The following is a 144,179-nucleotide window of genomic DNA, read 5'->3' as shown; positions in this document are numbered from 1 at the left end:
GTCTCTAAATTCATACATCAATAAAAGAGAGAAAGAGCAGATCAATATGGGCATGCAAGTACAGAAACTAGAAAAAAATAAATTAAAAGTCCTCAATAAACAACAAAATGGAAATCCTGAAAGTCAAAGGAGAGATTAATACAAATGCAAGTAAAAAATTAACTAATAAATGAAAATAGGAGCTGGGTTTATGGGAAAAAATAATAAAATGGATAAACTATTTGGCTAATTATATTGAAAAAATAAAGAAGAGAACCAAATTACTTGTGTCAAAAATGAAAAAGGTCAATGCACCACCAACAAAAATAAAATTAAAGCAATTATTGGGGGTTATTTTGTCCAACTGTATGCCAATAAGTCTGACTATCTAAGTGAAATTGATGAATATTTTTAAAAAATAGAAATTGCCTAGATTAACAAAGGAGGAAATAGACTACTTAAATAACCTGATTTTAGAAAAATAAATTGAATAAGCCATCAATGAGCTCCCCCCAAAAAAACACCCCCAGGACCAGATGGATTTAAAAGTGAATTCTACCAAACATTTAAAAAAAACCAATCAATCCCAATTCTATATAAAATATTTGAAAAAATAAAGAAATAGTTCTATGAAATTCCACTTATAACACAAATATAGTTTTGATACCTAAATGAGAAAGGACAAAAACAGAAAAAGAAAACTATAGACCAATTTCCTTAGTGAGTATTGAAGTAAAATTTTAAATAAAATAATAGCAAGTGGATTACAGCAGTATGCTACAAAGTATACTGCTTTATATAGTATAAACTATATATATAGTATAAAAGTAAAACTGCACAAACTATGAGCAGGTTTGATTTATGCCAGGAATGCAGTGTTGGTTCAATATTAAAAATACTATCAGCATAATTGACCATATCAATAACAATAACAACAAAAATATATTGTTATCTCAATAGATTCAGAAAAAGTTTTTGACAAAACACAACAGCCAGTCCTTTTAAAAACATGAAATAGCATAGGAATCATTGAAGCCTTTCTTAAAATAAGTAGTATCTATCTAAAACCATCAGCAAAAATGATCTGTAATGGAGATAAACTTGAAGCCTTTCCAATAAGATTAGGAGTGAGGCAAAACATCTGTTATCATCAATATTATTCATTATTGTACTAGAAATGCTAACTATAGCAATAAGGTAAAAAAGAAATTAAAACAATAAAAAGGGCTATGAGGAATAAAACTATCACACTTTGCAAAAGATATGATGCTGTACTTATAGAATCAACTAAAAAACTAGTTGAAAGAATTAACTTTGATAAATTTGCAGGACATAAAATAAATCCACATAAATCATAAGCATTTCTATATACTACCAACAAAACCTGGTAGTGAGAGATAGAAAGAGCAATTCAACTTAAAACAACTGCAGACAATATGAAACATATGTGAATCTACCTGCCAAGACAAACCCAGGGATTATATGAACACAATTACAAAACACTTTTCATACACATAAAGCAGAATTGGAGAACAATTGGAGAAATATTAATTGCTCAAGGATAAGTTGAGCTAATATAATAAAAATGACAATTCTACCTAAGTTAATTTACTTATTCAGTGCCATACTAGACTGTTTTGATGATTACAACTTTAGACTATAGATTGACATCTGGAACCACTAGGCTGCTTTCCTTAATATTTTTTTCATTGATTCTCTTGATATCTTTACTTTTTATTCTTTCAGATAAATTTTGTCATTATATTTTCTAGCTCTATAAAATAATTCTTTATTACTTTGATTGATATGGTACAATTAATGCCAATACTATATAAAAATATTTGAAAAAAAACCCTAGGGAAGGAGAACCACCAAATTCATCTTATGACACAAATACAGTTTTGATACCTAAATCGGGGAGAGTAAAAACAGAGAAAGAAAACTATGGACCAATTTTCTTAGTGAATATCAATACAAAAATATTAAATAAAATGCTAGCAAGGAGATTACAATAGTGTCTTAAAAAGATCAGCCACTATGACCAGATGGAATTTATAAGAGAAATGCATAGGTCCAATATTAGGAAAGCTATCAGCATAATTAACTGTATCAACATAATAATAATAACAAAAATCATGTGATTATCTCAATAAACACAGAAAAAGCCTTTGAAAAAATACAATAGTATTCCTAGCAAAAACATTAGAAAGCCTAGGAATTAATAGAGTCTTTCTTAAAATGATAAGCAGAATTTATCTAAAATCAAGAGCCAGTAATAATAAGCATAAACTTGAAGTCTTCTCAGTAAGGTTAGAGTTGAAGCAAGGGTATCCATAATCAAAGAAGTCAGCCACTGTTCTAGGTTTCAAACTGTATTATAAAGTGGCAAACATCAAACCAATCTGCCACTGTCTAAGAAATGGAGTGGTGGATCAGTGGTATAGGTTAGGTACACAATACACAGTAGTAAATGATCATAGTCATTGGTAAAATCAAAGAACCAAACTTTGGGGGTAAAAGTCAACATTTGACAAAAATTGCTGGGAAAACTGGAAAGCTGTTTGGCAGAAACTAGGCAGAGACCAAAATCTTGCACAATATAACAAGATAAGATCAAAATGGATAAATTATTTAGACATAAAATGTTATATCATAAGTAAATTAGGGAAGCATGGAAAATTGTATCTATGGATAAGGGAAGAGTTAGTAACCAACAACACGGAGAGAAGATCATGGGAAAGAAAATAGATCATTTTAATTACCCAAAATTAAAAAGCTTTTTTTTTTGTTTTGTTTTGGTTTTTTTTTGTGGTTTACTTTTTTTTTCAGCCAAAGACAAGGTTTATTACAATATCCGTCATGTTGAGGAGACTCTTAAGGAGTCTGAATGTTAGTGAGCTATTGGCTAGATCATAAGAATATGAGCAGTGGCTAGATTTTAAGAATCTAAGCACCTTAATGGAGACAAGATGAACTTTATATACAGAAAGACTGTGGGAGGGATCTAGGAGTGGCCAAGTATTTTGGGATGACTGGAGGAGGGGTCTAAGGAAGATCTGAATGGAAGTGGCCAGAAAGCTGGGGTGAACAGAACTCCTGGGACCTGGACCACTTGGCCAAGGCAGAATGGAGCTTACTAGGATTAATGGTGAGAAACGGCCAGGGGCGTTAGGGAGTTAAGACAATGGAGGGCTAGGCTTTAAGGGTAAGAGAGAATTGGGAGATTGGGTGTAGCCACAATTAAAGGCCAGTTGATGGGATTATAGCCTCAGGGGAATGCCAGAGATTTGGCCATGTGGGAAAATTCAGGATTTTTCCTTTTTGGGCTCTAGATCCCATCCTCATCATTCTCCCCTCAAACAAATGGGACTCAAATTCTTTTGGGATAAGGGGCAAAGATCTCAGCTTCTGAAATTGCTTCCTGCTGCCAATGGGCTTATACCTGTCCCTGCCTCAAGGGGATCCCAAAGAGGAGGTTGACTGGAACCATCACAGGCTGCCTCTAGGGAATGCTAGGGGGACATTGGCTGGTACCCACTGTTTGCTAAAAACTGAAGGTGAATGGCCTGTAGTCTGAAAGACAAATCTGACAGAAAAAACTGCAGAGCCCAAATATAGTGAGAAGTAAAAGTGTTAAGAGTGTAAGAGCCCCATTAAAATCATTTACATTTGACCTGCAGGATTATTTGATCTTGTTACTTTCTCTGAAGTTTAACACTTTTGCAAGTAAAAGTTTTCCACCCCTGCAGTATCATATCCACCTCATTGCCAGACTCAGGAATAACCAGGTGGATAACATTCCCTTTCAAAGGAAAATAATGCGGAAACTGAGCCAGGAGGATCCCATCTTAGACTGAGGCCAAAATTGTCTTCTCAGCTTTTCCCAATTCTGACTTCCCACCAGTATCATATTCTCTCTGAGTAGCTTGTGGCATTTCTCAGATGGTGGATAATTGATTATTGACAGGTTATTATGATCTATCAGACAACTCAAAATAAAATCCTATGAGCTTTTACCTCACACAGCAAGTTTCAGTAATCACAGCTTAGGAAAACTTTTCCAGAGTTTACATCTCAAACTTAAATTTGTCCTGTGTAAAAAGTCAATCATTAAAGATTTCTCTATACTTGCAAATTTTCAGCAAGACAAAACCCAAACAAGTTTTTTGACAAGTTTACACATTAAAACAATAACCAACAATAGCCAAATTATTTTAGTGGTAACCAAATTTTGAAATTGCTTGACATAACTGATACAAAAAGTTCACCAATTTGAAACTTGAAAAAAACCCATTATCAATCAGTGACTTCAGTTTTGTTAAATGCATTTCCAAATTACTTTACACAGAGAATCAACATCTCATCATTAACAGTTAAAACTACAAATTTAAAAGAGCATGCATACCCAAGTTCAGAGGCTAGCTTCTTTACCTTGAGCAGGATGTGCTGAACCTGTATGATGTTTCCGGGCAAAGGCTGCCCCAGGTGCCAAGGCCAAGGCCAAGGCCATTGCCAGTGGGACTCACACTGTAGCTGCTGCCCCTCCCCCTCCTTCCTTTCCCAGGTTGGGGAGGGTGAAATCAAAGGTGAGGGGTAAAGGGTGAAACTCTCTTCTCTTATGAGAGGATTTAACAGATACCCTGATGACTCAAGGGAAAGGAGTGGGAGAAAGGAGTGACCAGAGTGGTAAGGAGGTGTTTCAAAACTCCTTAATGATCAATCAACCTCCAGAATCTGCCAAGGTATTTTTAGCTGTTCTAACTTTTCCCTGTAACCTCCATGAAGGAGAATTCAGGGGTGTAGAGAGAAGGGAGTAAGTAAGCCTCAGGGAACCAAAAAGCAACTGCAGTTTACCCCAATTCCCTAGCACCAAGGGAATTGACAAAATTGGGCATACACTTCAGGATATGGTGTCCATCCTTGTCTTCTATGCTGCAAAAGTTGGACCCAGGTCCATGGCCTCGAACCAACCCAGTGTTCCTAAAGCCTGAGAGTGTCAGACCAAGTGCAAGACAGCCTCATAACTGTCTGCCCAAAAAGCACCTTTAAGCTTTGGTGCTTGGAGAGCAACCCCAACTCCAGAGCAAGAAAGAGGGGAGAGGGAGGCTTGCATACCTTCCAGTCCTGGCTAGAGAAGAACTTGGAGTTAGGCAGTTTCCCCATACAGGCCACCAAAATGTTGAGGTTTAGGGGTTCAGGGTGCTGGGACCCCAAAACCACAACAGTCAGGTCTTGCCCAAAAGAATTCGACCCAAGACTTCTTTCAGCCAAAGACAAAGTTTATTAGTACGTCCATCATATTGGGCAGATTCTTAAGGAGTCTGAATGTTTGTGAGCTATTGGCTAGAATGTAAGAATCTAAGCCTTAAAAAGCTTTTGCACAAACAAAACTAATGTAGCCAAAATTAGAAAGGAAAACAGGAAACTTGGAAAGTTTTGTACACTAAGTTTCTCTGATAAAGGGCTCATTTCTTTTTTTTAATTAATTTATTTTGATTTATCAACAATCACGTCCATAAGCTTTTGAGTTTCAAATTTTTCTCCCCCTCCCTCTCCACCACCCTTCCCAACACTGAGCAGTCTGATATAGGTTATACATATACATTCCTATTAAACGTATTTTCACATTAGTGATGTTGTAAGTAAGAATTAGAACCAATAGAAGGAACCACCAGAAAGAGGAAACAAAACATAACAGAAGGAAAAAAATAGCAAATAGTATGCTTCGATCTGCATTCAAACTCCATAGTCCTTTCTTTGAATGTGGATAGCATTTTCCATCATGAAGCATTTGGAGATATCTTAGATCCTTGTATTGCTGAGAAGGGTTAAGTCTATCAATATTAGTACCTAACTGGTTATGTTATTCCTTTCTTAAGCCAAATCTGATGAGAGTAAGGTTCAAACAATGCTCATCTCCCTCCCTTCTTTCCCTCTGCTCTAATAGGTTTTTGTGCCTTTTCCTCTAAAGTAATTTACCCTTGTCTGCCTCCTCCTTTCCTTTTCTCTCAGTACATTTTCATAGCTAGATCAGATTAATTCACTTACTTGGATCCATTTAACCCACTTGATTAGATTTTTATTTATCATTACATCAAAGTCAACTTATACCCACCCCCTTTATGTATACCCCTTTAACATGATGTAATAACAATACAGTTCTCAAAGGTTACAAGTGTCATCTTCCCTTGTAGGGATATAAACAGTTTGCCCTCATTAATAACATGTTGTTTCTTTCTGTCCCGTTTACTTTTTTTATGTCTCTCTTGAGTCTTGTATTTGAAAATCAAATTTTCTGTTGAGCTCCGGTCTTTTTATCAGAAAGGTTTGGAAGTCCCCTATTTCACTGAATATCCATCTCCTCCTCTGAAAGATCATACTCATTTTTGCTGGGTAGTTGATCCTTGGTTGTAATCCAAGCTTCTTTGCCTTATGAAATATCACATTCTATGCCCTACAGTCTTTTAATGTAGAAGCTGCAAGGTCCTGTGTAATCCTCACTGTGGTTCCATGATATTTAAATTGTTTCTTTCTGTCTGCTTGCAATATTTTCTCTTTAACCTGGTAATTTTGGAATTTGGCTACTCTATTCCTTGGCATTTTCAATTTGAGATCTCTTTCAGGAGGTGATTGGTGCTTTCTTTCTATGACTATTTTACCCTCTGGTTCTAGGACCTCAGGGCAGTTTTCCTTGATGATTTCCTGAAAGATATTGCCTAGGCTCTTTTTTTCATCATGATTTTCAAGTAGAGCAATAATTTTTACACTGTCTCTCCTGGATCTATTTTCCAGGTCAGTTGTTTTACCAATGAGGTCTTTTATGTTTTCATCTATTTTTTCATTTTTTTTTTGTTTCTGTTTGACTGATTCTTGCTCTCTCCTAGAGTCATTAGCTTCCATTTGCCCAATTCTAATTTTTAACAAATTGTTTTCTTCTATTAGATTTTGGCCAACTGTATTTTTGTAGGGACTTGTTTTCTTCAGTGTACTTTTTTTTGTTTCCAGTTGGCCAATTGTATTTTTTAAGGACTTGTTTTCTACAGTTAATTTTTGTCCTTCCTTTTCCAAGCTATTGACTCTCTCTTGCATACCTCTCATTTCCTTTCCCATTTTTTTCTTCTACCTCTCTCATTTGACTTTTAAAATCCTTCTTCAGCTCTTCTAAGAAGGCTTTTTGGTCCTCAGACCAGTTTATATTCCCTTTTGAGGTTCCAGGTGCAGGTTTGTTGACAATGTTGTCCTCTTCAGAATTTCTGCCTTGATCTTCACTGTTCTCATAGTATGAATCTATTGTATATTTCTTTTTGCTCATGTTTGCTTATTTCCTGGCCTTTGAAGAGATTGAGCTTTCCTGCTGGGTAGCAGAGGGCACTGACTCAAGCTTCTTGTGTTGGGCTAGGGGCTGGTCACTGGCTTTATATGCTGGGGCCTCCAATGTCAGCATTTGGAGGCTGTAGGGTTCTGTCAGCTTACCTGGTGTTTGGCTGGAATCAGTAACGCTGAAACTCTAGGGGTAGGATCGAGTAGTGTTGCCCCTGGAGATTTCCTGCTCACCTGGACCTTTCCTTCTTTTCACTTTCTTTAGCTCCTTTCAGATGAATGTTGCAGGGTGTTTATCTACGTGGGGCCCCTTGGAGTGCTTCACAAAATTTTGCTGAGGCACTGGGAGACCTGGTTGCTATAGAATGCTGGGGCACCTGGTGGTTTTCCAAGCTGGTTTCCACCAGTTCCCCCACCTCACTGAGGCACTTGGGGGTCCAGGTGTTGGTGGTTGCCTGCTCCACCATCTGGGTTTCAGGATCTCCTCCTGGTATGCTGAGGTACGGCTCTCTGCTAGCTTGCTGGAATGCTTCCCATTCTGTACTGCTCCCCTTCCTCCAGGGCAAGAGGGGCCTTTCCCGTTAATCCCTCAAGCTACCTGAGCTACTAGACTGTTGCACCCCGTCTTTCTTCTGGTTCAGCTGTTCCAGGGTTTTTCCTGGGGTGATATTTTCTGGGCTTTCAGAGGTTAATAAAGGAGGGTAAGAGCTACTTACTTCTTACCCCACCACCTTGGCTCCCAGAAGTGGAAGTCAATACCTGGGCATATTGGTGGGCTGCTCATTTCTTAAATATATAAGGAAATGAGCCAATTTCATAAAAATAAGAGCCTTTCCCCAATTGATAAATTGTCAAATGATAGGAACAGGCATTTTTCAGAAGAAAAAATCAAAACCATCAATAGTCGCATAAAAAAATGCCTTAAATCACTACAGATTAAAAATGCAAATTAAAGCAACTCTGAGATACCACCTCACACCTATCAGATTGACTAATATGACAGGGAAAAATGTCAAATTCTGGAGGTGATATGGAAAAATTGGGACACTAATGCATTGTTGGTGTAGTTGTGAACTAGTCTAACCATTCTGTACAATAATTTGGAACTACATTAAAAAGATATAAAACTATGCATACTGTATGACCAAACACTACTACTACTAAGTCTATATCCCAAAGAGGACAAAGAAAAGGGAAAAGGGCCTATTTGTACAAAAATATTTACAGCAGTTCTTTTCGTGTTGGCAAAGAATTGGAAATTTAGAGAAGGCCAACAACTGGGGAATAGCTGAACAACTTGTGATATATAATTATAATGGCATACTATTGTACTATAAGAAATGATGATCATGATGGTTTTAGAAAAACCTGGAAAGATGTATATGAACTCATGCAAAGTGAAGTAAAGAGATCCAGGAGAACACTGTACATAGTATCAGCAATATTGTAAGGATTATCAGTTATGACAGACTTAGCTACTCTGATCGAGACGATAATCCAGGATAATTCCCAAAGGACCCAGGATGGAAAATGCTATCCATCTCCAGAGATAGAACTGATGAACTATGAATGTAGGGGTTTTTAACTTTCTTTATTTTTAGTGTCCTATTTTGTTTGTTTTCTTCTGCAATATGACTAATATGGAAATTTTAAAAAGAAGAACATTCTAAGAAACTTAAGTGTGGATAAAAGCAATGTAATATGTTCAATAAAACTCTTGAAAGTTCATAACTTTTTGTGAGGTTGGCAGAGAGAGACTGAGTAATAATAATAATGATAATGATTTTTTAAAATAATAATACACACTGACATTATTCATTCAGTATTATATCATAGTGAACTTTAGCAACTTGTGTTGACCAAACACATTTGAAAGTTTCTTAAGTATCATTCTAAGCTATTTTACTGGGGAGAAAAACACCAGTTTAGCAATTATTGAGATCTTTATCAAATGACAGTGGAGGTTCACAATTTATTGCCTTTTCCATGTAAGACTTCTATTCTTATTGGAGTTTGATAACCGATAATATTAGCAGGTAGATGTGGTAAATGTGACATTGCTATGGGAAATAAACAAAACATCCTAAATGAAAAACAAAACAAAAAAAACACTGAGAAGGCATAAACTAGCTCTCCTTGATGTGGATATCAGAAAATTCATTCTATCCACATAGCCCAGCTGAAAACCAAACTTTTGTGCTCATAATATATTTCAATCAATTCTGGTTTATATACAGTACTTGAGGAGTAGAGACATATTCATTCCTAAATAATTTAGAGGTGGTTTCAATCAAGTCAACTTATAATATTCATAACTTTTGAAGATTCTCAGAGGACTCATGCTGTGCCCTTGAGTATGTTGTATGACACAAATGGAATAAAATAGTGCCTACCTGTAGCCTTAATTCAATCCATTAGCTATAGAAAATAGGACAGGCAATGTACTATCAAAAGCTTCAGATAGCTGCTTTAGAATTTTTATGAATTGTTCTAGGAAACCACAGCTATATACATGATTCTAGGTTCTTGGAAGGAATCTAATAATTTGAATAATAATTTTTTTCTAAATATAGAAGTCTAGATTATTTATTATGTAGAAACAATGGCTCACACGTCTACTTTTCTCACAACTAAAGACATAAAATATTTTATTACCTGTAATAATTTTATAGCTGAAGAAATTGAGAAATTTAAATGACTTGCCCCAGGCTACATCCTCAGTTGAATGACAAAGCCAAGACTTGAACCCAGTTATTCTATGAGTTTAGAGTTCTGAAGACAAAGTCCACTCTACCACCTCCTCCTTCGCCCACTCGCTCAGCTGAGTATCTTGCCTCTTCCTCTACAGAGAAAGTTGAAACCATTAATAACTGTTCCTTCTTCCCTTCTACATCTCAATCTCTGACCTCATCTTTTATTCTCTCCTCCTTCATTCATATGTCAGATGAAGAGGTGGTTCTTTTCCTTGCATGTAGTTTGTATTTAATATAGCACTTTAAATATATTGTCTGATTTTATCTTCATAACAACCTTGATTGCTAAGTGCTATCATTGCCATTTAACAGATAACTAAACTGAGACAGAGTTTAAGTCACTTGAGCAGGGTCCCATTGCTAGTAATTATTGGAGGTAGCATTCAAACTGAAGTCTTTCTGATAAGAAGCCCAGGACTCTATCCACTATACCAAACTTTCTCTATATAGCTAATGTTTATATAGAGATTTAAAGTTTACAAGATGCTTTATTATCTCATCTCCTGCTATTTTCTCCAACAGTTTCCCACTGTAATTATTCTTTCCCTCCCATCTCTGTCTCTCTGTCTCTCTGTCTGTCTCTCTATCTCTCTGTTTGTCTGTGTGTGTGTGTGTGTGTGTCCTTTTTTGTGTGTCTGTGTGTCTGTGTGTCTATGTAAAGACTTCAGGGGTTAGCATCTGATCTCAACCTTGAAGAGAAATAAGGATTCCCAAACATTTTGGAAAATCTAATGGGCAATGCTGAGAAAACCACTGTTACTACTATTGCTACTACTACTGTTGCTGCTGCTACTGTTGCCACTGCTATTACTGCTACTACTCTTACTACATTGCTACTAATGCTGCTTCTACTATAGCTATTACTACTATTACTGCTGCTATTGTTGGGCTTCTGCTGCTACTATTGCTATTACTACTGTCACTGTTACTATTACTACTACTACCACCACCTTACTACCTACCACCACCAACCACTACTGCTATTGTTGCTGCTGCTTCTACTGCTACTAGTATTTAATTCAACCTGTGTCTTTGTGTTTTTATTCTCAAAATAAATCAAGTATATGGAGGTAGTAGAATATACTGGAAAATAGTACATTTGACTTCAGAGTACTCCTAAGCTTGACCATGCCTTCTCCAGCTTAGCCTGAGTCTTATAGGTCTAGTATTAGAAAGTCAGAGTGCCAGAGGAAAAATAAAGAAGAAAAGGGAGGTTTCTTTTAGATTCTAGCCACTCAATTCTTTGGCAGTCTTTCTTTTAATGTCAGTGATTCATTTCATCTTAATTTCCCCTGGTGCCTGTCTATGTGAAATGTCTAGATGGGGAGGGTGAGGAGCAAAAGAGAACATATGAACTTTGAAAAACTCTACTAGAATCTGATAGCTTGATGTCAGAAACAAACTAAACTCTATAACTCAACATAACCTTTACTTAGTGGTGGGAGCGGTGGGATAGGAAGGAAGGTACTAAAGAAAGGTATGGCAATTTTAACTTGGAAGTTTACTGCTGCTATACAGCATCAAGCCCTTTCCATGGTCCATTGGCATTCCATATCCTAAATTACCCAACAATTTCAGGGCTTTCCTTGATATTTTTTCAAACAAGTTCCTTTCTCTGATGAATGGGAATGCCTCAATAATAATTAAGACTTTGTGGCCAATAATTTGCCTTTCCACTGAAATCTAAGATCCCAATTTTCCTCCCTTTTGATGCACCACTCCAAGTGCAGATCAGATGAAGGCATTCCAAGCATTTGACAGCTGTCTATGTTTCTGTGCCATTTTTTTTTTAAAAAAAAAACACAGTATCCTGAGAAATAGCATAGCATTTGACACAATAAAAGCATTTTCAAAGGGCCTGTTCAGGTCCATGGTCCTGTTGATTTGAATTCTAAGAACCAATTATGTATATCTTTGTACTAGTGCCCAGCTACACAAATACTGCCCTCAGTTCCAATCTTCTAGCAATGAACAATTACTGGCATTGCCAATTCTTCACTAAAACCTCTGAGTTGACTATCTGATTAATACATTATTATGGCCAAATCACAAAGCCTTATTTTTTTCCCTTATGAATGCAATTAAGAAGGAAATAAGGTCTAGGCCATGTCTGTTTGACAGCTATAGGAGAAAAGCCTACTTCTTTCTCCCCTTATTTCTACGATGCTAGTGATTTACTTGCCTAGAATATTTCTCCTGTTCATGGTTAGACTCTTGTTTCCATTAATATATTTCATAAAGTTAACCTTAAATGGCTCTCACGTATGTAAGAAAATGTCAAATGCAGCTTTTTGGAATTAAGTAAAATTTAACTAGTATTTACTGATCTTAGCCTTATTTATCAAAATCTAATGATAATCCTGTTTTAATTCCAGCAATAATTTACTTGGGCAACAGCAAAGGCACCTGAGCCACCCAAACCATTTCACAAAGCTGAAACATATTGTTCACTATCAAACTAACATGTCAGCAAAGATTGTGAGTATATCTCATGATTTTAAAGCTATATTTGGTCAGTCAGAGGTTTAATATCAGAGCTGTTAGTCATCTTCATTATGGAAGGGATATTTGTAAATGATGCTTGCTTTATCCCTGCTCTACTAAACCATGCAGACTTCTACATTGCCAGTTTAAGACTGGTATTCATTTAACTCTGTAGCGGATCATGGACATCTGCAAAAAGGCAATCCAAATGGATGCTGGCAATGACACTTGGAAATATTGTGTTGCCTTGGGGAACACTTGCAGTTTAATTTAGTCTGATGAGTAAATGCACAAGAGTTTGAGTCTCTGTTATTTGGCTATTTATGCACATAGACATATAAGCACACAAGTAACCCAATACATACATACATACGAATATATTCATATACATACATACATACATATTTGATTGTACATGATTTTATCAATGTACTCTGACCATGGACCCAGATTACAAATTTTTCATGTCTTAACACAGCAAGTAGGCTTAGATTCTTATAATATAGCCAAGGCTTAGATTCTTAAAATCTAGCCATGGCTTAGATTCTTAAAATCTAGCCAATAGCTTACTAATGTTCAGACTCCTTAAGAGTCTGCCCAATATGATGGATGTTCTAATAAACCATGTCTTTGTCTGAAAGAAGGTTTGAGTCAAATTCTTTTGGGCAGGACCCATGTGTTGTGATATTGGGATATTGGGATATTGTTGTTCAGAACCCCTGAACCCCTAAACCTCAACATTTTGGTGGCCCGCACAGGGAAACTGTCTAACCCCAAGTTCTTTTCTAGCCAAGACTGGAAGGTATGTAAGCCTTCCCCCCCCCCCCCCCACCCCCCTGCCCTTTCTTGCTCTGCAGTTGGGGTTGCTCTCCAAGCACCAAGGCTTGGAGGCGCTTTTCAGGCAGACAGTTACGAGGCTGTCTAACGCTAGGCTTGACACTCTCAGGCTCTCGGTCCACTGGGTCAGTTTGAGGCCATGGACCTGGGAACACCTTCCACAGCATAGAGAACAAGGACAGATGCCCTATCCAGAAGTGTATGCCAAACTCTGTCAGTTCTCTCAGTGTTAGAGAATTGGGGAAAACTGCAGTTGCTTTTTGGCTCCCTAAGGCTTACTTAGTCCCTTCTCTCTACACCCCTGAATTCTCCTTCATGGAGGTTACAGGGGAAAGTTAGAACAGCTAAAAATATCTTGGCAGATTCTAGAGGCTTTGTGATTGATCATTAAGAAGTTTTGAAACACCTCCTTACAACCCTGGTCATTCTTTTCTCCCTCTCTTCGCTTGAGTCAAGAGGGTACCTGTTAACCTTTCTCACAGGAGAAAAGAGTTTCACCCTTTACCCCTCATCTTTGATTTTACCCTGCCCCACCTGGGAAAGGAAGAAGGAAGGAGGGGCAGCAGCTACAGTGTGAGTCCCACTGGCTATGGCCTTGGGCCCTAGGGCAACCTTTACCTGAAAGTATCATCCAGGTTCAGCACATCTTGCTCAAGATAAAGAAGCTAGCCTCTGAACTTGGGTATGCACACTCTTTTAAATTTGTAGTTTTAACTGTTAATGATGAGATGTTGATTCTCTGTGTAAAGTAATTTGGAAATGGATTTAACAAATTTGAAGTCACCTGATTGGTAATGGGTTTGTTTCAAGTTTCAAACTGGTGAACTTTCTGTATCGGTTATGTCAAGCAACTTTTCATAATTTGGTTACCGCTAAAATAATTTGGCTATTGTTGGTTATTGTTTTAATGTGTAAACTAGTCAAAAAGCTTGTTTGGATTATGGCTTGCTGAGAATTTGCAAGTATATAGAAATCTCTAATGATTGGCTTTTTATCCCAGGATGCATTTAAGTTTGAGAAGTAAATTCTGGAAAAGTTTTTCCTAAACTGTGATTAACAAAACTTGCTGTTTGAAGTAAAAGCTCATAAGATTTTATTTTGAGTTGTCTGATGGATCATAATAATCCATTGATAATCAATAATCCACCATCTGAGAAATGCCACAAGCTATTCTGAGAGAATGTGATACTGGTGGCAAGTCAGCATTGGGAAAAAGCTGAGAGGACAATTTTAGCCTCAGTCTAAGATAGGATCCTCCTGGCTCAGTTTACCCATTATCTTCCTTTGAAAAGGAATGTTACCCACCTGGCTATTCCTAAGTCTGGCTATGAGGTGGATTTGATACTGCATGGTTGGAAAACTGAGTTATCTGAATCCAAACAGAGTTAAAGATGTTTTATCCTGTCATTTGGGCCCTGCAGTCTTTTCTGTCAGATTTATGCCTTCCAGACTACAGGTCATTCACCTACAGTTGATAGCAAACAGTGGGTACCAGCCAATGTACCCACATTGTTCCCTGAGTGGAGCCTGTGCTTAGTTCCAGTCAACCTCCTCTTTGGGACCCCCCTGAAGCAGAGACAGTTCTATGCCCCTTGCCAGCAGGAAGCAGTTTCAGAAGCCAAGACCTTCGCCCCTTGCCCTAAAAGAGTTTTGGGTTTCATTTGTTTGAGGGAGGAATGATAAGGATGGGATCTAGACCCCAACAAGGAAAAACTGGACTTTCCCACTTGGCCAGATCTCTGGCATTTGCCTAAGGCTATAATCCCATCAACTGGCCTTCTGTTATCGCCTATACCCAGCCTCCCAATTCTCTGTTTAATCAATCCTAGACCTCCCTATGGCCCCAGGCCACTTCCCACCCTTAATCCTATCTGGGCTCCATTCTCCCTGGGCCACTTGGTCCAGGTCTCTGGAATTCTATTACCTCATAGACTACTGGGCCTCTCCTAGATCCCTCCCATAGTCTTTCTGTGTATAAGATCCATCTTGTCTCCATTAAGGTGCTTAGATTCTTATAATCTAGCCAAAGGCTTAGATTCTTAAAATCTAGTCAATAGTTTACTAATATTCAGACTCCTTAAGAGTCTGCCCCATATGATAGATGTTCTAATAAACTTGTCTTTGGCTGGAAAAAAAAAGAGAGAGAGCAAGTATGGTATCATATCAATCAATCAACAAGTATTTGTTAAGTTCCTACTATGTGCCAGACACTGTGATAGAGTTTAGGTAAACATATATGAGAAATGGTATAATCCTTTCTCTCAAGGAAATAACATTCAGTTATGGGAGACAACATGAACATATGTATAAGAGTATGTGGAATAAATATATATGGGAAAAATATAAAAACAAATACAACAAATTCAGGGAAAGGGGACACTGGCAATTGGGGGAAATGGAAAATACTTGCTGTGGAAGGTGATGCTTGAGCTGCATCTTGACAGAAGAAAGGGATTTGAAGAGGCAGAAATATGGAGAGAGTGTATTTCAGGGATGAGGGATGGCCAACATAAGGGCACAGCGATGGAAGATGGATCATGATTTATGGGAAACTTAGTTTAGCTGGAATGTAGAGTACATGAAGGTGAGTAATGTTTAATAAGTCTGGGAAGATAGATATGAATTCTCCTCTTCCCTCATTCTTTGGCCCAGATTCTGCTTGTTCTTTACACATGGTATGCCATCTCCTCTCTTATGAAATTAGCATAATTTGTCTTCAGCCTCCCTGCTCCTTTCTGTATACCCCTTTCAACCCATTTCTGCACAAACATACAGTAGTAAATTTATATACACATATATTTACACATACACATACCTACATACTCGCACATACATATACATGTATGAGGTGCACCCCACTACCCACCATCATATCAGTCCCCTGATCTGTATTCTCACTCACAGATTGGGTGTCCAGAAGGGACTGGCCTTGGCTGACTCACATTCTGATGAGAGAGACAACATGCAAACAACTCTATACATACAAGATGCACACAGTATAAATGAGAGATGATATCAAAGAGAAGGGTTTGTTTTGGGGAGAAAGAAGAAGGGAAAGCTAGGAAAGGCCTCTTGTAGAAGGTGGGATTTGAGCTGACTCAAAGAAAGATAAGGAAAATAGGAATGTTCACATAAGGAAGAAGAGAATTCTAGGCATGAGTGAAAAGTGAAAAGGCCCAGAGTTGGGACATAGAGGGTCATATGCAAGGGAACAGCAAGGTAGCCAATGTCATTAGATAGTAGATCACAAGGAGGGAAGTAAATGTAAGAAGACTAGAAAGGTACTGTTCTGGTTTGGATCTGATTCAGGTCAGTTCCCTGGTAGTTTAAGTTTGATACTGGAACAAAATGTGATATTTGTAATTTACTCAACATTTGTAAAAGGAGATTTACTTAGCTATAGCAGGAGAAGGATATTTAACAAGTATATGCACTGAAGACACTCCGGTTTGATTAAGCTGAGCAAGACTCCTTTGCCTAAGTTATCCATCATTGTTGACCAACCAAGAACAAACAAGCATCTTGAAGTCCTTGTAGCTTTGCTGTATACTGACAACCAGGAAGTGATGGGAATCCATAGACATCATTAAAGGAGGAAAAAAGAAACAGAAGAAGAAATATAGAAATAAATAAAACAAATCCAACCAAATACAACAGCTCATTGATTGTGACTATATGTAAGTGTACAAAGATCAGAAATATCATCCCCTTTTTCTAGTGAGTGGAAAATCTCATTCAATCCCTCAAAATTCATTCCTCCAGGCTACTTTGAAGGTAAATTTAGTTCTTAGGAAATACCTTAATAGAACTTGGAGGAGATCTATATTACAACACTGACACATCCAGAAATAACAGAGGTGATGGGCCTAAAAAGTAGTTTATTACAATTATCTTCAAGGTCCAGGTTTTAAGAATTAAGAGCACAGTAACATTATTCTCTCCTTACTTTGCCCTAGGTTACTTAGTAAGGTCAGTCTCCTGGTAGTTTAGGTTCAATAATGGAACAAAATGAGACACTCATCTATCATTAAACAATGAATTAAAAAATTACTTATCAATTGTTAGAGAAGAATATCCAACAAGGATATGAATTGAGGACATCCCTAGTTGATTCAGCAAATAGAAGCTTCTTTAACTTATTTGCTTAGCATCAGAGAGTGCCTTGAATTTCTCCTGGCTGTTTTGTATTCAGGTGAACAGAAGTTATGTCAGCAGACTAAACCTTTGGTCATCTGAATCCAATCACATCTCAGGGAAGTTTTCAATTTCTTTTAAGGAGGAACTGGTTTAATTTGTATGGCAGAAGGGGGTAGGATATTGCTTCTATCATAAGTATGAAGGTGTTAAGTTTTGAAGGTAAATCATCTGTGAGAGTCATGATGACATGTAATTTTAGTTTCTTGTAGAGTATTTGGAGCATGTGTAGACAATTTATAACTGGTTCTGACATGCTACCAAATAGTGAATGATAAACTCTTGATTGGCTATGTAACTGAAACTGGGGGTGCCTTTAAAAAACGTTAGCCTACCAAAGCCTGAAACTTTTTCTTCAGCAGCTCTTTTTGGTGAATATCTGCTCCTAATTTGAATGCTTTCCTGTCAATGTGTAATGAAGGATAAGGCTGTCAGAGGAAAGTCAATCTCTGAGTTTCCTGGTATCCCACTGTTCCAGTATCCAATGTTCTATCATCTAACTTTCATGAAAAGCTCAACATAGATGCCCCAAAAATCAAGGAAATGTGAATGGAAACTTGGCTATGTAGAAAACATAACACATATAGTATAGAGTGGGCACTCATTCCCACTCTTTCCAGAGTGTGAGGTAAGGTAGGGGAGAATGTGTCCCTAATATATTATGGAAAATATTTGTACTTTTATCCTTACTATATCTTCAAAGTACACGTTCTTTTCTATAAACTAATTGATGTTAAATAGTCAAATAGAATGATGATACAATCAGTAACTGTCAGTTAACAATGATAGGACTCAAGCTAGTAACATTAGAAAAGGGCCACCTAAAACTTAGGGACAGATATAGCTGGTTTCCCTCAGGAATATTCAGCCAAAGAATACTTATTTCATTAATGGTACTTCCTATCCGAGAGAGCCTGGAGAACAATATTAGAGGTTTTCTACATCTATGCTACACACCAATTACACCTACATGTGTATGTTTATATGACCTGACATTATGTACTTCTTGAAAAGCTAGTAGAAAGTTTGCTGCAGTTTAAATATAACATTCATAAAACCATTAATAATATTAACAGCTGCCATTTATTTAAGCTTACAAAGTATAAGGATTTACATTTTATAAAGCTGTAAAAGATAAAGACTTACAGTTATCTAATTTGATCTTCACAACAATCCAGTGAGACTTTGTTCATAGGTATCAGTATCACCCTTAGCAGCATGTGAAATTTCTGTGAAGCAATATTAACTTTTCTTTTTTAATATTATACAATAAAAGGTAAAATAACTGTGGAATAGTAGATAAAAAGCAAACTTGAGGGTCAGAAAGATCTGACTTCAAATCCTGTTTTTTTTAAGTGTTCAAGGCAAGTGCTGATCTGACTTGGTACAGGTAGTTTTCTTGAGTTACCTATACCAGAGAAATCACAAGTCATGTCTAGAAAAACTTGCTGAAAACATCAACACCTATTACATAACCTTCATTTAAGTAGCCTCTGCACACCTAACAAGGTTAATTCCACTCTTTGACTAATCATCCTTATTTCTGTCAAGGGCACCACAGTCTTTCTAGTCACCCAGGTTTGTAACCTCAGTATTATCTTTGAAGCTTCACCATCCCTCATCCCACATATCCTATCAATTGTCAATTCTTGCTCTTCCTATTTTTGCAATATCTTGATCATCTTACCTCTTATCTCTTTTAACATAGCCACTATCTTAGTTTGGGCCTTCTTCACCTCTTGCCTGGTCTATTGCAATAATCTGTTCATTGGTATCCCTACATTCAGTCTATCCCAACTCCAACTTCTCAACATGGCCACCAAAGTGATTTTCCTTAAGTGCATATCTGAACGTGTTACTCCCCTACTCATAAACTCCAATGCTTCTTTATTACCTCCAGGATGCAATATAAATTCTGTTTGGTTTTTAAAACCTTTACAACCTAACTTTACTCTATCTTTCCAGTCTTATTAGGCAATACTCCACTTCCTACATTCTACAGTCCAAATAAATTGTCTTCCCTCCCCCTCCCCATTCCTCACATAGCACACTCCCTCTTCCATTTTCATGCTTTTGCACTGTTTATCTCCTTTCCTGGGAATGTACCCCCTGCTTGCTTCATAGAAGATCTCACTTTGTTTAGGACTCAGCTGAAGTACCAGCAAGCATTCAATAGAAAACCTTCGATGATTGTCCCAATTTCTAGACCTCTCCCTCCCCAACTGCCTTTTATTAATTTTTAATTTTTGTAAGTATATTTTTAGAAACACTTTTGGAAATTAATACTTGATTCATGTCCATTTTTTTCATTCAATATTATGTTTATTTTTGCAGGGTATGAAATTTTCAGCTGGACCCAGTTCTTTTGCTCTTTTATATATAGTGTTCCAAGACCTGCTACCTTTTAGTATCACCACTGCTAGATCTTATGTAATTCTAATTGTGTTACTGCCATATGTAAATTTTTTTTTTCTTGTTGTTCATTGTATTTTGTCCTTGATCTGGGGGTTTCAGAATTTCACTATAATATTCCTGTGAGTTTTCCTTGTAGGAGCTCTTTCAGATGGTGATCAGTGGCTTTTTTTTCTATTTCTACTTTCCCTTCTTGTTCTAATACTTCAGGACAATTTTCTTTATTATTTCTTGAACTATTATATAGAGATTCTTTTTTAATCAGAACTTTCAGGTAGTCAAATTATTCTTATATGTTCTCTGTTGTCTAGATCTGTTGTTTTTCTTATGAGATGTTTCACATCCTCTCCTATTTTTTCTTCTTTATATATATATATATATGTTTATATATATATACATATATATATATATATATGTTTATTTCTTCATGTCTTATAACTTTTCTGGTTTCCCCTTGGCCAATTCTGATTTTCAAGGAGTTGTTTTCATCCTTACAATTCTAGATCTCCTTTTCTAATTGGTTGACTTTCTTTTCATAATCTTCCTGTTTTTCTTGTATTGTTCATATTTTTTCTTTTTAGTTTTTCCTCAATCTCTCTCATTTGATTTTTAAAGTCTTTTTTAAGTTCTTCAATAAATTATTTTTGGGCAGGTGACTATTTGACTTTACTCTTTGGGGTGGAAGAGGGTTTCTTTGCTTCATTATCCTCCTCTGAAGACAAACCCTGATCTTCTCCTTGCCATAGTAGCTCTCTATGGTCAGATTCTTTCTCCTTTACCTGTGCATTTTTTTGTAATAACTTAGTTTTTATAATCACCTCTCATCCTGGGATATGGGGGGTGGTGCCTCTGGCCTTTGATCCTCTTCAGTTGTCCCTTCTAACCTTGAACTCAAACCAAGACCTCCAGGTTCCTGTAAGTGCCCAAGCCAGCAGCATCCCACCCCATTGCTTCTGCATTCACTGGGCATCTGCTGGCTTCTTCTTGCCCCCAGCAGATCTCCTTAGCATAGCTGGGTCTGGCATTCCTTATCAGCAGAACTCCCCTAGATCTTCCCCAGATCCAACACCCAATCCCCTCATTGTCCCAGGGTAAAATTTCCTGTGGCTGGAGCTGAGGCAGTCTCCCAAACTAGTTAACCCCAGGGCTTGCCACTTGTTTTTTAAGCAACTTGCTGCTTATTGTTAAAGAGGACCTTAGCCTGGAGATGTTTACTCTTCACAGGGAGGAAATCTTATCCTGAGATTTTTCTCCAGATCTTCTCTAATTGTCCCAAGAAGACCCCTGTTCTGCTCCTACTTATTTATTTTCAGGGTTCTATGTTCACCCAGAGGCACTATTTTGTCTCTTTTGTGGTGGACAATCTTGAGAGCTTGAAATTTTCTGACCTACTCTGCCATCTTCCCAGAATCCTCTCCTCATCTGCTCTGTTTGTTGCATTTAACATCAGTAGTATCTAGGATGACATGTCTCTTAACCTTAAAATTGCTCTTCTCCATGATGAATGACAAAAAAGAGTTAAAAGGCGTAGTCAGACAGGTAAAAGAAGAATCAAGAGAAGGCAGTGTCATGAAAGGCCAAGGAGAGAATATCCTTTAGAAGTGGTCATGTCAAATTCTGCAAAGAGGTCAAGAAGAAGATTTATCAAAAAGACAAAATCCATAGGACTTCAAAATTAAAAGACCTTGGTAACTTTGGAGTGATCAGTTTCATTTTACTGATGACTTTTGGAATTCAGATTGCAAAGAATTGAAAAGTGAGAGAGGAGAATGTAGAGGCAACAAATTTGTAATCAGCTTATTTTTTCTAGAAGTATGGATATGAAATATAGGAGAGATAGAGGATGATAATTTTAGGGGATGCTAAGATCTGTTGAGTATTTTTCCCAGGATGGGGATGCCTTGAGCATGTTTGTAAGCAGTATGGAAGGAGCTAATAAATAGAAGATTAGAGAGAGTACAGTGATGATTGTAGAGTCAATCTGTTGGAGAACACAAGAGAGGATGGGGTAAAGGATTTATGAAAAGACTGTTGCAACAGTCTAGGAGAGATATGACAAGAGCCTGAACTAGAATGGTAGCTATCAGAATGGAGAAAAGATAGATTCAAAACATGTTATGGAAGTCAACTCAATAAGACTTGGCTAACAATTGGATGTGACAAATGAGGGAAAATGAAGACTCGAGGATGACCTTGAGGTTGTGAACCTGGGTGACTGGATGGTAGCTATTGCAAGGTCATAAAAGAAATTTAGGTTACAGAGGGAGACATAACAACTTTAAAATGTACTATAAACTTTAATATTCAATATACATGTAGAAGGAAATTGTCCCTCCCTTTTGGCAAGACAATATAGTAGAAAAAAAAATAAAGAAAAAAAAACATTGGTATTGGAACAGGGTGAGACATGAGGTTTAATCAAGAGTACAATGTTTGCTGCTGTGTGATTATGGATAAGTATCTAAATTTTTCTGTGCCTCAGTTTCCTCATTTATCACGATAGGGTTATAGAAGCTGATTTTTAACATTTCTTTCAGATGTCTTTCAGAATAACATCTCTTTCTGAATGTTATTCTAATGTTATTCTCATCTCTAAATTCTTCTTGCAAATCTACTATATATATATACAAGTTTGAAAATAAATACATTTTTGAATATGGATATCACTTCTCTACTTAAATGTATGAACATTATTTACACCAATAGAAACATGACAGGCATTGTATATCAGGTTTGCAAATGTTACCAAGATTTACACAAATATATTACAAAACTTTCCTGAATGTATAATGCATAATATACATGACTACATTTGACTAAGTGATTTATGGTCAAAGTATATGAGATGTCTATGATCTGACAGAAGTAGTACAACAAAATATCCAATTTAAAGTAATGTTTTACGAGGCATAGTAATACCACCAAGTGTGCATGAATTATGATTCTTTTTATACCAATTATTAGAGAACCCATAATATTTATTGGAATGAACATTTATTGAAAGAATTGTCTTTCTCAAATCAAACTACTAGCTCATTTTAAAAAAATCCTTTTATCCTTACCTGTTTATAAATACATTTTTGTTAATGTGAAGAAATTGTAACTTGGGCAATAAATTTTGTTGCCTCTACCATAAAAGCAGCCTAGCCCAGCAGCAAAAGACTCATACTTAGAACTAAAGGATCTGGTTTTAAGTTCCCACTTTTACATTTACAACCTTGGAGTAGATGAGCCACTTTTTTTTTCTAAGTCCTAGTTTCTTTACCTCTGAAATGGGATCATGGACAACTGTAGAAATGAGGTTCAATATTATCATTTTGTCTTATCTCACTAACAGCATTATAATGAGATTCAAATCAAAATGAGATAATGTGTAGTAAAACAGCACATAGTATAATGTACAATACAAAGGAAATACATTTAAAAAATTCATTTGAAAATCTAAATCTGTATCAACCTAATTCTAAGACTTACTTTTATTTTCAGAATACTATTTTTCCAACAAATTTGAAAGAAACCTATCCAGAAGATATAAATATGTATACATGTATGTATTTATATATGCATATATTTATATATCCAAACAAAATTTCAAACAAATATTAAGCTTACTTTTAAAAATATAGTTAATATTTATTGAAAATACACTAAGTGTAAACCACCATACTAAGTACTATTGGAAATAAAAATACATTGGAAGTACTTTTTTTTCTGTCCTTTAGGAGTTCACTTGAAGAGTGTATTTATTACCTAGCTGAGAAAATGTGACAATTGTTAACACATGAAATGAATTAAAGGAGCCTAAAGGAAGAAAAAAATGGAATGTACAGGCTGTTTAAAAGATGGCCTTAGCCATGATCCTTGAGGCAGAGTAAATAGGTGGAACCAAAGTGACACTTTACTATGATAATCAAGAGGGGTAATCTAAAAGGTCTATAACTCCATTTGAAATTTGAGTGGTATGGAAACCATCAGATAACTATACAAGGGATTTGCAGATTCTATGCTATGTTAGTCTAATCACGAGAGACAATTATTAAATAAATTTTGAAAAATTCAAGGCAATCTCTGTGCTTGAAGAGAAAGTGAAAGGACTTGAGGAAGAAATACCTACATTCTGACTTATAAGAGGTGATAAAGTCATCATAGGAGCTATCTTCTATAAGGAATTCTATAAAGGAATCCAATTAAAAATAATTTGAGGGGATAGAAGAGAATCAAATTGGTGTTAAGAGGTTGATTAACAAAAAATAATAACAATAGGTATCATTTATATATCATTCAAGTTTTACAAAGTTCTTTACACATGTTAACTCATTTGATTCATAAAACAATCCTTTGACATAGTTAATTGAAGCTGGGAGAGGTTAAGTAACTTGGTAGACTCTTCTCTTGGTTTTCATGATGTTCTCTCCTGGTTCTCATCCCACCTGTCTGAATACTCTTGCTCATTCTCTTTGGTTGTGCCTGCTAACCTTGGATGTCCACCAAGTCTCTATCCTGAGCCCTCTTCTCTTCTCACTCTATGCTATCTGACTTGGACATCAATTCCCATGGAATCAATTATCATCCCATGAAGATGATTCTCAGATATATTTACCATCTCTAACCTCTCTCCTGACCTCAGTGTCACATCTCTAACTATCTACTAGATAGCTCAAAATGGATATCCTATAGATATATTAAACTTAACAAAACTGAACTCAATATCATTCTTACCAAACTTGCTTCTCCTCCTAACTTTCCTATTGCTGTCCATCATACCACCATCATTCTAGTCACTCTGGCTCCCAAAGTAGGTCTCTTTTTCAAATTCTCACCCTCATACCCCACATATGCAATCAGCTGCCTAATTCTGCCAATTTTACCTTTGAAACATCTCTCATTTATTCTATACCCACTTTTCTTCTCTGACATTACCAGCTCCCTGTTGCAGATTCAGAATAGATATGGGAGTGTGTGTGTGTAGAATAAAGAATAATAGAGTCAGGAGAAACCTAGATCCAAATACCACCGCTAATAGTTAGGTGACTATGAATGTTTCCTAAAGTCTCAGCTTCAAATTTCTCATCAATAAAATGAAGCTAAAAGTACCTATGGTATTTACCTTAAAGCACTGTTACCATCACCATATAAATATTAGCCATTAAAATTTGGATGAAAAATAATCAAGAGGAAAACAAATATTCCAATGAGATTATATTACAAACCACCTGATAAGAAGGAAAAGTTGAATAAAAAAAAATTCAGGAAACAAATCATAGACTTTGCACCAAAGCTTGAGTGTTTCACTTTTCTAGTTATCTGCCAAAGAGTTTTAGCTATCAAAAGCTAACATGTCTCTGGCTTGCTTTAATTAACAAATCATCTTTCAAAAGGTGGAGGAACCAATGAGACAGGCCTCACTTCTGCATTTTATCCTCAACAACAAAGAGCAGCTGGTTTGCTAAGGTGGAAATTATGGGAATTTTTGAAGGAAATGAGCACACCATCTTATAATTTATGATGCAGAAAGTGAGTAGTAAAGGTTACATAGACTGACATTCACTGTTATTTAAGAAGACCAAATTTCAAAGACTTCAAATAAATGATAGTTAGGATCAAATACCCTAAAACTTTACAGAATAAAGTAAGCCCAGGAAGGATGAGAAGTTTCTTATTTTGAAAACACAAGAAAGTAAGTTTTGCAAATGTATAGATAAATCACCAACCAACAAACTTTTCAGGAATGTATAAAAGATGGCAAAAGGGGCATGTAACAAAGATGAGTGGGGAAAATATGCCTCTAATATTACTCTTCTTTTTTTATTTTGCAGCTATTTTCTATGTCAGCTAGCTGGTAGACATAGGAGTTTTTCTCTTACCCACTTCCTTTTCAGTTAAAGGAGCAATAAAACTCACAAAGCAATAAGACTGATGAGGCTAAAGACTGAAGCTAAGGACAAAAAGGAAATATTTTTATTTATACTAGAAAAAATGAAAAGACATAAGAATGAATAAGACTGCAACTTAGGGTGGGTGGGATATGATTATATGACACAGAGAAGAAGGAACTATTTGTTTCTTAACTTACTTTTACTTTTTCTTGCAAGAAGAATATTTTAGTGAGTTAACTGGAAAGGACAGAAAAAAATTGTCTAGTAGGGAGTTGAAATCTTTATTGGGTTTCAATAGGAAGAGAGATAAAAAAAAGAGAACTAAGGTACTCCTGACAAGTTCAAACCCACAGATCCAGATAAAATATATACCTGAAAATTTAAAGATGTGATTGCTGAGTCACTAACAGCAATCTTCAAAAGATAATGGAGAATCAGAAATGTGTCACATGATTGGAGAAAGACAAATATTCTCATAATATTCAAAAGAAAGAAATATTGTGGCAACTACAAAGAAAATATACCAGTGAGCTTGGAAACTATGAAGTATATATACAAATGACTTCAAATTCTAGCAAAATTTCATAATGTACTATTGAAAGCATAATTAGTAAATACCTAGAAAAGGAAATGGTGATAACAAAGAACTATCATGACTTCGCCAAGAAAATTGTCATACTCACTTAATTTCCTTTATTAAGAGAGTAAAAGCAGGGGTATAGCAAGGTAATTCTAGAGATATACTTTACCTAGATATAAGCAAACCATTTCACAAAGTTTCCCATGTTGTCTTTTTGGACAAAATAAAGAGGTATGGATGAGATGATAGTAATGCTAAGTGGATTTGGAATTGGCTAAAAATGAAATTGACCAAAAGTTAAGTAATAGGTCAATAGCAATACAGAGAGAGGGCTCTACTTGATATTCCCAAAGACTTGTCAATTGCTCTTCTGCCTTTTAACATTTGTATCAATGCCTCATATGAAAGTACACTAAATTTTCAAAGAGCACAAAAATAGGACAAATTGCTCACATGACATATGTGAGCATGATATAGCAGGGTCTAGGTTGAAAAATATCTTGATAAGTTAGAATATTTGGCCAAATATAAAAAGTACAATATGGGACAGAGATGTGTAAATGGTAGCTCATCTGAAAAAAGGTCTGCAATATTTAATGGAATACAAGGATATATTTCCAATGTATTCTGTCCTGGGTAGATCACACAAGGAGCACTGGGTTCAGTATGTCAGAAAACAAGCTGAAATATGACCAGGAGAATAAGGAAACTGAACATTTTCTAACTGAAGGAAAGTTTGAAGGAAGTGAGTATGTTTAACCTGACCATGAAAAGACAGCATTGTGATGGAGTGATGGAGTGATGGAGGATCAGTGGCAGGAATGAGTGTTGTTCAAGAGTTCAAAGGACTATAATTTGGCAGTGGTATTAGACTAAGTGTATTTGTCTCCAAAAAGTATAACTATCAAGAATGAGAGGGGCAGCTAGGTGGCACAGTGGATAGAGCACCAGCCCTGGAGTCAGGAGAACCTGAGTTCAAATCCACTTACTAGCTGTGTGACCCTGAGCAAGTCACTTAACCCCATTGCCTAGCAAAAAAAAAAAAAAAAACAAAAACAAAAACCAAAAAAAAAAAAGCATGAGTACTAATTGCAATGAGGAAAATTTCATCTTAACTTAAACAGAAACTCCTATAGAAACATACTTAAACCTTTCCCTTCTCCCTTGCAAATATGAAAGTACTTTTCTTCAATATCCTTGATTGAGGTGTTTTTTACTAACCTTAATGAGAGACTTTGGTAGTTTTTCTTTAACTATAAGTGCCAAAATGATGTCCTATACTGAAAAGTTTTTATATCATTTTTGTCAAAGATCTATTCAACCTTTAATGCACTCTAGGATCCTCTGTGTGGATCAGCACAGGAAGCCCTCCTCCCGGAAATGATTAGGATACTCTTCAGACTAAAAGGAGGAAGAAGTCATGGAATACTTCACAGAATCTCTTGAACTCACCTTTTGCCAGGTGCAAAGGAAAATCCTTAGAGTGCTAAAAATAGGAACTGAATAATTTTAGGAAAGAAGTTCTCTAGAATATTTAAGTTATTATTATTCTGACATTGTCACTTAAATTCTGAACTCTTTCTCAATCTTTACTAACAAGATACAAAGGATAAGGTATTGTACCTGGAGTTAGGAAGATCTGAGTTCAAATCTGACCTTAGAAACTTGCCAGCTATTGTGACTCTGGGCAAGTCACTTAACCTTTCTCTGCCTCACATTCCTCATTTTTAAAATGTGGATAATAATAACAAATACCATCCCCAGGATTGTTATGGGTATAAAGTGAGATAATATTTCTAAAGAACTTTGCAAACTTCAAAGAGCTAGTCATATTACTGTTTGAGAATATTATATAGTATAAGTAAAAAATGTCTTTTGTTAGAAAGATTTTCAAAAGCGTGGTGTAACATTGTCCAATTTTTTTGCCTCTCTCTAAGTAGAAATATTTATAATTAGTTTAACCTGAATTAATTTTTTTTCTGGAAGGTTTGCACCTAAAATATTAAGAAGAAATTTTTCTTCCACGCTTTCTAACAGTTAGATGATATCAACAAGAGATTGGATGATTTGACAGGAAATGTGTAACCTCTAACCAAAGACAGAATAAAACAAAGGTTCAATGAATGAACACTTGTCAGAAATATTGAAAAGTATTCTTGTTCAGGTAAGGGTTGAAATGATTGACTTCTGTTGTACCTTCACTCTCTGAGATCCCATGTTGCTATATTCATGTGCTTTTAGCTTCTAACTTCTGGACACAAGTTAAGACTCCTCTTTACTCTTTTTCTTTTATGTTTTCTCCTTAAAGCATTTCATCCATTTTGTTCAAGGAATTCTTTGTTTTACCTGACAATTTTGAAAGGAGATAGGGGTTCCTCCAGGCCTCTTATTTTCTCCTCTGACAAATAGGACAACCTGCATTTTATGCATACTTAGCTGTTATTTGATATAGGTGAATCTTAAATCGTCAGTTTCTTACTTCTTACAGCTAAAAGACAGAGGAAACTACCCCTTTATCATGACTGTTTGCTGCACTACTGTAGATCTTGAGGAACGTTTTATTTCAGAGGGGCTTTCCTCACCTCTTCTCAGACATAGAAGCAAAGGCCCAGAAAAGCTTTTGCCACATAGACATATGAAAGCAAGAGTATATCTAGTCAGAAGAAAATATCATTACCCCTGGGTTTAGTTTTATTCTAGGACTTTATTCTTCCCACCCATTTAAATGAGAAAGTGGAAAAATTCAGGGGGTGAACAAAGTAGAGACTTAAAACCTTAAAAGCTCTTTGCATTTTGTTAGGATGGCAGTGGCTGTTGACCAAATGAAGACCAGGCATTAGAAATCCAACAGAAAGACAAAAGAAAATTTTATAATAAAATTTCTTACAGAGCCATGGCATTGGCAAACAGGAAATACAGTTTAAAAATAGAAATAAGCTCTAAGGCAGTAATTTGCTAGGTGCGACTCTCCTTCATGTTGCAAGGAGCTTGGCACCTAGGGGAAAGAATCTCCTTCTGGAGATGATAGTCTATTCCATTCAAGTCTAAAAGAACAAACAGATCATTAATATTTATGAGGAAAAATATATCTGGAAAAACATTTCATCCCTAAGCCCCACCCCGCAAGGGAAAATTTTTTCCCGCTGCTCTAATGGGATATGTTAAACTTTCTGCTGTTTTCTCTAAAAGGTCTATAGTAAAGGAAGCTTTGGGAGTTAAAATGAAATATGGTAGATCCTATTGTTCTGATCAAAAAGTGATAGTACCCTATCTCCCTGTCACATAGATATATGAAAGCTAGGAATGTAGCTGCTCAGATGAAAATGTTATTACACTGGGCTTAGTTTTGGACTAAATTTTGTACTCCAATGAAAGGCAGATGCTGGAAATAAAGAGCAGTTCCACAGTCCAGAAAAGTGGAGATACTACAAAATGCTATTTAAAATTATAAGATATGATGGAAAACATAAAATATCAGCAGCAAACCAGTGGATTCACTCGGCAGTAGCAATAAGAAACCATGGAACCAGTGAGCAATGCTCAGCAATAGCTGTTTGAGAATGAGGAAGGCTATACATCTGAAAGGTCATGTATGTAATAAGAGACAGTATGCTTCATACTGAGAGGGTCTGAGGGGAGGACCACTATGGACAGGTCTGGTAGAAATTATAAGATTACATGCCTGTATGACATATGGGTATTGTAGTATCATAAACTAAGTTGCTCCTTCCTATGTGTCCCTTCTTGGATCACAGCCTTGTGGCAGAGAGGATTGCATGGTTCAATGAAACTAGGAGCTGTGCCATGCAGGGTTACCAAAGATGGACAGGTCATATTAAAGAGTTCCATCAAAAAGTGATCCACTGGAAAAGGAAATGGCAGATCACTCTAGTATCTTTGCCAAGAAAATATCATGGACAGTATTAAAATGATAAAAGATATGATACCAGAAGATAAGCCCCTCAGGTCTGAAGGGGTGTCCAACATGCTACTGGGGAAGAGCAGGGAATAACTACAAGTAGCTCCAGTACTAATAAGGCAACTGGACCAAAGCTGAAAGGAAGCTCAGTTGTGGATGTGTTTTGTGATTAAAAAAAAAAAAGTCTAGTGCTATAAAGACCAATATTTCATAGGGACCTGGAATGTAAGATTTATAAAACCAAGGTAAGCTGGATGTGGTCAAACAGGAGATGGAAAGATTAAATATCAACATCCTGGGTGTCAGTGAACTTAAATAGATGGGAATAAATGAATTTGATGCAAGTGATTACTACATATACTTTTGTGGGCAAGAATCCCTTAGAAGAAATGGAGTAGCCCTTAAAGTCAATAAAAAGATGAAAAAGACAAAACGGGTATAATCTCAAAAATGACAAAATGATACCTGTTTAAATCCAAGGCAAATAGTTCAACATCACAGTAATACAAGTGTATTGCCAAAGAGGCCAAAGTGGATCAATTCTATGAAGATTTACAACATTCTAGAAATAATACCCAAAATTTTTTTTAAAAGATGTCACATTCATCATAAGTCATTGGAATAATAAAGACAGAGAGTTAAACTACAAGACCCACAAGATCCTTTTGAGCTTTGATATTTTGTGGCTCTATATCTTTATATTTGCTTTTTTATATTTTATCTTTTTATTTATTATATATGTATTTATATTTATTATATATTATTTATTTTTATATTTTATGCTTAATTGTAAATAAAAATGTCTGTTACATATTAAAGGGATTTAAAGCATCAGCAAATACATGGTGAAAGAATTTAGCAATTAGAATATTTATCAATTCTCATTTTTAAGCTTTTATTTAGTATTTTTATTTTCCCCAGTTATATGTAAAAACAAGTTTCAACATTCATTTTAAAATTTTGAGTTCTAAATTCTTTCCCTTCCTCTTTTCCTACCCCACCACCCCACTGAGAAGACAAGCAATTACATATAGGTTATACATGTGTATTCATGCAAAACATATTCATAAATCATGTTGTGAAAGAAAACATAGACAAGAAAAAACAGCTCAAGAAAAATAAAATTAAAAATGTATTCTTCAATCTGTATTGAGACCACCATCATTTCTTTCTCTGGGATGAATAGTATTTTTCATCATAAGCCATTCAGAGTTATCTTGGATCACTGTATTGCAGAGAATAGCTAAATCATTCACAGCTGCTCTTCTTACAACATTGCTATTACTTTGTACACAGTACATTTCACTTTGCATCAGCTCATACAAGTCTTTGCAGGTTTTTCTGAGAGCATCCTACTCATCATTTCCTATAGCACAATAGTATTCCCTCATAATCACATCCCACAACTTGTTCAGCCATTCTCCAATTGATGGGCATTCCCTCAACTTCTAATTCTTTACCCCCAGAAAATAGCTGCTATAAATACATTTGTACAAATAGATCTTTTTCCTTTTTGTTTTTTATTTCTTTTGGGATTCAGACTCAGTAGTGTTATTGCTAGGTCAAGGGGTATGCATGGTAATATAGCCCTTTAGGCATAGTTCCAAATTGCTCTACAGAATGGTTGAATCAATTCACAATTCTACCAACAGTACATTAAAGTCTCATTTTCCCCACCCAGTTTATTCTATTCTCTTTCTCACTCTGTCGCTTCTCAAAAAGTGATTTGCTTCTGACTACCTCCTCCCCCAATCTGTCCTCCCTTCTATCACCCCTCCTTCTCTTATTCCCTTTCCATCCTACTTTCCTGTAGGGTAAGTAAGATAGATTTCTTTTTTTTTAAGGCAATTGGGGTTAAGTGACTTGCCCAGGGTCACACAGCTACTAAGTGTCAAGTGTTCGGTCTGAGGCTGGATTTGAACTCAGGTACTCCTGACTTCGGAGCCGGTGCTCTATCTACTGCACCACCTAGCTGCCCCATAATATGGATTTCTATACTCAATTAGATGTTATGTTATTCCCTCTTTGAGCCACTTCTGATGACAGTAAGGTTCATTCACTCCTCCTAACCTCCACCCTCTTCCCCTTCACTGCAAAACCTTTCTTTTACATCTTTTATGTGAGATAATTTACCCCATTCTACCTCTCCCTGTCTCTTTCTCCCAGTACATTCCTCTCTCACCCCTTAATTTTATTTTTTAGATATCGTTCCTTCATATTCAACTCACAACTGTGTCCTCTATCTATATATGCTCCTTCTAACTACCCCAATAATGAGAAAGGTCTTATGAGTTACAAATATCATCTTCCCATATAGGAATGTAAACAGTTTAAACTTATACAGTCCCTTATGATTTTCCTTTCCTGATTATCTTTTTATATTTCTCTTGAGTCTTGTATTTGAAAGTCAAATTTTCTATTCAACTCAGTTCTATTCAGTTCTGGTCTTTTCGATAAGAATTCTTGAAAGTCCTCTATCTCATTGTATGTCCATTTTTCCCCTGAAGGATTATTCTCAGTTTTGTTGGGTAGGTGATTTTTGGTTGTAATTCTACCTCCTGTAACCTCCAGAATATCATATTCAAGCTATTCAATCCTTTAATGTAAAAGCTGCTAAATCTTGTGTTATCCTGACTGTGGCTCCACCATAATTGATTTTTTTTTCTAGCTGCTTCAAATATTTTCTCCTTGACCTGAGAACTCTGGAATTTGACCATACTATTCCTGGCAGTTTTCGTTCTGGGATCTCTTTCAGGAAGTGATTGCTGTATTCTTTCAAATTCTACTTTACCTTCTGGTTCTAGAATATCAGGGCAGTTTTCCTTGATAATTTCTTGAAAGATAATGTTTAGGCTCTTTTTCTGATCGTGGCTTTCAGGCAGTCCAATAATTTTTAAATTGTCTCTCCTGGATCTATTTTCCAGGTCAGTTGTTTTTCCAATGAGCTATTTCACATTGCCTTCTATTTTTTTGTTCTTATGGTCTTATTTTATCATTTCTTGATTAGCTTCCATCTGCTCCATTCTAATTTTCAAGAAATTATTTTTTCAGTGAATTTTTGGACCTCATTTTCCATTTGGTCAGTTCTGCTTGTTAAGGCATTCTTTTCCTCATTGGTTTTTTGGACCTCTTTTACCATTTGGCCTAGTCTGTTTTTAAGGTGTTATTTTCTTCAGTATTTTTTGATATCTTCTTTACCAAGCTGTTGACTCATTTTTCATGTTTTTCTTACATCACTCTTTCTCTTCCCATTTTTTCTTCTACCTCTCTTACTTGATTTTAAAATTCTTTCTGAGCTCTTCCATGGCCTCAAACCAATTCATATTTTTCTTGGAGGCTTTGGATGTAGGAGCTTCGACTTTGTTGTCTTCTTCTGAGTATATGTTTTGATCTTCCTTGTCACCATAGTAACTTTCAATAGTCAGGTTTTTTTTTTTCATTGGTTGCTCATTTTCCCAAGTTTGTAGCTGACTATTAAGTTTTTGATAAAGTAGGGCTCTGCTTCCAGGATGGAGAGCATACTGTCCCAAGTTTCAGGTGGTTTGTGCAGCTATCTTCAGAAATACTTTTAGAGATTTGTAAATTTTCAATCCTTCCAAGGTGGTATGATCTAAGGAGAAGTGTTTATTATTCTCTTGGCCTGTGCTCTCTTGGCCAGCACTCTTTTCTGCCCTGGAACTGCGAGGAGGGTCCCCCCTCTGCTGTGGGTGCAAGCTCTGCTATGCTAGTGCTCCTCCTCAACCTGGGACTGCCACCGAGGACCCAGATCTAAGTACAGGCAAAGCAACAGAGTACTGTCTCAAGTGCTCCCAAAAAGACCCCTGTAATGTCCTTCTGACCAATTGTTCAACCCCCTTACCATCTTTGGACTGAGAGCTCTGGAAGTAACCTCTGCACCTGCCCCTGCCACTGCCACTGATGATTCTGTCACTCCCAATGCCTGTTCCTGGTTTGCTGGGATGTGCTGGCATGGCCTGTGCTGAACTGTGATTCTCCCTCAGCCTGGTGCAACAGACCATTTCTGCCGACCTTCCAAGTTTTCTTGGACTGGAAATTTGTTTTGCTCTCTTTTTTGTGGGTTCTGCTGCCTGAGAATTTGTTTAGAGTCATTTTTAAAGGAATTTGGAGGGCTTTGGGAGAGAGTTCAGAGGAGTCCATGCCTTTACTCTGCCATCTTGATTCTGCCTGCAGAATGTTTCAGTTCTCATTTCTTAACTACCTCCAGGGTTCCCTGGCTTTGTTCAAGTCCCAAATAAAACTCCGCCTTCTACAAGAAATCTTTTTTATACCTTCTTAATGCTGCTACCTTACTTCTTGAATTATCTCCAATTTATCCCATATATATTTTATTGATATTTAGTTGTTTTGTGTGATCTTCCCCATTGAACTAAGAGTTCCTTGGAAGTAGAAACTGTTTTTGCCTTTCCTTGTATTTCTAGTGTTTTTCAGTGTCTAGCACAAAGCAGGCACATAAATGCTTGTTGACTTGACTTGAAATAACGTTGTCAAAATGCCAACTCTAAAGGTAAATCAAATTTATTTAATTAGAGATAAATGACCTTACGGAGACAGAAAAATCATAGTCTTTCCTTCACATTGAACCATGTTTTCTTTTACAAGATATTAGGAGACACTGTTTTCTAGAGCTAAGGCCCAGCAAGCAGGCATAACAGTCCTTTGCACTCACCCTCTTAATGATCTCACCCTCTGAATAATCTCAGCCACAGCAAAATCCCAAAATTGTTTCCACCTGCAACTTGGACAAGCACCTGTAGTACCCATGATCCAGTTATGACATCCTGCTCTGAATCAAACTTGTCACATTGTTATAAATGTTGAGATTTTCCCACACTGCCTTGGGTCCTTTCATTATATCCTTACTTGCAAGTTGTTTTCCTCACTTTGAAATCAATTAAACTTCTGTTTGTGTCCTGACTTTTCTGTCTCCAGCCTGCTTTGTTCAACTCCCCCCACCCACAGGTTAGAGGCTGGTTCTGGTCCTGTAGACATCTTAGAACATGAGGAACAAGTATCTGGCCTGGTTCCTCCTACCAATCTATCTTTCACACTGCTCCCTGAATTACCTTTCCTATGTAGAATTCTGTTTGGCTTATTCATTTCTCTGCACAAAAAATTTAAGTGACTCTCTACTGTTCCTAAAGTAAGGTTTCATTTCCATTATTTGAGATTCAAAACCATATGCAAATCATTATGTAAAGGTGGAGGTCAATTGAAGTAAATCAATCAAATCACCCCACCTCACCTAAAGGGATAAGATGCAATACTCTAATATATTTATCAGGTAAGAATTCTTCATATTGTTCACTAAGGAAGTGGATGGAAGTCCTGTGACCTTTCTAAGTTTAACAGGAAGGTTATTTGGATTGAGGGCAGCTGGGTGGCACAGTGGATAGAGTGCTGGACCTGAATCAGGAAGACTCATATTCATGAATTCAAATCTGGCCTCAGACACTTACTAGCTGTGTGACCCTGGGCAAGTCACTTGACCCTGTTTACCCCAGTTTACTCATCTGTAAAATGAGCTGGAGAAGGAAATGGCAAACCACTTTGGTATCTTTGCCAAGAAAACCCCAAGTGAGATACAGGACTAAAACACAACTGAACAATAAATTTGGATTGGCTAAGGGATTTGGTTATGCTCTCTGGGGCTAATACAAAACCATCATGATAGTTTCAATTGGGAATTTGATAGCAAAGAGGAGAGAGAACCTCCCCTGATAAAGAATTGGTTCAGGGAGGGAAGGGGAGTGTCTCTCCCTCCCAGCTTAATTGTTGAAGGACTTTGTAATCTTCAATGAGTCAAGGGACTTTGTCCCTGAAAGGATTAACAACTAATTTTGCATTGGAAGCTGAATACAGACAGAACACAGATTCAAGATTTTATGAGAAACCCAGCAGAAAAGTAGGCCTAAGAGGAACATCTTGAAGACAGTAGTGAAAGGACTTCCAGGAGCTATAAGTTACCTTTTCATCAAATATGTTCTCCAAACTCAAGCCCACTCTCTCCTGGAATATGTAACATACTAATGGGAGATTAGGAGATCTAACATACTGTGTTATATACATGTATTAACTGTTTTAACCATTGTAATTACCCCCTTTCTAAAAAGCAAGTATGACAATAATTAGTATAAGCTGATAATCAGAGCAGGAAGCAAATTATTGACAGCTTATGAGCTTCACACCATTAGAAAAGACACCTGGATTCTCTCAGAGTTAATGCTATAACCTAGGGACTTAACATCAGTTTGAGTGAGTTTTAGGATAGTCTCCAGAGGCTGTGCTGTAAGTACCACCCTACTTTTTCTAGATTTATCTCATGTACAATCAATGCTCCAACTAAGTTATATTCACTTCACTCAGAATATACCATATGTTCTTCTTTTGCCTTGAAAATGTTTTTCCCTATATCTGAAATGCATTCCCTTTCTTTTTCTGCTCTTAGATCCATCCCTAGCCACTTTTTAAAGCCAAACTAAAATATGACTTTATTCATGAAGCTTTACATTATTTGAAAGTGACCTTCTCCCTTTGACTACATATTGTGCTTTGGTAGCAATTCAATTCAATTACCATGAAACATTACATATTTATCTATGTTTGTGTGTCTTCACAAATAAATAGTGATCTGTATGCAGTAGGTGATTGCTACTACATTTGTTGAATGAGTGAAAGAAAGAATGGTCAGTGTCAACTCATTTCTAACTGTGTCTTTCATGCCTCAACCTAGTCCTCTACTCCAATCAAGAGAATATACACATCTCTCTCCTTCCTTAATTTGCTCATGTCTTGTTAATGTCAGTCCCCACTTGTGAATCTTCCTCCTCCCAACAATCAATGCATTATTTTCATTCTTTAGGGCCTCTCTCAAAGCCTTACAACTCATACTTTATATTATTTCTTGGATGGAGCCAAAGTGACATTACTTCACTACTCAGTTCTCACCTAGTATATTAATTTTATGTTATTGGTGTGTTCTTTTAAAGAATCAAACCACTTTATCTTTGTGTCTTGTCATTTTCTAGCAGTAAACTCCTTTGTATCATCCACAGTTCAGTATCCTGACTCAGAGACACAGTCAATACTTTTTATATGGCTTATGAGAGCATATTTTAGGGAGCTGCTGGAAGTGCCAGAATATGTCTGCTATTGCTCAACATAGTGATACTCAGTTAGACTCATTCTTTCTGAACTTTTTCCTAGTAATTTCCTTTCCTCTTCTGACTCAGCAGAGAATAGGTTCCCTGTCTTCTCCCTTTCCTGTGTTCCCAAATTGATACTTATTTCTGTTCCCAAACTCCTAGATGTATGCATATATTTTATATTTCCAGACCGTATGAAGATACTTTAACATATAGTGATATACATATATTGAACCAGTGTTGTCATTTTTATATAAGAAGGGCATATAGTATATTCATCCATTAAAAATCATGAGCTCTTTCTGGACAAGAGCCATGTTTTGTACCTATGTATCCCATAATGACAAGAATTAGTGATAGGAAGTTGTTAATTGATTGGATGACAAATGTTTTGGTTAAATTAACTTATAAATGGGGTGAAAAGTAACTAATACTTTAAACACAATTTTAAAATCTAAAAGAACTAAGCAATTGCCCACATAGAGAGCCTGATAGGCACAATTTCAGAGCATCTGACTCAAGGAAGGAAAACAAGTTCCATAGGGTGTTGACAGTAATTGACATTATACAGGTTCAATATAAAATTGCAAAAGGAATCTAAAAGAGTTCAAACTGAATGTAAGTCAAGCATATAATGCTATTGTCCAACAAAAGGTGCTATGTTATGGGATTCATAAACAGGAGTATAACAAGAAGGAACCATAAAATAAGTCTTTTTTTAACAAGTTTAAAAGACAAACGTCTCTAGTAAAAATGCATTAAATTAAGTTTTCAGCACTTGGAGAAAGACCAAAATCATTAAATAGTTGGGAAATAGAGCAATGTAACCCAACAGTGATCTCATTTATCAAATATCTTGGTGTAGTTTTAAGAGCAAAAAACCTAAGCAGCCATATTTCTCTAAACGTAATTCATAGAATATTCCTAGAGATCCTGTAGCCATTTGGTATTAATGATGAAGGAGATGGGTCAGAGCTTGCTTGTTCTCTTTCTACCTTCCATCTTTCTCATTCAGTTTTGTCAATTCCTCTTTTTGGTACCACCCTCTAAGTGGGGACTTAATCAAAAAGCTCTTTTTTTCTGGTCCTAGCCTTTCTCTGCAACTTTTTCATTGATAAGTTCACCTACCTTGTTGACTTCAGTATCACTCCTATGCAATTTAAATCAACAAAGTAAAAACTGATTTTTTTTAACACTTTAAGGTTTACAAAATGCTATATACATATCATAGCATTTTGTTTTCCCAACAACCCTGTGACATAAGTAGTTCAGATTTTTTATCACCATTTTATAAATGAGGAAACCAAGGCTCAGAGAAATGAAATGACTTACCTGTTTGAAGTCACATAACTAACAGGGGTCATGAGTTCAGTCAGTACTCTTATCCTTTGACTCCATTGTTTCTCAATATTCCTTAAATGCCTACTGTGTCCTACACAATGTAGACCCAAGGATAAAACAAGAAAAACCCTTTCCCTCAATGTCTTTATATTCTAAAGGAAGTATAAGGCAAATGTTCAAAGAACTATTAAAAAAATACAAAGATATATAGAAAAGGTTTAGAAAGATATGAAATCTGAGAAGGAAGGAATCTTTTTGTACTTGATCACATGTGAAGGAGGTAGCACACAAAATGAGTCTGGAAGGAAAAAAAAACAGCAGGCAGATATACGGCAGGTTAATCATGTCAGCTTTGGCATAGAGTTATACTTTTCATTTGGGGGGGAGGCAGGGATTTATCAAATATTCACTATGTCCATGTCTCTACACTCAAGCATTGAGAATACAAATTAAATTAATTGATTGATTGATTAAGTCAGAATCAGCACTTAAAGAGCTTATATTCTAGTATGAAAAGACAACATATAACAAGGACCTGAAAGGGGGTGAGGGTGAGGAATGGATGCCAGCATGTACAAAGAAAAAACAAACACAATAGGATTAAGAAACAACTAGTACTCCAGTTTGGTTAGTATATAAAATACAAAAAGGAGTGTGGCATGTGATAAGTGAAATGAGATTAGAAAGATAGGTCAGAAACAAACTGTGAGGGCCCTTGAATTCCAGGCTAAGGAAATGTCATTTTCTTTGGTAAGCAGTAGCAAATTATAGTTTTTGAGCAAAGAAGTGCACATTCAGTCACAATAATTTTAGAAGTATAATTTACATGTTCTTATGAGTGGAATCTGGAAAAGTTATATGTTTCAATCATAACAAACCTTCTACCACATGTTTTGGTTTGTTTGGAAAATAAATAGCATAAGGGCTGCACACTTTAAAAAAAACTAACATTTGTGTAGTCCTTCACAGTTTTACAAATCATTTTGAAATATGTTGTTTCACTTGATCTTCACAATAGCTTTGTAAATTAGGCAGCAAAGTTATCATTATACCCATCTAATAGATGAAGAAATTGAGAGTTTACTTTTAGTAATGGGAGATATTGGGAAAGAGGTTTGGCAAAGTATTCCATAGCACATTTCATGGAAAGAAGGAGAAATGTGACCTGGACATTACATTTGAGTGGATTATTAACTGAAAAACTTATTGGACTAGTGAATCTTAACCTTTGGAGACCTATTCCAATTGTGATAGTGAAATTTGATACAGTACTCTATTTCATTAAGACTTAGTCAATTTATTCTTCTCCCTAATTATTTGAGCTTAACCTCTTTAGGTCTACAAATTTAGTTCCCTTTTTCACTCTTGTAAGTCACCCACCATCCACTTTTTTTGTTGTTCAGTCCTTCAGTTGTGTCCAATTCTTCATGATCCCATGGATCATAGCACTCCAGGCCTTTATGTCCTCCACTATCTCTCAAAGTCTGTCCAAGTGTGGGTTCAATTTTTTCCATGATACTATCTGTCCACCTCATCCTCTGCCATCAAACCATACTTATGTTATACCTAGATACCCTGTGTTACCTAACCTTGCCAATATTTTCTCTTATATTCCTTGTGAGCCTATCTGTTTTACGGTGATAGATTAGTGCTCAACTTTCTTAAGCAATCTTATCCACTTAGTACCTGTTTACCTTTACCTGTAAGAAGACACATTGGACATGGACTCATCTGCCTCAAGAATATGTTGAAAGCCTCATTCTATTCCTTCAGATCCTACAGCAGGACTTGGCTTCAATTTTTTTTAACCTTTTTTTGGAGGCAATCAGGGTTAAGTGACTTGCCCGGGATTACACACCTATTAAATGTCTGAGGCTAGATTTGAACTCAGGTCCTCCTGACTCTAGGGCTGTTGCTCTATCCACCGTACCACCTACCTGCCCCTTTAATCATTTTAAAGGCTCTACTCTGGTTCATTATGTGGATAGTCTACTAGCTGCACCCAGTATAAAGACATGTCAAGAGGACACCCATCACTTTCTTCTCCAGCTTCACCATAGAAGCCACAAAGTCTCTACATCAAACGTACAGTGGTGCTTCCATTGGGTGGAGTATCTCAGTTTTGTTTTGTCTACAGGAATTTGCTCTGTTTCCTCTAAATATACTCAGGCTTTCTAGCACTTGTCTGTGTCTAAGAACAAGAAGCAGTTTTATACTATTTTAGGAGCAGCTGGGTATGATATCACTTTCTTTAACAAAAGATTGTTCTAGGACCTTTACAGTTTGAGCCTCAACATCTTACTGCCCTTGGGGACCTCAAGAAAACCTGGTTATCAGCCTCTGCAGTGGAACTCCCAGATTATAGTAAGCTCTTCACTCTTTTTGTACATAAATGAAGGAAGTGGCTTTTGGGGTCCTAAACCAGATACTAGGGCATGCTTTGCATCTGGTTGACTATTATTCAGTTCAGTTGGATTCTGTGGATTCTTAACAGTGCAGTGTTTTCATGATGTTGAAGCTCCCATACTTTGCCATCGAGCTCAGGCTTTTTCTGATCAAAGAGTTGCTAGGTATGAAATGACTTTGCTGGGTAAAAAGAATGTCACTCTCAAGTGATGTACCTTCCTTAATCCTGCTACATTCCTCCCTAATCTACTAATTTCTGGGGAGATATTATATGACTCTACAGTGGATATGGCTGGAAAACCCTGAGACGATCTCTCAAACATCCCTTTGAAAAATGCTGACTTTATTCTCTCATAGGTTCCCAAAATGGGTGCTACCTGGTAGTAGCCTTGGGTGCAACTGGGTACATTAAATAAAAATAGGAAGGCAGTGGAAGCATATGGGAACGTCTTTCCTTAAGATAGAAGATAGAAAATTTTTGAAATACCATTCATATATGTTTAATCTGCTCTATAACAGAATTAAAGTCATAAGGACTACATTATTTTCCAAATAAACACACAAAATGCAAGTTTTAACTGATCAGTGGTCAGGTTCACTGACAGTTCTTAGCAAGCAGTTGAGTGTGTCATTCATTGTCAAGAAGACCAGTATGCTGGAATAAGAGCTCACTATTTGACAAAAACTTCAGGGAAAATTGGAAAAGAGTATGGCAGAAACGAGACATAGACCAAAATCTCACACCATATACCAAAATAAAGTCAAAATGTGTTCATGATTTAGGTATAAAGGCTGGTACTATAAGCAAACTGGGAGAGCAAGAAACAGTTTACCTATCAGATTTAGGAGAACACAAGAATTCATGACCAAACAGGAGATAGAGAACATTACAAAATGCAAAATGGATAATTTTGATTACATTAAATTGAAAAGGTTTTGCTCAAACAAAGCCAATGCAACCAAGATTAGGAGGGAAATAGAAAACTGGGAAAGAATTTTTACAACTAGTGTCTCTGATAAGGGCCTCATTTCTAAAATATATAGAGAATTAAGTCAAATTTATAAGAATACAAGTCAATCCCCAATTGATAAATGGTCAAAGGATATGAACAGGTAGTTCTCAGATGAAGAAATTAAAGCCATCTATAGTCTCATGAAAAAATGCTTTAAATCACTATTGATTAGAGAAATGCAAATCAAAACAACTCTGAGGTACCACATCACACCTATCAGATTGACCAACATGACAAAACAGGAAAATGATAAATGTTGGAGAAGATGTGGGAAAATTGGAACACTAATGAATTGTTGGTGGAGTTGTGAAATGATCCAACCATTTTGGAGAGCACTTTGAAACTATGCCCAAAGGGCTATAAAAATGTGCATACCCTTTGACCCAGCAATAGCACTTCTAGGGCTGTATCCCAAAGGGATCATACAAATGGGAAAAGGACCCACATGTACAAAAATTGAGGGAATTCCCATCAATTGGGGAATGGCTGAACAAATTGTGGTATATGAATGTAATGGAATATTACTGTGCTATAAGAAATGATGAGCAGGCAAACTTCAGAAAAACCTGGAAAGACTTGTATGGACTTATGTTGAGTGAAGTGGGCAGAACCAGGAGAATGTTGTACACAGTAACAGCCACATTGTGTGATGACTAACATTGATAGACTTAGCCCTTCTCAGCAATGCAAGGATCTAAGACATCTCCAAAGGTCTTCTGATGGAAAATACTATCCACATCCAAAGAAAGAGCTATGGGGTTTGAATACAGAGCAAAGCATACTATTTGCTATTTTTCTTCTCTTCTGTTTTGTTTTCTCTTTCTTATGGTTCCTCCTTTGGTTCTAATTCTTCCTTACAATATCACTAAAGTGAAAATATGTTTAATATGAATGTATATGTATAGCCTATATCAGATTGCACACTGTCTTGGGGAGGGAGGTGGAGAGGAAGGGGACAAAAATTTAAAACTCAAAAGTTTATGGAAGTTATTGTTGATAAATCAAAATAAATTAATAAAAAAATTTTAAAAAGAAGTCTAGCATGCATCAGCAGGAATATTTGCCTGTAATGACTTGTTTACAATATGGTACTATATGGTTACATGATGTAATATTGCATCATCAAAATTTCAATGCAGGGAAAAAACCCACAAATTTACAATAAATTGTTTAATTTAAGATGTGGCATTTAAAAATATTTTTTGCAATGATGATTTTTTTTTAAAAGTTAAAGGTAGATTTAGAAAAGAAAGTAGATTTCCAGTGGGGTGCTTCATAAGAGGGCCCACTTTGGAACACAGAAAATTATTGATAAAATAAAGCATGCATGAGTCTCTCTAGGAATCACCCTAGTAGCAGCATATATTTGTGCTGCCTGCCCCATCTGCCAGGCATTTAACCAACATACCTTCTCAGCTATTGTCGTTGGTGATACCTTTTACTTATACCCCATTTGAGCATCTACAAGCTGATTTCATATGTATGCCCAAATCTGGCCATTATAAAGTTTGTCTTATTGTTATCTAATTCACTCATTGGGTAGAAGCATTACCTAGTGCTAAAGCTATAGCTACTTTTGTTGCTAAAATGTTTCTTAAAGAGATTGTTCTTCTTTTTTGTACACCCCACCATACTGATTCAGATAGAGGGTCACACTTCACTGATTCAATATTATTTTAAGGTTCATTTCTTTCTAGGAGTCACCCCTTCTTTTCATACCTAGTGCCACCCTCAGAGGTCAGGTCAGGTTGAGCACATGAACAAAGAACTTTGAACTCTTATTGGCAAATTATGTTCTGAAACCCACTTGAAATGGCCAGATGTGATTCCCCTTGCTTTATTCCATCTGTGAAATAGACCAAGGGTGGAATTACATATTTCTCCTTTTTCCCTAGTACATACATGACTATTGAAAGGAGATACATCGCTTGCTTCCTATATTAAAAAAAAAAACAAAAAAACTACACCACAGACTAAAAGAGCTTCACAAGGTGGCAGCTACAGCATAGATAGGGCCTTTGGACTTTTCACTGCACAACTTCCATCCTGATGACAAAGGCTGCATCAAGAATTTTCAGTGAACTAGAAGAACTCAACCTCTCTGGGAAGGTCCATTTCAAGTGCTACTGACCACCCTACAGAAATCAAGGTCAGACAACAGACTTCTGGATTCACTACTCCCATGTAAAATCAGCATCACATTTTGATACATAGCATGCCTTTAATTTCTTCAATTCTTCCAATATCACCTATGGCTTTCTCTAACCATGGTAACTCCTCACAAAGTGAAAACCCAAGAATACTTTATGGAGCATAGAGAACACCTAAGGAACTACGGGTTGTTTTTGTCTTGCTGTTTGTAATAGGTCTATAATCTTTTTTTTTTTTATATTGTGTGAAAAAGAAGAGCAGTACCAGGCTTCAGACCAGTCTTTTACCTTACCCTTTTTTCTTATTCTGGCATTGGTGCCTGTTACTTGCTCTGCTTCCAATGTTCCTTTCTATAGGTATAGATGCACACTGAAAAATGGGGGACACCTTATTTGCAAGAGATACGATACTGATGAACAATTTCCTTCCGACTTTTTTACTCCCTTTCCTATTCTTCCTTCTATCTAGACTTGCCCAAGTCCTTCTATGAAGACTACCCCTGTCATCTCAGCTCCATACCCCCTCCTCAATACACTAAAAAACTAGTCTAATAGCTAGACTCCTCCAATTTTTTGTGAGAAAATTATATGATCCAATCCCCACAAAGAACATGACAACTCTAATTCCTGTGACCCCAACTCCTATAACATTAAGGTATGGGAGATGACCTTCCTTGTTTTCTAAGGTTGGGTAGAACAGGAACAAGCATTTCTGGTCTCTTTTATCTGTTTTTGCCATTTATAACATCTCCTGGTCTGTCATTCTTGTAAAAATTTGATATACCTTCTTTCTTCCCTATGGATCCCAACATTGTTGTTAGCCATTATCACATTTGTTATATTTTTGGGGTACTATTGCTATTGTAAGTTTGGAATTAGACAACTGATAAATTGGAAAAAACATTTCTGACCCTACTAAGAGTTGCCAGTTTCAAAAGTGGATTCCTCTTAATCTCCCTCCTTATCACTGAAAGGGCGTCCTTGAGAAGGAAGTAGAAGAATGTCTCTCTTAAACTGATGAGTTAAACTTTGAGAATCCTAGACTATCTTCTGACTCTGATTATTCAACATTTGTTATATTAGATGAGGACTCAAATAATTCAGACTTTGCCTTTGTAAAGACAAAATTCCCTTCTCATCTGATGAACCAATGAAAACTCAAAATCTTATTAGTAAAATAAATTTTTATTTTATTCTAAATGGACTGAGGCTGCAATTTTACTACATTGTATTGCTCCTAGCACTATTGCCCATAGCCCTCTCCTCTCCAGTCCACTCTTCTCAATGTAATTTGTTAATGAACAATTTCAGTTGTTTTTCTGTCATGTCTGACTCTTTGTAAATTCATTTGGAGTTTTCTTGGCCAGGATACCAGAGTGGTTTGCCATTTTCTCCTCCAGCTTATTTTATAAATGAGGAACTGAGGCAAACAAGGTTAAATAATTTGCCCAGCGTCACACAGCTAGGAAGTGTCTGAGGTCAGATTTAAACTCACAAAGATCAGTCTTCCTGACTTCATGTCCAGCACTCTATCCAAAAATACTATCATTAAATATCATGATCAAATAGGGCATAATCATCACCATACCATAGTTATTGGGCCCCTTGGGTGTTGGTTCTGTTATCAGCTACATCAGAGCTCTCCTGACTGTTAATTTATTAGCAAAGATAGCAACTGCCAATAAATGGTGTCGAAGGCTCTTCAGTAACCAAGGTCCCCCGCCCAACAGTCAAAGTGGTTCTTTTGTAGCTATAAAAGAGGAACTTTAAAAAGGCAAAGAAAGTGACACAATTTGTAGCAATATGGATATTATCAAGTTACAATTGCCTAGAATCAGAAAAAGGGGATTTTGTGCGGCCCAAGGCAACAGCAACAACTTGGATTTTTTGGAATATCTGACATCAACTCTTCTTGGAATACATTTGACCTTTATCTTAAGTAATCTCCTAAAGGTAGGTGGCAGGTGACTTACAAATATGCAATAGGAAATACTAACTATTCTAGTTAAATAAGCTTTCTTAGCTTTAGGCCTTATAATATTTTTTGGGTTCTGTATTAACTATTATATTAACTGTTGTACTACTTGCAGTACCAAGATTTTCTCAAAATTAATTAATCACGAATGTCTTTGTAAATATAGATTTAACTCAACCTTTTTGATTCTGTAATTTTTACTTTACCTTTAAAAGATTTTGATGGGATGATACAAAGAATGGTACAAGGTTCATTAGATATTGATGAATTTTCCTATACTTTCATTTATATCTTGGATGATTATTTATATAAGTGATCTATTGAAGAGGCATGCCTCCTCAAAAGGTCAAATAAGGGAACTGTTATATTTAAATTTTAGATATTACTCTAATTAAGGCTTAACCAACTTACTACCCTCATTATGTGAGTTTAAACTCCCTAGGTCTACAAATTTAGTTCCATATTGTACTCTTGTAAGTCACCCACCACCCACTTTTAGGAGATTACTTAAGATAAAGGTCAAATGTATTCCATGAAGAGTTGACATCAGATATTCCAAGAAATCCAAGTTGTTGGCTTTTGCCATGGGCTGCACAAAATACCCCTTCTCTGATTCTAGTCAATTTTAACTCGATAATGGCCACATTGCTACAAATTGTGTCACTTTCTTTGCCATTTTAAAGTTCCTCTTTTATGACTACAAAAAAAAAACACTTTGAATATTGGGCAGGGGTCTTTGATTACTGAAGAGGCTTAGACCCCATTTATGGGCAATTACTATATTTGGTAATATATTAATCATGCTCACAACTTTATTGTCTCATTTTCTTTTATTCAAAAATTTCAATTACAAGACAATTAAATACTTTTTAAAGATTCCTTATTCCCCCAATACATAATAACAAAATAATTATTATTAATTCAGTAATACTTTTAAATAAATTTGAATTTTATTAATCACAACAATCTGTACATTTGAAAAAGTTACATATGCATGAGATGTATTATTTATTTGGTATTCTAAAGATATATTTGCTTATTTATTATTCTGTCATTTAATAAGATTGCTGGTATACATAAATAGGTTTGTGAAACTCAAACAAAATTTCTATGTCCCTCCCCCCACTAGGAGTTATTGGTATACATGTTGAGAACCAGTATACTAAATTAAATTAAGAATGTTGATTAGTAGATACATGGCAGGTTAGAAAGAGGTTTCTATTACCACTGACTAAATCTAGTACCATTCTAATCATTTCTAGTACGATCTGCCTCTTTGGAAGCTCTCAGTTATGGCACAATAAATAAAGAGCTGGGCTTAGAGTTAGGTAGACACGAGTTCAAATACAACCTCAGATACTTCCTAGCTGTGTGACTCTGGGAAAGTCATTTAACCTCTATGCCTCAGCTTCCTCAACTGTAAAATGAGATACTAATAGCATCTACCTCTGAAAGTTACCAGGATCAAATGAGATAATATTTGAAAAAGCACTTAGCATAATGTCTAGCACATAGTAGATGCTATGTAAATTCTTATTCCCTTCTTTTCCCCTAGTTTAGTATTCTCCCCATTCTCCTGACTTGCATATATTTGAGAAAATCTAAGAGTCAAAACACAAGTAAGCATTTCAGTATAAATTAACCAAAGGAGAACAGAAGGAACATTGTTACTAGAATGTACTACAAACCCCTTAGAGAAAAAGAAGAAATAGGTGAGGTATTTGAAAAACATCTTAAGCAAGGGCTATGATAAATTTGTTAAAGGTAACTTGAACTATCTAGACATCTACTAAAGTTCTCTTTCTATCAGAAGCAGCAGCTAACAAATTCTTGGTTTGCCATTTTAATTTTATTCTTCAAAGGGTAATGCAAGTGATGGGAAGAATTGTTCTATTGAACTTAATTCTGACTGAGCAGGAAGAACTGCCTGGCAAAGGAGAAGTGATAGGAACCTTTGAGCCAAAGTGATTACTATATTATAAAATTGTTAAGAGAGAAAAGGAAATCCAAGTCTAGTTTGAAATGCATCCTATATTTTGGGAGGATTGATTTCTAAGTGTACAAAGAGAGGATAGGCAGACCTATCACATGTCAATGATTAAACAAACCACTGGATGAGGGAAAAATGATCTCTGCCTAGCATAGAAAAATCCAAATCTGACATGAAAGAAGAGAAAGCCAGGTTAGGGTTTTCCTAGAGTATCTGTGGAATGTTGAAATCCAAAAGATTCATTTTTTTTGCTAGCCTCCAAAGCACCTCATCTTTCTGCTGGCTCTATTATTCCAGGATTTTTCCTGGGGCAATATTCTCTGGGGTTTTCAAGGGCAATAAGGGAAGGTGAGAGCAACTTACTGTTTATTCCACCATCTTGGCTCCCAGAAACTTAAATAGGTGACTTCCAAACATTCAGTCTGTGGGCTGATAGCTCCAGAAGCAGCCTCTGCCACTGCTACTGTCTATTCAGTCACTCCCAAGGCCTGCTCCTGGTTTGCTGGGGCCAGGGCTGTATTGGCACAACCTGCACTAGACTATGCTTCTCTCTCACTCAGGTCCAACAGACCCCTCCTGCTGACCTTTTAAGTTGTCTTTGGCATCTGCAGGCTGAGAAGTCTGGAAACTGCCAGTGATTCAGTCCTCTAAGGCCTGCTCCATCTTTGCTGGGGCTAGGTTTGTGCTGGCATGGCCTGCACTGGACCATGCTCCTCTCTCAGCTTGGGGCAACAGACCTTTTCTGTCCACCTTCCAGGTTGTCTTGGCCTGGAAATCTGCCTCACTGTCTCTTTGTGGGTTCTGCTACTCTAGGATTTGTCAGAGTCACTTTTTAAAGGTATTTGAAAAGGTTTGGGGGAGAGGTCAGGTGAGTTCCTGCTTTTACTCTGCCATCTTGGCTCTACCCCCGCCCCCAAAAATTCATTTAAATAGGAAGACCAATAATACAGGCATTGATTTAGGGTCAGATAATCTGCCCCCAAAATGTCTTTTAAGGTCCTGAAGTCATAGTCTGGTGGGATTTATGATGGTGAAATGCCTCTAATAATTCTAAAGGATATACTTTGGGTGATTGTCCCCATGTATATATCTACCCATGGGCCATCAACCTACCATTCTGTTGGATACTAAAAGTATCATTCTGTGAGTTGAGTATATCCTGAAAAAAATGTTCTTCCTGTACCTCTACATTTATCAGTGGTATCAGTTTGGGGTTGATTTGAAACTGTTATAAAAATAGCTAGAAGAACATAAGGTAGATAGAAAATGAAGACAGTAACTCCAGCCAGAGGAGGAGCACAGTCTAATTGGGAAAGATAGGACCAGAAATCCTAAATGTTCAGTTACAAGACCAATGTCAAGACTCAGAACTCCTTATCAGAAATCAAGGACCACTCTCCTTAAAAAAAAAAAAGGAAAAGAAAAGAAAAGAAAAAAAAATCACTATACTCCACCATCCCCTGGCAATCACACTATATCTCTCTTTCCTTTCTCAAACTCCTACACAAAATTGTCTAGATCTGTTGGCTCTGTTTCTTCTCTTCTCACTCGACTCTTCACAATCTGGCTATAGACATTGTTCCTGACCTGAAGCAAGTACCTGAACAAGATATTCTCTATAATCCTATAATCTTCTGACAAGTTGACATCTACCTTTTTTCTTGAAGTAAGGGATAACCCACTACTTGTCATGGTAACCCATTACACTTCAACATAGTTTGAATTCTTAAGATAATTTTTTCCCTAATTTTGGGTCTAAAAACAAAAGACTTTCCAGCAAAATCTAACTACTGCATTGACTGGGCCTCAAGACCTAATTCTAGAGATGAAGAAACTAGAATTTTTGACAAGTGCCTGTGTCATACTCTTCTGACTCTTAACCTTTGCATTTTGATCCTCTTGACCTTGGCTTGTTTTCTCTTCTTTGATTCTTTTTTTTCATTGTTTTCTTCCTAGACAATACATGTGATCAGTAATTATTATATTAGACTGCCACATTTACTTACTCTCAACCTTCACCTAAATTTGGCTTGGAGAAAATCCAAATCAAACCTATAATCACACTATAAGTATTGTAGACTTGTGAAAAGATAAGGAAGAAGAAATTATATTTTAATATGGTAATTTTGTATAATTAGTTTTCACTGCATAACTTTTTTTTTTGAAAATACCTCATTTTGGCCACTTTTGGCTGTAATCAGCAAATATCTGTGAAATGACCTTGAGAAAGAATTTTAAATTCTTAGTGATAGCTAACAATGCTTATTTCAGTCTTCAGCAGGCCACTGGGCTTTTCTGATCAGGTGTTCACAGAAACTGGTAACTATTTGAGGGAAAAAGTTTTCTTTTTACCTTGCCTCCAATCACCCTAGCAGCCTTTCCTCATATAGAAGTAGGACAAGGCATTGTCTAGGTAAGAATATAAGTCAGACTTTACAGCTCTCACAGCATGGTGTCAACTCTTCCCCCCATAATCTAGTTTCTAAAGCACATGGATCTATCCTTCATCAAGAACACATCAGCCCTGCTGACATACATCAGAATGAAGAATTCACTAAAATGCAGTACTTGGAAAAAACTTACTTGAAACATCTGATACCATACTAGAGAGACAGCCTAATGGACATATCAGTTGTCCATTTCTCTTGGATATAGAAATGCCTTTACTGAGACAATTTGATGTTATGACCTCAACTTTTATAGGGGTCAGTGTAAAAACACACACATGAAGAGCATTTCTGTGTCATATACAATATCATATTTGAAGGCACTGACCTTTTTTTCTTTTCTCTTTCTTGTTGTCTCTCTTTTCTTCCCTTACTCTCTTCTTTCTCTCTTTTTCTCTTTCTCATTTCTTTCTTTTACTTTCTTTACTTTCTTTCTCCCTTCTCTCAGCCCTCTACCTCATCATGCTATCTCTCATTGATCATTGATCACATCACTATCAGTAAGCATCACTTATACTTGCATAATATGCTAGATTTTGCTAAGCAATTCCCTCACAAAATGCCTCTGAGAAAGGTAGTAAAAGTGTTTATTCCTATTAGACAAAATGTGAAAACAAAGGCTCTGTGACAGTTTTTTTTAAATTTTTTATGCCATGGACTCATTTGACAATCTTTTTAATTTTATGGGCCCCTTCTTCAAATAATAGCTCTAAAGGCATGAATTAAAATGCCTAGAATTACAAAGGAAGTCAATTATGTAATAACTAATATAACTATGTCTCCACTGTCCGAGGGACAGTTATGTAACTTTTCATTCCCCAGTTAGTGTTTTCTTGTACTCAAAGTGGTTGGGAGGATCCTTGGTTCTCTGTCAATTGCTAGGACTCCCCAAAATTATGCTTTCCCAATTTTAAGAGTATAGGTCTTCCCCCTACTCCATATACTCCAATGACTCCCCATCAGTAACTGGTTCAAAAACAAAATCCTCTGTTCAGTAATTCTTTCCCTATTCATCTCTGCCTACCAGCTTTCAGGTTTTCCTTTCAATATCAAGTAAAATCCAAGCCTTTCCCAAGCCCTCTTAATTTTAGTGACTTCCTTCTTTTAATTATTTCCTATTTGTACTGTAAATAGCTTATTTTCACATATTTTGTTTTTTTTTTTTTGTCTCCCTCATTAGATTGTGAGCTCCTTGAAGGCAAGGGCTGTCTTTTGCCTCTTTGCGTATGTCCTGCACTTAGACATAGTAGTAAGCTCTTCATAGATGTTTATTGCTGACTGAATGACTGGTGAAAAAACATACAGACATTTCCCCCAACAATTCAGGGGCATAATCCCCCACAAAACATCTACGTCTTTGGGGAAATAAGGGAATTTATGCTCACACATCTTATTTTAACTCAGTTCCTGCATAATTTCAGTCACACTACATTCAATTAAATTCAAAGATTCCCCTCCCTATTTGGTATCCCAGGATTTTTGGCTTCTTAAGGCTTCCTTGCTGAACTGTCTTCAATAGTCAGCTTGAATTCTGGACTCTAAGAACTCTGTTGTTTGAGCTTCTAGGTCTGGATCTTTACTCCCTATACCTAGAACTGAAAAAAGTAAATGAAACAGACCAAAACCTTAAGCCAATTTTTCTGGGTCACATGAGCTACTAAGAGGAAAAGGCCTTTCCCCCTCAGGCCATTCCCCATTTAATTCATAGAATCAATTATTTGGAATGAATGAGTCCTTCATCCCTGAAAACAGAAAAGTGAATGAGACTGTGCTAGTCAGGAAGATTTAAAGATTCTACAAGTTCATGAAACACTGCAATGGAAGAATTTTGCTCCCAACTACATGGTAGGCCAACAGAAATATCCACAACTGTGCGAATTCCTGTCTCCCAGAAGCAGGTTTGCACGTGGGTGATGTCATTTGGATAGTCTGGGCATACATCAAATCCAATTTCACTAGGATTTGTACCATACGTTGTTATACTTATTACATTTAAACTTTGTTATATTACAAATTAAAGTTTTTGAAACACTTTATAAATGTTATCTCATTTGATTCTCACAACACTGTGAGGTAGGTGATAGTATTATCCCAATTTTACAAATGGAAAACTGAGATTAAGAGAGTTTAAGTGACTGGCCCAGAGTCACACAACTACGTGAGTTCCTGGGACTGCAATTGATTTTTTTTTGTTTTGTTTTTGAATTTGTTTTTAGGCAATTGGGGTTAAGTGACTTGCCCAGGGTCACACAGCTAGTAAGTGTCAAATGTTTGGTCTGAGGCTGAATTTGAACTCAGGTCCTCTTGACTTTGGGGCTGGTACTCTATCCACTGCACTATCTAGCTGCCCTCTGGGACTGCATTTGAAATCAAATGTTCCTGACTACAAGTTCAGCACTCCATCTGCTGAACAACCTAGTTGCCTATATTGAAATAAAGATATGTATATATATATATACACACATATATATAAAGATATATATATTTATATATTATATTTATATTATATATATATATATATATATATTGTCTATCCAAATTCAAGGATCCCCATAACAGACCCCTTGGGTATCTATGGATCCCAGGGTAAGAATCCATGTTCTGAAAGGTCAAGTGGTTTCTTATGATTACACAGCTACTAATTGTCTAAGGCAGAATTCAAACCCAGATCTCCCAACTTAGTATCTAGTTCTCTTCTGTCATATAGGGACCCACAAGATAAATTCTTCCTAAAAGGCCATGCCAGGGGGGAAAAAGGTTTGTTCTCCATGTGAATTTGTATGAAGCAGTGTATATAACCCAATGTGTCCTCTCCCTTCCCCCCATAGCTACCAGGGATCTCAGAACTAAATTCTATGCTCAACTGTAATAACTAACTCATCCCTACATAAGGGCCTTTTGTAAGGAAAAATCGAAAAACAAAACAAAACTTTGACAGCAAAGCTATTCTTTTCCATGCTCCTTTTAATGGATTATTTTGTTTCTAATTTTAGTTGTCCTGTGTCATAGTTTAACTTTATAACTCACCTCAAATCCTTTCTGCAAGTTGGCAAGACAGAAAGTTTAAATAACATTAAATGAATCATCGGTGTTTTAATGACAGTTTGACTCAGAAGCTCTCCTTAGCACTATGACTTTCATGAACTAATGCCAACTCTGCCTCCCATCATCTGGTAACTAATACACATGAATCTATCTATTCAGAACCCAAGTGAAGACAACAGTACCCTGAGGCCAAATGCCTGTATAACCCAACTGGCTTTGGACAGGAAAAATAATTTTTGATTGTGTAAGATGCCTTCAATACTCTTTGCAAGAAAATTGATCACAAATCCAATATAAATTGCTCATACATAATATTTGTTGTTTTCTCTTTATATTCTGGACAAACATAAAATGCATACCTTACTTTTTATGATTTTACACAATTTTATTAGAATAGTCTCTGGTTTATGATTAGCACTATAAGCATTTAATTATTACTTCTTCTTTAAATAGTAATTTTAAAGACTTACCACATTTCTCTTTGCAGTTTCCTTAATTAAGGGTTGTTTGTTAAGGTCTTTTTCCCCCCAAGGAAATATATATCCAATTTTAATTGGACAGTAAGATTCATTAGATACACAATACACAGTAAGTAAATGATCATAGTAATCTAGTGTTTGAAAAACACAAAGATTCAAGCTTTTGGAACAAGAACTTGCTTTTTGACAAAAACAGCCAGGATAACTGGAAATCAGTTTGGCAGAAACTACATGTAGACCAATATCTCACATGGTATATCAAGATAAGATCAAAATGGTTACATGATTTAGACCTAAAATGTGATATCATGAGCAAATTAGGAAAGCAAGAAATAGTTTACCTGTCAAATCTATTGGATAAGGAAAGGATTTATGACCAAAAAAATGATATAGAGAACATCATGGAATGTAAAATGGATAATTTTAATTACATAAATCTTTTTAAAGTTTTTACACAAACAAAACCAAAAGATTAGAAAAAGGGGGGATTTATAGTATATTTCTAATAAAGGCCTTATTTCTCAAATATATAAAGAACTGAGTCAAATTTGTAAGAATATTAATCATTCCCCAATTGATAAATAATCAAAAAATAAACAGGCAATTTTCAGAAGAATAAATCAAAGCTATATACAGTCATATGAAAAAATGCTCTAAATCACTATCGTTTAGAGAAATGCAAATTAAATTAACTCTTAGGTACCACCTCACACCCATTGGATTGGTATATAACAGAAAAGGAAAATGTTAGGGGGGAGGTGGAAATATTGGGACATGAATGTACTATTGGTAGAGCTGTGAACTAATCTAACCATTCAGGAGAACTATTTGGAACTGCGCCAAAAGGGTTATAAAACTTTGCATACCCTTCACCCAGCAATACCACTACTAGATTTGTAAACCAAAGAAGTTTTTTTTTTAAATTAAAAGGATTTCTATATACAAAATCATTTATAGAAGCTCTTTATGTGGTGGTGAAGAATTGGAAACTGAGGGAATGTCCATCAATTGGGCAATAGCTGAACAAGTTGTGGTAGATGAATGCAATGGAACATTATTGTGCTATAATAAATGACAAGCATGCAGATTTAAGAAAAACCTGGAAAAACTTACATGAACTGTTGCAAAGTGAAGTGAACAGAATCAGGAGAAGATTATATATAGTAACAGCAATATTGTATGATGATCAACTGTGAATGACAGCTATTCTCAGCAATACAATGATCCAAGACATTCCCAAAGAACTTAGGATAGAAAAAAGTGATATCCACCTCTAGAGAAAGAGCTGATGGAATCTGAATGCAGATTAAAGCATACTTTTAAAAAATTGTCTTTGTTTTGGTCTGAAATGTTTTTAACAACATAGCTAATATGGAAATATGTTTTGCATGACTGAAGTTATATAATCTATATAAAATTGCTTGTCTTCTCAAGGAGAGGGGAGGAGAGGGAGGGAGAGAATGCAGAACTCATTTTTTGGGGGATGTTTGGCAATGGGGGTTAAGTGACTTGCCCAGAGTCACACAGCTAGTGTTACATGTAGCCAGATTTAAACTCACATCCTCCTGACTCCAGGGCTGGTGCTCTATCCACTGCACCACCTAGCTACCCCCCAGGGCTCATTTTTTAAAAACATGAATGTTTAAATTGTTTTTGTACATATTTGGAAAAAGTAAAATACTAAAAATGGAAAGATTCAATATCATCATGTAAAAATCTTCTCTGACAACTCTCACTGATCTCAACTAAACTCAAAGAACTAACATTAAGCACCCACAATATGGTCTTGATCTGTGATTTGTTGATGAGGGAAATTCTCTCTCCCATGCAGAGTAGCAGCTGTTCTATAAAATACAGTCTCAGAAAGTTGCCTAGAGCAGTGAGAGGATCAGGATCATGACCACTGTTCCACAGTCAGTGTGACTTAAAGACAAGTCTCAAGTCTTCCTAGCCCTGACTTCTGTGAAAACAAAGGTGAATTGTGACTACATTATTGAGCCTAAAATGTCTGAGCACAATTCACCACTGCTTCTTTTGGCAGAATCTGACTTTCTAATTCCATTCCTTCTTTTTCTGTATTTTACATCACTTTGTCCTAATTGGGAAGTGGGGAAGAGAGTAGGGGAATAGAAATCATTCACACTAGAAGAACTTTCTTAGTAAAGAAGTCTTGATCTTAAAATCAAAGGAGGAAGGGAGTAATTAGTAAGAGGACTGGAATAATTAGAATGGGGAGAAGTTGCACAAGTTTTAAAAACCAGGCAGAGGAGATTATATTTGACTCTAATAGTAATAGGGAATCACAGAAACTTTGAGTGGAAAGATGAAATGGTCAAACCTACACTTTAGGAAAATCATTTTGGTACCTAAATAAAGAATGGATTGAAGTACAAAAATACTTGACACAGGAAAATCTTTTTATGAGGCCATTATGATAGTGCAGAAAAAAGGGGACTACATGAATGGAGTGAAGGGTCATGTCTGAAAGATACATTGGAAAAAGAAATGACAACATTTGTTCAAGGACAGAATATTAGGGAAACAATGAAGTTTAATACATATGGGAAAACTAAGAAGAAGTGAGCATGGGGAGAGAGAGGCACAGATAGAGATAGACAGACAGAAATAGACAATGACAAAGAATGAGATAGACAGAGACAGAGGGAGACTGAGATAGAGAGACATACCAAGACAGAAATAACCACAGCAAGAGGAAAATACCCTGGAGAACCCAGTACTAAGGAACCATAGGAAGAGTGTTTCTGGATAGAAGGGGACAGTGTTCTATATATGCAAAGAGACAAAGGAAAATGAGTCTAGGTCAGAAACATGTCTATTGCAAAAACTGAGGTAGACCTAGAGTATAACGCTGGTATATGAAAAACCCATTATGCAGAAGGTTGAGTGTCAGCTTTGCTCTGTAAGGCAAGAGGACTAGAGCACCAGAAAGAAGTGCTAATGATTTATAACATGTAGTATTTAACACTTGCTGGGAGGTGATAACAGATACTTACTCTTTCCTGCCAACAAACCATTAATGTAACCAGAGTGAATTCTATAATTAATAGGATGAAGCTCAGTGGAATCATTTAGCATGAATTCACCATGATGCAGTGAAAAACACATTGCAGAGTGAGGCAGGAGGCCTGAATTCTAGTCTCTGTTCTCTCAAAAAGTAAATATGTGATCTGATTCAAATCACTAAACCTCTATGGTCCTGTGTTCCAATGTATATAAAATTAGAGAACTGACTCAAGTGTTCTCTAAGGACATTTCTAACCACTGTGCCCATCCTCTCATATTGACAAATTCAGTAGAATGAATATCATGAATAGTAGCAGACACACTCACAACACATAAACACAAAGCATACACATATTTAAGGTCTTAGAGAGTCACCAGAGTTTGAGTAGGTACATGGAATGGTTTTACCCAAGCTTTATAAAAATCACTTGGGTACATAAGTAAAGATTGGAGTGGGGAGAGCCTTGAGTCAGGGAAGTCATAGAAAGTTACATAATCTAAGCTTCCTCAGAGTATTGGAGGCAAAATCATACCTTTTAAATTTTAAAGTCTATGTAGATTTGATAGAAGGTGACTGCATTAGTGGATGCATCCTGTTTTTAAGCAAAAGATCAGTTTCTAAGTCATGGGATCCTAGCCTTTTTGCAACAGCCATCAGTCTCATGAAACATCATGGCCCCTTTTTTCGTTTGACTGATTCTTGATGTCTCATAGAGTTAGCTTCCACTTGCCCAATTCTAATTTTTAAGGAATTGTTTTCTTCATTTAGCTTTTGTACCTCGATTTCCATTTGGCCAATTCTACTTTTTAAGGACTTGTTTTCTTCAGTGTACTTTTTTCCACTTTGTCAATTTCATTTTTAAAGCAATTGTTCAATTTTTCTTCTACCTCTCTTATTTGACTTTTAAAATCCTTCTTGAGCTCTTTCAAGGAGGCTTTTTGGGCTTGAGACCAGTTCGTATTCCCCTTTGAGGTTTCAGATGTGGGTATATTGACATTGTCCTCTCCTGAATTTGTGTTTTGATTTTCTCTGTCACCAAGATACCTCTCTTTGGTCATCATTTTTCTTTGTTGTTTCTTGCTCATGTTGTTTTCCTTTTTTCTGGCTTTTAAAGTTGATCTCTGCTTCTGGGGCACAGGGGGCACTGTCCCAGGCTTCTTGTACTGGGGACTAGGGACCTGGTTACTGGTTTTGTGTGCCGGGGCCTCAGGTATTGGCACCTGGAGGCTGTAGGTGTCTGGTAGCTGACCTGTTGCTGAACTGGAGCTGGTGGTGGTGGCTGTTGTGTTCCTGGTATTGATGCCACCAGGGGCTTAGGATTGCCTGAGGCTCAGGGTTCAGAATTTCCTACTGGTTTGCTGAGTTGGGGCTTGCTGCTGGCTTTCTGGGATGCCTCCTGTCCTATACTGGTCCCCTTCAGCCACAGCAAGAGGGAACTTTCCCATTAATCCCCCTAGCCTCCCAAGCTAAAAGACTGCTGTACCTCATCTTTCTGCTGGCTCCACTATTTCAGGACTTTTCTGGGGCAAAATTCTCTGGGTTTTTGAGGTCAATAAGGGAGGGTAAAAGCAACTGACTGCTTACTCCACCATCTTGGCTCCCAGAAGTTGAAATAGGTGACTTTCAAACATTCAATCTGTGAGCTGATAGTTCCAGAAGCAGCCAATGCCAATACCACTGCCAATTTAGTCACTCCCAAGGCCTGCCCCTGATTTGCTGGGGCTGGGCTCTATTGGCTTCTCTCTCTCCCAGTTCTGACAGACCTCTCCCATTGACCTTCTAAGTTGTCTCTGGCATCTGTGGGCTGAGAAATTTGGAAACCATCACCCCATGGACCCTTTTTTGAACCCTGCTGTTTTGACCAGTGCTTAGGTATATATATGTGTAGGGATGGGGAATGAGATCATTATTACGACATCAGTCAAATTACTATAGATGTCAACTAAAGAGATAAAAAAAGGAGGTGCGGGAAACTACTTGTACAAAAATATTTATAGCAGCTTTTTTTGTAGTGACAAAGAATTGGAAATTGAGGGGCTGCCCATCAATAGGGGAATGGATGAACAAGTTGTGGTATGTGAATGTAATGGAATATTATTGTACAGGCAGATTTAAGAAAATCCTGGCAAGATACACATGAAATGATGCAAAGTGAAGTGAGCAGAACCAGGAGAACATTGTACACAGTAATAGCAACATGGTATGATGGTCAACTATGAATGACTTAGCTCTTCTCAGCAATACAATGAATGATCCAAGACAGTCCCAAAGAACTTATGATGAAAAATGCTATCCACATCCAGAGAAATAACTATTGGAGGCTGAATGCAAATGAAAGCTTACTATTTTCACTTTATATTTTTTTTCTATTTTTTCCCTTTGGTCTATGTTTTCTTTCACAAGATGATTAATACAGAAATGTTTTACATGATTAAGTATATAGGCTATATCAAATTGCTTACCAACTTAGGGAGGGAGGAGGTACAAGAGGAAGAGAAAATTTGGAACTCAGAATTTTAAAAAACATCAAAAATTGTCTTTACATGTAATTGGAAAAATAAAACACTATTAAAAACAAAACAAAACAAAATCTCTGCCCCAGTCTATGCTAAGGGGAGGGAAACAATGCTACTAGATTTTTTAATAAATTATTTTTAGCTTTCAACAATCACTTCCATAAGCTTTTTATTTTTAAATTTTCTCCCCCTCCCTCCCCACCTCCTTCCCCAAGACGGCGTGCAATCTGATATAGGCTCTACATACACATTCATATTAAACATATTTTAATATTATTCATGTTCTAAAGAAGAATTAAGACCAATAGGAGGAACCACAAAAAAAAGAAACAAAACAAAACAGAAGAAAAAAAAGCAAATAATTTGCTTTGATCTGCATTCAAACTCCATCAGATTTTTCTTTTTATCCTGGACCTGTGATTCCTTTTATATATGGAGTTCCCTAATGAGGAAATTCCATTCAGCACAAATTAGTAAATTTTTCAACTTACAGTCTTAGAGACTTGTGCAGGGCACTGAGAATTTAAGTGACTTGCTCAGTATTGCACAGACAGTATTGTCAGAAATAAAATTTGAACACAGTTACTACTGAATCCAAGACTAGCTTTCTTTCCTTTATGCTGTGCTCCCTCTTTCTACCACATGATTCTTCCTAGGACACTATTCTCATTAAGTTAATCACATGGTTTGGAAATATTTAGTAGTTCTCTTTTTCCTATTGGATAATACTTTAACTCCTTATTCTGTTCCTTTTTTTTTTTTGGTGAGGCAATTGAGGTTAAGAGACTTGCCCAGGGTCACACAGCTAGTAAGTGTCAAGTGTCTGAGACTGGATTTGAACTCAAGTCCTCCTGACTCCAAGGCTGAAGCTTTATCCACTGCACCACCTAGCTGCCCCTTAACTCCTTATTCTGGCCCTCAAAGCTTTCTACCAAATAATCTTATTAGGTCTATCCAACCTGATCTTTTAATACTCCCCACTAGAACATACATCTCTTCCAACCAGTCTAGTCTTCTTATTCTCCACTGTATTTGCTCATACTCACCTTCAGTATTCATTCATTTTGTTCCCAAAATTTTATAAGATGATAGAATGTAGTGCTAGAAGGGGCCTTAAAGATCATTTGGTACAACTCTGACACTATGACAATTTTACATATGAAGAAACTGAGACCCAGAAGGATGAATTGATAAATCTGCAGAGATAATATGAGAAAGGGGTGGAAAGACTTGAATCCAGTCTTGTGACTCCAAATCCAGTACTTTTTCCACTACCGCATACAACATTGCTTCAAAATGTAAGTGGAACAGCTTTGTTTAGGTAGTGAGCGTTAGATGTTCTCAAAGCAGTATGTTCCCCAAATCAGACTCCTTCTACTGTATTTTGCTGTTACAGAGAGCAGCTGGTCACCATGTGTTGTCACTTAATTTTGGCCATCATTTGCCCACCAAAGAGGAATCTAGCTGTCCATGAATAGCCTCTTACCCCCTCCTCATGATCTTTTATACTCAGAACACCAGGCATAACTGAGCTAATCCCTAGGTTCAATGATTATCTAATATGACATAGAATATGAACCAATATTACTACACATATGAAATCCTCATCTCTACTTGTTACAGCATTTCATTCCTCTCCAACACAATCTCCCAGTTCATAGGATTTGATGATTCACTTTAAAAGAACATGGAATTGTTTAAAAACAAGCAGCTTAGAAACCCAAACAAAGACTCACATATTAGAAAGCTTCAGGTTCATTGAAGTTAGGATCTGAAAAGGTAAGGGTAAATGTAAATAAAGTTCTTATTTGTACTGATACAATCAGCTTTACAAGATAAGAATGGAGGATCAATGACTAGACAACAGATTGTGCTACCAAAAAGAAAGAAAAAAAAAAGACAAGGGTATTAAAGTGCATCAACTGCAGGCCCTACTGTCCTAGACTATCTTGTAAGACAAGGTAGTTTAATGATAGAAGTGGTAATCCTACAGTATTCTTCCCTGGTCAGCAAATCTCTAAAGTATGCTGTAAAGTTTTGGGTGTCATAATTCAGGAATAACATTGACAAGCTTAAGCATGATGAAGATGTAGAGTTGAAGAAATTGGAGATGTTTAGCCTAGAGGAGATAGTTGAGTGGCATAATAGCTATCTTCAAGGATTTAAAAGGATGTACTGTTAAAGAGGAATTTAGGCTCATTTAATTGACTCAATGGCAGAACTATGAGCTATTAATAAAAGTGATAGAGAATTATATTTATTCTTAACAGAAGAGAAAACATCCAAAAAAGGAAGCTATATAATGAGGAAGCTGTTGGCTCAGTGCATAGAGTGCTGGGCCTAAAGTCAAGACTATCTGAGTTCAAATTAGACTTCAGATAATTACTATCTGCACTACTCTGGACAAATCACTTAACTTCTGCTTGTCTCAGTTTCCTGAACTATGAAATAGTACCTACCACACCGGATTGTTGTGAAGACTCAATGAAATTATATTTGTCAAAAGCACTTAGCACAGTGTCTGGTACATAGTAGATGCTATATAAATGCTTATTCATCTCCTCTCATAATAATTATAGCTATCCATTGGACTGGTAACATGAAATGGTTGGAATAGAAGACTTTTTATGACCCTTCTATCTCTAAATGTATGATCCTGTCATCCATTGAAGAAAATTTCTGGCCAATATAACTTTTCAAGCACATTCTGGATGACCATTTGTCGGCAATGTTGTGGAAATGATTCTTTTTCAGGAATTAATAGCTGAACTGAATGAGTTCTGAGGTCCTTTCCTACTCTGAGGTTTGGTAAAATTGTTCCTCTCAAGATGCCTTCAGACCTGTAATAAGTTGCCCTTGTCAATCTTACTAGCAGAATGAATAAAGAGAGACTGACTCTGTGCTCCTGAATCTTTTGAAATCTAACATCAGCTCAAGGGATTCCCGTAGACAGAAACTTCCACTCAAATATCTCCTAGGCAGCTAGAGATATATTCATTATGGAGTATCCCTGGGAATAGCTTTTGAAAAGATAGAGTAATTGGCTCAATATATTTGGTAATTCCTTTTGGCTTCTGTATAGGCTTCAGTAATGGGTGAAAAGGTGCCTCAGAGACCCCTTAGCATGTTTAGACAGATCCTGATTTGAGCATGAGTTTGTTTTCAATTTGACACACAATTGCAACATGTCCTATGGAATGCCGCTGTGTCAGGAGAGATGAGATGTCTAGACTGACATTTTGCCTCTAGTATATTGTACCTAAGGAGGTGTCCTTCTAGTTCTGACTCCCTGCATTGATCAAACCCCAAAGAACCATTATAATGATCCTTAATAGAACTATAATGCTATAGGGCTTCAGGATAAATGTGAGGGTCATGCCTCTCTGTGGCTCAACATCAGCTGAAAAAATGAAAATTCAAATTATCAGTTTCCAAGTATCTGAATATTTGAAATCATTTAGTTCAGAAGTCAACATTCATGCAGTATGAGTGTCAATATACAACATTCTTTAAGGGGAGTTCCTCAGTGATGTGGCTGTTGCCAAATTCTTCCCAACCAGACACATTTCTTCCATCTCTTTTTTTTTTACTTCTACTGATTTCTTTTTCCTTTCTACCTTCCCTTACATTTTTCTGCTTTTCTCATTCCTTCTACTTTTCCAAGACTTGGGGTCTGCCAGTGGTACCCAGGGAGACTTTTCATCTCTGCTAATGGCCCTTGGAGTTAATTAGGCTCCTGCCTCTAGTGTATAACTAATCATAAATGTTTGTGACTTAAATTTGACTGCATGTGTTTTTCACTTTTTCACTTCTCATTGGTATGCTTTTACGTAATTTTAGGTACAATCACTTCTCATTGGTATGCTTTTACATAATTTTAGGTACAATCTCAAACTTCTCTTTCAAAGTATCCTACCTTTGTATGACCAAGGACAAGTAACTTAACCTCTCTGACACTCAGTTTCCTCATCAATAAAATGAGGAAATTGAATTAGGTATGTTGACAGAAAATATTTAGTAATTACTTAATATATTCTAGGCACTGAACCAAGTGAAGATAATAGAAGAAAAAAAGAGCCAGTTCTTGCCCTGTAGGAGTTTATATTCCAAAGGAAAAAAACAATACATAATTAGGAGCTCGAAAGTGTGGGTTGGGAAGCAGGGGAAATGTACCTGCACAGGTGCAAGATAGAAAAACAGTTATGAAAGTCAGTCGAGTCAGGTTAGAAGTGAGGATGGCTAGTTTGGGTGCTTCCTCAGATGGAAACCTTGGAAGTCCTGGGGGGTAAGCAGAGGACTATATTCACCAGAGCGGGAGGAGTCATAGGAGTTAAGTCATTGCCAGTGTGAGAAGGCTTCTGAGACAGAAATAGAAAAATAGTCTGGGGAGATAGAGGTTATAATCCTATGATATGCTTTCTTTGAACAAAAGGAATCATTGAGCAACAAAGAAGGCAGTTGTACCATATTTGTGTGAATTAAACTGCTTCTACTTAAGTGCATGTTTGAGCTGGCAGTTCTTTCTTCAAGAGTACTGAAATATGGTAGCACATTCCTCATGGAATAGCAAGTCAATGAGACTGAAATGTTATTCAGATATGAAACAAAGGGAATTAGGCATGAACCATGATCCAAGAGAGCAATGTTATTTTTCTGGCATGAAATCCTCTGGAAACCTCATTACAAAAGACTGAGTATGAGATGACTTTGTCAGAGGGTTAAATTTGACAAATGTTTTTGATAAATTAGTCAAAATTTTGACTTTATAGACAATAACAGTATTAAGTAACCCTGTTAGGATTCCTGAAGCTTATTTTCTACTTTAACTTATTTTTATTTTAAAAGATGACTTATCAGCATAATTGCAACTGTGGCATGCCCAATAAAATCCCTGTTGCAGAAGAATACAAAATGTCAAGATACTATTCATTCAAGAGGAAAGGAAAGAAAGTGAAGTTTTTATGTATTGCTAGAAATGAATATGGTAGAGCTCAAAAGATAGATTCTATAAAAATAACAATAAATAACATAATGAGAGGTATCAGTATTTGTTCCACTAGTTATGAGAGAAAAACATACAATATACTATTTTTTTCATTTTCAATGTTTATTCTTAAACTTACATTTGTCACTGCAGATACCATCAAAAGAAAAATTCCCTCCATGGAATTTTACAATTAATTCTAATACCCTTGAACTAAACACATAAATTCTTCCATTCCTGTATATGCAAATGTGCATGGTGTACTTCTTTGAAGCTGCTATTATTAAAGGCAGATAGGATCTCTGCTGTGCTCAGAATTAAAATTGGGTTTTTTAGAGGGCTCTTTGTTGCTGTTGTTGTTGTTTTAATAAAAGATGTTGTATGTTATTTTCTAGATGACTTGTTCCATTAAACATATCTATTTGGACAAGGCATACAGGAATACTTTTACTTTGATTCCATAATTTATAGTTCTAGAATCAGGATCTGAGTATAAGCAAAAGTCTTAAAAGAAGTAAGGTCAATATATGCAATCCAAAGGGCAAAGTCATTATTAAGCCACCACACAATCCATCTCAAAAAAAAAGAGCACTCCTCAGAAAATATAGGTCAGATTTGTGATAGAATGAATTATCTTAAATAATTCATTCAATAAATAATTCATTCAAATAAATTTTGATAAAGGGCCTTCAGTATTTTAAGCATCTGAAGTCTTGTTTGAAAGAAAAGAAATATTGCTTTAAATCATGTAAATTGGAAAATCTTTCCCAAATCTAGAAGGTTGAAAGTTAAGTAGCTTTCCATATCAACATTTCCATTTGAAGAAAATGAAATTGTTTCATGAATAGACACTGAAACCTCCTGGGTGGGAAAGGTGAATGTATCCAACAGGACTTACAGAGTATAAATTTGAATTTGAACTTAATTTATTCTGTACTATTTTGCAATGTAGTGGAATCCAAGGGATTGGTCATTTAGAATAACTATTGAGCAGTTTTCCTCCAACTGGCAACAATTATCAAATGCCAAATTATCAAATATTACAAGAGACTTAAAATGAAGTTATGTAACTCATTGAGTTACAAAACTACTGGTGGAGCAGAGAATAGAGTGCCGGGTCTGGAGTCACAACAACTTATTGTCAAGCGATGAGTTCATCTGGCCTCAGACACTTACTAGCTAGCTGTGTGACCCTGGGCAAGTCACTTAACTCCGCTTACCTCAGTTCTTTATCCATTAAATGAGTTAGAGTAGGAAATGGCAAACCATTTCAGTATCTTTACCAAGAAAACCTCAAATGGGGTTGTGAAAAGTCAGATACAATTAAATGACTAAACAATAAATGTAACATACAAAACCTCAGTCACTTAACCTGCCCTTGCAGTATACCCTGAACTGATTTTAATTAGGCTCCATGGTATTTTTTTAAACTTTCAGGTATTATCACTTTTGTCAAGAAATTTCAAGAACTCATGACTTAGGTCATTCCAGAAGCCTGGAAATGGACAAATATGATTTAAAAAAAAAACTTAGAAATATCCAGAATGGTAAACTTGGCATCCCTACCCTTGCAAACATTTAAAATAAATTATTAGACAGGTGGCTTCTGATGACTCATAAAAGAAATTCATGATAGCCAGCAGTTATATAGGTTGGGTGATAGGCTTGTTTTTTTTTTGTTTTATGTTGTTTTCCTATTTTAACAAGTGTTCCTGTCATCCTTGAGAAGGGGCTTTTTGGTGATTATATTGATATCTTTTGATAAGTAATTTTTGCCTTCAGTAATTTGGAGTATGTTTTGTCCATTGTAAATCTTAAGTAAGATGACACTTAAGTCCACTGTGAGTCTCAACAATGATGACACTTATGTGAACTATACTATCTCCAGAGTGTTGGATCTTGAGTGCTTCCTTGTCAGGGTCCTGTGTATAGTATTTACATAAAATAGTTAATTTTTTATAACTTTGAAATTTTTCTTTGACAAGTTTCTGTAATATAGTCACATTCATATACATTTTTCCAAAGTTTCTATGATGCTTGCAATCTCACAAATGCTGTGTCTTGATCTAGCCTCCATAAATGTAACTTAATTCTCCATGTTTTCCAGTTCTTTGGATATTACAGTGATATTTTCTATCTGTATTCCTTTTCGCTTATATTTGTTGGTTGTAATTCTGTTTTCTAGTGTGACAAATTTGCTGTTGGCTGAGTCTCTTGATTTCACTCATCAAATCCTTCATTGTTTATTTTTAGTCTTTCTTTTTAAGCATCTTTTAATTTTAGCTTAAGGTTCTCTTGTGATCCCTCCCCCCCCCCCATACACTTCTTTATTTGGTCTTGTGAATGCTCTAATTTTAATTCTTGCTTAATTTCTCTGAATGTATCATTGATTTCTATGAGGATATTTAACAGGATGTATTGATTTTTTTCTTTTTCTTGATTGAGTTATTTCTGGCATTTCAGCTAATTGTTACAGAGTAACATAAATATTGTCAGATGGAAAAATGTAGCAATCCTGAGGGTACAGCAGAAAATCACCTTATTTCATTACATTAATAAAGCTCTTTGATGTTATCAAGAACTTTATTGGTGAGAACTTTCTTTTCAGTTCTTCAGTAGCTGTGGTTGGTAAGGAGGCAGGGCCTGTAGCATGTACGAAGGTAGTTGATAGGTTTCATCTCCACCACAGTTGTTCCTAAGTGTGATGACTTCTGAAACTAGGGTAGAAGCAGTGATGGTCTGGAGGGCACAGCTGTTTCTGAGACTTTTAAAAATTGGATTCTAGGCTACCTTCACTAAGTCAGTAACAGGCATTTTAAAAATACTTTTATATGCCAAGCACTCAATTAAGATCTAGGGATACAAAGAAAGGCTTCTACAAAACATGGTGCACGTTATCAAGGTGCTCAGTTTCTAATTAGGGAGACAACATGAATTAAGCAACATTAAAAGGTAACCTTAGATTGAAGAGGCTCATGGGTGATTTAATTTCCAAGGTCTACAGAAGGCTTCTGTTGAAAGTGGGATTTGAAATGTTATCTGGAAGTAAGGTATGTCCACTAGGAGTAGATGTAGAGGAAGGAGAGAATTCCAGACATGAGGAAAAGCCAGTACAAATGTATGGGTTGTGGAAATAATGTTACATATAAGGAACAGAAGGAAGGTCAATGTAACTAGGTCTAAGGAGAAGTTGTGGTCAAATTGGTATCTCAGGCATATAATAAACACTCCATAAATATTAATTGATTGATTAACTAATTCATTAAAGTCAATTTAGCTCCATAAATCTATTATGCATTACAAGATGTGAAAGACCTGATTAATAGTAGAAAATGTGAAAAAAATCTGGATGTTTCAATTAAAAAAACCTGGGTGTTTCAAACAAACTCAGATTGAGTTGCTAATTTTTAAAAATTCAATTGCTAATTTAAAGCTTTTTAAAATAAAAGTACAGTATTCAGACCAAGATAAACACCATGCTCAATATTCCTCAGATCACATATATAACATTGCATTCGGTGCTGAACTCCACATCTTAAGAGGAATATTAACAAAATGGACTGTGGCTAAAAAAGGATGACGCAAGAAATGGTCCTGAGGCAGCTAGAGTAGGGTGATTTCATAGGTGACATAGTTTAGAATGTATATACTTGCTTGCAAAATAGTGAGTAGAGGTCAAATGTAGACCTCATAGCAAGCATATGAGGTCGTTTGCTCCAGGGTTGTTGGGAGCTAGTCAAGTAGAACTGAGCTAGCTGAGGTTGGAGAGTCAGTACTATCAACGGGGTTAACAGAACCAAAAAAACAAAATCTGATGGAATATGCACAAAAGTAACAATGCAAACAAAAGTTTTCGAGGCCAGTTTGAGCTAGAAAACATGATTCAAAGAAGCAGAGAAAGGCAAAATCTTGAACTGCATTCTCTTCACCTCCCTTTTGTGCGTTGCCTTCCCCCATTAGGAATATAAACTCCTTGAGGGCAGGAATCATCTTAATTTTTACTTGAATTTGTATCCCTAACACTAAGCACAGTTTCTAGCATATAGTAAGTACTCAATAAATGCTTGTTGCCTTCTCTTGTCGTTGCTTTGCCATGATGGTACTTAAGATTTCCCGAAAACTTAAAAACCATCTTCATTTGACTCCTGTTATCCCTTAAATCTGTTGTCCAATTTTCCCCGTCTTTCACAGCCAAATGACTAGAAAGGTTCTTTTCTGCTTATTGTCCTTATGTCCTTATGATCTGGCTACCTACTTCACCACTCAGCTGATGCTGTCTACTCCAAGGTTACTAATTGCCTCTTTACTATTGAACCTTTTTTTTTTTTTCAGTCCCAAGTCTACTTGACATGTGGGGAACTTTTGACACTATCTCGGTTTAAATGACACTCTTCTCTTTTTTTTTCTTCTTATGTTTATGTGACCATACTTTCTTAATGGCTTTTGCTGTATCATCATCCTTTTCCTGACCTCTAAGTGGGATCATCCTGTAAAAAAAAAAAAAAACTCTGCTTCAGGCCTTCTCTTTTTTATCTATTCTTCAAAGCAAAGTAAGATAAAAAGCATTTGTTAAGTATTTAAGATATGCCAGCCATTTTCCTAACCACTGAGGGGACAAATACAAGCAAAAAGCAAGTCCCTGTCTTCTAAAAGTTTGCATTCTATATTGGGAAGACATTAAATAAAAGGAAGGTGAAAGAATATGAGGGTGGGAATGAGTTACTCACTGGGGTTGCAGTGTTAAAGTTCCCAGAATTATAAGGATAATTAGGAGAGGAATGAAAGATGGCTGCCCTAAGTCTCTGACCAAAGTGGAGGCCTTGGGAGAAACTCAACAGTGGGAAAAGGGAGTCGGCATGATGGTAATACAGCAGCTGAGATAAGGAGATGAAGTCTAGAAACAGAAGAAGAACCAAGAGATTCTTTATGATCTCATCAGCTACCATGTGCTCAATTATGATCTGTATGCAGATGATTTCTAAATCTCTATGTCCAGCTCAAATTTATTTTCTTAACTCCAGTCCCATATTACCAAATGTTTGCTGGACAAACTCCCCTGAATGTCCCCTTACTACAATAAACTTCTAATGTTTAAAGGAGAAGTCATCATATTTTCCCAAAAATTTTTCTCCCCTCCAAACTTCTTTATTTATATTGAGGAAACCATTATCTTCCTAATCACCCAAGTTTATAACTTTGAAACAATCTCTGATGTCTCCTTTTCTCTTACCCTCTCCTCAATCAGTTGTCATGACAATTAAGAGCTAACATTTATATAGGACTTACTATGTGCCAGGTTCTGTGGTAAGTGCTTTATTCTCTCATTTATTCTCTCATTATTCTCTCATCCTTACAACAACCCTGGGAGGTAGGTAATAATATTATTTCCATTTTCTAGATGAAGAAACTGAGGCAAACAGTTAAGTGACTTGCCCAGGGTCACAGTGATAATAAGTGGCTGAAGCAGGATTTGAACTGAGATCTTCCTGACTCCTTTCTATGACTCCACATAGCTGCCTCATTTCTATCTAACATTTGTATACTATCTTCTTCCCTCTACTCACACATAAGCTCTCACCTGTACCATTATGATAGATTTTCAATTGAGCTTCTTGATTCTTGTCTGTCCTTTCCCCAATTCCTTCTCAATGCAGCTTCCAAAATGAGTCCCAAAAGCATTCCTGATCCGATAGCTCCCCTATTCAGAAATCTCCAGTAGCTCCCTATTTCTTGTAGTACCACATTCAAAGCATTCTACAATCAAGTTTCCATCTACATTTACATTCTTATTCATTTTATTCCCTTTCCTGCTCCTACTTTCCCAGTGAGAGTCAGCATTCTTGCCTTTCCTTCTGAATGACATTCCATCTGCTGCCTCCATACGTTTGGCCAGACTATCTTCCACGGCTAGAATCAAGAATCTTGTAGAATAATCAGCTTACTTTAAAGTTCAACTCAAATGTTACACTCAACTTAAAGTCATTCTTGGTCCATCACATATCAGTTTCTTCACATCTAGAAATTACTTTCTATTTAATTTCTGGCCTCACTCCAGTCTATTCTCCACTCACCTGTCAAACTGATCTTCCCAAAGTACAAGTCCAACCATGTCACACACACCCCTACTCAGTAAACTCCAGTGTCCCTTATTACCTTCAGGATCAAATATAAAATCCTCTTTGATATTTAAAGGTCTTTAATTGAAACCTTCAACCTGACCTCTACCTACCTTTCTAGACTTTTTATACTTCATACTTTCCTTACTCTGTAATCCAGTGACACTTGCTTCCTGGCAGTTCCTTGCACAAATCATTCCATCACCCAATTAGAAGAATTTTTCCAGGCTGTCTCCAATTCTTATCACTTTCTCCCTCCTTATGTCTGTCTTCTTGTGTACCTGACTTTCTTCCTTGAAGCAGCGAGGTGACATAGCAGCTAGAGCATTAAGACTGGAGTCAGGAAAACCTAAGTTCAAATCTGGCTTCAGATACTTACTAGCTCTATGACTGGCAAGTCACTTAACCTCTGTTTGCTCAGTATCTTCATCTATAAAATGGGGATAATGTTAGTACTTACCTTCCAGAGCAAGTATGAGGATCAAATGATAATATTTTTAAATATTATCTTAGTGCAGTGCCTGGCACATAGTAAGTACTACACAAATGTTAACTATTATTATTGCTGTTATTATTATTATTATTATTTTCCAGCTAAAATTCACTTTATACAAGTTTTTCCCCCAATCCTCCTTAATTCCACTGCCTTCCTTTTGTTTATTATACCCAATTCATCATATATATGTTTATAACTTGCACATAGTTGTGCAAATGTTGTCTTCCCTGTTAGAATAAAAGCTCCTTGAGAACAGGAACTGTTTTTGTTTTTTTGTTTTGTTCTTGGTTTAGTTTTTGGTTTTTATTTTGTCCCCAGCACTTAACACAATGTCTGTCACATAGGAAATCCTTAATAAAGGTTTGTTGACTGACTGAGTGACTTCTCCTCATTTTTATATAATTATATTCTTGTTCTTTGTGAAAGACTGTGACATAATGGAAAGAGTTAATTTTAGAATCTAGATGACTCGATTCAAGGCCTGCCTCTGATACAGACTAGCTGCATGATCCTAGTCAATAGGTTAAACCTTTCTGAACCCTAGTCAATGCTCTAAGACTGCAAGTTGCAGGAGAAGCTGCTGATTTCCATTGGCAGGAGTTTCAACATTTTTATCCAATAGGAACAATTTTTCATGAATTTGTATGTTGATATTGAGCTGAAAATTTCCCTCAAAATGCACACACTTGTGAAGTCTCAATGAATATGTCTCACTTCCTCTTCTGGAAAGGATAGTAGATTGTACCTCTCAAATACCTTTTTTTAAGGACTGATCTTTACAATTGTTAGCAACATTTTAAGTTTAAGAAGTTCTATAATAAATACATTATTTTTACAAAAGTTAAAAATTCCATTAAAAAAACTATTGTTACATGAAAAATACACTGAAGTAAACCCTAACCAAGTATATGCTACATGGGCAAACTCACCCATGCTATTAAGTAAAAATTATGAGTGTGGGTATCAAATTACATAACTCATATTGAAATGAATGGAATTTTTCTAGCATTTTGTTGCCTTTGGGAATTAAAACATTCCACCTAAATATATTTTCTGGTTCAGTATTTTAATCAAGGAAAAATGCACACGATAACAGATTTATTTTCCTTTTCCCATCTGATGTGTCTAAAGCTACATAGATGATTGAGCACTTCAAAGGTATTGTGTTTACAATGAATAGTAGGATATACCTAAGAGCTGGCTGCTTTATCTTTCAGGTTAGCAAAAAAAAATAAGTTTATCTTTCAGGCTAGTAAAAAATAGATAAGTTTACCATGCCACATGCCAATAACTAATTATTTCTTGATTTTTATTTAAAAACATCATCCTCCCTATAACCTTCACTTTCTATGGAGATTTTTATCTGTTTATGTTTCTGAAAACCTCTTATTCTTTCAATATGTTCATTCTTGTAATGAAAATTAACAGAGTTGCATTCTGCAGTCTGGCTTGTATATTCTGTATAGCTTGACCTGAAACAAAGATATAGGCAGCACAATGCCATTACAAGAAAGATTTTTCATGAAATAAATATTTAATGATTGTCTACTTTATATAAGAGTCTCTGCTAAATACTAAGGAGAGTGTGAAGAAGATATAGCACCTGACCTCAAGAAACATAAAAGCCTACTTTCTAGCTTTCCAGATCCCAATATTGAGGTTTTCTACTATGATCAGAACAATATCCTTGGATCTACCCCACACAGGCTAAGCTTGTTCTTCCTCATTTAACACTTAATGTAGGGAGGGGGAGAAGCATCACAATATTAGGAAGTCTTCAACTTTTTTAACTGAGAGGGCTGATACACTTAAAAGGTATGGAAACTATCCTTGCGCCTTTTCCTCCCTCAATTGGGTAACTGGAACACCACAATGGACAAAAAAAAAGAGATATGGAAGCTACAACTAAGTGAATCAAGGTTTTCCTCATACTGAATATCCTCTTCAACTTCAGAATATTCTCTCCTTTCTCTGTCTAAGGGAAACAAACTATGCAAATTAAAATACAGAAGTCAGAACTGGAATGTTGAGTTCAGAAACTAGCTAGAAGGTCAGTTTAGCTGGAATGTAAATTGGGCAGGAGAAGAGAAATAATGTGCGATAACTGTAGAACAACAGGCTTAAAGAAGATTGTCAAAGGATTGAAATGCTAAACAGAATTTATATTTCATATTAAAAGCAAAGTAAACCACTGAATGCCATATTTGTGCTATAGGAAGGTTATGTGGATGACTACAAGAGGGAAGAATTAGAGGGAAAAACACTGAGTGTTGAAGTCCAAATGTGAGCCTATTATAATAGCTTAAGAGAACTGGAATTAGAGTAGGGGTCAAGTGAATGAATAAAACTGGATGGTTACTATAACTCTTATAAAGACATCTTCATGTTTACCTGTTACCCATTTTTACTTGATTCTTTTTATTTTTGAAACTATTTTATTTTTTCCAATTGCATGTAAAAACTATCTTAAACACTTTTTAAAAAAATTTAGTTCCATATTCTCTCTCTTCCTTTTCCTATTCTCTCCATGAAATAGTAAGTAATTTGATATAGGTTATACGTATGTAGTCATGCAAAATATATCTCCATATTAGTCATTAGGTGAAGAAAACACAGACAAAAGTACATGAAAAAATATAAGGTGAAAAGTAGTATGTTTCAATCTGCATTCAGATTCCATCAGTTGTTTCACTGGAGGTGGATAGCATTTTTCATCACAAGTCCTTTGGAATTGTCTTGAATCATTGTATTGTTGAGAATAGCCAAGTCATTTACAGTTGATCATGCAAAATTGTTCTCCTTGTTCTGCTCATTTTACTTTGCATTAGTTCATGTATGTCTTTCCAGGTTTTTCTGAAATCATCTTGTTCATCATTTCTTAAAGCACAATAGTATTCCATTAAAATCATATGCCACAACTTGTTCAACCATTCCCAAATTGATTGACATCCCCTCAATTTCCAAATCTTTGCCACCACAAAAAGAGCCTCTATGAATATTTTTATACAAATAAATCATTTTTCCTTTTTTAATATCTTTGTGACACAAACCTAGTAGTGGAATTGCTGGGTCAAAGGATACAGAACTTTGGCATAGCTCCAAATTTCTCTCCAGAATGGTTGGATCATTTCACAATTCCACCAAAAGTGCCTTAATGTCTCCATTTTCCACATCCCCTCCAACACTTATCAATTTCCCTTTCTGTTATATTAGTCAATCTAATAGGTGTGAGCTGTCACCTCAGAGTTTTTTAAAATCACATTTTTAATCACTAGTGATATTTTTTTCATATGACTATAAAGAGCTTTGATTCCTTTGTCTGAAAATTGGTGGTTCATATCCTTTGACCATTCGTAAATTGGGAAATGACTTGTATTCTCATAAATTTCACTCAGTTCTCTATATATTTGAGAAATTAGAGAAATGCTGTACAAAAAAGTTCTCCCAGTGCTTTCCTTCTATTCTTGGCTGCATTGGTTTTGTCTGTGCAAAATATTTTTAATTTAATATAATCAAAATTATTGACTTATATCTTGTAATGCTTTCTATGTCATGATTGTTCATATATTCTTCCCTTCTCCATAGATCTAACAGGTAAATTGTCCCATGCTTCTGTAATTTGCTTATGGTATTGCTTTTTATATCTAAATTATGTACACAATTAGACCTTACCTTGATATACAGCATGAGATGTTGATCTATACCTACATTTTGCCAAAATGTTTTCTAGTTTTCTGATATTTTTCATCAAATAATGAGTTCTTGCCCAAAACTCTTGGAATTTTGGGTTTATCAATCATTAGATTACTATGGTCCTTAACTATTGTGTATTGCCTACCAGATCTATTCCACTGATCCACCACTCTTTTTCTTAGCCACTACCAAATTGTCTTGATGATTATCACACTATAATACACTTTCAGATCTGGTACAGCTAGGCAACTTCCTTCACCTTTTTTTTTTTTCATTAATTTCCTTGATATTCTTGACCTTTTGTTTTTACAGGTGAATTTTTTCATTTTTCTAGATCTATAGAAATATTTTGTGGTAGTTTGATATGACACTGAATAAGCAAATTTACTTAGGTAGAATTGTCATTTTATAATATTGGCTCAGCCTACTCATGAGCAAGTGGTATTTTTTCAATTGTTTAGATCTGACTTTATTTGTATGAAAAGTGTTTTGTAGTTGTGTTCATATAATTCCTCGGTTTGTCTTGGTAGGTAGACTCCCAAGGACTTCATAATGTCTGGAGTTATTTTAGATAAAATTTCTCTTTCTTTCTCTTGCTGTTGGACATTGTTGATAATATTTAAATTGTTCATGATTTATATGTTTTTTCTTGCTATTTTACTAAAGTTGTTAATTATTTCAGTTAGTTTTTTAATTAATTCTCTAGGATTCTCTAAATATACCATCATATCATCTGCAAAGAGTGAAAGTTGTGTTTCCTTATTGCCTATTCAAATTTCTTCAATTTCTTTTTCTTCTCTTATTGCTATAGCTAACATTCTAGTACAATTTGGAATAATAGTGGTGATAATGGGCATCCCTGCTTCACCCTTGATTTTATTGGGAAGACTTCTAGCTTATCCCTATGACAGATAATGTTTGCTGATGATTTTAGATACTACTTATCATTTTAGGGAAAGTTCCACTTATTCCTATTCTCTCTAGTGTTTTTAATCAGAATGGGTCCTGCATTTTGTCAAAAGCTTTCTCTGCAACTACTAAAATAATTACATGATTTTTGTTAGTTTTGTTATTGATATAGTCAATTATGCTGATAGCTTTTTTCTAATATTGAATGAGCCCTGCATTCCTGGTATAAATACTACCTGATCATAGTGTATGAACCTTGTGATATAATGCTGTAATCTCCTTGTCAGTATTTTATTTATTTCTTACATCAATTTTCATTAGATAAATTGGTCTGTGGTTTTCTTTCTCTGTTTTGGATCATTGTGGTTTAGGTATCAGCACTATATTTGTGTCATAAAAGGAATTTGATAGGACTCTGCCTATTTTTCCAAATAGTTTACATATTATACACACATAGTATTGGAATTAAATTTTTTTTTTTGGTTGGGCAATGGGGGTTAAGTGACTTGCTCAGGGTCACACAGCTAGTAAGTGTTATGTGTCTGTGGGCCGTATTTGAACTCAGGTTCCCCTGAATCCAGGGCCGGTGCTTTATCAACTGTGCCACCTAGCTGCCCCTTAATATTTACTGGGTTTTTTTTTTTTTTTTAGGCAATTAGGGTTAAGTGACTTGCCCAGGGTCACACAGCTAGTAAGTGTCAAGTGTTTGGTCTGAGGCCAGATTTGAACTCAGGTCCTCTTGACTTCAGGGCCAGTACTCTATCCACTGCGCCACCTAGCTGCCCCTTTTAATTTTTTTTCTTTAAATTTTTCATAAAATTAACTTTTGAATTCAGCTGTCTCAGGAGATTTTTTTTTTTAGGGAGTTCATTGATGACTTGTTTAATTATTCTTTCTAAAATGGTGTTATTCACATATTCTACTAACTTTTCTGTATTTTTGTAAAATATTCATCCATTTTATTTAGAGTGTCAAATTCATTGGCATGTAATTGGGTAACATAGTTCCTATTAATTGTTCTTCATTTGGTGGCAAATTTATCTTTTTCACTCTTGATATTAGTAATTTGGTTTTCTTTTTTTAAATCAAATTAATCAATGGTTTATGTATTTTATGGTGGGGTTTTTTTCTTCAGAAAATCAGCTTCCAGTTTTATTTATGACTTCAATTTTATTTCTACTTTCAATTTTATTATTCTCTGTTTTGATTTCCAGGATTTCAAATTTTATACTTAATTGAGGATTTTTAATTTGCTCTTTTTTCTATTTTTTTTACTTGTATGCTGTATTCATTAATCTACTCTTTCTCTATTTTATTGATGTAAACATTTACAGATGAAAATTTACCCCTAAGTTTTGTTTTGGCTGCATCTCATAAATTTTGGTATGCTGTCTCATTGTTGTCATTCTCTTTAATAAAATTATTGGTTGTTTCCATGATTTGTTCTTTGACCCTCTCATTCTATTGTATTAGAATATTTAGTTTTCAATTAATTTTTATTCTATCTTTCCACAGCCATTTAATGTAATTTACTGCATTATTATCTGAAAAGGATGCATTTAACATATCTGCTTTCCTGCATTTGATTGTGATGTTTTTATGCCTTGATACATCATCATTTTTTTTGGTAGGTGCAATGTACCACTGAGGAAAAGGTATATGCCTTTCTATTCTAATTCAATTTTATCTGCAAGTATATCATTTCTAATTTTTCTAAAATTCTATTCAAGTCCTTAACCTTTTTCTTGTTTATTTTTTGCTTATATTTATCTAATTTTGAGAGGGGGAAGTTGAAGCCCCCATGAGTATAATTTTACTATTTCCTTCTGTAACTTATTTAACTTTTCCTTTATAAATGTGGATGCTATACCAGTTGGTGCATAAATATTTAGTATTGATAATACTTTATTGTCTATGGTGTCTTTGAGTAACATGTAGTGTCCTTCCTTATCTTTTTAAATTACAACTATTTTTGCTTTTTCTTTGTATGAGATCATGTCTTCTTCCCCTGCTATCTTTACTTCAGCTGAAGCATAATAGATTCTGCTCCAGCCTCTTATCTTTATTTTTTGTGTGTCTCTCTGTTCAAATGTATTTCCTGAAAGCAACATATTGTAAGATTCTGGTTTTTAATCCATTCTGCTATTTGTTTCCATTTTATGACTGAGTTCATCCCATTCACATTCACAGTTATTACTGTGTATTTTGTGTATTTCCCTCTATGCTACATTTTTTCTCTGTTTCTCTGTCTTCATGTGGGTATGTGTCTCTGTCTTTCCCTCTCTTTTCTCCTCTTCCTTTTCACAAGTGTTTTGCTTCTGACCACTACTTTCTCCAATTTTCCACTTCCTTCTATCAATCCCCCCTTTCTTATCACCCTCCCTTGTACTTCCCTATATGGTAAGATAGATTCTTATAATTAACTGAATGTGTATTTTTATTCTTACTTTCTGACAAATCCAAAGAAAATCAGGTTCAAGTCGCCTGCCACCACCACCATTTTCCCCTACACCAGGAATAGAGATCCTGCAGCCTCAAGGCCATATGTGGCCCTCTAGGTTTTCAAGTATAATCCTTCAACTGAATCCAAACTTCACACAATGAATCCTTTTATTAAGGGTTCCCCATCCCTGGGTAACCTAAAGTAAGGCAGGTTGAGGCTGGAAAATTGTTTCACCATATCCTTTTGTTGGTTTTGCTGTTCCAGACTTCATTTTGAGGCATTATTTTAAAGTTGTTTGGAAGGGAATTTGGGAGAGTTCAGGCAAATTCCTGCCTTATTCTTCCATTTTGTATCCACCTTTCTCTGTTTACCCATTCTTAAAAAATATTACTTTCAAGTTAATGTGCCAATAATTTTGGAGTTCTAAAAGTGGATCTAATGTTACCCACTACTTGCATCAACATTTTGTGAATACATGGAGTTCTCTGTGGGGATTCCAAAGCTTTTGTTCTTTGTTTGTAACATAGATGCTTCCAAAAGTGAAAACTTTGGATTTCACAGTGGGATCTAAGCAAATAATTTGAACTAATAAAGTGTTTTTATCTTTGTACCACTAAATTAATAACTTGAGAATGCTAATTATCAATAATGATAAAGCCTACAATTTAATTGTTCTTTGTAAAATTCTTAATTAACCTAAAATAATTAAAGTGTAAAATGTCTCAATCATAATTATTAAGTGTATATAGATGACTTTATGAATATATTTTAATTTAAATAATTGATACTTCTATGATATCTTTTATAGTCTATTTGAAGTAAGTAGTTAAGGTGGCTTTACTCAGAATTAAGTAAATTAATTTTCTTTATAAAATTTTATACATCTGCCTTTTTACCTTATATAGTTAGAAATTTGTAATATACTTATAGGTAGTTTATCATCCCTTATCAATTAAGTATGCCTCTCATTGGCTCTCTGTTTATCTCTTTCCTATTCCTTCTTTCTCTTTTGCACTAATAGTACTCATTACTTGCATCAACATTTCATGGATTCATTACTTTATAGTTATGGCTCTTCTCGTCACTAAGAAGCTAGAAAGCATAGTCTTTATGAGTTAATGTGATGCCAAATAGTTTTTACTTAGTTGCCAATGCTCAAAGAATTAGCATCTCTAAATTTATGCAAACTAATTTTTGTCATCTTAAAAGTAACCTATCCAATACAGGAGAGTATAACTCAAGAGAGTCTAAAATTCTACAGAGCATATAAGGTAGCCTAATTGAAGCAAGCCAACTCAAGAGAGCAATGGGAAGCAGAAAACACTATGCAAGCCAAATCATCAACACTATATCTCAGACCACAGGGAAAATATTAAAGGACCCTGAATCCAAGAATCTTGATAATAGCAGTCTTTCCATACACTCCCCCCCAACCAACTGATAGTCCTGCTTCCAGCCTAGGCTCTTGTAGTCTTCACCTAAAGGAGTAGTATTTGTGGGGAAAAAAGCCCGTTGTCCTTGCCATGACCAATATCGATTGCTGATCAACATTCTTCTGCCAAAGTGTCCTGAGAACAGAAATATCCTCAAGAAAACCAATCCTGCTTTGAGCCGAACCTTCCAGTCATCATAACAGGAAGCAGCCTGGCAACTACTTCTGTGGGTGTTACAGGCTTCAATACCCATTACAAAAAGAGAAAGTTCTCACCAAAGCACATAGAATTATCAAATGGTTCAATATCAGAACTTAATACAATTTTTGTTACTGAAAATATAAATAAAGATATACTGTATCATACCCTTTACCACTGCAACCAGAGAACAATGGGACCTTTACATCTGATGTGTAGCTGAAATTGTCCTTGTGTACTTTCTTTCCCCAATACAATGTGAGCTCCTTGAAAGCAAGAACTGTCTCATTTCCATTTGTAATCCCAGTACTTTGCACACAGCAAATACTTTATTTTTTTATTCATTGATTCATTTTAAACAAATAAGCAACTAATGAAAAATAATTAAAATATAAAGTATTTGGTTGTGTTAGTTGAAGATGGGTTGCTTGATTTTACAGAGCACTATGCAATCAAAGGAGTTAAATCAAAATAGGTTGTGAGTTGTGTTAAATAGCCTTTTGCAAAAGAAATAGAAGAAATAGTAAACAGTGGATATTATATGACAAGTTGTTTTGTTTTGCCAGAGAAAAGCAACTGTGTTATATTGACTTTTGTTAAACAGGTATGTTAAAACAATGAATGATATAAACTGATTGCCTGGGTTGTAACCTCCCAAAGCCTCACAATCATCACACCATTTCATAATCTGTACCCCTCATAGACCAGACAATGGCATAATATTTTCGGTTTCTCTCTTTTGATAGCCCTGGTCCTTTGGAAATTAAGGTATCTATGTTCAAAGAGAAGAATCACATCAGTGACTATTAGGGTCTTCTCATAAAAAAAATTTGAAGATCTGGTAAAAGTTCCTTATTTTGTCCAAAAATCATTAGGTTCACACTAATCTCAGTAGTCTCTGGCATATTTATCACTTTTACAAGTCTGTTTAAAATCACGGCATCAGGTGGTAATACTGGTCAAGTAATGATTACAGTGAAAAAGGACATGAAGAGAAAGGGTTTCATTTGGCATCTCTTGTCTCCAGAATTAGATCCCCTGGTCTCATTCAAAGGAATACAGTCTATACATATCCTCCAAGGGATGGAAGTAATATCAGTGAAAGGATAATAGAATTGTAGCACTTCCTCTGGGCTCAATACCAAATCCCACTTCTACAGACAAATTGACTCCATAGATAGTAGTATTTACCCCAAGGGTAGCTACTACAACTCTCTTCTGTGTTCTAGCCTCAAAAAGGCTAGGGCATTTTTAGTACCATTTTTCATGAGCCCCAATTAGTTGTGCTCCCCAGTAACAATTAACCTATGAAAGTTCATTAGCTTTTAATACTCACTAAAGTGGTACAGTAAAAACAATTGGTTAAAAAATAACTCAAAAATTCTGGGACACATTCTTCCACAAGTAAATACAGGGTCTAGAAGAAAGTGGGTTCAAGCTTAGAGAGCATATACAGGAACAAGGTAACTCAGAGTTTCTGATTTATTAATTCTTTATAAAGTTCCCTAAAGTGTATGTGTGTGTGAATGAGTGTGTGTGTGTGTGTGTGTGTGTGTGTGTGTGTGTGTGTGTGTGTGAAACTCTTTGGGTCATATTCCTTATAGAATCCTGAAGCTGCATTTCTTTCCAAATAAAAGATTATTCTTTGAGAAGTTATCCTCCCGAAGTGATTCTAATTTATCATCTTTCAGGCCGTTGGATTCATTGTTTGTTATTGGTCTAGTTTCTCTGATGACATGGTCAGTGGACAGTGGAGGTGGGGAATGTGCCGGTCCCTCTGAGCTCACCATTCCCCACCCTCATATAATTCTTAGACTGGAAGTAGTAGAGTCTAACTCCTTTTGTTTAGAGTACACTTCAAGCTTATTTCTCAAAATAAATAAATTGATAGAATGTTCCTGATAGAATACCTTTCTCTAATACATAGGGCAGAAATGTGTTCAATAATTTCAACCAATCCCAGTAGTTTAGTTACCTCATTTTAGCAAACTGCTAGAAGCACTTTACTCTTAATTTGATTAACTACTTTACACTTGGTTGGTACCATTAATGTATGGATTTATTGATTCAATAAATGTGTCTAAGAACTGTTCTCACATATTTTACCTCTGATTCTTTAGCTTAAGCACAGAGGGTTTCTCACCTAATAAAGCTATCAAGGTATCAAGGAAACATATTTTTTGTTAAATTAATCATGGATGGGATGTTGGATACATCATTGAATTTTAGGGCATAAAGGAACTTTTAAAATAATCTATTCAAAGACTGCCATTTTCAAAGTGAGGAATAATGAGGCAGGAGAGGAGCAAAAGAGAACAATAAAATAACATGTAAATTCATTGCTAAATAAATTGAATGACCTTGAAGATAGAATATGCAGAATATGTCTATAGCAAGAAAAAGAGAACTTACTATTGGTTTCTTCTAAGGAGGATTTGATCATTAAAACATAACCTTTTCTGAGAAACACAATATATCCCTGAATATCATCACATCCCACAAAAGGAAATGAATATGTCCCCAAAGTCAATTTTCCAGATTGCTGGCAAGGGTATAAAACCAAAGCTAGTAAAATGCACCTCAGTAATAGATACTGATGGTGGTGAAAATAGATGATAGGACCTGGAATAATGATTAGGGACATGGAGTAACTCCCAACACACAGTAGTGTTCCCATCCAACATTGCTTCCTTCATGAACTATTTCTAAGAGCGATGACAAGTAGAAAATTGAGAAGATATAAGTTCTACAGATTAAATAACAAAGAAATGGGATAGAAGAAGAAGGTCTAAACTTGTACTTTAGCAGTTTCACCATCATGAAAACATAGTTAAAAGAAGGAAAAGTAAATATAATTCATGAATCAGTAAATAAAATTAATAAAAGCCAAGAAATAAGAAAAGGACATCTTTTAAGAAAAGGTGCAAAAATATATATTATTTAAGATACAAAGTTGGAGGAAAGAAAGGGAGACAGCACTTTAAACTATGCACTTAACTGGAAGGGAAAAGAAAGGAATCAAAAGTGGGAGAGGAATAGATTTTTTAAAAATAAATAACTTAAATAAGGGGAATAGGGATTGTTATTTCATTATTTTAAGGAATTACTATGTAAAGAAATTCTCTTTTGCCTATTCAGGTACTCACCTCCGCAACTTCTAATTTTGGAGTTTCTTAGGACACTGAAAGATTAAATAACTTGACCTGGGTCAGACAGCAAGTGTGGTTCAAAGGCAGGACTTGAACCCAGAACATACTGGCTCTAAGGCCAGTATCTACCTATGTGCTACTCCACCTTAGGTACATTTGAAGATACAGGTAAACAAGAATAAAGGGAGAGACTGAGGGAAGTACCAAAGTAGTTTAGGGAATATGAATTTTAGGGACAAAGTACAGATATAAACAAGGAATGAGAAAGAAATCAACTAGAAAGAGAGGAAAACAAAACACTAATTATAGCTTAAAATGAGAATGGAACCAATCCAATAAAATAAGAATATCAAATGGAAAATAAAACTCAGCAATTTGTTATGTACAAGAAATACATAAAAACAAATATGTAGAATGAAAATGACAGGATGGAACAAAAAATTATCATACATTGAGTGGTTTACAAAAAGCCAGAGATGCAGTTCTATAATGACAAAGAAAAAAATAAAAGTTCGTAATATCAAGAGAGAGTAAAGGGAACTATACTAAACTTAAGAAATCATAGTGTTAACATAATGAACAAGATGTAGGACTAAAAATTTTCTCCAATCCCTGCTAACTCTCACGAATTATGCACCAAAGATAAGCAATTATAATTATTTACAAAAGACAAGAAAGTGAGAAAACCAACAAGATAAGAGGCTTATGAATGAATAGTGGAGAATACAAATCTCTAACATGCTAAATCAGCCCCCCACCAGTCTTCACCCTCATGCTGAGCACACAAAGGCACGAATGAACTTGTATTTTGTGACCCACTCAGCAGTTTTCCTCCTACTGCAACTTCCCCTGCCTTTCCTAATTCCTTCTCTTCTTCAGTACCCCGTTACAAGAAATGAGCCTCAAGTCTGCCCAGCCATGTGAATAGTGGCGATTTTGTGGGCGGGGCATATAATACTCTTTCTTTTGAGGAGGTTAGAGAGCCCCAAAGTAGCAAAAATGCTGCCAAGAACAGTCACTGTGCACTCTCCCAAGACTGGAAAAACTGGGAGGCACTGACTCAGCGCAGTCAGAATACTAACCAATGGAGGAATTGCAGCTGGGACAAATATAAAAGCTATACAAGGCCTGAAAGGAAAGTGACTAGAATCCAGCTGAAGCTAGTCCTGTCCACCTAAAAAATTATTTGTGGCAGGTAGCAAGATCAGTGAAGGGTCAATTCCCCCAACATGAAAGGAGGTTGAAATACCTTTGAGGTGGAACCTTAGAGAAAAACAAAACAAAACAAAAAAAAAAACATCAAATGGGAGGCATCAGAAACAGAACAAGAGGTGAATATAAGGAGAAAAAAACTAAAAGCGTAAAAGATGTTTAAAAAGAAGAAATTCAGTTTAAAAACTAAAGTACAAAAAAAGATAAAATAAAAACCTTCAAATATAAAGGGAAATTTTTTGAATAATACAAGACTACTCTGCAGATATGCAAAACTACAGAAAGAAAATTTTATATATATATTATTTATTTATATTTATATATGATATGATATCATATATTTTTGTAATGTAATATAAATAAAATATAATATAATATAAAATTATATCTCTTTTTTCAAAAAAGAAAAGTGATCAAGATTAAACCCAAAATGATATACCCTGCAATCCTAAGCTTAGGGTTATTATTATGGCATATAAAGAATACATGAGCCAATTATTTGCTTGCAAATGACCTTCACCTGCCCCCCCTCAAAAAAATCCCAGAAACACAAGAAACAACGGAGATCATTAAAAGGTTTGTTTCTAAAGTCATAGAATGTGATAAATATGAACGTGGAATTTAAAGTAATGGAAAAGAAGGGTAGAGCCAAGATTTCAGAGTAAAGGAAAAGACTCACCTGAACTCTCCCAAATTCCCAGGCAAACAACATTAAAATTGCACCTAAAAATAAATTTTAAAATGGTAGACCCAACAAAAAGTCAGGGTGAAATAACTTTTCACCTAAGACAATTTAGAAGGATTTCAGGAAAGATCTGTCTTACCGGAGTGAGAGTGGAATGCAGTTTAATGCGTTCTGCTCCCTTGCAAACTAGCACCATGCGTTAGGGGTGGCTGAATGGTGACAGTTGCAGCAACTTTTGGGAGGTCTCAGCCCAAAGATGGTAAGGTGGTCAGACAACTGACCAGAAGGAGATTAGAGGGGACCTCTTGCTATCTCTGAGAGCAGCACTCTGTTGCATTGATCATAAGCAATTCTGGGTAACAATCCCAGGGTGATGAGAAGCACTAGCCAAAGTAAGGACTCTGGACACATTTCCCGGGTGGAAAAGAGTACTTGTGTTCACTCACAAACCAGAGCACAGTCCAGGAGAGCAGTGACAATAATTCTCCTTAGATTATACCACTTTAAAAGAAGTGACAATTTACAGGCCCCCAGAACTAACTCTTAAAGCAACAGCACAAAAAAACCCTAAAGCTTGAGACAGTGGCCTCTCCATCCAAGGAGTAGAGCCAGACATTAATATAAAGTTAAAAGATACAATGTAGATTGGAAAAATAAGCAAACAACAAAAAGAACTTGACTGCAGAAGATACTATGGTGACAGGGAAGATCAAAACATAAACTCACAAGAAGACAACAATTTTAAAACAGCTACATGCAAAACCTCAAATTAAAATATGAATCAGTTTCAATCACTCCCCCTTAAAGAATTCCTGGCAGAGCTCAAAAAGGATTTAAAAAATCAAATAAGAGGTAGAGGGGAAATGGGGAAAGAAATAGGAATGAAGTAAGAAAATAATGAAAAAAAATTCAACAGCTTGCGAAAGGAGAGACACAAAATATTGAAAAAATAAGACCTTAAAAAACAGAAAAGGCCAAATTTAAAAGAAGCACAAAAATCCACTGAAGAGAAGAACTCACTACAAAGAATTGGCCAAATGGAAAAAGAAGTATAAAAATTCACTGAAAAAAAAGAACTCCTTAAAAAGTAGGATTTATCAAATTTAAAAAAAAGTATGAAAGCTCATTGAGGAAAATAATTCCTTAAAAATTGGAATTGAGCAACTGGAAGCTAATGACTCCATGAGACGACAAGAAAAAACAAAATAAAATTTTTAAAAATAAAAAAAAGAATATGTAAAAACAACTGGAAAAACAATTGACCTGGATAATAGATCCAACAGAGATAATTTAAGATTTATTGGACAACCTGAAAGCTATGATCAAAAAAGTTTCTAAACATCGAATTTTTTAAAATTGAGGAAAACTGCTCTGATATCCTAGAACTAGAGGGTAAAATAGAAATTGAAAGATCTACAAATCACCTCCAAGAAGAGATCCCAAAATGAAAACTCCTAGTAATATTATAGCCAAATTCCAGAGCTTCCAGGTCAAGGAGAAATGAAGGCAAAAGAAAAGAAGGAATAAATAGTGAATATATATGTGTATGAATATATGTGAATATATATATATATACATACACAAACACACATATGTGTATACCATGTGTATGTGTGTGTATGCCATCTACATATATGTATCTATATCTATAGGTAGATAGATATAAATACATCATGAATTAAAGAATAAAAGTTGAAAATAGACAAAAAGTGAAGAAAATTACTAAAGAAAATAAGGTAAAGAAGTGCTTCTTAGAAAAGGTACAAGGGGAGCTAAGTAGCACAGTGGATAGAGCACTGGCCTTGGAGTCAGGAGGACCTGAGTTCAAATCAGGCCTCAGGCACTTATCAGCTATGTGACCCTGGACAAGTCACTTATTTCAGACAGCCTCTAAAAAAAAAAAGAAGAAAAGAGGTATAAAAGAAGGAAAGAAAAACCTAAAACCAAAGTAGGGTAGGAATAGAGGAGGGGGAATTTTGAATTGACTTCTAAGAGGAAAAAAAAGCAGCAAAAAGGTAAGTGAAAATTTAAAAAAGAAACTGAGGCAGCTAGGTGGCATAGTGAATAGAGTCCTGGACCTGGAATCAAGAAGAGATAAGTTCAAATTTGGCCTCAGACATTTATTAGCTATGTGATATTTGGGCAAGTCACTTAACCTCTGTTTACCTCAATTTCTTTATCTTTAAATGAGAACAATAATAGCACCTATAGCTCGGAGCTGTTGTGAGGATAAAATGAAAAAAAATTTGTATTTGCAAAATGCTATACACATGCTAGTAATTTAGAATAAATAAATAAATCAATAGAATAAAAAAAATCAACAAGTTAATAGGGGAAAACATGAAAGCTAGGTATAAGATGAAAACTAGATACACACTTGATAAATTAAAGGGGAGAGAGGGTAATAGAGACTATGTGACTAGGCTTGTCATAAAGTAAATTAAATAAAATTAACCATAGAGAAAAATACTGTTTTAAAAGAAGAAGGGCAATAAAATGCAAATTAAATAAGTTTAATAAAAAAGCTAATGAAAGAAATGGAAAAAACTGTCATACATTTAAATGACAATAAATTAATATAACAAAAGAAAAGAAAATCACAATTGGATATAAAAACAAAATTCCACAATTTGTTGCTTAGAAGGAATATAACAAAAAAAGCAAAGACATACAGGGAAAAATAAGGATATATTGTAAAAATTGACTTCATAAGATGTATCCAAAAAAACCACAGATCTTTTATGAAGTACATTGATAGTTTGTTCAATTTCTTTTTTTATAAAGTGGGAGTTATTTAGGTACTTTATTTCCTCTTCTGTTAATTGGGACAATTTATATTTTTTTGTAAATATTTATCTATTTTGCTTAGATGTCAGATTTATGGAAATATAATTGGGCAACATAGCTCCTAACAATTGCTTTAATATCCTCTTCAGTGGTAGCGAATTAAGCCTTTTCATTTTTAATACTAATAATTTGGTTTTCTTCATAATTTTAATCATATTAATCAATGGTTTATTTCTTTCATTTTTTTTGCATAAAACTATGTTCTAGTTTTATTTATAGTTCAATGTTTTTTTCACTTTTAATTTTATTAATCTTTTTTTAATTTTCAGAATTTGAAAATTTGTGTTTTATTGGGGATTTTTAATTTGTTATTTTTCTAGTTTTTTTATTTGCAAACCCAATTAATTGATCTGCTCTTTGCCTATTTTATTGATGTAAGTATTTAGAGATACAAATTCTCCCTTAAGTACTGCTTTGACTGAATCTCACAAATTCTGGTATTTTGTCTCATTGTTATCTTTCTCTTGAATGAAATTATTGTATTTTTTTCCCTGTGATTTGTTCTTTGACCCACTCATCCTTAAGGATTAGATTATTTGGTTATTGATTAATTTTAATCTAGCTTTCCATGGCCCTTTATTGAATGTAATTTTTATTGAATTATATTCTGAAAAGGATGTATTTAATTTTCTTCTTTTCTTCCTTTGATTTTAAGGTTTTTATGCCATAATACATTTTGTGTGTGTGTGTGTGTGTGTGTAGATGCCATGTACCACTAAGGAAAAGTTATACTCCTTTCTATTCTCATTCAATTTTCTCCAGAGGTCTATAAAATCTAACTTTTCTAAAATTCTCTTTACCTCCTTAACAACTTTTTTGTTTATTTTGTTAATTTATTTACTGCTATAGAATTTTGTGCTTATATATTTAGTATTGATATCACTTCATTGTCTATGGTATATTTTAGTAAGATGTAGTTTCCTTTAATATCTCTTTTATTTATTTTTGTTTTTGTCTTGTCTGAGATCATGTTCACTACCCATTTTTTTTTACTTCATCTGAGGCAAAATTGATTCTGCTCCAGCCTTTTACCTTTACTCTCTGTTTTAAATATGTTTCATGTAATTAACATAGTGTAATAATCTTATTTTTAATATATTCTGCTCTTTGCTTCCATTTTATGCCCAAGTTCATCCCATTCACATTCACAGTTATGATTACTAATACAGCTATGATTTCCCTCCATCCTATTCTCTCTGTCTCTTTCTCTGTCTCTCTCTGTCTGTCCCTGTCTCTGTCTCTCTGTCTCTCTGTCTCTCTGTCTCTCTCCCTCCTGTTTTGCTTCAGACCACCACCTTCCCCAATCTGTCCTCTCCTCTATCAGTCCCCCCTTCTCTTATCCCATTGTCCTCCTACTTCCCTATAGGGTAAGGTAAATTTCTATACCCAACTGAGAGTATATATTATTCCCTCTTTGAGTGAATTCCAATAAAAATAAGGTTCAAGCGTTGCCCACCACATCCCCCTCCATCTTTTTATTCACTGTAATAGCTATTTTGTGCCTTTTAATGGGAGAATTTATCCCATCCTACCTCTCCTTTACCTCTTGCCGTGCAATTCTGTTTCTCCTTCCTTAATTTCATTGGGGGGTGGGGTGTTATATCACCCCATCATAGTCAACTAATACTTTAGCTCACTCTCAACTGCCCTAATAGTGATAAAGTTATGAAGACTTACAATTATTACCTTCCCATGTTGTGATATAAACAGTTTAACGTTTCTCTGTCCTGCATACCCTTTTATGTTCTCTTGAGTCTTGTATTTGAAAATCACATTTTCTATTCACCTCTGGTCTTTTAATTAGGAATGCTTTACAATTCTCTATTTCATTGAAGGGTCATTTTCCCCCTGAAGGATTATACTCAGTTTTGCTGGGTAGATGATTCTTAGTTGTAATCTTAGCTATTTTGCCCTCTAGAATATCATATTCCAAACCCTCTGATTCTTTAATATAGAAGCTGCTAGATAATGTGTTATCCTGACCATGGCTCCATTTTATTTGGATCATTTATTTCTGGCTACTTACAATATTTTCTTCTTGATTTGGAAGCTCTGGAATTTGGCAATAATAATCATCAGAAATTTTTTTGGGGGGAATCTCTTTCAGAAGATGATTGGAGAATTCTTTCAATTATTATTTTACCCTCTAGTTCTAGAATATCAGGGCAGTTTTCCTTGATAGTTTCTTTTTTATCTTTCAGGGAGTTCAATAATTCTTAAATGGTCTCTCCTGGATCTATTTTCCAGGTCAGTTGGTTTTCCTTACAATTAGAATGATTCTGTAATGAACTATCTCCTGGGATATAGTTGTTCTCTCCTTTTTGAAGTCCTAAAGCAAATGGGGTAATTATTGGGGTAATTTAGTAGAGATTCTTTTCTCTGTACTCTGTAGACTTAATGATTTCTGCAGAATTTTCCATTTTCCAACTTTTAGATTCTGTGAGGTTTCTCCTTGAGGTATGCCTTGAGTCAAGTTTATAAGGTTTTCTTTTAAATGAATAAAAACATATTAAAGCTATTCTCAAGAGGGTGCCTGGGATTTACATATTTATCCATGAGAAATATTTTTTCATATTCCATATTTTTTCATGCTCCCTAAAGGATGTGTAGTTTGTCAAAATGTACAGCAATATCCATTACAACTCATTGTCCATACAGAAGCAGCACTGACAAATCTCCAAAGAGAGGCCTGAATACATTTTAAGTATAATTGAACTTTTTTACCCAGTGATTTTTCTAGTGATAATTTACCTGTCTTAACATTCAAATACTCAAAAACATAAATAAATATGAGATATTTCTTTTTTAATGAAGGAAAGTCACACCCAGTACTGATTGATTTTCAGTATGAAAGCTATCTTCACTACCAGAAGGACTGAACAGTACATTTCAAAAGAAAGCTTATAATCCACAGAATATCTCAAAATATAAGGAAAATACCTTCATCTGGAATCCAATGATTTTCTAACTTCATGGCACTCCATTGCCTGTTCTTATCATTCCATTTGACATTCACATAAAAAAGAGCAGGATTCCCATGGAGAGGCAATATTTCAGATGAGTAAATAAATGTGTATATTCAAATTTCTGAAGTCAATAGATCACTTTTTCAGACATTTCAAATAAATACATTACTTTGTTATTTTTACTGCTTTAAATAGAATGCCAATATCTGTTATATACCAGTAATAATAAATATACAATTAATCAGATTTCATATACCATAACACCAATTTAAACCACTTCAATCAATAAACCAAAGTAAGAAATGATAACCCTATTTTCAATTCAATTTAATTAAAAAATATATACTAAGCACCTGTTATAGCCACTGTGCTAGGTGCTAACAATACAAAGACAAAAGCAAATCAGTTGCAAAAGCAAAATCCTCATAAGGAGTTTATTCTTAGAATTATTCTAGCAATCAGACAAAATAATTTAATCTGAAAGTGAAGTTTCTAGGAAATGTTCCAATTTAAACTACATTGAGAAATGTGAGAGAGAGAGAGAGAGAGAGAGAGAGAGAGAGAGAGAGAGAGAAGAAGAAGAAGAAGGAGAAGAAGAAGAAGGAGAAGAAGAAGAAGAAGAAGAAGAAGAAGAAGAAGAAGAAGAAGAAGAAGAAGAAGAAGAAGAAAGAAGGAAGAAGAGGGTGTAGGAGGAGGAGGAAGAGGATGAGGAGGAGGACCAGAAGAGGAGGAGGAAGTTAGTTTTATAGTCAACATAATATTTCTTAAGGTTATCCTATGTTCTGGAGGGTTATACCAGAAGAGTGCTAGTTCCAGTAAATCTTATTAAGATGGAATAATTTTGAGGTTGGGTTTGGTGGTGGAATATGTCCAAGGAGAAGTGTAAGTGAGCGTGGAGGAACACATGACAAGATTGACCAATGTTTAATGAATATTTTCACCACAGAACCTCTGTAAAATGATCTTCTAAGTGGTATGTGATATGTTTTGGTGAAGGGATTTCTAACAACTACAAAATAGTAGATCCTTGAAATATTGAAACACATGTGCACATATACATATATTCATTTATAAACTCACTCCATAAACTATTAAGTTACATATGAGCTTCCAGCAGCAAGAGATAGAAAGAGAAATTCCACTTAAAATAACCGTAGACAATATAAAATACTTGGTAGTCTACCTGACAAGACAAATCCAGGAACAACATGAACAAAACTACAAAACATTTTTCACCCAAATAATGTCAGATCTAAACAACTGGAAAAAATATTAATTGCTCATTCGTAGGCCAATATAATAAAAATGATAGTTTTACCTAAGTTAATACATTGATTCAGTGTCATACCAATCGAACTATTAAAAATTATTTTATAGAGCTAGAAAAAATAATAACAAAATTCATCTGGAAGAACATGTGAAGGGAGATGGTCTAACCATAGCAGATCTCAAGGTGTATTATAAAGTGACAATCACCAAAACTAATAAAGTGGTGGATCAGTGGAATGGATTACACATTAGATTATAGTAAATAACCATAGTAATCTAGTATGGGATAAACCCAAAGATCCAAGCTTTTGTAACAAAAACTCATTATCGGACAAAAACTGCTGGGAAAAGAGGAAAACAGTATGGTAGAAAATAGGTATAGTCCAAAGGGTTATACAACTGAGCATGCCTTTTGACACAGCAATACCATAAAAGTGGCAGGTTGGGGAGGACCTATTTGTACAAAAAAATATTTATAACACAGTTCTTTTTGTGGCGCTAAGAATTAGAAATTGAGGGGATGCCCCTCAATTGGGGAATGGTTAAACAAGCTGTGATACACAATTGTAATGGAATATTAACATGCTATAAGAAGTGACAAGCAATCAGATTTAAGAAAAACTTGAAAAGAATTACATGAACTCATACATAGTGAAGCAAACAGAACCAGAGGAATGTTATACACATTAATAGCAATATTGTTCAATGAAGAAGTATGAATGATTTAAGTATTCTCAGCAATACAGTGACCCAAGAGATTCCCAAAGGACTAATCATGAAGCATACTATCTGCCTCCAGAGAAAAAACAGATATTGTATGAATATAGTCTGAACATGCTATTTTTCATTCTTTTTCTTTTATTTGAGTCTTCTTGTACAAAATGGCTAATATGAAAATGTTTTACATGATTGCACATGTATAACCTATATCCGATTGCTTACTGTCTAAGGGAAGGGAGTGACAGAGAGAGGGATAGAATGTGGAACTCAAAACTTGTTTAAAATGTTAAAACTTGTTTATTTGTGCTGTAAACCCCTTTGGCTGACTGATGAAACCTGTGGACACTTTTCTCTTAATTTTTTTTAAATATATAAAATGCATAGTATTACAAATGAAATCAATTATATTCAAATACAGTCATCAAAATATTGAAAGCTTCAAGTTCATGGACCCTTTGAAATCTATCTACAGACCTCTTGAAGATCTGCAGACACTAAGTTAAGACTTAGAAGCAGACCATTCCTTGCCATTTTATTAGTTTTCTTCCCATTTTCTTTAAGGACATGACATGAGGTAATTAAGGAGCAGTTGCAAAAAAAAATTGACATAAATATTTTTAATAAAAGGTAAAGAATAGTAATTTATTGTTATTAAAGCACATAGAGAAAGCTTTAATAGGTGGCATAAGATCATCTTGTCATAGTCTGAGGAATTTAAATCTAGTTTTCTATTTGATATATGTGGAGTCACAACCTTTGGAGAATCTTGTAAAACATTTGAATATTTAAAAAATGAATGTAAACAGGGATATCATTAGGGTGCCCATTTCAGACTACAGTGCCTGGTATATAAGTACTTAACAAATTCATGCTCAATAATGAGAGAGAGAGAGAGAGAGAGAGAGAGAGAGAGAGAGAGAGAGAGAGCAGAGGGGAGGAGAAGAGAAGAGGGGAGAGGAGAGGAGTTTAGTTATGACTCCTTAGTAATATTAGCACAAGATTTTGCTACTGAGAAAATGAAATCAAGGAATAATTTTACTTTTCTTCTTTCCTGGAATAATAAGACAAGAAACTGGTCATTTAGCTTAATTGCTGCTTTTCATCTTAACTGGAAAAGTGGAGAGACTCTGATCCCCCCACCCTCGTTGACCAGACTAAATATTCCCAAGGAGTGGAGCTAGAAAAGACAGTGTAGTTTGGTATGGATGGAGTGTTCTGCTCTGAAACATCAGGTTGGCTATTTTTTAAATCAGGTTAGTGATCATTGGCTGGGAATGTGGAGTGAAACTCAGAGGTCAGAGGAAGAAAGTTGTTCTGGGTCAGAAGCAAGGATTTATACCAAAATGCAGGTTAGGAATGAACAAAGAAGAGTGACCTGAAGGGACCCATATCATTACAACAGAAAGGAATTGAAATAAAGGCAAAATTCACTTGGGAGGTACCTACATATTTTTGTGACCAGGTGTCTGATTCTTTTTCTCAACTAAAACATTATTCTTTAATAAAGTGGCTGTCTTTAAGTGACAATAGACACTAAGTCATTGGTTGTCTCAAGATCCTCAAACCTGAGACTACGAGCCAATAGGGTTGCTTGCTGCTGCCTAAGGTGTATCACATACCTCTTTGTTCTTTTGTTCAGAGGAATACGGAATGGATTAATAAACCTTTGAAGCAAAGATCTGAACAGTAGCTATATAAATAGATGATTGCTATAATCATAAATCTAGCAAGGTACCAGCATTTAAGAGCATCAATCCAATCCAATACCTTTCATCTGTTGCTGTCTACCCATCAAAATGTCATTAATATTAGAATTCATGTAAAAACAAATAGTGTGCTCATATAAAACACAAATACACTTCAGCACACAAACTTCTATCAGATTTCCGTGAAGGAGAAATGGAAAGCCATCTAAATGCAATGGAGAAAGAGGAGAGGGAGAGAGAAAGGGAAAGGGAGAGGGAGAGGGAGAGGTAGAGAGAGAGGAGGAGGAAGAAGAAGAAGAAGAAGAAGAAGAAGAAGAAGAAGAAGAAGAAGAGGAGGAGGAGGAGGAGGAGGAGGAGGAGAGGGGGAAGAGGAGGAAAAGGAGGAGGAGGAGAGGAGAGGAGAGGAGAGAGGAGAGGAGAGAAGAGAGGAAAATCTATTAATATGGTGAAAACCAAAAATAGAGAGATCTTTTTCCCTACTAGTGCATAATTATTCATTGCAGGCTTTGTATGTGGTGATGGAAAGACCTGTATTTGAAGTCACAGGACCTGTGTTCTTATCCTGGCTTTATCATTGATTTTTTTTTTGTATGATTTTTGATGAGTCATTTAAATACTCTGCTCCTCAGTTTACTCAGTTGTAAAATGAGAGCTCTAGATTGAATAACCTGTAAGGTCCTTTCCATCTCTAAATTTGTGATCCAACAAAATTTAGAAATGCAATAAGCAAAATAAAATTAAAATTTTGAGCAACATAATGTCACAATGTAACATGCACAGAGAATTTGTGAGTAGGAACTTCCCAATAATGTGTCTGATAAGTTTATAACTTTACCAATATTTGGAAGATATGTCTTCAAATGAATTTGTTGATCCATATTAATGATACTCATAGCTGACATTTTGGTGCTATATGTTTATTTGTTTATGTGTGGTTATTGTTATTGTTGTTGTTCAGTCATTTCAGTCAAGTCTGACTCTTCATGACCCCATATGAGTTTTCTTGGCAAAGATACTGGAGTGGTTTGCCATACTTTTCTTTAGTCGACTAAGGCAAACAGAGGTTAAGTGATTTGCCCAGAGTCATAAAGCTACTGTGATTCTTAGGCCAGATTTGAACTCTGGTCTTGCTGACTCTAGGCCCAGCATTTTATCCACTAAGCCACTCAGCTGCCTCTAAGGTAAACAGAGGTTAAGTGACTTGCTCAAGGTCACACAGCTAGTAAGTTTTTTGAGGCTGGATTTGAACTCAATTCTTCCTGATTCCAGGCCCAGTGCTCTATCCATTAAGCCATCTAGCTGGCTAATTTGTATGTATATACACATATATTTTTATTTGATTATGATAAAAATTCTGAAATAAATCTAAAAAGTAGTATTATTCCCATTTTTCAGGTGAGGGTACTGAAACTCAAAGACTTTTGTCACACAAATAGTTAATTGTTAAAACCAGATTTTCTTTGCTTCCAAACCAGGACCTCATTCATTCCACTATAGTACATAAGAACCATAGGCCAAATAGAACCATTTAACCAAGCCTAATTTCCATAGAACATTAAAAATATGTGCAAGAAATTAATCAGTAAATTTCCTGGATCAACTGGAGCTCATAGGGCAGTGACCCTTGATATGGGACTTTGTGCAAATATGAAGTTTCTATAAAGGGTATGGATATTCAGATTTATAGCCTCTATAAGATATTTGAAGGCTTCTATTCAGGGATGCCCAGTGATGCCATAATTGAGTATGAGGACATCTGCTTATATCTCATCTATTGTAAATTAATTAAATGGCTTTGACTGTTGTGGATGAGAGCCTGTGCTCTAGTACAAAGTACTAAAGCATCTAAAATGAAATGAAATTTTCATGCAGAACTGGCTCTTTTTAGAGGACAGACCAAAAAGAGCTATTGCAGGTCTTAGGACTGGGAAATCCATGCAGGTTTAAGGCCTTTCCTGACCTAGGGTAATCTAATGACTGTATTGGAGGCAAAGGAAATTAGCAGTTTATGTTCTGAGACACAGTATGCTGAGAGAAGCAGTGTCTTAGATAATCAGTGACTTAGACAGTCAGTGTCATAACTGGTCATGCCAAGAGATGGCAGCCTGGTCAGCTAAAAGACTGGAGTTTCTGAAGTTCAGCTTTTAGAAGGCAAATTATAATTCCCAGGATCCAAGGGGTGGGACCCTGTCCTAGAAAAGAGTGGCAAAGGTGTGGTGTAGGTCTGCATACTAGCAACTATGATAGCCCAGAAGAGCAGAAACATGTAGCCAAGTAGTAGGAGTTCCTGAACATCAGACTTCTAAAAAGAAGAGGGGAATCCCTGTGCAGTAATGATTTAATTGCACAATGAAGGTTAGGTGGGAAAATGATTGCCTTTATAGTAACCCCACATCAATTTTCCTTTTGGGAGGGGAGCTTGGGGAAGTCCAAGCCTTTAAGGTAGTAAAATAAGGGTGGAGATATAGGATGAAAGTGGGATTCAACTGAATTTCAGGAGATTATAGGAACTCCAACTTACTCCTGCAGATACTGGGTCACGTCAGATTGCTATACCTGAAAGAAAATATCTCTACTTATCTACAAATTAAAGTTTTAAATTGTACTTTGCTGTCAAACTAGATGAAAAACCAGAGGAAGGCACCCAGCACATGGGGTGAACCATTAGTAGCAAACTTAGGGGAAGATATGGATAAACAGTTACACAGGATGGATGGGAATGGGTAGAGAGTAATCAGCAGCATTGGAGGGAAAAAAAATCAATTTGATGACTCACAGATTCATTTCAATATTTGAGTATGATTATTATTTTAATGATATTACATAGAAAAAAAGTTGGTCCAATTAAGCAATATCTTTATAAGAAACCCATGATTACCCCCATTGTTAATTTAATTATTTCTGTAAAAGTCCAAACAAATCAGTTTTAATGATTTTGACAAGTGCCTAGTTGGAGTTGAATGTAGTTGTCCAATATCAGATCCTACATATTAATAACAAAACACCCCTCGTGCCATATTAAGCAATAGTGGAATACTGTAAAGTTAAAAGCCTACAAAAATACTGCAGCCAGGTAGAACTAATTTTAACATCATGAATACTTTTTAAAATAAAAATTAGTATAGAATCATTAGCAGACCTGTTCTTTCATTTTGGAATCTCTTGTCATAAATGCCAAGTTATTCACTAGATTCTATCCCAGAGGAATTCAATTGAACCAAAGGTTGACTTTGACTTTTATGACATTCTCCTCAGCCCTGACATCTGTCAGTGGGATTGAGTTTTATTCCTATCTGTGCCAATAACCACATAGTTTATCAGTGCATGTGACAGGTTTAACCTAGAAAAATATGCAATGCACTGGTATGAACATGTGTGGTATCCTGTCGGCACCCAGGGAAACAAGAAGGAAACCTGCATCATCCTTTTTGAATCAACACTCCTGCCACCTTGCCCCACCATTTGGACTGAGAAGACTAAATAGTTATCCTTAAAGACAGTCAGGCAATACATACACTGGGCTACCCTACATCTGCCCTTCTGTTTTGTTTTTTTCTTTCACTCTCCCATCTCATCCCTATTCCAGCGTTGGACTACTTTGTATACATAAGGACAAGCACATATTTCCTTGTTGCAGAAGTGGTGGTGAATTCTAATGAGAGAATATTCTTGACAAAACCTAAGACCATCATTTGGGGGTAATGTATTTTGTTACAGTTAACACCTGACCTAAGCTTTTATGAAGAGCACTTCAGCACTTCAGGCAACAATATCAGAAATCAGCTGCAAACATTAAATATTTGCTGCCCCCTTATTGGTGAAAAGCAGGAGTTAATTGTTCATGTCTCAAATTTTGAGCTTTTGACAAAGGTGTAAAACCTATAAGGGTGAAGAAAAACTTATAAAAACAAGTGTACATTGATGAAATAAGCCACAAAAAAATGATGGTCGTTCTATTAAGAAGTCTTTACGCAGGGACCCAAACTTTTCAGGGTAAACCCCAGCAGGGACTGTGAGAGTATGGAAAAGTATTTAGTTAAACAGAAGCCTGTGCCAGCAAAGATAAAAACCTCTCTGGCCCCAGTGAAACAATAACATCAGTTGCACAGGCAACCATCTGCCTGCTCTCCAAACTTGTGGGGTGGGGCACAGTGTTTTAAGTGGCTAAGATCTCTAAGGTCCATTCCAGTTCTAAAATGCTCTGTCTAAATTATTTGTTCTTCATGACTCAATATCAAGTGGCCCTTTTACACTCTAGCTATTGTTGTTTTGCTCCATCAAACAAACATGTTTTTGTTTTGCTCTTCTTTGTGAAAGATACAAATAAAAAACTAAAAGAGTTAGTCAAAGCCACTGGCACAACGCTGAGCATTGTGAGAACTCAATAGGTACAAATTGGCACACAGAATACTAGATCCTCCAATTATATCCGTAAATGATTCACCAGTACCCCTAGAGAGTAAATGTAAATATAGTCAAGAGAGGAGTAGGCTGTTTTTTTTTTAATTACTATTAGGAAAATATTACATTCCTCTCACACACATTGAAGACTGGAAAAAGATGCACCATTACATGTTTACATGCTTCTAACAGTTCTAATAAATTAATTATATTTTTAGAAAGTACAGACATTTTTAACTATGCAAAAGGAAACATTTTTAGGACATAAAAGAAAAGAAAAAATCTTTTGAGGTATGGTAGTCTGTTGAATTGAAATTTATTGAATTCAATTGATTTTTTAAAACTTTGCATATAGTGGCTGTCTTCACAGTGGCAACAAGAATAAGCAAATATCTAAACTTATAGCTAGATGAAGTTTGGCAAGAGATGAAACATATCACTAGTGAAAGGGATATGTATCCATAGAATGGGGAGAATAATGACACTTTAACATGGGAGGTTTAAAAAAATAAGGTTGATAATGAATATTGCAAGGTAATTTCTAAGTAGTACCAGATAGAGTAAGTAGTTAAAAAAGAAATAATTGTTAAAATTATTTTAAAATTTTAAATGTAATTTCTTATTTAGAATTGTATAACCAAAAAAAATTTTTAAACTGTGTCTTGTTTTGTTTTCATTTGTCAATATTGATTTTAAATAGAATTTAGTCATTGTGAGTCATGAATAGTTCAGTTATAGGATTTTCTAAATCAGAATCACATGATATTATTAATACTTTTCCAATTCTTTGATTAGGAAAAAATAGATCCAGAGAAGCTTTTCCTAAGTGATGAAAAACTCTCTCATTGTATTTGAAAAGTATGTTGGACAACACTTCACTAAAAGAACATTCAAATATTCAAATCTACCTGTAATTTCATTGATCTCTAATGAAAATAATAACCCATTTATGGTTGTCGATTTATTGTGGCTGTTTTCCATGTTTTCTCATAAGTTCACAAAATAGTATCCTAAGGTTAGTCTTTACTTACCCCAGAGATCATAAAGATACCAGTAGATCACATTGTCTGTCCATGCATTATTGCTTACTTCCACCACATGACTAGTCTACCTTTTTTGCTCACATGTTTATTTTATAAAATCTTGTATACAGTTTCTAATTATTTGCTATGGGGTGCAGTACATTTATATCTATTATCTCTCTTTGCATTGTCCTATAGGTCAATAATATCAAGCTCAAATAGAAATGGAAACCACTGAATAATAAAAAGATCCATACAAGTACATATTGACTAGGAAAATCATATACTACCAACAAGAAGAGATAGAAACAGACTTCCAGGAGCAGATTAAGCAATAAATAACCATAACTCTCCCATATTCATCTCCAAACAACCATAAAATATCACCCCAAAACAAATCCTGGAACAGAAGAACCAGGGTAAGATAGGGTAAACAAACCAGGGTAAAAGATAGGGTAAACAATCTTTTAACTTAAGAAATTTGGAAGTTCGGCAAGAAAGGTATGTTTCACTGGGGTTAAAGGGGAGCATGGTCCAGGAGAGGAAGCATCCAAGCAAGCCAGCAGCAAGCTCCACCTCATCAAGCCAGCAGGAGATCCTGAGCTGCAGTGTGGTAGATTAGGCAAACAACAATACGAGGACCATCCATATGCCTCAGCATAGCCAGGGAAACTGGAAGATTCCAGAGGTCAGACATCCATGTGCTTCATGGTAGTTCCAGGAAAGACAAAAAACACCCCACCTCTCTCAGCACATGCCAGATACCATCCCTAGGACCCTGGCTCAGCACCAGGAAAGCTGGTAGACCTTTATAGCATCCAGTAGCTCCGGTCACCCCCTACCCCATCCCCTCACCACAGCACCAGAAACCAGGGTATCCCATGGGCCTCAGGACAATGTAAGAGCAGCACCAGATAACCAGGCCTGCAGCCCCTAGCACTAGAAGCCTAAGAAAGTGCCCCTTTCACCCTAGGAGCAGAGCTCAAATTTGAAAGAAAGGAAAAAGGCCAAAAAAGATGAGCAAAATAAAACCCAGAAAAAGACTCTAACCATGGAAAGTTATTATGGTGATAGGGAGGATCAAGACACAAACTCAGAAGAGGACAACAATATCAAAACACCTATGGGGAAAGCTCCAAGAAAAATGGGAAGTGGTCTCATACCAAGAAAGAAGTCATAAAAGAGCTCATAAAGGAGCTTAAAATCATATAAGAGAAGTAGATGAAAATTTGGAAAAAGAAGTGAGGTTGATGCAAGGGAATTATGAAAAAAGAGTCCATGGATTGAAAAAAATAAAACAACTGCTTAAAAAGTAGAATTGGCCAAATGAAAAGAAAATACAAAAGCTAACTGAGGAAAACAATTCCCTAAAAGTTAAAATTGGGCAAGTGGAAGCTAATGACTCTATAAGATATCAAGAATCAATCAAACAAATTCAAAAGAATGAAAAAATAGAAGAAAATGTAAAATACCTTATTGGGAAAACAACTGATCTAGAAAATAATCCTAGGAGAAACAACGTCAGAATTATTGGATGACCTGAAAGCCATAATTGAAAAGAGGACCTGGACAGCATGTTTTAAGAAATTATCAAGGAAAATTGTCCCAGTATCCTGGAACCAGTGGACAAAATAGGCATTAAAAAAATCCACAATCACCTCGGGAAAGAAATCCCAAAATAAAAAATCCAAGGAACATTATAACCAAATTACAGAACTTTCAGGTCAAAGAAAAAATACTGCAAATGGCCAGAAAGAAATAATTCAGACATTGGGGAGCCACAATCAGGATTACACAGGACATTAAAGGATCAAATGTCATGGAACATGATATTCCTGATGGCAAAGAAACTGGGACTACAACCAAGAATCACCTACCTGGTGAAACTAAGCATAATTCTTCAAGGGAAAAAAATGGTGATTCAATGAAATAGAAGGATTTCAAGCTTTCATAAGGAGAAGACAAGAATTTAACAAAAAAAAAATCTCCAATATCAAGATTCAAGAGAAGCCTAAAAAGGCAAAAAGCAAAAAGAAAACATAATGGATTCAATGGAGCTGAACTGTTTACATCTCTACATGGGAAGATGATACTTGTAATTCTTAAAAATTATACCACTAATATTATACCTAGACAGAATATTCATAGAAGGTAAGGGTGTTAGGTGAATTTGAGGGAATGAGATAAAAAAAAAATTAAGGGATGAGAAAAAGGAGTACACTAGGTACAGAAGGAAGTTAGAAGTAGAATGGGGAAAAGTATTTCACATGAAAAGGCATGAAAAACTTTTACAGTGGAGGGAAAGATGAGAGGATGGGTAATGGGCATTGCTTGAATCTTACTCTCATAAGTACTGACTCAAAAAGGGAATAACATACACAGTCCATTAAATGTAGACTCTATCTTACCTGACAGGAAAGGAGGAGAAGAGGGGAGGTGTGGGGGGAGGGAAAAATGACAGAAGAAGGGACAGACCAGCAGAGGTGGTAGACAGAAGCAAAACATTATTGAGGAGGAAAAGAACAAAAGGAGAGAGAGGACAAACAAGAGGAAAAATACAACAGAGGGAAATACACAGTTAGTAATCATAACTGTGAATGGGAATGGGATGAAATCTGCCATAAAAGGGAAGCTGACTGCAGAGTGGATCAAAAGACAGAATCCCAAAATATGTTATTTATAAGATACACACTAGAAGTAGAGAGACACATAGACAGTAAAGGTAAGGGCCTGGAGCAGAATCTATTATGCTTCAGCTGAAGAAAAAAAAAAGCAGGAGTAGCAATCCTGATCCTAATTAAAAGAGATAAGGAAGGAAACAACATCTTGCCAAAATGACCATGACTGGGGCAGAGCCAAGATGGCAGAGTAAAAGCAGTGACTTCCTTGAGCTCTCCCCCAAACCCCTCCAAATACCTGCAAAAAAAATGGCTCTAAACAAATTCTAAAGCAGCAGAACCCACAACAAGACAGAGTGAAACAAATGTCCAGTCCAAGTCAACCTGGATGGTTGATTGTAAAGGTCTATTACACCAAGGCTGGGAGAGAAACGCAGTTCAGTGTGAGCACAAAGGCAAAGACCAGGCTTCAGTGAACCTGGAGCAGGCCTCATAGGACTGAATCACAGGCAGCTGTGGCAGTTTCCAGACTTCTCAACCCACAAACGCCAAAGACAACTTAGAAGGTCAGTAGAAAAGGTCTGTGTCTGCAGTGAGAGAGAAGCGTGGTTACAGCCCCAGTGCCCTAGCTCAGCCCCAGGTGGCAACTGCTCCCAGAGCTTCCAGCCCACAGACTGAGAGGTAATTGAGTGGCTGATCAGAGGGGGATTGCAGGGATCTCTTTGCTGGGGCCGAGGTAGGATTCTCTTGCTTTGCCTGTGCTTGGATCTGGGTCACAGTTCTGTGTGGCAGTCCTGGGGCAAGGAGGAGTGCTGGCATGGTGGAGCTTGTAGTGGTAGTGGAGAGGAAATCCTCCTCCCACTTCCAAGACAGAAAAGAGTGCTTGTGGTCACTCATAGATCAGATCACAGGCCAGGAAAGGAGTAACACCTCACCCCTTATCATACCACCTTGGGAGAACTGAAAATTTACAGATTCCTAGAAGTATCTCTGAAAACAGTTGCACAAAACCCCCAAAGCTTGGGACAGTACATTCTCTACACTGAAAGCAGACCCCTACCTTAACAAAGAGTTTATAGCTCAACAATTGGCTGGGATCATGAGCAAGCAGCACAAAAAGAGTCAAACCATAGAATCTTTCTTTGGTGACAAAGAAGATTGAAACATACAACGAGAAGAAGATAACAAAGTCAAAGCTCCTGCATCTAAAGACTCCAAGAAAAATATGAATCAGTCCCAGGCCATGGAAGAGCTCAAAAAGGATTTTGAGAAGCAAGTAAGAGAAGTAGAGGAAAAACTGGGAAGAGAAATGAGAGTCATACAAGAAAATTGCTAAAGGAGACCCAAAAAAATACTGAAGAAAATAACCTTAAAAAAATAGCCTAACCAAATGGCAAAAAAGGTCCAAAAAGACAATGAGGAGTAGAATGCCTTAAAAAGCAAAATTGGCCAAATGGAAAAGGAAGTCCAAAAGCTTACTGAAAAAAATACTTCCTTAAAAATTAGAATGGAACAATTGGAAGCTAGTGACTTTATGAGAAGTTAAGAAATTATACAACAAAACCAAAAGAATGAAAAAATAGAAGACAATGTGAAATATCTCATTGGAAAAACAACTGACCTGAAAAATAAATCCAGGAGAGAGAATTTTAAAATGATTGAACTATCTGAAAGCCATGATCAAAAAAAGAGCCTAGACATAATCTTTCAAGAAATTATCAAGGAAAACTGCCCTGATATTTTAAAACATGAGGGCAAAATAGAAATGGAAAGAATCCACCGATCGCCTCCTGAAAGAGATCCCCAAAGGAAAACTCCTAGGAATATTGTAGCCAAATTCCAGAGTTCCCAGGTCAAGGAGAAAATGCAGCAAGCAGTCAGAAAGAAATAACTTAAATATCATGGAAACACAGTCAGGATTGCACAGGACCCTGCAGCTTCTATATTAAAAGATCAAAGGACTTGGAATATGATACTCCATAATGCAAAGAGCTTGGATTAAAACCAAGGATCAAGTACACAGCAAAATTGAACATAGTCTTTCAGGGGAGGAGATGGACATTCAATGAAATAGGGGACTTCAAAGCTTCCTGATGAAAAGACCAGAGCTCAATAGAAAATTTGATCCTTAAATACAAGACTCCAGAGAGGCATAAAAAGGTAAACAGGAAAGAAAAAAAATATATATGTTATTTAGTAAGGGCAAACAGTTTACATTTCTATGTTGGAAGATGATACTTGTAACTCTTGAGAATGGTTTCTTTATTATGACATATGGAGGGGGTATACGTAGACAGAAGCATGGATATAAGTTGATTTTGATGTAATAATAAAAAAAATCTAATTAAGTAGTGAAAATGGATTGAAGAGGAAAGGAGGAGGCAGAAAAGGGTTAATTACATGACATGGAGAGGCTCAAAGACCTATTAGAAGGAAAGATGGAAGGGTGATGAGCATTGTTTGAACCTTATTCTCATCAGATTTGGCTCAAAGAGGGAACAATATACTCAGGTATAGAAATCTTACTTACCCTATGGGAAGTAGGAGGGAAAATGGGAAAGAAAAGGGAAGGGGCTGGTAGAAGGGAGGGCAGATTGAGGGAGACAGTGGTAAAAAGTAAAATGACCATGACCAAACAAGAAATAGACAGCATTACAAAATGTAAAATAGATAATTTTTATTATATTAAATTTAAAAAGCTTTTCCACAAACAAAACCAATGCAATCAAGATTAGAAAGGAAGCAAAAAGTTGGGAAACAATCTTTACAGGAAGTATCTCTATTAAAGGCTTTTCTTAAATATACTACTTCTCAAATATATAGAGAACTGGGTTAAATTTATAAGAATACAAACCATTCTCCAATTGATAAATGGTCAAAGGATATGAACAGGCAGTTTTCAGATGAAGAATTCAAAGCTATCTGTAGGCATATGAAGAAATGTTCTAAATCACTTTTGATTAGAGAAATGCAAATTACCACCTCACACATATCAAATTGGCTAAAATACAAATAAAAGGAAAATGATAAGTGTTGGAGAGAATGGGAAAATTGAGATACTAATGCACTGTTGGTGGAGTTGTGAACTTATCCAACCCTTCTGGAGAGCAATTTAGAACTAAGTCCAAAGGGCAACCAAGCTGTGCATACTGTTTGATCCAGCAATATTTCTACTAGGTCTATATCTCAAAGGGACCATCAGAAAGGGAAAAGGACCTACATGTGAAAAAGTGTTTATAGCAGTTCTTTTCATGGTAGCAAAATATCAGAAATTGAGAGGATGTTCATTAGTTGGGGAATGGCTGAAAAAGCTGTGGTATATAAACGTAATGGAATAAGAAATGATGAATAGGTAGATTTCAGAAAAACTGGAAAGACTCATATGAACTGATGCAAAGTGAAATGAGGAAAACCAGGAAAACATTGTACTCCATATCAGCAACATTGTGTGATGATCAACTATGAATGACTCAGTTCTCTGCAATACAATGATCCAAAACAAATACAAAGGACCCACAAAGGAAAAGGCTATCCACGTTCAGATAAAGAACTGATGGACTCTGAATCCAGATTAAAGGATGCTTTTTTCACTTTATACTTTTTCATGTTCTTTTTTTCTTTTGATTTATTTCTTCTTTCACAACCGTGATTAATGTAGAAATATATTTTACAAGATAGCATATGGATAACATATATCAAATTGCTTACCATTTTAAGAAGAAGGAAAGGGAATGAGTGAAAGAGGGAGTGAGAGAAGGAGAAAATTTTAGAACTCAAAATCTTGTAAAAAATGAATGCTAAAAATTGTCATTACGTAATTGGGGGGAAAATACTATTAAAAATAAAACATGAAAAAGAAGAGATAGAAAGAGAAATTCCATTTAAATTAACTATAAACAATCTAAAATGCTTGGGAGTCTACCTGTTTAGACAAACCCAGGGACTATATGAACACAGTTACAAAATACTCTTCACACAAATAAAGACAGAGCTTTAAAATTGAAGAAATATTAACTGATCATGAGTAGGCTGAGCCAATAGTGACAATTATAGCTAAGCTAATTTGCTCATTCAATGCCATACCAATTAAACTACTAAATAATTATTTTATAGAACTAGAAAAAATAACAAAATTACTGTCATGTGTATACAGCTGTTATAGTTACCAGTATGATATGCATGTAAGTGTGGGACATGTATCTCCTTTCCTCCTTAGTGGAAGTTGAAGTCCTGATCCTGAAGTCCTCAGAGTCCTGATGTGCTCAAAAGATTGGAAGAAAAATAGTAATAGCAGAAGTCTTTCCTTTTAAACTTTAATAGCTGTGTCATTTTCCTCCATGTCTAATATTCTCTGCCACTCCCTTGTGCACTATCACAGGGATCAAGGAACCAATAAAAGAATTGTTTCATCATCCCTAAGTACAGGCTTCAGGGACCAATAAGGATTTGCTGGGTCATAGAAAAAAGATCTGTTGTTAGATATGTTTATATATGATATATATAAAATCTGTGTGTGTGTTGCGTGTGTGTGTGGTGTGTATCTATATAATAAAATGTAAGACCCTCCCCAAGTGTATAGCTATATATTCACAATACTGATGAATTGTCTCTATGGATTTTTCATTGAACTGCGTATCATATTCTGGACAATAAATATTCTTCTTCTTCTATTTGGTTTTTCCTATGTATATAGTTTGACTAAATTATTTAATATGATTAGGTTTAGCAAGTTCTAAACTCATTGTTCTGTGATTTGGTACAATCAACACACTGTCATTTATAAACAGGGATATCTCAAAGACCTCATGAACTTTAGGGAATCTCTCTTGAACTTGGATTGTTTACTGGATTTCCATAAAAGTGGCAAATATCTTCATAAAGCATGCAATCCCACAAATGTGTTTCTTATTAGGTATTAATGATCAAAGAGTCTTCAAAGAAGAACATTCTAGCTATTTTATCTTTCAAGTAATCTTGTACAATTTTTATAGGTACATGGAGAATACATTTTTTGGCCATGAACCTTTAAGATGGCACATTGTTTCATTCTATCAATGCTTTTTTGTAGCCAACAAAGCATTAGCAAAATGGGACCTTTTTATTTAATGAAGAGAGAAGTTCAGTTGACTGATGAAGTTGTAAACTAGACTAAAGAGTTATTTTTAAAAAGTGAGAAGAAAGGAAGTGAAGCTACTGATTACAGATAGCTTTTTCAAGGAATTTAATCAGGAAAGGGAGGAGAGCTATGGGTCGATAGGTGATAGGGATAAAAGGTCAAGGGAAAGTTTTTTAATGATGGGGGAGGCAATACAAGTAAGGAAAGGGAAATAAAAGAATCATAATAGTCTGCAGGCAAAAATGGAATGGCAGAGGGAAATACGGAATGACAAAAGATTTTGATCAGGTAAAGGAATTTCAGTATTCATGTATATGGGAGTGAAACACTTGTTAGTAATGACAAAATAAAAGTTATGACCATCACTGTCTGTAGTTCTGGTGAGGTAGAGAAGGAGATCAGGAAAAATGAGTAAATTGAAGAAATGAGACAGTAAAATATTTGAGGGACTATCAATATGTATGATGAAATCTTCCAGTTTGAGGGCAGGAATTTTGGAGGACAGAAATACCATGAGGCATGTACTGAACTCATTGAGGAAGGAAGGGGATGTCCTGGAATTTGGTAGATAACTGTTACCAGAATCTAGGTTGAGTGTCAAATATAGATTGAATGAACCTCACAAGAGGAGAGGTTATTGTGTAATGATGATAGAGGGATATTCTGAAAGTGACACTGGGAGCAAAGAGTATTCTGCTTCTCTTGCCAAAACTAGTATGAGTCATGGAGTATCAGTAAAAGTAAAACCACTGGTACAAACTGTAACCAAGGATGCTGTGTCATCATGAGGGAGCTGTGTCTCAGGGAGTTAAACTAGATGGAGGAAGAGAGAACAGAAAAGGTTAACAAAGCATCAGGATCCCTGGGATGGACCATGTTTAGAAGGATGGGAAGATGCTAAGCAAAAAAAAAAACAAAAACAAAAACAAAAACAAAACAAAACAAAAAAACAAAACCAATGAGGTTCATTCTTACATGATGGAAGGATTACTGCTAAGGTCCCTCAACAAGCTTTTTATATTACTGTTTTCCTCCCTCCACTGCCTCTCACTTTTTTTGAGGCAATAATGCTTATATTCTTCTATCATCTTCCTCTGTATTTTTTATATTAACTCATATTATAAACCAGTGTTGTCATTTGCTGTTATATATCTCCATTTTGCAAGATCAAGTGTTTGCTAATGCCATTTTAAATTCATTGTTGTGCTCAAAAATGCAGTTGATTTTAATATCCTTTCCTCCACCCATTTCTCATTTTTATCATCATTACCTCAATTAAGTAAGTTTAGTTGAAGTTCTTTTAATTGGACACCATTTTTGTCATTTTTAATCTTTCTTCTAGATTTGTATTAATTTTTATCTTTGTTCTATGAACCTAGTGGTCTAATCTAACTTTATACAAGCAATTAATTCAGCAATAACTTCCACATCAATAATATCATATTTCCTATCAAAATATAATCAATTTCTCTTTTTAACTAAAAGAATGGTAGATAGAAAAAAAAGGTTGAGGAGCTTATTCATAATAAGAACTACTTCTTTGAGGTTATTACTACCATGATGAATCCATTCAACACATATTTACTGAAAACCTTCAATGTTGAACATCATGTGATGTGCTACAGAGGATGCAATAATCAGTAATAAACAATCTTGCCCTCATGAAGCTATGTTCACAGAAAGAAGATAAGCGATGAACACATATAACTGTGAAATAATTCTTTATTTAGTTTCCTATTACACCTTTAAGAGGCAGTAAAATCAAAAGATTTTTGTCAATTAAAATGGGGTTTAGAAACCACAGCAAAATAATTTCAGGACACATATATTGTGGTTTTGGAGAAATACATATAATGTGAGCTATTCCAAGCTACTGGTGGTGTGGGAGGTAGGAAGTGTAGTGGGGGAATCACCATTTATTAATTCATTCATACTTTGTAATCAAGGTTTACTTAATTTGTTGTTGCTTATTTTGTCCATTCCCTCACTTTCTACCTTCAAAATCTATTTACTTTTCTTAAAATATTCTGTTAAATAATACTATGTGATCACTCTGCCTTTTCTATACTACAGAAATTCATGTACTGCATAACTTTTTCATGTTTCATAAGCCTTTTCCAAATTAGTGCAGAAGAGATTTAATTTTCTTCTGCTATTCAGTACTGGCATCTCTTTTCATTGATTGAGCTGGAGTTTACACACTTAGCCAGTGGCTTGTAACCTGCCTTATTATATTTCATTGTATATTTTCAGAAGATAAAAATATTCATGCAAAAGCTGCAGCTATAGAAGATGCAGATAAGATACATACCTTAATTTAGGAATATCAAACCACCTTCATTGAAAAAAAGGTACATAGGGAAAGAAGGATGCTGATTGAACTAAGTTACAAAAGCCCTGGTCAAGGCTTAAAGTCAGGATGCCAGGAAATCTCTGGAAGACCCAAGATTATAGGCAGATTAGCAGAAAGAAGAAGGTCTTGGTAAGGATAGGGTTAACATTGGGAATAGCTGTATTTTCTTGAATCATTTTGCTGCTAGATATTTTTATTATATCTAACTCTAAACCACGTCTTATTTAAATTGACTTTGTCCATTTCTTTTTTTTTTTAATTATAATACTCCTGGGGTGGAAAGAATATTCTAAATCTTTGTTAGGTTTTCCTTAAAAGGTATTAAAGTGCTACTCCCTCAGGCATCTGATCATGAACTGGCAGCATGAGCAACACCAGCACAGGAGAGATGCATTAAGCTGAATTTAGGCTTTATTCTCATCATATATCCTTTCCTTGTTCTTAATATCTTTCCCATACTATAACATTTAAAAATCCTTCTGGATTTTTAAAATCCTGATTAGCTCTGGCCTATTAAAGTTTTCCATATAAACTTTATACCCAACAAAGTACATTTGTAGATAGTAGCTATTTAATAATACCTACTATATTATATTATATTATATTATATCATACTATATTATACTATATTATATTATATTGTATTGTATCATCTCATATTCTCTTTATTTTTATTCTAAAATTTTTCCTTGATAATTTATAATTTGATGCACCATTTAACATACATTTCGAAATATTATTGCTGTTTAAATTTAAATAATTAGGAGTCATAATAGTTCCATTGACACCCTTAAGTAGATTTCAATTCCTTTTAAACTAAATTTTGGGATTTTATTGGATAGCCATTTAAAACCATGTTGTTGTTTTATATCACTTTCTGCAAACCAGGTTCTGTTGGAATAGTTGAATTCTCTTTTATTGAAATTTTTTTATAAATTTCTTGGCCCTGAAACAGAAAGAGATAATGGCTAGAAATAATGGGTCAAGCTTTCATCTTTATAAATGAACAAAGTGTCATCCCACAGTACCTATTGAAAAGACAAATACAGGGGCAGAGTCAAGATGGCAGAGTAAAAGCAGTGACTTGCTTGAGCTCTCCCCCAAACACCTCCAAATACCTGTAAAAATGACTCTAAAAAAATTCTAGAGCAGCAGAACGCACAAAAAGACAGAGTGAAACAAATGTCCAGCCTAAGACAATCTGGATGGTTGATAGGAAAGGTCTGTCACACAAGGCTGGGAAAGGAGTGCAGTTCAGCATGGGCTGTGCAGGCAAAGATGGGCCCCAGCAAAGCAAGAGCAGACCTCATGGGAATGAATCACTTGCATCTGTGGTGGTTTTCAGACTTCTCAACCTACAAATGCCAAAGACAACTTAGAAAGTCAGTAAAGAAAGTCTGTTGGACCTTGGTGAGAGAAGAGCACAGTCTGACCTCAGTCCTGGTGCAGCTCATGGTGGCAGTAGAGGTGGTGGTGGCAGTAGAAACAGTGGCAGCAGCAGAGGCAGTGTCTACTTCTGGAACTCTCAGTCCACAGACAGTGGAGGGATTGAGCAGTTGATTAGAAGGGGATATCAGGGGTCTCTTTGCTGGCACTGAGGCAGGATTCTCTTGCTTAGCCCCATGCTTGGATCTGGGTCACAGTCCTGCATGCAGTCCTGGGGTGAGAAGGAGCACTGGTGTGGTGGAACTTGTGGTGGCAGTGGAGAGGAAATCTTCCTCACAGTTCCAAGGCAGAAAGGAGTGCTTGTGGTCACTCATAGTCCAGAGCACAGGCCAGGAAAGGAGTAAACACCTCTCCTTTGATCATACCACCTTGGAAGAACTGAAAATTTACAGGTCCCTAGAAGTATCTCTGAAAACAGCTACACAAAACCCCTGAAGCTTGGGACAGGACATTTTCCACATTGGAAGCAGAGCCATACCTTAACAAAGAGTTAAAAGTCAAGTATTTGGCTAGGAAAATGAGCAAACAGTGGGACAAAATGCAGACTATAGAATCTTACTTTGCTGACAAAGAAGATCAGAACATGCAACCAGAGGAAGACAACAAAGTCAAAGACAACAAAAAAAATGAATTGGTCTCAGGGCATGGAAGAGCTCAAAAAGGAATTTGAAAAGCAAGTAAGAGAAGTAGAGGAAAAATTGGGAAGAGAAATAAGAGTGATTCAAGAAACTCATTAAAAATGAGTCAACAACTTGGTAAAGGATACCCCAAAAATATTGAAGAAAATAACACCTTAAAAAATAGACTAACTGAAATGACAAAAGAGATCCAAAAAGACAATGAAGAGAAAAATGTCTTAAAAAGCAGAATTGGCCAATTGGAAAAAGAAATCCAAAAGCTCACTGAAGAAAGTAATTCCTTAAAAATTAGAATGGAGCAAATGGAAACCAATGACTCTATGAGAAATCAAGAAATTATAGAACAAAACCAAAAGAATGAAAAAATAGAAGACAATGTGGAAAATCTTACTGGAAAAACAACAGACCTGGAAAATAGATCCAGGAGAGATCATTTAAAAAATTATTGGACTACCTGAAAGCTATGATCAAAAAAAAGATCCTAGGGGCAGCTAGATGGCACAGTGGATAGAGCACCGGCCTTGGATTCAGGAAGACCTGAGTTCAAAACTGAACCAACACACCTGACACTTACTAGCTGTGTTACCCTGGGCAAGTCACTTCACCCCACTGCCTCATTAAAAAAAAAAAAGAGCCTAGACAACATCATTCAAGAAATTATCAAGGAAAACTGCCCTGATATTCTAGAACCAGAGGGTAAAATAGAAATTGAAAGAATCCAGCAATCACCTCCTGAAAGAGATCCCTGAAAGAAAATTTCTAGGATATTATAGCCAAATTCCAGAGTTCCCAGGTCAAGGAGAAAATATTACAAGCAGCCAGAAACAAACAATTCAAGTATTGTGGAAACACAATCGGGAAACACAAGATTTAGCAGGATCAGAGGATTTGGAATATGATTTCCTGGAGGTCAAAGGAGCTAGGATTATAGCCAAACTACCCAGCAAAACTGAGTGTAATCAATGAGGGAGGAAAATTCACTTTCAAATATAAGATTCAAGAGAAACATGAAAATGATGGAAATGGGGAAACACAACAAAATAGAGACTCTTATAGGAAAGGATGAAGAAGAGGAGGGGCCTTGTGAAGAAGCCTGATACGTTGCCCTTTTCTATCACTGATCCCTTTGTGCCAAGGATGTAGAGTGGAATGTGTCAAATATCTGAAAGATAGAATAAGTGGTAGGAGGAAAAATATATTGATTGCTCAGAAAATGCCTGATCATCCTTCTACAGTTAAGGCAAAATCATTCTGGAACTAAAAAGTCTTCTTTGAGAGCAATATGGATGGTAGGAATGTAATAATGAATAAATATCTATTAAGCAAAGAAAAATAAGAAGACAGATATAGAGAAAAAGACAGATACAAAGAAAATAAATCAATGACTAAGAAAACTGATTTGGTTTGGTTTTGTGAATGTTCCTTCTTTCTAATAACAGCCAGCATTTATATGCATATATATACAAGCATTATATGAGTATACATATATATGTAGCATATATAGTTTTTATATACTTTTCTGATTTTAATCTAGGCAGCATATAGAAACACAAGTGCACACACACATAACATGCCAGATTGGAAAACCAACAACCCATTATTCTCAGAATTCAGTTTTCTTGTCTGATTCCATTATTTGCTTGCCTCAACCCCCAACTAATTTGTGTAGTGATTGTGTGTGTAGTTTCCCATGCCTAGTAATATAAGAACATTATTTTATAGTGAATAGGTAAAATGGAGACACATTTGGGAATGCTGGCCAAAAATATTGTATCAATCTCCCAAAATCTGATTTTTTTAGGCAATAGTTATTTTGATGGCACCTTTATTTGGGAATGTAAACATGCTAAAAATAACATTCGTGTTTAATGGCAATGTTCTACAGAGAAGAAGAACAAGAACAAGAAGAGGAGGAAGAAGAGGGAGAGAAAAAAGAAGAAGAAAAAGAAGAAGAGAGGGAGGGAGTGAGGGGGAAGTGAGGTGGAATAATATTTCATGAGAGGTAGGGGTGAAGTATTGTGCCTAACTCTTCCCATGGAGATGGATATTACTCTGGGATCATCATGTGCTCATCCCTATGTATGAGTGAGGTGACATGAAGGAATAAGTCACAGGATTTAAGAACATGGAGAAATTGGAAGGCTAAGGAGTTTGAGGGAACATCCTTCTGGATGTTGAAGACTCCTAGCATATGGACAAGAGTAGGGAAGAACAGATAAACATTGAGCTACATATTGAATTCATTGAGAAAGGAGGGAGAGGACTCTCAGGGCCTTATATAACAGCCAATAGTGTTTCTATAGATATTTTGGTATAAATGGAAACTTTCTTGCTGTAGTTGTTCTCCTTGTAATATATGTCTAGTAGTGGGATTTCTGGGTCAAAACTGATATTTTAGTTAGATTTTACTATAATTCTAGATTGCTTCACAGAATTGTGGGACCAATTCACAACTATACCAAGACGGTATTGGTGTGCCTGTCTTTCCACTACTCCAACTTGAATGAACATCATGAATATTTTTAAAAATATATATTATTTTTCATAGCCAATAATTCCCGATTTAGCTAGTCATGCTATCATTAAAACAATATACCTTAGACACCTAAGACATCCTGGTCTAATACAATTTGGTTCTAGAAATTGTAATTTGTTACATTTATCAAGTCCTTAGATTTCCATCTAAATTATTTCTCCTGTCTTTGCTTCTATCTCTCCCCTGGTCTTTCTGCAATAAAAAAATGATGATGATGATGATGATGATGATGATGATGATGATGATGATGAGAGTAATAATGCCACTTTTAAACTCTTTTCTTTATGACTTTTTTGTCAAAAAAAAATCTCTTCTCTATTTAAAAATAAAAGCACTCCTATTTTATTAATCTAAAGAGTTCTAAGAATTGTTCCCCTTTTCTCTCTCCAATTTTCTCCATCTCCTTCACTTCCTATTCCTCTCTGTCCTCCTAGTTATTTATAATTACCTCTGTACCTCAAATAATTCTTTCCTGTAATGGCAGATTAGCTATAATCTTGCAGAAGAATACTTAGACAAAGCCTTGAATTTGTAGGAAAAAAAAGAGTAGCCTTTCATGACCCAATATTTTAGTGAAAGAGAAATGGTAAAGCAATGGATTCTATTAAAATTTTAGGTTCAGGATCATTCTTAGATGTGCTTGAGCATAACTATTGCAATAGATAATTATATTCTTTGGTCCCTCTCAGGCCATGGCCACCACTTGCATCACTAAAGTCATGCACATTGAACTACACACAGGATAACAGCATCCTAGTATCATAAATTAAGTTGTGAAGAGGTGAAGTGATGTGCTCAATGTCTTGCAGATAATAAACGAGGACCATCTAGACTATAATGAAACTGAAATTATCTTTGAGAATGGATGTGGCTGCAAGGGCTAATGGATAGTGGATATTCATTTCATATCCATTACACGATGATCCTGGATAAAGTCCTCCAAAAGGGAAAACTAAATAATACTTTTAAGGGCTGGTAGGGAGAGAGCAAAATGAAGAGTAAGATAGGAACTCTATAATATTCATAAGAAAGTATTAATTTGAAAGGTTTTATGCAATTTTTTAACATTCTATTTGTGTTAAAAATTATTTTTAAATGGTAGATCAGACGATAAGGTCTATCATCTTACCAGAAGGAATATAGTTGTTGATTCCCTGTTCATCCAGGTAGTACAAAAGGCTATCTATGTTTCTGACTAATGTCTGTTTGGAAGGGGATGGCAGACCTGAGGGTTAGAGTCAACCAGGTCTCTGAATTGGGATGGGTGTGTGTGTGTGGGTCAACATCCTGCTCTTGCTGGGTCATCAGATTGTTCATTCTTGGGAGAAAGGGAAAGAAAGAGAGAGAGAGGAGAGAGAGAGAGAGGAGGAGGAGGGAGGGAGGGAGGAGAGAAAGAGAGAGAAAGAAAGAGAGAGAGAAGAAGAAGAAGAGGAAGAAGAAGGAGGAGGAGGAGGAAGGAAGGAAGAGAAAGAAGAGGAGAAAGGGAAAAACAGAGAGGAATAGGAAGAGGAGATGGAAAGAAGAGGGGAGGGAAGGGGGAAAGAATTCTTAGAGATGTCTAAAGGAATAAAAAGCACATAGTCTCAAGTTGCTAGAAACTCCTCTAATCCATGAGGCCATTTCTGCTTAGGAAAGATATCTGATTTTTTTGGACAAATTATGGAGAATGCAGACCCCAAAAAGAGAGAAGGAAATATCATAGCCCACATAGAAGAGTTTCAGTCCACTGTTATCCATGGATTTTAATACATCTCACTTTCACATTTCTTCATTTACCTGAGATCACTGGACTTTAATAATGTATTTCCAATACCTTGTAATTACTTATGTAATCATAATTTCAGTTGACTATTTTTCACTCTTCTTACCAAGAGATTGTAGCCTGATGCCACAGAAAGATCACTGATCTTTCAGTCAGAACATTTTTATTCTAAAAAGAGAGCAGGCTGCCTCAGGAGCAGTGGAGTTTCTCTCACTTGAGGTTTTCAAACAGAGGTAAGAAGACTACTTCATGGGTATATTGTAGAGGGAATTCTTCTCAGACAATCGCTGATTATGTGCACTGGCAACACTTCCAATTCTGAAATTTTGACTTTCTATGAAATTCTTGTTCTCTGGGTGACTATGGATTAGTCACTTTACTTCTCTGGCCATCAGTATCACTATCTATAAAATTAGGGGGGTTGGATATGATGGTCTCCTGCTAGATATCCTTTCCAGCTCAAAGATTCTGTTTCTTTCATTCTATTATTGATGTCTGCAGTTTACCTTATTTTTGTAGATAAGATGTGGAGAACATTATCATTTAAGTGCTCATTTTATCCTCGCCAGAAAGTATACTGGGGAGAGTGGCATATAGAGAACCTGGATATGATATCTAAGTCTTCAAGAATCAACTGTTGGTTAGAATTTTGTGTCAGCTTCTAATGTACAAATGGTTGTTTATAATTGCTTAGAAATAGAAGCCTTACAGTTAACAATAACAAGAAAACTTTCCTCAGAATAACCCTAGGTATATACTATCTCCATTGTCAGGAAACTAGATCTCAAAGAGATTAAGCTCCAGGTCACATGACTAGGACTAGGATTGTTCTCATCAACAATTAACAATTGGCTCTCTGAAAATGTACATACTTTTGAGTTTAATCCTCATTATTAACATTTTCTTAAATTTAGGGAACCAACAAAATAATAAATCAAGCACAGATTCATAGCATTTGCCTATTTCTGAAGTGTAAATGCTCACACTGAAAATTTAATAATTGGCTTGAGCCCATTTGAGCTGGCTCCAGCACAGCCCTGGCAGTAACTCAAACCTGAGTCTTCAATCCCCAAGTCTAATTCTCGCTCTGCTGCACCACCGTGCCCCTTAGGGAGAAGGAAAATCTGGAAAAGATTTAAGACTAGATGATTACAGATTTTAGCAACTGTCTGCACTAGCGGTTAGGATTAGGATAAGTATTGGACTTGTGATTTCACTTGTATAGAGAACATCTAGATGAAGAAGCACTCTCTGTCAGCTGATTCTCTGCAACTTAGAGACTTTGAGAGGTACCTAGGGCCTTGAGTATTTAAATGACTTAAGCAAGCTCACAAAGACAGTAAGTGTAAGAGGCACAATTTGTCTGAATGACTTTGCTGCCCAAGAACTGGTGGATTATCATCCTTTTGGAATATCACAAATATGGTCCTGTGTGAAGGACTTGGAGATGAATTAGGCTGCTTCTTCCAAGGACCCCTTCCAGGATAATAAATCTTATGTTGATAATACAACTCCTAGATTTTTCCCTGATTCCATCCTTTCTTTTTCCTGGTTCTATGTACAAGTTAGCACTAACAATGACCTTCTCATCTCTCTTTCCTGGTGACACTATTGCTGACAATTCTCCCTAAAGTTGGAATTTGTCCCTGTTCCCTTATCTGTATCACTCCCTTTCAGCACCGCTTGCTGAGGTAGAGTGTTGCTTTACAACCTCAGCACTCAGTTTTGAATTGTTGGTAGTGATGAATAGAGCTCATTCATATTATCTTTGAGGCACAGCAGCTTCCGAATTTCAAAAGGCTTGTACAGAATTTGTAGACCTTTCCAGTGGGTGCAGCATTAATAATATACAGCGAAAACATCCTTCCTTTTCAACATACATCAAAAGTGGGTCTTATAAAACATACAAGTAAACCAGATGAGCTGCTCTTTGCTCATTATTAAACATGAGATTTAATTTTTGAATGGTAGCTCACCAGCTTCACTGAGGCCTACTATAGTTTGAGGTTTCAATTTATTCTAAAGTCTTCTTTTCATTTGTCTTTATAATTTTAGGGATACTTTTGCTTTTATATCATTTCCTCACCTTCCTACCCAGAGAGCTATGACCCAAAATAAAAAATAAAAATGAAAGGGAGAAAAAATACAGCCTGACGATGTTGCACATCCATAGTGCCACCCCACCACATCATGCCTGTTCTTGTCACAGCATAGTGAAGTGTTTTGTTTTCTTTTGTTTTGTTTTGTTCTGCAAATGTACTTGAACATTGCTAGACATCTACTGATACTGAAGAATACCTCTAATTAATTGAATCTTTCGTTGTTATTATTGTTGTTGGGCAGAAATAAATAGCAGCAAAGAAAGGTGTTTGTTCATTAAGAAAATTCTCTTTGATCATAAAAAAAAATGTAGCTATGATTCCTTCTTGACTCAGGCAACAAGGTAAGAAAGAGGCAGGTTCAGAAACAAGCCAGCTGAGATGAGAATAAAGATGAAAGTCACCAGGCAGGAAGATCAAGATCAGGCCAGTCAATTAAAAAATAGTTCTCAAGACAAAGAGAGAAAGCATCAGCTTCCAGAAAAGTGATTTCTCTAATACTCCAATAAAATCCCAGAAAGAAAATATATTAAATCACATGTATGATATAGCAGTTACTGCAGGAAAGAAAAGAAACTATCATTTAAGGGAAATTGTTGATTTTTGCTCATTGATATGACGGGTCAGGCTGAGCCCCTGAATTACCCATACTGGTAGCATTAAGATACTCTTCCCTGGTCTAGCTTCTTCCCCAGCTTTTTGGAAAATGTAGGTTAATTTCTTACCTGCTCTGACTCAAAAGAAACATAGCACACATTTCTCAGACTGGACCTCTTTTTAGTAAGAAACGGAGTTCGGGTTTTTCAACCTCTTTTTTTCTTTTTTCATTTGGTGCTAGCTCCAATGTCATTTGCATGGATGGACTGCTATGTAACTATTGGGGCACTTGTTTCTGCCTCTCCTTTCTGCCTTTCAATTGACTCTTCCTGGTGAAATTGAAAAAACTAATTACCTGAATGAAAGTGTTTGTGAGAATTCTTCAATGAGGTCCTCAGTGACCATGTATTTCCAGAGACTTAGACTATAACTATTTACAAGAGAATTGAGTTAGACATTATCTATCTTCCATATTCCTTTTTCCTTGCTCTACCTTCTCTTCAGATCATTTCTTGGATACCCTTAAATTCAATGCGATATGATATGTGAAGGTAAGTTTTCTTCAGAAATTTCTTCAGAGGAAGAGTTCTGAGTGAATCTACCAAATCATGAATAATGATTGCATTGTTGATACATTCCTGATGAGAAAATGACTAAGCTTTAATTGGATAGTGTTCTTTACAGCATTTCTCTTCCTCATCTTCAATACATACTTATGCTCAGTGCATATTTTCCCACCCTCTCCTTGTGCAACTCCTTTTTTAAAAATCTCCATAGATCTCATTTCTTCTAACACCATTCTTCATCCTACTGTCACATTCACCTCCTTCATCCATCAGTTCTATCCCCAACCCTGCCCTGACTTCACTTTCCTCCTTTCTTAATCTCAGCCCTATGGCTAATCAATTCTACTCTACACTGTCCTCCATTCTTGAATCCCTTGCTCCCTTGACCTCTTACCAATCATATTTGCCAAACCCTAACCCCATATTACTCCCATTATCTGATTTCTAGCTTTTCCTCATATACTGTTGTATGGTGTTGGAGGAAATCAAACAAACTCTCTGAATCATCTACAATTTTATGATATCTAATCTCAACTATAACCTCCACTGAAGCATGGTAATCTTATCATTCTTCCTTAATTGATATTTTATCATGTGCTCCCTGGTAGTTTTTCTTTTCTCACTTTCCACATTTTCATTCCCCTTTTCTTTGCAACAGAGGATTCTACCTCATACTTTACTGTCATTCCCTGAGGTCATTCCCTGAGAGTTCCATTTTCTCCCATAGTCTACATATTAAAACCCAATGATACCATCCTCACTACCCCCACTTCATCCTTACTTGCCTTTGATTTCAACCTCTCCTTTCTCTTCCCATATATATTTCTGATCAATAATCCTCTGTCTCTGTCTCTGTCTCTCTGTCTTTCTCTCTCTCTTTTTTTCTCTCCATCCTTCCCTTCCTCCATCTTCCCCTCCCTCCCTCCCTGTCCACTGGCTACTTTCTCCCTAATTATAAACATATCCAAATCTCCCCTACTATCTCCAAGCAATAATTCTATACCTTTCCATTTTTTCATTAGCCAAACTCTGAGGGAAAAAAAAAAAGCTGTTTACTCTTATTGCTTCTACTTCTCCTCTTCTTCACTTCTCAACCCTTTGGAATCTTCTATCTTCAAATAAGCCTGACGTAGTTAGAGATAAAGTAATCATTGACTGATGGAAGGATAGGACACACCCCTGGTAGCCATTTTAATAGTAAGACATACTTTCTAGGGAGGCAGTAAAGGTAGATGAAGCTCTATAAATACAAAAGAAAGGAAGCTTTTGAAGAACAACAGACTTCTTGAGAAGGAATCACACCTTGCTTCTTGGGATGGAAAGAGATTTATCTCTCTTTCCCTCTTATTAACTATAGCATCTTGCAGCACAGCTACTGGGCCCAATAGATCCCTGGACTCCATGGATCAAAATATAAGACCAGAGGAAATTTGTCAATTGAAAGTTATCCCTGGTTGTCAGGAGTTGAGATGAGGAGAGAAACCACCCCATTGAGTTCACTGGAAGGACTACTCAGGAGGGAAACTGCACTCAGAGGAAGCAACATGAAGACTCCATGAGAGGGTAAAAGACATTTGGGCCCTACAGCACTAGAACTGAAAACTGCCTCAACTACATGCATTACTTACATGTGCCCCACTGTACTAGTGAACTGTATTTGTTTTGCCACTCTTCTCATTGATACATTTTGAATTTGTGGGAAAGTATGTCTATGTCCATAAGGAGAATTTTTATTATTCTTTCTCTCACTATACCATTACTGTAATGTTTTTGTGTTGAACTAATAGTGTCAACTGGATGACTATTAAAGGTAAAGGCATCAGTGGGGGCTTATCCGGAGGCAGCTTGGTGGTTCAGTGTAAAGCATCAGGCCTGGAGTCAAGAAGAATTGAGCTCAAATGCAATGCCAGACATTTTCTAGTGTAGTAACCCTGGACAAGTCATTTAACCCCTGTTTGCCTCAATTTCTTCACTTTTAAATAGCATCTGCCTCCCAGATTGTTGTGAGGATCAAACAAGATACTAATTGTAAAGTGTTTAGCACAGTGCTTGGCACAGAATAAGCACTATACAAATGTTATCTGTCATCATGATTAATAATTATCATTAATAGTAATAATTAGTAGTAGTAATAATAATATTTCAGAACTATAGGCCTATAGAGTTCCTTGAATCTGGTGTAGTTACCCCACTAGTGACAAAATCTACAAATAGAAGTTGGGGTAGGCGCAGCTCAAATGGGGTGCCACTCCAATAGAAATTATTATGTACCTTTATCCATGTAGCATTTTAGAATGTGATAAGGAATTTAATATTTGGGTGAATTCAAGGCTATCTTCAAAATTATACATTTTGAAAACATAATTTTACATGATAAAACAAAATTTTGCCTACTTAAAATTGCAGAAAATGTAAGAACTACTCTGTAGGAATAGTAATGAGGATACCTCATCTGTAAAATATGGGCACTAATAACACCTACTTCCTAGGGCTTTTGTGAGGATCAAAAGAGATATAAAGTTCTATATAATATGAACTATTATTATTAATTCTATGTACACTTTAAGTAAGGTCTATGGAAAATGAGAATTTTTTCTTTTTATTGACTTCTACTGGTGTTAATACATTTAACATCCATTGTTGCTGAGAACATACGAAAATCATCCCTGTTTCTTGTCCCATTTATCAGTGTCATGGTACAGTAGAAAGTATATTGGACTTAGGGTAAACTGAGTTGAAATTTCTCCAGTGATACTTACTAATTGTATAATGCTTGGTAAATCACTTAAACTGCTAAGCCTAAGTTTTAACATCTGTAACATAGCAATAAAAATATAGGGTTGTTGTCAGATCAAAATAAGAAAAATCAAATGAACAACTTTTTAAATCCTAAAGTAATATTTCAATGGCAACTATAAGTATTGGCTTGACTTTTGTATTCATTTGATTATCAGATGCATTCTTTTTGAATTACAATTCCTAGGCTGAATTTTTTGGGGGTGGGTGAGTATCTCTTCCACTTCAAATGAAGATTGTTTAGTGCAGTTTAATTTTGAAAGTCAGAAAATTGTAATTAGGGTTTGCCACCATTGACAATCTACCTAGCTTTTTTTCAGGATTTGAACAGTAACATTGTCTACAATCCAGATACCCAGTGATGGTAATAAAAGCAAAACATAATTCAGGAACTAGACTTTTAGATTTAAAGGCATTAGTAAAAGGAGATGAAATGCCACATCTATTTCATCTACACACATCAGTTTCTTTCTCTTTCCTGAGTTTTCACTGATCATTGCCAATAACTATGGACATTAGTAATATGTGAAGTGAACATATATGTTAAAATCTGTTTCATATTATAAAGTAAAAGGGCCTTAAATCAAGCTAAAAAAAAATCAGAATAAGAATATCAGGAAGTACATCTGATCATAGAATTTGGAGCTAGAATGTATCTTAGAAATAATCTAATCCAACTCCTCACCCTTTCCCCTCCCTACCCACTGTATTACAGGTAGAGAAACTAAGATTCAGGAAGGCAGTGACTTACCCAAGGCCACACAGTTAGCAAGTGCCTGAGCTTTGAATTGTTCAACCTCCTTTTAGTTTAGTTCACTTAGTTATCCCCAAAACATATTTTTCCAGGAAATCTTTGAGTAGATTTCTCACAGGAAAATAAATTAATAAAAAAGAAACAGATCGTTGAAGCTACTGGATATCTGGATATTTCAAGAGAAACCCATGATTTAAATCATGAACTGCAAGTAAAGTGTCAAAATGTATTTGAGGCCAGAAAAGAGCTGTAATTCAGTCTGAAGGATTTTTTTAAAAATAATTAATATAATAAAGGAAAAGGGGGCAATTGTCATTATGATTAATCAAGCGAATGTGTTACAAGGAATTCAAGGAGATTGAAGTAATGAACTCTTTCACCAACCACTTGCTCATGATTTGATTGCATTTTAAAAACTTGATGTAATTTGGAAATAGAACTGAGAAAACAGTTGTCATTCAAGGAGATTCAAAATGACAAGTATTTTACCTTCTACTTCAAACATTTCTCCCAAAAGACTAAGCAATATGTTTGAAAAGGCACCCAACACAAAGATTTTGAAAAGGCACCCAACACAAAGATCCCAGGAAGAAGATATCTATTTTAGGCACAATGTCTACAGCCAGAACTGATTTTTAATAGTAGCATTAATGTATACTTAATGCTATCACCAAAAGATATTCAAGTCTAATACTTCATAGTTTCTTGGTCATTGAGTAAATACTGAACGTAGGTGAATTTCCTCAATAAAAAAAAATTCCTATATTAATCATTTAGAATTCTCATTATAGTTGCATTGTGAAACATAATCACTAGTTAATTTGTATAAGAATATGTCTTGATTGTAAAGGTCATAACATGAAAATTTTGACTATTGCCTGAATCTTGCTATAAAACACAGAATGTGACTTGAAGAAATATTGTTTACTGACCTGACTTCATGGCAAGGGAGCTCAGTATATATTTTTCATCCTTCTTATAGCCATAATAGCCTTAACTATAATATTATATAGCATAACATTAGAGGAAGGATAGTCTAAAAGGAGGCCAAAATGTTTGTCTACCACTCAAAATGAATGAAATCTAAAATGGTTTGTGATAATTCTAGGGCCACAAACACATTAAAATTATTTTAGTGATGGACTGTTTTCATCATGAACTTGACCATGTCAGCTCAGGAAAGAAAGAAAAATAAACAACTATCTCCTTGTCCTAAATTCTCTTTTCCTACTCCTTCTATAGCAAAAATGGCATACTATCAAAAAAAAAGAGTGCAGAAAGTGCCAACAATAATACATTAACATCCATAAATTTTAACTTAGCCTGAATAGCCAACATGTGAGAATCTTATCAATGACTAAGTGAATTGTATTGATAATGACATTCACTCTGTAAGTGCAATAAAAAGAATGAAGTTGTAATTAACTGAAAGGGTAACACCTAAGATCTTAAGGGAGGAGCAAATAAAGAATTAGAATTGATTTTACTGTGCATCTAAAGGCAACAAGTAGCATCATCTTATGTAGCATTTAGTCATCACATATTTCTGTGGTCATGAAAGTACTTGTAAAAAATATAAAATAATTAAAGTCTATGCATTAATATTGGGTGTACAGCATAAAGAGGTAGACTAATTCTGTGAAAATCTCTATAAGATCTAATTAAATTTCCACATAATTTGATAGTCAATCACTTCAATATGAAGGCAGGCACAGGTGAGAACGCAAAAAAAAAGTTCAAAATTTAACATCTGGAATAAGGAAAAAAAGAGGTCAAAGATTCACAAACTCCGTGGAAACCTTACACAATACATTGTGAATGCTCTTTGTAAAGAGAAGAATCAGAAGGTGCTTAATATGACTAATATTGAGTAATATCACAAAAATTAAATTGAATGTAATTTAGTAGATGTGAAACTACTCATTACTGATATGAGTGCCCTTCCTGAATCAACTGTCTGTATACAATTATGCCACTGATTTCCTTGAGCAAAGATCAAAATTAATGTGAAGGTAGAAAAAAAAGGGGAAAAAGAGATATGACATTTGATTAAAACATTTCAACCTGACCTACTCAAATGTTATCGATATGGAAAAAATAGAACATAGACAGAAGGAAGAACGTCATCAACAACTGCAAAAAAGATTCATAAAGTTCAGTAAATATAAACCAATTACCATTAAAAGGAGATCAAATTATTCCTCAAATCATCATCAGGCATCTGGCTTACTTGCTAAATAAGAAGATAGGGAAGCCAAAGGAAATACTAGTTTGAAAATAAACTTACCTGTAAAATTTTACAGAGAGGGACAAGGAGAGATTACCAAGTATTACCTCAACAAGTAGAGAAGAAGAGAATAAAACTAATTAAAAGAAAGCTTGACAAAATCTCAAGTAAGCTCAATTATCCCAAGTGTTTAAGAAAAAATGGAAGGACAGCAAACAGAATAAAAATGGAAAAGTTCTGCAAAGATTTTATAACATTCTTTGCACAATTAAGGACAGTGATCAAATTGACTCTAAATTCATAGTCTTAGGTGTGAGGCAGAAATGGTGTGCAAGAATAAAGATGAGAAAGGCATTAGAACTGAGGCAAATGTACATAGAGTAGGGCTGTAATAGAGGTAATACAATTGTGAGGAACTGATTTTCAAGATATTTAAAGGTGAAGATGACAAAGGTGTGGGAATGATTGGACTATTTTTTTAAATTATTAAGAAAACAAATTCTATAATCCTAAATGCCTATTTTACAATCAATGTCACTTAAAAAAAAACTTAAGCATTTATCCTGATTATCTTTGATAAGGGTATTAGAAGGGAATAGGCATCTGTTCTTAAACAATATGCCACAATAAACAACATGTTAACCATCACATATTTTCATGGAAATATGTCTAGAATAAAAGATGCCTATACCTATTAGACTTATGGATAGGTGAACAATTTATGAATAAACAAGAGACAGGAGGGTGAAGTGTAAGGTGGATAATTTTGATCACATTAAATTAAAAAGGTTTTGTACAAATAAAACAAGTGTAGCTGAGAAGGAAAGCATAAAACTCGGGGGGTAAATTTTATAGATAATTTTTCAGATAAAGGTCTCACATCTGAAATAAAGAAATGAAGAGTTTTGGCAAATCTCTAAGAACACAAGTCATTTCCCAGTTGTTAAATGGTCAAAGTATATATCCTTTGAAAGTTTTCCAATGAAGAAACCAAAATAATTTATAGTCACGTGAAAATGATCTAAATCATTATTGATTAGAGAAATGCAAATTAAAACAACCTAGAGATATAATTTTACACCAGCAGATTAGCTAAAATGATTGAAGTGGAAAGCAACAAATGTTGGTGGGGATGTGGAAAAATTGGATCACTAATTCACTGTTGGTAGAACTATGAATTGATCCAACCACTTTGGAGAGCAATCTGGAATTATGCCCAAAGAGTTATTAAATTGTCTATCCCTTTGACTCAGCAATACCACTACTAGATCTGTTTCCAAAGATAATTAGGGAAAAAGGAAAAGAACTTATATGTTCTAAAATATTTGTAGCAGCTCTTTTTGTGGTGTCAAAGAATTGCAAATATTTGGGATGGCCATCAACTGGGGAATGGCTGAACAAGTTGTGGTATATGATATGGTATATGAAGTGATATATGAATACTACTGTGCTATAAGAAATGATGAGCTTGGGAGCAGCTAGGTGGTGCAGTGAATAGAGCACCATCCCTGATGTCAGAAGGACCTGAGTTCAAATCAGGCCTCAGACCAATCACTTGACACTTACTAGCTGTGACCTTGGGCAAGTCACTTAACCCCAACTGCCTAAAAAAAAAACAAAAAACAAAAAGAAATGATGAGCTTGATGATCTTAGAAAAATAAGAATAGACTTGCACAAAATAATGAAGATTAAATTGAGTAGAACCAAGATAACATTGTATACAATAAAAGCAATATTGTTTTAAGAACAACTATATGTGACTAAGTCATTTTGACTATTATAAATACTCGAATTTCACTATAAAGGACCTATGAAGGTAGATGCTATCTGCATCCAGAGAAAAAAACTGATAAATAGAAGTATATACAGAATTATTTTACTTATATACATATTTGTGTATAATGGTAGCCATCTCTAGGACAGTGTGGAAAAGAAGAAAAAAGGAGCAGTTACATGATAACTTTAATATACATTTAAAAGGAATAGCAAGTTGTATATAATAAATTTGTAGTTTCATGTGCATTTTTTCTATTCTACTATATTAAGGAATTCTTGATTTATTTCATATGTTTAAAAATATTTTAAAAATGACCCCTTGGCAATTCTTAGTTGAGTATAGGAAAAAGCATTAGATTCAAGAAAATAGCTGTCTTTCAACAAGAGGTCTCCTATTCATATATTAAAATTGTAAGAGTGTTTGAAAAATACAACAACTGAGATAACCGAGTGATGATGATTCTGTAGTCATTAATAAGCAGAAGGCTAAAACAAGAGAAGAGGTAACTTGTCAAAGGAATTTCAAGCAGGATATCAAGTTGAGATTCCAAATTGAATAGGGATTCCCTCTTGATAGTGGAGCATTGTTTGCAGATAAAATTGTTCTGATTATATGAAACCCTGGAAAACAGCAAAGCTTCCTGGATGAGATCAAAATCTTTCAAAAGGGCACATGCTAATCATCCATAGAGCAAAAACCAAGAGGATGAACAATGTATATCATTTAGTATATGATGTGTATTTAGATGTAGAACCCCCTATATATTTCATTAGCCAGAGTGTATATGTTTGTGCGTGCATACAATTGTGTATATGTATATAAATATATACACACATGCATATATGTATATTGGTATCATTTATATGTATTAATATATTAATATATTTTTTATCCCAGAAAGAAAATACAGCTCAACTCCTCAGAACTAAACAGGAAGAGGAGATTGGGTTGGGAAATTGCAATTTCTTTGATGACCCCAAACTTCTCCATGAAAACACCTATCCTTTTTAATATCAATATCCCACCAGAGTTGTAAACTGTAACTCATGAATCAATACAGTTTCTAAATAATTAATAATTAGACATACAAGGTGAGTTGAGGCAGGCTATAACACATTACAAGCAAAGAATTACTCAGGAGAAGATGCCAATAAAAATATATGATTGAAAAAGAAGGTGGCCTATTCATGATGAAATGAGGAGAAAACTGATGAACAGCTTGTGTACTCTACTTATAGCCTTTCAATATGAGTAGAACATAGGATCACAGATTTAGAGCTGGAAGGAAACTGAAATGTCATTGAATTCCATCTCCTCTTTTACAGATGAGGAAACTTAGAATTGAGGGGACTTGACCATGGTCATGCAGCTAGTAAGTATCTTGGGTAAAATAAGAACCTAGGTCTTTATAATTCCAAGGCCAACTTTCTACACACTATACCAGAATGTATTTCAAAAGAAGACATGGAGGCAGAGCCAAGATTGCAGAATAAAAGCAGGGACTCACTTGAGCTCTCCCTCAAGCCTCTCCAAATACCTGTAAAAATAACTCTAAGCAAATTATGGAACAGCAGAACCCACAAAAAGAGTGAAACATATTTCTAGCCCAAGACAACCTAGAAGGTTGTTAGGAAAGGTCTGTTGCACCAGGCTGAGAGAGGAGTGCAGTGCAGCACAAATCACACTAGTACAGAGTAGGCCCCAGCAAACCTGAAGCAAGCCTCAGGGGACTGAATTACTGGCAGCTGTGACGGCTTCCAGACTTCTCAACCCCAAAATGCCAAAGACAACTTAGAAGGTCAGTAGGAAAGGTCTGTCAGACCTGGGTGACAGAGGAGCATAGTTCACATCTGACCCCAGCAGAACAATAGCTGCTGCTTCCGGAGTTCTCGGCCCACAGACACTAAGGGGATCTAACAACTGATTAGAAGGAGATTAGAGGGGTCTCTTTGCTGGCACTGAGGCAGGATTCTGTTGCTTTGCCAATAGTTGGATCTGGGTGGCAGTCCTGGGTGGAAGTCCTGGGGCAAGGAGGAGGACTGGCATAGCAAGGCTGGTGGCAGCAGTAGAGAGGGAGTCCTCACAGTTCCAGGGCAGAAAAGTGTGCTTGTGGTCACTCACAGATCCGAGCACAAGCCAGGAAAGGAGTGAACACCTCTCCTTAGATCATACCACATTGGAAAAACTAAAAACTTACATGTCCCTAGAAGTATTTCTGAAAATAGCTACACGAAATCCCTAAAGCTTAGGACAGTGTGCCCTCCACATTGAGAGCAGAGCCCTCCCTTAACAAAGAGTTAAAAAGTCCAGGAATTGGCTGGGAACACGAGCAAACAGTGAGAAAAAAAAATAAATGCCGACTATAGAATCTTACTTTGGTGACAAGGTAGATCAAAACATACAATCAGAAGAAGATAACAAAGTCAAAGCCTCCAAGAAAAATATGAATTGGTCTCAGGTCATGGAAAAGCTCAAAAAGGAATTTGAAAATCAAGTGAGGGAAGTAGAGAAGAAATTGGGAAGAAAAATGAAAGTGATGTAAGAAAATCATGAAAAAATTAGTCAACAACTTGCTAAAGGAGACCCAAAATACTAAAGAAAATAACACCTTAAAAATAGACTAACCCAAATGGCAGAAGAGATACAAAAAGACAATGAGGAGAAGAATGCCTTAAAAAGCAGAATTGGTCAAATGGAAAAGGAGGTCCAAAAGCTCACTGAAGAAAATAATTCCTTTAAAATTATAATGGAGTAAATGGAAGGTAAAGATTTTATGAGAAATCAAGAAATTATAAAACAAAAGCAAAGAATAAAAAAAATAGAAGACAATGTAAAATATCTCTTTGGAAAAACAACTGACCTAGAAAATAGATCCAGGAGAGATAATTTTAAAATCACTAGACTACCTGAAAGCCATGATCAAAAAAAAAAGAGCTTAGACATCATTTTTTTTGGGGGGGGGTGTTAGGCAATGTGGTTAAGTGACTTGCCCATGGTCACATAGCTAATAAGTGTCAAGTGTCTGAGACCAGATTTGAACTCAAGTCCTCCTGACTCTAGGGTCAATGGTCTATCTACTGTGCCACCTAACTGCCCCCCCGACATCATCTTTCAAGAAATTATCAAGGAAAACTGCCCTGATATTCTAGAACCAGAGGGTAAAATAGAAATTGAAAGAATCCAGCAATCACCTCCTGAAAGAGATCCCAAAAAGAAAACTCCCAGGAATATTATAGCCAAATTCCAGAGTTCCCAGGTCAAGGAGAAAATATTGCAAGCAGCCAGAAAGAAACAATTCAAGTATTGTGGAAACACAATCAGGATAACACAAGATTTAGCAGCTTCTACATTAAGGGATCAGAAGACTTAGGATATTCCAGAGGTCAAAGGAACTAGGATTAAAGCCAAGAATCACCTACCCAGCAAAACTAAGTGTAATCAACAAGGGGGAGAAACTGATATTCAATGATGTAGAGGAATTTAGTGCATTCTTGAGAAAAAAACCAGAGCTAAACAGAAAAATTGACTTTCCTGCTGTAAAAAAGCAAAAACAGAACAAAACAAAACAAAATAAAACAAAATCTATCTCTCTTACCTACCAGGGACTGACTGAAGTGCTATAGGAGAGAGCCTGCTCTAATTTCAAGAAATGTTTCGTACTTATGTTCTTACAATATCTTCTCAGTAAATATATCTTTTTAAAAATATTCCAATGTTAATTGGTTAAATTGGTTAGTAGGTTGCTAATCACTGAGTCACATGATATAGCAGAGATTCTGTAACAACTAATTGAGACTATGGAGTGTATCCTGGAATGGGACTCATATCAACAGCATTATAAGAGAAGGACAGTGCTTCTCTGGGAATTGAGTATGAGTGATAATTGAGATGAGATCCTCTCCTCTTGGCTTTTAATGGCTAGTTATTTACATGCATACATATGTACATACATACATACATATACACGCACACAATTAAGACACATTCCCAAGCAAAATCGAGCTACAAAAGAAGCTAATGTATTTTGTAAATCCCCTAGACTTTTGCTTATAATTTTTATAATTTTACAATAGTTTAAGTGTATGTAATATCACCTAAATAATAATGTTACATTTTCACTAGATGAGAGTAAGCTAATTAATTTTGATCAAGAAATTGCAGGGATTATTTTCACTCACCAAATTCAGGATTCTCTATATCAGAAAAATCTAAAAGTTATATTTCTTATATTTCATAAAGGGAATATCCAGAAAATATTTTGAGGCAGTGAATTGACTCAAGATATAACTTATCTTCTTATTTTATAGAAATATCTTAATGTTACATGAAGAGTTGGTCTAATTCACATTTTTGTTTTTGTTTTTTTTACTGAAGCAAAAAAAAATGTCTTACAGGATTCATGCTTAAATAAAGGTTAATCTCTCTGCCTGTGTGTCTGTTTGTCTCTTCACATACACACAAACACACATTTTTTTCTTACCAATCAAGAAACATTTATTGAATAACTGATGTAGACTTGATAATGAAAAATGACCTAATCAGATTATTTGCCATTAATTATAAATGATGTTTATCTTACATGAGTCATTGCTCATACGCTTTTAGCAGTCAATCACAAATATTTATTGAGCAATGACCACAGTGTTAATTAACCATCATTAATTACCAGTCTGCCATTAGTAGGGCATGCCCTTGGAATAAGGTTCCAAGAAGTATGGTAGATCTCTTATGAGGTTGGATGTATATTCACTTTATTATGAATAGCACATTTTGGTAATATAACATGGGATTAGGGGAACAGTGTGTGTGCACAGAAAGAACAAAGGTTATTGGCTCATGCGGTATTGAAAGAAATGGGCCTGATATAATGAGATTGTCTCAGAAAGCTATGGAGGAGTGAAGTGAGTGCAGATTAGCTGTGGAACATGAGTTTAAACATCATTTAAAGTCATTAGAAGTTTACCTAATATATTGACCCAAATATTGAGTTTGTCCTTCTTTGAAGTGTTGTAATATTACTCTGTACATTACACTTCTGCAAATGTAATGAGGTTGAACGTTCTTGTTGATTGTGCCAATTCCCTCTGGCAGAGAATTACAAAGATGATCTTTTAATTCTGTTCCTATCTAAGATTCACTTAATAATCCTGAAAGCAAAGTAAAAGACAATAACTAGTGGTGGAGCTTTCACATTTCTTCTAGTTCAGCTAGATTAGCCAGGAAAGTGCTTACCTACATTATAACAGTTATTTTACTCATTCTATATAAAACAGCAATTGGAGTGTTCAGAATTAGACTTGAGCCCTTAGGGTGTAGATTGCATTGACTTCAGAATTCAACATTTATTTGACAGATACTAATATAGAAACTATTCCCTTTCCAGGAATGTGTATGAGGTCTTTCTGGAATAGTATTGATGAGGGACATATTCACTTTTATTAGGGACTTAATTAAATGGATTTGAAATGTTTTTGTTTTTTTTCCTGTGTGTGGGGGAGATAGAATAGAAATGGAAGAGCAATTACTTGTAGGTAAATAATGAAAAAAAAGGGAGAATTTTATTTATCCCTACTTACAAAATGATAAATCTATTGATTTATCAAGTTTAGTCTCCTATTCCTGTGTTAATTTTATTGAATTAAATATGAATTAAATGATAATATGGTATTCATCGAATTTCCCTTGATTTTTAATATGATTTTCAAAGTGAATATTTCCATGATATTGTTCAAACATAACTCCATTGAAAATAAGTAAGGATATCACTGGCAAGGTAAGGCAAAACCTGGTCTCCATGTGCAGTTAAACACCTAATGAATAGGGGAATATATACTTTGATTATAATGTTTTAGAAAATGGAAAAATTTAAAGGTAACAATTTAGTTAATTAATTATATTGGTTTTCCCACTACAAATTATCAGGAAAATATATAATCCTTTATACATTTGATATCTTTTTAAATTAAATGAATTGATTTTCATAATTGTCATAAAAAAGGCCATTACACATGTACAGAATCAGTGATTTAATTTTGCAAGGAATATTAAAGGACATATAGTAAAATCCTCTCACTTTGCATAGGAGGAAACTGAAGCACAGAATGGTTAAATAATTGATGACTTGCCAATGGTAGCACAACTAGTTAACATCAAGGTCAGGATTTGAACTCCAGTGTAGCTGACTCCAAAGCATTCCATCAAGTACTTCATGTTGCCTCCCCTACCACATTCTTTTCACACAATTACATATTCCTTCATAGAGTAGAAGACACTGACTCCCTGACTACTATCATAAAAATAATTCTTTAAGATTTATCTTTTCCTCTGGCACATTTAACAGCAAAATTTTCTATCATAATAAAGATGAAAAGCACCAAGCTGAATTTGAAATCTATTTGGAAGAAGATTTTAAAATAAAAAATAGATGTTTGAATTAGGACAGGATTCTGAATCATTTAATCAAAATGAAATTTTTATGAGGGCATTTAACAAGTAACACAGAGAGAAACAATTTTGATGACAAAGAAAAAGTGAGGTGTTCTAATGAGAATGATATCACTCTATAGAGAATTTGTCAACCAACTTCAATTTGACATGTACAAAAGGTAGGAGCAAGGGCAAGTAACAGACATTAATATAAAGGAATATTATAGTCCTAAAAGAACAGTTTCCAGACACTTAAAGCTCAAAACAACTGAGGCTGACAAGCATGGTTAAGGATTTTTTTTTTAACCTTACAGTTATTTTGGAGAATAAAAGACCAAAAAGTAATAGGACAGCTATTTGGGGTGGATGGGACAGTGATGAAAGTTGAGGGAAAGAAATCAACTTTTATTCCATGCCTCTTTTCTTTGGCAAGGAGAATAATCTGTGTATGGAAAAAACAACAATGGCTAATAGAGAACAGATTATTATGTAAGGAAACAACTGCTGCCCTGGATGAGTTCAAGTCAACTTACTTACACTTGTAAAGGTAGGTTAAGGTAAATCTCTGACAGGTTTTTAATGTCAAATAGAAGAGTCTATATTTGATGTTAGGAGTAATAGGGCACCACTAGTGATCATTGAAAAGGAGAGTGACAGGGGCAGACCTGTACTTATAGAATATTGGCTGCTGTGTAGAGGATGCACTAGAGATTCTCCAATAGCTACTCAGTGGATATTAACAGGCAGTTGTTAGAGCAATACAACCAAGTTATCAATAGCCATATGAAAAAAAATGCTCTAGAACACTAATAATTAGAGATGTGTAAATTAAAACAATTTGGAAGTTCCACCTCACATCCGTCAGATTGGGAAAGATGACACAGAGAGCAAAATGATAATTATTGAAAATGCTGTGGAGAAGGTATATTGATGCACTGCTGGTAGAGATGTGAATTAGTCCAGCCTGTCTGAAAATCAGTTTGGAACTCTGTCCAAAAAGTCACTAAATCCTTTAACTGAGGATTTTATCACTACTAAGTCTATATTCTAATGAGATCAAAAAATAGTAAAAGGACTGATAAATTAAAATAACATATGTAACAGCTCTTTTTGAAGTAGCAAAAACACTAGAAACTAATCTCTTTAATGAGGAATGGCTAAGCAAATTATGTTATGTAATTATTAATAATAGAATATTGTTGCACAATATGAAATGGCAAAATGAATTATTTCAAAGAAACCTAGGAATGCTTGTATGAGCTAATGCAGAGAGAATTAAGCAGAAACCTTTGACCATTTTACACAACAACAACATTATGAGACAAAGTAACTAAGAAAGGCTTGAGAATTCTGACCAATACATTGACCAGCCATACTTGCAGATGTCGGATGATGAAGCATGCTACCCACTGAATGACAGCATGATGGACACAAGGTTAAAAGTAAAACATATTTTAGGCCATGAACAATGGGAGAATTTGCTTGCCTAAAAACAATAGCTATGAAGGTTTTCTTTTACTTTTTGTCTTATCATTTTTTAATTGTGTGGGGTTGGGCAGGCAGTTGAGAAAATAATTACCTGCTAATTTTTTAAATAAAGTTTAATTTTTAAAGGAGGATGTTTAAAGGAGAATCTGAAGCAGAGACAAGTTAGGAAACTATTTTAATTGTCTAGGTAAGAGATGACGATAACCTGAACTAGAGTGGTGGCTTTGTGAGTGGGAGCAAAGGAACAGTTTCAAGAGATAGTACGGTAGAATAGATACTGATTAAATTTGTGACTTGAGGGAGGTTGAAGAGTTAAGAATGATCTAGATTGGGAACCTTGGTGACTAAGACGGGCAAGTAGGTAGCGTAGTAGATATAGCATCAGGTTTGGAGTCAGGAAAACCTGGGTTCAAATACAGCCTCAGACACTTGCTAATTGTGTAACTCTGAGCAAGTCATTTAACACATCTTTGCCTCAATTTCTTCATCTATAAAATGGGGGTAATTATTGGGTTATGTATGAGAGAGAGAGAGACAGAAACAACGACAGAAAGAAATGGAGAGGGGGAGGGAGGGAGGAGGGAAGGGAGGGGAAAGAGAGAGAGAGAGAGAGAGAGAGAGAGAGAGAGAGAGAGGGTCAAAATACCTTCAAACTGTAGGCCATTGTGTTTGACTTTGGTTATTGAGGAATTTCTAGACTGTGTTATTAAAGCAGTGGTGAGTTAGCATCTAGATAACAGAAGCTACATTTACAAAGATATAGTATGGCTTCATTTTACCACACTACTCTAACTTTCTTCTTTTTATCTGGTTACTAGAATAGCAGATTGTGCAATGCAAAGAAAAAATAGTATAGTTGGCCTAGATTTTGGCAAAATATTTGACAAAGACTTGCATGAAATTCTTATAAGCAAGATGGAGAGATGTTGACTAGATAACATACTAGGGTGATTTCAAATCTGGTTGAATGATCAGATCTAAAGCTTAACTCTTAAAGTGTCAGTGGTGATTTGTAGAGTTATTTCTAGTGGAATAATCCAAAGACTTGTACTTTTCCATGTACTATATATCCAACTTCTAGCAAGAATATGAATGAAGGTATAGATGGCATGCTTATCTAATTTGTGGTTGATACAAAGCAGTAAGAAAAAGCTAACAAATAATGGTGAGAGAACTTGTGATTGTTGGCTTTTCAGGGGAATATGGTCCTTTAGCATGGAGAAGATAAGAATTAGGGTGGAGGGAGGATGATCACTGTATTTAAGTCTTTGAAGGGCTGTGGAAAGGGGATCATCTTATGTTTCCTGACTCCTAAAGGAAGAACTGGAACTACCCTGAAGAAATAGTCACAGATTTTGGCCAATTAAGGCAGGGGAGACTTCTTAACAATTAGGAATATTCTAAAGTGGCATAGGCTCCTGTGGTAAATTCTGGCTTTTCAGTAACTTGAGATTGACTCCCTTGGAAGAATATTATAAAATGTATTATTGCTCAGGTAGGGGGAGGGTTAGATGATCTCTTAAGTCCCTTCCAAATCAGAATTTCTATATTTCTATGATTCATTGCTAGAGATCCTAGAATAGCAATATACATTCTGCCATACCACTTTCTGTCCCTTAACAAATAATTTAAGGGTGAAAAGTAGCATTTCTTTTAAACCTAATCCATGCCTCTTAGTATGGAGTTTAGGAATGGGAGACTGTTAAAATTTATACCTGGTAGTAATGATCTTATGATGGTCGTAATAAACTTTATAGTAGTTTGTGTGATATCTATGTCAATATACAAATGTGATCTGTCAATCTATTATCCATCTCTCTATATGTTTCTCTACAGATATACATACATAAAAGGACATATAAAGATGAATGGATCTATATTAATAGATGGTATCCATCTATTTATATAAATCTATCCATAAATATATGTACATTTATCCATCTAGAGCTATCTATATATGAATATACATTCATATATATTACATATGGGTACATTCATATAGATCTCTATTTATATAGATCCATCCATCTATCCAATCATCTACATAGATATGTATCCATCTACCTATATGCATATGTGTATTCATCTATCTATCTATCTTGCTACCTTTTCCCTTTCATTTATCAAAGATTTATTAAATATCTAGGGTACATGGAACTGTGGTTGGCAGTGGAAAATATATAAACTTTAAGGACTTGGTCTGTATTCTCAAGGAACTTGCAGTCTGACAAGCATTAAACTTTAAAGAAGGAGAAATTGATGCTGGAACTTTCAGGTCTTCAGTTGTTCTATGTTTGTGAGAGAATGGTGGGCTAGAGGAAAAAGAATAAAATATTTTCTGAGAAGGGCAAGAAGTAAATTTATATCTTAAAAATTATATTTTGGAATCTATTAGAAACCAAACTGAATTAGGATGGTAGTAGTAAATGAATATTCTCACCAAATCTGAAAACTGAGCTTAATTATTCCTTTCCGTGCTGAGGTTAAACCATCATCCTGTTGCAAATGGGCATCTAAATGTGGAGAGAAGTGCAATCTCAAACACAGGATAGAAGACCACTGCAATCACTTGGCACAGCAGCCTAATGATTTCAGGAAATAGCATTTTCAGGAAATATAAACATGAGTTGTAGTACCTAAGAGGCTACTAACTGACTGTAAACATGTACAAGTCACTTCATCTCTCTATTACTCACTTTTTTCAATTGTAAATAGGAGAGGCATTAGTCTGGATGACCTATAAGGTCCTTTCCAGCTGTAAAAATCTGGATCTACAATACTATTAATCATCACCAAAGGAAATATTGAGGGGGTTGTGCCTGCCAGTAGGTATACTTCCTCCATCTGGTCATTAATTTCCAGTTGCATAAAATTCATCTTTCCCTGTCTCCTAGTAGCTGCATTCCCAGCAACACTCAGACTGTTCTGAATCTCTCTTCTAATCAAGTGTAGGGGAGCCTCTAATTCTCTTGCATTCCCAGAAAAACAGAGAGCCCAAACTAAAAGTAAAATGGACATAATTTTAATGATTTTGTTTTAATTTTGTGCATTGGATTCAAACAGCAAACTGTGTGCACTCAACTGTTATCACAATGTGGTCAAGAGGTCTGTGTCTTTTACCATTTACACACAATTGGTCATTACAGTATGTCATCAGCCTAGTGGAAACCAGGGGTGTAGCATGGTAAGCAGTGTTGGTAGTGCACCTAGCTTTTATATTATCTAACTTGAAAATATTTCTCTTCTATGATTCCTTTTCTTGATAAAAATAGTTTTCACCAAACGTTGGTGGTGCACACGCACTACCATTCATGCTTGACATCACACCCCTGACGGTAACGCATGTTCTTATTTTTTTGTTGATAAAAAGTATTACAAAAATTTCCATACAAAAACTATTTTCATAGAAATCTTGCATTTCCACAAATAAACCTGAACATTTTTTTTTGAAAAAAAAACTGCTCAAGAATTTTGTTCATTTTAACACTGTGACTGTATTGATAAATGCAGTCCACGTAAAAGTTCTCCCGCTTACTTCTTGTAGGTGACTAATCTCATTTCCACTATTGTTGAGAACTGCACAGGCTCCATTGAGTTCAATTTGCAGCAGGAACAAAGGTCTGGAAACCACGAGATGCTAAAATGTGAGCCTTCAATAGTCCATGTGACCACCAAATCCCCACCCCTATTTCCCCCTTTCCACAATTTAAAACAAGATCACTTTAATAGTGAAAGGTTACAAAATACATCCTTTTTAACTCAGGAAAACTAGGTCAACTGTTTGATTGTTGGCTTTCATTTTTTTTTTCATTTTACTGGGGAAGGGGTGTCTGACATTACATTTTCTGGCTTGGTGAATTTAAGAAAATCATTATTGCCTTGGTTACCGACATTTTTATTTCAGTCAGTGACACAGACAGTCCACAAAGCAGACACAAGTCCACTTCATATTCCTTTTATGAAATTCAGATTTGCTTTGTGTTACAATATTTTTTCACATCCAATAAACACATATTGTCTATTCAGATGATTATTATACTGTGCAGTTGGGGGCCAGTAACCTCACCACCTCTATATCTGAAAGTTCAGAAGAACATATTGTATCTTGTTACACTACAGATTTTGCTGATTCCAAGTCTTTTTTATTTGTTTAATGACTCCTTGAATGACTGCCCCACTAAGCATAGATACTCCATCTCCTGGCCACTGATGAACGTCCAAGGGAACCTGTGATCTCACTGGACTGCATTTGAAACTGGCCACAAACCTCGTATATCACATTCATTCAGAAGAATGGTGGAACCCAGGATAAACAGTGTAACCCCGCAGAACTTAGTTGATCCATGGTGCTTGTGAATCGAGTCTGACCATTGCAACTGCTTAGATCATAAGAGTCTTGAGTTCATAGACACAGCGGCATGAGGTAACTCATTTTATTTTGCACAGGTTGCATATTTCCACAGGAAACATTCTCGCTAAAGTTGTTTGGAAAAAAAAAAAAGACGACAGTTTGTGCTTGGGCATTTGGGTCTCCCAGCTTTATGCCATGGTTTCTTTCCCTGGCAACCTTCTGTCGTTAAATGTGTGCATGTTGATAACTTCTTCTGTTTTCACAATAACAGGGGCCTGGGGTTTGTGTTTTAACCGGCGCTGACACTTCAGAGACATCCTCAGCTCTTCTACCATAGCACTACAGAAGGACCTCTATGGAAGAAAATTGGAAAAATCATTAGAAGTATAAACCTGTAATGTCAAGAAATCATCCAGTATAATGTTGTAAATTAGTAAACTTGGCAACTGAGGAAGATTTTTTTTTTTAATTTTAACCTGAAGGTGGAATGAAGCTACTCTTTTACATATGCATCATATAATATTTAAAATGGTTCAACAAAATGAGGGGGCCCATTGAAAATTTCATCTTGTCCCTAAAACTGTTTATTTTGTGGGCACAGCTAAAGTCTTTATTCTCTACACTGGCCACCCTGCCCTCCCCCACCAAAAACAAAACAAAACAAAATAAAAAACAAAACAAAACAAAAACAAAACCCTAGGACAATGCTTTGAATATAATAGGCGTCCAATAAATATTTGTTCAATGGAATTAAAACAAGTGCCTAGTTATGTATATAATACGCATATGGACATACAGTATATGTATGATTTGGGCAGATGCTTTGTAAAAATAGTTTATGACTCACCAGAAGGTTTTTTATTCCACTGCATTTTAAATACACATAAAACCAGAAAGTCTTTTTTTGTACTTAATTTTAAATAATAAACACTTGATTTCTAGCAAATTGAGGTTAAAAACTCTGCGGTAATTTTTTTTCCTTAATAAAATTACAAAAACACTAAACCATGATAGAAATGGGTCACAGCTAGCCCCCTCATATTTCTACCACTTGGTGAATATACATATACATGTATATTATATATATGGGATATGTATGTGTATACACACTTATAGAGAGTATATATATGTGTGTGTGTGTGTGTTTGCATATATGTGTATGTGTATATATGTATATATACACATACATATATGTACATATATGCATATATGTATCTAATAATTTGATGAATAGAAATTGAGCTTGATTTTCAACACGAAAAACAAAGTATCTTGGTTTGGGTATTCTTAAGCCACCTGCATTAAGGGAAAAAATGGTGGTAACTTCATAGTTGCTATACTAGGTGTTAAAATCTAGTTTGTTTGTTTTTTTCTTCCTTCATTTTTAATAGATCAGCCACTGTATGTTGAAATCTCAAACATAAGACTGGAGTCCATGCCATAGAGACATTTTTGAAATGTCAGACAGAATCAAACACAAATCCCTTTCTCCTAAGTATTTGAACTTTAGAGTGGCATAGTCCTACAGTGGGTCTTATGATAGCGTGTTATTTTAAGTATGACATAATTCTAATTTTTTGAAAATTAAGCCATTCTAATTCCATGATGGAAGCTTCTGAATATAATATCATATATGTATGTATAGTCTTATTTTTTCACTTTTTGTCTAATTACTTTGACGTTTCCTAGAACTTCGATGAAGAGCAACATATATTGTTTGTAGCAATAATAACTTAGATGTGCCTTTTATACTTTCCAAAACATTTTTGCATCTATTTTCTTACTTGATCTTTACAAGAAACCTTTTAAATATCTTAATTTTATTATCATTTCCATGACAGCATTTAAGAAGGACCTGAGGCCCAGAGGGGTTCAGTGACATGTTAAAGGTCACATAGAAAACTAACAGCAGAGCAGAAGCTAGACTATATGTCTCCTGAGTCCTAGGACATTATTCTTTTTTATTAAACTATGTTGCTTTCAGTAAGACCTTCTTTATTATATACATGGCTTCCAGTTTCTGTAAATTATATCAATGTTACTAGCAAGGTAAAATTTGTAGTTACAAAGTGATTTACATACATTATATAATTTGATCTTTAAAAAGAACTGTGAACTAGCCAAGGCAATTATCCCCTTTCTCTAGATAACAAAACTGAGATTTAGAGAGGATAAATTACCTGCCCAAGGTGACACACCTAATAAAAGGCAGAGTTGAGATTTGAACTCAATTTTATGAACCCATTTATTTCCACTGAATAACTTTGCTTGGTTTTTTGGGGGGGCGCCCTAGGCAATGGGGTTAAGTGACTCACCCAAGGTCACACAGCTAGTAAGTGTTATGTGTCTGAGGCTGGGTTTGAACTCAGGTCCTCCTGAATCCAGGCTGGTGCTCTATCCACTGCGCCACCTAGCTGCCCCCCAAATAAGTTTTTGTGACTCATATCTCTCCCTACTTCAAATTATTTTTTCACACAATGGTCTTATTTGTTAAATTTAATAGAACCAATATAGATTAAGCACCTATGCACAAGGCCTTGTGTTAAGCAATGAGGGTATTACAAAATATAATTAGACATAGTCCCTGCCATTAAGAAGCTTATAATCAAATAGCCATTTTCATGAGACCCTTCAGATTATAGGTTAATATTTCCAAATGTTATCCTCTTTTCCCACTGCCATTCCTATGTGAATCCAGCTTTATTTTTTGTTTCTACTCTGCATGGTCTCTTTCTGTTCTATCTAGTTCAGTCTCTTTCCTCTCCTCTGTACACATCTTTGTTCCCACTTGGTCAACTTTACTCATGCTGTTCTCTTGCTTCAACACCCAACTTCCTTCTCTATGTCAATTCTATACATTTTCTCTTCAAGATATGGCTAAAAATTTATCTCTTTGGAAAGCTTTCTGTAATTTACTGGGTCCCATGCTGATCACTTCTCTACATATTATGTTTTGAAAAAAGTAAAAATATTGTAAAGTACATTAGCACACATTTACAATAAAAGCTGGCATTCACATAGCACTTTAATCCTTAGGGAGTGCCTGTTCTCTAGTTGTGCCATGCATATGTGCTCCAACACCACTTCCACTCAAGATCAAGGACCATATCTTTCGGTCCTTTTCACCCCTCACAGCACCAAGATACTAGATGTGAAATATGCTCAAACAATTCTCGCTATACAAAGAGTATTATAGTCATGCACACATACTAAGTTTAGTTTTCAGTCAGCAGATAACTTTGAAAATTTAATTTTTAAGGAAGGCCACATTTGCTGGGTTGCCGGCTTCAAGAAATGTGTAAAGTAAAAACTAGATGAAAATCTAAAATCAGGTATGAACTATTTTTAATCACAAAAAAGCAACTGAGAGAGGAATAATATTAAGTAGTTTTAGATTTATTTTTTCTTAGGTGGACATAAATTTTTCCTGGTTTGACATTATTTGTGATGGAGAAGCGAGCTAATTAGGCTCCTATTTATCCATAGAACTGCCATAAACAATTACTTAGCACATATGGTATGTTCTCAGAAGTCAGTAGCCTATCTATTTTCATGGATTCAAAAAGTACAGAATACCTGGGGATGTGTCAATTGTGTATGTGGGTGTTTAATAACCAAGTATCAGCTTTTAATAATTACTTATTAACTATATGTTAACTATAACATGGAAGTACTACTGAGATATTAAAAGAACTAGAGGAAAGGACAAGGATGGATCTGCTACAGAGGACTAGGAGAAAACATGGATAAGAATTGTATATGGTAAGATAATGTCACATATCTAGCAGCAGAGTTGGAACTTGACTTAAATTCTGTTATTTAACCTCCTAATTCAGTGTTTTTTTTTGTCTTGTTTTGTTTTAGGCAATTGGGGTTGAGTGACTTGCCCAGGGTCACACAGCTAGCAAGTGTCAAGTGTTTGGTCTGAGGCTGGATTTGAACTCAGGTCCTCCTGACTTCAGGGCCAGTGCTCTATCTACTATGCTACCAGCTGCCCCTAATTCAGTGTTCTTTACCAGTGTTGAAGAAATAGGGGAACCTGCTTCCAAAAAGGGGAAAAGATAAGATTTTAAAGTTATTTGGCCTTGTTTTTCTGTAGAGTCATTTTGCAGAATTAAATATGATATAGTGACACAGGATTGAGATAGGAGAGGTCATGCAGTCCATGACTTTCAGTTTCCAGGACAGGAAACTGAGGGCTAGAGAATGTAAGGAATTTCCTTAGGGTCACACAGGTAGGAAGCAGCAGAGCTAGGTCTTCTGATTTCAAATCTATTTTTCTTTCCATTCTACACCATGTTATGGTAAAGTTAAAACTACATTTCCAACATTTTGTAAATTGAAAATCCTTGTGTGTGACTATTTGAGTTGTCCATTAAAAATAAAGTTGGGCATAAAAAAACCCCTCTCAACCTTAAATTCTGTGTCAAGCATTATCCAGAAAATTCTATCACATAGCTAGCTCCTCCAATATT

The 144,179-nt window shown here is 35.5% G+C and overlaps 1 protein-coding gene across 1 annotated transcript in view; it reads right to left on the bottom strand.

Moving 5' to 3' along the window:
* Positions 1–139,892: 139,892 nt before the first annotated feature.
* The window catches only part of GRIK2 (glutamate ionotropic receptor kainate type subunit 2), a 790,978-nt gene continuing 786,691 nt past the window's right edge, over positions 139,893–144,179 (bottom strand). Inside the window, exon 16 of the mRNA XM_027855426.1 lies at positions 139,893–140,057. Within this exon, the coding sequence (XP_027711227.1) occupies positions 139,893–140,057 (165 nt within the window). The remainder of the gene's footprint in view (positions 140,058–144,179) is intronic.

The sequence above is a fragment of the Vombatus ursinus genome, unplaced genomic scaffold (assembly GCF_900497805.2).
Source record: "Vombatus ursinus unplaced genomic scaffold, bare-nosed wombat genome assembly UNPS02000582.1, whole genome shotgun sequence".
NCBI lineage: Eukaryota > Metazoa > Chordata > Mammalia > Diprotodontia > Vombatidae > Vombatus > Vombatus ursinus.
This window is presented reverse-complemented; position numbering and strand designations above follow the sequence as displayed.